The 116,875-nt window shown below is 34.3% G+C and overlaps 13 protein-coding genes and 1 long non-coding RNA gene across 22 annotated transcripts; 7 read left to right on the top strand and 7 right to left on the bottom strand.

Annotated features, from left to right (window-relative positions):
• Nucleotides 1–12,120: 12,120 nt before the first annotated feature.
• On the bottom strand, nucleotides 12,121–13,863 carry LOC120265343. The gene has a single exon (XM_039273214.1). The coding sequence runs from the start codon at nucleotides 13,861–13,863 to the stop codon at nucleotides 12,121–12,123; it is 1,743 nt and encodes a 580-aa protein (XP_039129148.1).
• A 32,221-nt stretch (nucleotides 13,864–46,084) lies between these two features.
• LOC120265342 (probable leucine-rich repeat receptor-like protein kinase At2g28990) lies at nucleotides 46,085–46,582 on the top strand. Its single transcript, XM_039273213.1, has 2 exons — nucleotides 46,085–46,108; nucleotides 46,169–46,582. Exons 1-2 carry the CDS (start codon nucleotides 46,085–46,087, stop codon nucleotides 46,580–46,582), a joined length of 438 nt encoding a protein of 145 aa, XP_039129147.1.
• A 14,238-nt stretch (nucleotides 46,583–60,820) lies between these two features.
• Nucleotides 60,821–64,420, bottom strand: LOC120264371 (type I inositol polyphosphate 5-phosphatase 8-like). 3 transcript variants are annotated; one of them, XM_039272187.1, is made up of 11 exons: nucleotides 64,386–64,420; nucleotides 64,198–64,263; nucleotides 63,999–64,110; nucleotides 63,816–63,893; nucleotides 63,573–63,687; nucleotides 63,352–63,462; nucleotides 62,781–63,234; nucleotides 62,500–62,699; nucleotides 62,283–62,391; nucleotides 62,029–62,177; nucleotides 60,821–61,481 (listed from the first exon to the last, which is right to left on the bottom strand). In XM_039272187.1, exons 2-11 carry the CDS (start codon nucleotides 64,225–64,227, stop codon nucleotides 61,196–61,198), a joined length of 1,644 nt encoding a protein of 547 aa, XP_039128121.1. In that variant the 5' UTR covers nucleotides 64,228–64,263; nucleotides 64,386–64,420; the 3' UTR covers nucleotides 60,821–61,195. The 3 variants fall into 3 exon arrangements, with proteins under 3 accessions (XP_039128121.1, XP_039128122.1, XP_039128123.1); XM_039272188.1 differs by lacking the exon at nucleotides 64,386–64,420 and having other exon boundaries at nucleotides 63,999–64,079; XM_039272189.1 differs by lacking the exons at nucleotides 64,198–64,263; nucleotides 64,386–64,420 and having other exon boundaries at nucleotides 63,816–63,921; nucleotides 63,999–64,045.
• Nucleotides 64,421–70,855: 6,435 nt separating this feature from the next.
• Nucleotides 70,856–71,467, bottom strand: LOC120265341 (zinc finger protein ZAT12-like). The gene has a single exon (XM_039273211.1). It carries the CDS (start codon nucleotides 71,465–71,467, stop codon nucleotides 70,856–70,858), a length of 612 nt encoding a protein of 203 aa, XP_039129145.1.
• On the bottom strand, nucleotides 71,247–74,750 carry LOC120264234. 3 transcript variants are annotated; one of them, XM_039272035.1, is made up of 3 exons: nucleotides 74,597–74,750; nucleotides 74,382–74,504; nucleotides 71,247–71,377 (listed from the first exon to the last, which is right to left on the bottom strand). In XM_039272035.1, exons 1-2 carry the CDS (start codon nucleotides 74,672–74,674, stop codon nucleotides 74,403–74,405), a joined length of 180 nt encoding a protein of 59 aa, XP_039127969.1. In that variant the 5' UTR covers nucleotides 74,675–74,750; the 3' UTR covers nucleotides 71,247–71,377; nucleotides 74,382–74,402. The 3 variants fall into 3 exon arrangements, with proteins under 3 accessions (XP_039127969.1, XP_039127970.1, XP_039127968.1); XM_039272036.1 differs by lacking the exon at nucleotides 71,247–71,377 and adding an exon at nucleotides 71,384–73,657; XM_039272034.1 differs by lacking the exon at nucleotides 71,247–71,377 and having other exon boundaries at nucleotides 74,263–74,504.
• A 1,233-nt stretch (nucleotides 74,751–75,983) lies between these two features.
• On the top strand, nucleotides 75,984–76,604 carry LOC120265702 (zinc finger protein ZAT11-like). The gene has a single exon (XM_039273650.1). The coding sequence runs from the start codon at nucleotides 76,023–76,025 to the stop codon at nucleotides 76,461–76,463; it is 441 nt and encodes a 146-aa protein (XP_039129584.1). The 5' UTR covers nucleotides 75,984–76,022; the 3' UTR covers nucleotides 76,464–76,604.
• Nucleotides 76,605–79,461: 2,857 nt separating this feature from the next.
• On the top strand, nucleotides 79,462–80,699 carry LOC120264564 (myb-related protein MYBAS2-like). Its single transcript, XM_039272386.1, has 3 exons — nucleotides 79,462–79,776; nucleotides 79,888–79,989; nucleotides 80,129–80,699. Exons 1-3 carry the CDS (start codon nucleotides 79,661–79,663, stop codon nucleotides 80,532–80,534), a joined length of 624 nt encoding a protein of 207 aa, XP_039128320.1. The 5' UTR covers nucleotides 79,462–79,660; the 3' UTR covers nucleotides 80,535–80,699.
• Nucleotides 80,700–81,926: 1,227 nt separating this feature from the next.
• Nucleotides 81,927–84,934, top strand: LOC120264492 (50S ribosomal protein L17-like). Its single transcript, XM_039272305.1, has 6 exons — nucleotides 81,927–82,064; nucleotides 82,196–82,250; nucleotides 82,366–82,416; nucleotides 82,538–82,629; nucleotides 82,724–82,801; nucleotides 84,645–84,934. Exons 1-6 carry the CDS (start codon nucleotides 82,009–82,011, stop codon nucleotides 84,793–84,795), a joined length of 483 nt encoding a protein of 160 aa, XP_039128239.1. The 5' UTR covers nucleotides 81,927–82,008; the 3' UTR covers nucleotides 84,796–84,934.
• A 3,213-nt stretch (nucleotides 84,935–88,147) lies between these two features.
• Nucleotides 88,148–89,261, top strand: LOC120265400. Its single transcript, XM_039273286.1, has 2 exons — nucleotides 88,148–88,250; nucleotides 88,373–89,261. The coding sequence occupies exons 1-2, from the start codon at nucleotides 88,176–88,178 to the stop codon at nucleotides 89,153–89,155; spliced, it is 858 nt and encodes a 285-aa protein (XP_039129220.1). The 5' UTR covers nucleotides 88,148–88,175; the 3' UTR covers nucleotides 89,156–89,261.
• Nucleotides 89,262–89,352: 91 nt separating this feature from the next.
• LOC120265402 lies at nucleotides 89,353–91,224 on the bottom strand. Its single transcript, XR_005537616.1, has 2 exons — nucleotides 91,111–91,224; nucleotides 89,353–90,296 (listed from the first exon to the last, which is right to left on the bottom strand). It is a non-coding gene; the product is annotated as an uncharacterized LOC120265402 (long non-coding RNA).
• Nucleotides 91,225–91,428: 204 nt separating this feature from the next.
• LOC120265401 (photosynthetic NDH subunit of lumenal location 1, chloroplastic) lies at nucleotides 91,429–92,758 on the top strand. Of its 2 annotated transcripts, none has more exons than XM_039273288.1 (7): nucleotides 91,429–91,486; nucleotides 91,580–91,766; nucleotides 91,850–91,920; nucleotides 91,992–92,114; nucleotides 92,202–92,273; nucleotides 92,343–92,439; nucleotides 92,510–92,758. In XM_039273288.1, exons 1-7 carry the CDS (start codon nucleotides 91,445–91,447, stop codon nucleotides 92,611–92,613), a joined length of 696 nt encoding a protein of 231 aa, XP_039129222.1. In that variant the 5' UTR covers nucleotides 91,429–91,444; the 3' UTR covers nucleotides 92,614–92,758. The 2 variants fall into 2 exon arrangements, with proteins under 2 accessions (XP_039129222.1, XP_039129221.1); XM_039273287.1 differs by having other exon boundaries at nucleotides 91,847–91,920.
• Nucleotides 92,759–92,785: 27 nt separating this feature from the next.
• On the bottom strand, nucleotides 92,786–99,958 carry LOC120265399 (ABC transporter B family member 20-like). 2 transcript variants are annotated; one of them, XM_039273283.1, is made up of 11 exons: nucleotides 99,575–99,958; nucleotides 99,200–99,254; nucleotides 98,948–99,123; nucleotides 98,588–98,788; nucleotides 97,993–98,252; nucleotides 97,602–97,912; nucleotides 97,294–97,514; nucleotides 96,862–97,202; nucleotides 95,643–96,430; nucleotides 95,281–95,522; nucleotides 92,786–94,543 (listed from the first exon to the last, which is right to left on the bottom strand). In XM_039273283.1, exons 1-11 carry the CDS (start codon nucleotides 99,956–99,958, stop codon nucleotides 93,314–93,316), a joined length of 4,209 nt encoding a protein of 1,402 aa, XP_039129217.1. In that variant the 3' UTR covers nucleotides 92,786–93,313. The 2 variants fall into 2 exon arrangements, with proteins under 2 accessions (XP_039129217.1, XP_039129218.1); XM_039273284.1 differs by lacking the exons at nucleotides 99,200–99,254; nucleotides 99,575–99,958 and having other exon boundaries at nucleotides 98,944–99,019.
• A 1,860-nt stretch (nucleotides 99,959–101,818) lies between these two features.
• Nucleotides 101,819–108,622, top strand: LOC120265512 (psbP-like protein 1, chloroplastic). Of its 3 annotated transcripts, XR_005537670.1 has the most exons (9): nucleotides 101,819–101,976; nucleotides 102,071–102,144; nucleotides 103,014–103,094; nucleotides 103,268–103,350; nucleotides 103,419–103,541; nucleotides 103,619–103,690; nucleotides 103,769–103,865; nucleotides 103,941–104,096; nucleotides 108,581–108,622. XR_005537670.1 is itself a non-coding variant. In XM_039273444.1 (8 exons), exons 3-8 carry the CDS (start codon nucleotides 103,064–103,066, stop codon nucleotides 104,042–104,044), a joined length of 510 nt encoding a protein of 169 aa, XP_039129378.1. In that variant the 5' UTR covers nucleotides 101,819–101,927; nucleotides 102,071–102,144; nucleotides 103,014–103,063; the 3' UTR covers nucleotides 104,045–104,160. The 3 variants fall into 3 exon arrangements, 2 of the variants coding, with proteins under 2 accessions (XP_039129378.1, XP_039129377.1); XM_039273444.1 differs by lacking the exon at nucleotides 108,581–108,622 and having other exon boundaries at nucleotides 101,819–101,927; nucleotides 103,941–104,160; XM_039273443.1 differs by lacking the exon at nucleotides 108,581–108,622 and having other exon boundaries at nucleotides 103,941–104,160.
• LOC120265511 lies at nucleotides 104,136–106,479 on the bottom strand. Its single transcript, XM_039273441.1, is given in 4 exon segments — nucleotides 104,136–105,192; nucleotides 105,194–105,400; nucleotides 105,402–105,695; nucleotides 105,697–106,479. Coding segments are annotated over 4 exon segments (2,106 nt in total). The 5' UTR covers nucleotides 106,282–106,479; the 3' UTR covers nucleotides 104,136–104,172.
• Nucleotides 108,623–116,875: the final 8,253 nt, after the last annotated feature.

Below are 116,875 nucleotides of genomic sequence, written 5' to 3'. Positions count from 1 at the left end.
ATGAAACTTATCTACATGTTAGAACAATTGAGCACATACAAATTAAAACAAAAATGATGAGTGTCTTTTTAATTGGATGTGGAATTCGACAACAGGGTTTTCCCTTGTCAAAATACCTCGCATGATAGAAGCTTTGTGGATTACCATAACATGTGTGCTCCATCAAAGCAAAAAGGTTCATCCACAACATGACTTTTCATATTATGCGTTTGGAATGAGTTTACATGCCAAGACATGCAACTTTTGGATGGATTGGTTGATTCCTCTAGTTTTTGTTTTTATAGATGTGATAAGAATGGTACTATATATGTATATATATACATATAAATCTTTTAGTAAAGGATTTGAGTACCATAGCTTTCATTTATTTATTTAATTTTGTGATTCTATCAGTTATCGGTTTTTGTCTTTTATTAAAAGTCTACTAATTTGTCAAATTCATGAGTATTTAAAGCCATGATTTTGCATATATCCAATTCATTAATAAGTTTAAGTTGACTAGGTCTTGACTCACACTAAATTATTTCCATATTAATTGGATGCATTTGTTAAGTTTGTTATAATTAGCTTATTTGATTATATGTTTGGTTTAAATTGAAATATGAAAAGAATTGAGTGATATAAACTATAAAAAATTTTAAATATAATCATTAATTTTGAATTTGGAGAAAGCTATTAGAGAGCTTTTGAGTGTTAAAACTAATGAATAGAAATATAGGAAATGAGACTTTTAGTAGTCTAATGTTTTTGCCTTTCAAAGGACTAACCATATTGTGATGAGAAATGCTCAAACCAATGGAAATGGACAGCATGAAGAATGTTTTGCCTTTGCACGTTATATTAGTTACTTACACTTTGTGTTTTCTCTCGCATGCAATTATTGTTCGAAAAGATCATTTTTAGTTACTAGTTACTTTAATGGAAATTAGTACAAATCTTGAATTCAAAGGAGTCCATTATCTTATGAACTAGAGGAAGTTCAATTATCAACTTTGCAAAGGGTAAGTTTTTGAATCTCTAGTTGATGACTACCTTTCTGTTACCATTTGATATTATTCCTGATTTAGTTATTAATTATTGAATCCCAATGCATGAATCATGGCATCCAGAGACTTAACATTAGCTGCTCATTGGTGTCAATTTTGATTAAGATTGGATTTTGTTTAATGTTTTTGCAGATTTTGGAGAATTCATGGTTAAAGATCAAGAGGGTTGAAGATGAGGATACATGAAGCTACGTCGTAATTAACTCAAAAAAATATTTTTGTAATGAAAGTACACAAAATAGTGTAAAAACTCTTTACATTTTGCAAGTACTCAAAATACATTACACTTTAATTCATAACATGTCAATAAAATTCAAAAAAATTAAATTTAGTATATTTTTGAATGTAATGAAAATTTATGTTTTTCATTTACAGGTTAAACAAATTTATTTATTATTAATAGGGAAAAAAATAAAATTTAATTTAATTAAATGAACAAATTTAGAGGTGGTTATAACCACCTCTAAAAGTATGAACATGCAAGAAATTATAAACTATAGAGACGGTTATAACCGCCTCTACCACTTATAATTTTTAGAGCTGGTTATAACCACCTCTAAAACTATTCAGGATTAATGAAAATTTAATAGCTATTGAGGCGATTATTACCGCCTCTACTATAATAAATTTTTAGAGGCGGTTATAACACTGCCTCAAACTGTTAAATGGTAATGAAAACTTAATAGCTATAGAGGCGGTTATAACCTCTTCTAAAACTATTGATGTTTGATGAAAAACTTAGTAGTTATAGAGGCGGGTTATAACCACTCTCTACTCTTGTTATTAAAAAAACCGCTCGTGAGATAAAACTTACCCTAAACGGTTGGTACAAACCCGCTCTAAAGTGTAGAGCCGGGCTTGATACAAGGCGGTTTAGAGGCCGGGTAAAAACTAACGCTACACCTATAGAGGCAGGTTATCTATAGGGCTTGAAAAACTCACAAAAACACTTTTTGTGTAGTGAGTAGAGATCGGATAACCATTACCCTTTAAGGCCATGTAGCAAAAATCTATTACACATAACCAAACATAGTAAGGAAGAATCAAATCTATAAAATGCTAAAAATGAGATGGATCACATTTTGGTGAGGCATGGATGAGTTAAGACATCTACAACAATCCTAATTCTAGATATACTCTGAAAACAAGACTTGGAAAAACATTTTCTTACTCCAAACAAAGATAAAAGTTGAAGTAATATTTGATGATCCGCGAATGAATAGATCGTCTAGAATGGGGTTCAATACTATAGAATATAATCCAAACACCCCATTGCCAGTCATTAAGCATTCAAGCATAATATAAAACTCACCATGATTCTCGCATGACTCGTGGATGTCAATTTTCGCCATAACATGGATCCCTAACTATTAGCGCTCATCAATGCCATGGAAAGAAAAACAAACAAAATAGAGTGCTAATGATTTTGAGCTATAACCATCCAGATGCGTGGTCATCAATATAAATACCGGTTTCTTATCCTAACATATGTGTGCATAACTGCATAAGAAACCTTAATTCAGAAATCAAGATTGCATGTGTATCTCAACTTATAAAGTCCAAAACAAATACACTTTCCAATTTTGAAAAGAATGGAACTTGGCATTTTAGGGCTTGTTTGGATGAGCTTTTGGAAAACCCAGAAGTGCTTTTTTATAAGTTAAGCACTTCTGGGTTCAAAAGATGTTTGTATTGGTCTTTATGCAAGAAAAGTCAAAATCGAAAATGCTTTTATTTTAGAAGCATAGAGCAAAGTCTAAAAAGTCGCTTTTTAGCTTATTTTTTTACACTTCGCTTTTACAATACTAATACAAACACAAAATATAAAAAGTGCTTAACTTACTCTGAAAAAGCACTTTTTCGGAAGCACTTCTACTAAACTTAAAAAAAGTGCTTTTTCGGAAGCTCAACCCAAACAAGGCCCTTACTATCTTTGAAAACTTTTTACAGCACAAAGTTTTGTCATGAGCTGAAGGATAAAAAGCATACCTCTTTCTTGGCAAAGCTTCCCATGAGAAGATAGGCATGCACAAAAAGAAGGCATAGAATACAAAATCAACATAACGCTTAAAATAAATATCTCACGTGAGAGAAGAATCTAAATGGCCTATAAGAAGATTGCAAATCAATAAATCAAAGAAACATTTGGTTTCAATGTTGAATAATAACCGACAAAAATATATATAATGATACCAAAAGTCTTTGATTTATATATACATATGTATATTGTAGATTTGACAAATAAAACTATTGGTACACATTGTGATGCAAAACAACTTGCATGACAACAACTTACTTGACAACGTATTTAGCATCTTCAACTGTGTATCTTTCCGACTTTGAGTATGAACCTTTCCATAAATCAAGATATGAAGGTACCTCTAAAGGGAAGGCTTTTTCAGCAAAATAACAATAAGTAAACAAAAATGACAAATGAGAAGAGAACAAAATGTAATACAAGCCCTTTCATATATATGTTCAAAATAAATGCTTCTTACGAATTTAGCATAAGACAAGGAATCAATCACTTGTTTGATAACAGTAATTGGAAGAAAATGTCATCAAATATCTGCCAATGAAAAAATACATTAAGTGTTGTTGAATAATACAAAACAAAAACACACACAGAAGAAGAAAAAACTTTGATGAAATAGAACTTTATTTGATCAAGATATATGTTTTAGCTTACCAAGAAGAAGTCCATGGAAAGCAAACCTTGGCTCATCTTTTATGTACCATGGAGCCTTGTAAATTTCTACTCTTTTACTTTCATAATTAAATATACACAATTGACTGAATGTCTGTATTTAAAGCAATTGAATCAGATGAGAAACCAAAATCATTGGTATATACATAAGCATGTTAAGGAAAAATGATGATGACAATACTCAAGAAGATATAAAATAACTTCTCCATGGGTAAAATTGAAACTAAAGACATCTTATTTAATTGTTTTGAACATTGAAATATCTTATGTAGAAGCACTTTATTTGGGATTCCTTATTAGAGGCACAAGTAAAGGAAGCTTTGGGTTTTGGAAGCCTCACAAACTATATAGTGATTTTTGAGGGATATAAGGGATGCAACAACAAAGCCGGAGTATCTAAGTGAGGAGGAGTACAAGCATTCGAAAGTTGTCTCGATAGACCTACATTTAAGAAAAACAAGAGATAAATTCTAAAATCGATGTAGTATTGCTAGGCCATCACACCATACAGGAGGGTCAACATCTAATATCGAGCATGGGAAGAAGCTTGTAAGTATAAATATAAGATTTTAAATGTGTTGCACCACAAGAAATCATATTTTTAGGGCAGTTTTGAAGACAGTTAGCGGTGGTTATAACTACTACTAGCTACAACTAGTGGCAGTTATAAACCCGCCGCCTATACCAGCGTCGGCAGAGCAATTAACGGCCGTTTTAGTGAACGGCCGGAATAACCACCGCTAAATGCATTTGTCATTTCTCGGCGGTTATAGAATGGCCGCCAAATCATAATGAAGACAGACAATGGAAATTATGGCGGTTTTATAGAATGGCCTCAAAATGTAAACAGCTTGAGGCCGCGTTTTTATAACCGCCACCAAATGAATTAATATCAATTTATTTTGTATTACGGCTCGTTATATCCTAAATCGCCGTGAACTTTGATATTTTTAGATATATTTTTATTTCATTTTTTCTTTTTACACCATATATATATGAATCAGAAGAATGTCGTACATTGAACTCTATTCAATTAATATTTAGAAATAATAAACATTTATTGATAACTCATGAATAATTAGTAAAAAGTCAAATCCATAAATTTGTTCTTATCATCCAAACCGAAAATATATTAATTAGTATACATCCTTGTTTTTACACACATATATATATATATATATATATATATTCACCCTCAAGATCACGGTAGATCCTCCTCCTCAATGTCTAATGGGATATCACCATGACCATATGGATAGGAATCGTCAACCCGTGATATCAACATTTATTGAGTCTGGTCTCAGCATTCACATCTCCCGAAATAGTAGACAAAAATGATCATCATGGTAAGAAAAGCTACGAAAAGATCAAAAACAATTAAAGCTTCATGAAGTGTGCACTCAACCACGTGGGAAGCTAAGGCCTTTCATTTTGGGTTGATGAGCCGTAGCGCATCGTAGGACGCCTGCGAGAACTATGGACCCGTGTTGGCATGCGAATCATAAGTAAAAACTCGTAGGGCAAACATTAAATCAACGAAATTATACAATTAATCATTTCAAAAGGCACCTCCAGCTGCCCATTTAAACATAAAAAGAAGCAATACAACAAAGCATCTTGTCATGGATAGAGTTAAGATGTCCAGCCATTTCAAGAACTCCTCATGCACAAACTTTCATTTGACATGGGTGAAATAACTTTGGGCCAGTTACATAGCTGCCCTAACAAAACTAAATTTTCAATTATAATGGCAAGCACCTCACGCATGTGATACCTGCACTTATTCCTGAATCGAGTGAGAAATCTCTAGAACTCGGTGCATACCCACCGGAATTGGCAGAGTCCCAGAGAAAAGCCGAGCCAAAGATAAGAAAAATCAAGAAATGGATCACAAGAAATTTCATAACATCGCATGTACCAATGGGTGCAAACCACGGTTATTCACAAAAATCTAATCAAAGCACCAAAATCATGTAATGTCCAAACCACGGTTATTCACAAAAATCTAATCATCATAGATAGATTTTGGCTTGTTTGCACCACCAAGACGTAAAATAAAAAGATGGACTCACCTGGGAACAATTTCCACATTCAGGTCCAAGCCACGGTTTCCAATCTTGATGATAAAAATTGAACACATTAATGATAAAAAATAAATAAATAAATAAATAAATAAGGAACACAACTTGTTCCAAAATTCAGTAAAACATAAGATGCTTACTTTTGACTTGGGAAATTGATGGGTTCCTGAACTTTCCCTAAAACAGTGAATTTTCCTTGTACAAGCACTCATATCCGAAAAAGTGAAGAAAAGTTTTTCATTTTAGGGGACTTGAATTGGTTTGTCACTGAGTCGAGTTGAGTCTAATTAATTTTCCTCTATGCCATGTGTACGAAACATGCACACAATAATATATAATAGATAACATCAACAAATAGCTACCATCAACAAACAAACAAACAGAGAGTTCCAAGCGATCCCAAATAGCTTCAATGCCATGAAGCCTGCAGACATCCAATAACTCCAAACATATAATCATTAGAAAAACTTGAACTTGATCGTAGATAAAGCAAAGGGTAATATTTTAATATACAAGTCTACGTGTCACTATCGAGATAGAATTAGAAACATGAACAAGATTCACTCGGATATATATAATACAACATTTATTGAATGAATATGAGTAAAATGTAAGACACTAGCATCTTAAATCACATGTAAAAGGTATAGAGACTTCAGTGGGCTTATTTCTAATTCAAACTCATGGGCATTCACACTTCAAAAATCGAGACAAAGAATTATTGATGATCATTAAAAATCAATAAATAAAACCCAACAGTTAAATTAACCACAAAAACTACATGAAAGCTTTCAATCGGCATACAAAATTTATTGGCAACAACCAAAAAGCATGGTTAAATCCATAAAAATTATCAAATTGTACAAAATATAACCATTTTCCCTACATGAATTAACTATATATATGAAAATATACACTCCAGCTCAAATCAAAACCAAGAATTGCTTGAATTACGTAGAATAACTCATAGAGAACTCACTACACAAGAAGAGATTTTCGTGATGACGTAGGGATTTCTCCGCCTCCGCAGAAGCCTCCCAACGAGGGTCTCATTAAAACTCTTGAATCTGTTTAACGCCAACATAACAGCGTACCAAATATTAACAACATGCTACACCGTATGAATTAAGCGAGACTTTTTGTTACTCATCTTCCATTGTATGAATAATGCAGATCCATTAAATCATTAGAAGAAAAGAAATAACACCTTTTTGTGAGAGGAAATAGTATCGTGACATTTAGGTTGAGCCTTCTCGCTCTCTCTGACTCATGGGCAAACATCCGCGACAATGGGTAAATTAATTATCTTACAAATTGAAGAAGCACCATTCAAGAATTAGATAACATCATACATTATGGTTTCCATACAATTACAAGGCTGAAAAAGTTGTTGAATTGGCTTTGCATGGATGAATATCAAAAGGTCAAGTTATCATGTTTTTGTTCAGCAACACCATCTAATTTAGATAGCACACCAATTACAACATCTTCTGAAATTGCAACAACAATCAACAACTATATATGCACATAGCATTAGAAATCTAACTAGTATTATCTATACCTTTGCATGTCTTGAAAGTATTTGTTTCTATAGTGAATCGATGAGTTTGCAAAGCTTGCTCCTCCTTTGCTTTTGATAATAAATTTTTGTTGATAATTGCAACTGCTGTGACATACTTAATATTATCGTGGATTAACTCCCAGATGCCTAGACAAGGCATAGCAATGTTTAGTAAGCAAAGAGTATGTTTCTTCGCTAGACAACACTACTGTAATTTATATATATCAGAATTAAGTTAATAATGCAAATGAATTATATATACCGATTCAGTATTCCACGCCAGGTTTGGGGCCTCATACCCAAGCACCATAAGAAGAAAGGATTGCAAATGTAATTCTTACCAACATTTAACCTAAATATCGGGTTTCACTTCTCACAATACAATAGAAAAGAGAAAGAAGAATGAAGGGAGATATCGCAAAATGCAAAACAAAAACTTTTGTCAGCAGAAACATGAAACCGTTTGTTTTGCCAAAATGCATTGGCCGCATCTTTAAATGTTGTAATAAAATTCATAAAAAGTACCATAAGACTCCTCATGTTGAGGCACTAATCATGCCTAGTCTTAACCATAACAACAAAGAACCTAACCAACTTTTGATAGGCGTATAATATTGTCTCCTCGAGGGTAGCCTCAAGAAAAATCAATGATAGCTAGAAGTTAACTTAAATCAGCACTTCAACAAAACACCAACAAGAATTGGGTTTTCATGGTCTAATTTTCCTTCAATCCAAACAAAACCAAATGAAAAAGACAGTATGAACAAGAAGTTAACCACGCTTAAGATATAGTCAATGGAGCCAAAGGTCGATCAAGAACTCACCGTAATTGTGGGGCAAGATCAAATCCTCTTCAATTGAGCACTCAATTCATATGATGGATTATTATTAAAACTATGAACTAAATTTACACCAAAAAGTGTAGTACCTTTATTCTAAGTACAAACAATTAATTAGGATCAATTTCATACTTCAAATTGAAAATAGAGTATCAAGGACTCGTTAACTTACCCTACGCGATGAACGTGACAATCACATCTCGGCCTTATATATATAGAACCATCTAAATTTTGCATGCCATTAGCCGCGTGGGACTACCCTCGGCGATGTAACGCCTTTCCAACAATATCGCAACCCTAGACTTTCATATTGCAAAGCAATTTCAATATCAAATATGAAGAATAGACTAAATTTCTATAATTGCAGATCTATCAACACTCAACTCCAACTGCACAATTGTCACCCAAAAGACTATAATAATGTGAAATCAAACAAAACCCGATTAGTTTCTCATGTTTTGATGGTTTGCCAATTGTTGGGTAAGAATTGATATTTGTTGGGCTCGAAATCGCCGGTTGCTTTCTTGCACTTGTTGCCTTAATAGATTCATAGTTTCCTTGAGCTCAATGATTTCAACTTGTGAGCCCCCACTAACATCATTTCTCCTACTCGAGCTAGAAGATGATCCATACACTCTTTAGAGTTGGGACAACCCCAAGTCCCATACCGAACATACCTCGGGTATTCTTTTCCCAAAAACACTAGTAAATGCTTCATTTTCGTAAAGTTTGATCCTTGATCCGAGTAATTAGATCTTCCTGTAAATAAAATAATAGATTTTTTCATAAACACACGTCATAAAATCATGAAACACATCATACGACAGGTAATAAACTTACATGACTATGCCTTTTGCTTCTTCATTTACAAAAGACCCATCTTATGTTGTATGGCTTGTCTGGAAATAATTCACTCCCGTAATAGACCCGACCTAGTTGCTTTTCCTACCAAAAATTAAATTTTTAAAAATGTAAGTAATGTTGTGACATGATTAATAAAACATACTAAAAACTAATCAAAAAGAAGAAAGTAATAACCATCTCGCTTTTCCAATGCACGGACTGACTTAGAACCTAATGTGTGGGGCATTGTTTGGTGGGTGCGATTTATAGTATTTTGTTCTGCTTTTGCCTATAAAGTGTAATTTAACAATTAAAAGTGAAACAACAATACAACTACCATTTTTTAATTGGATATCACCTTCGTGTTAGGCCGAGCTCTATAATCCATAAAAGCAACCCATTGCTCCAAAGGGATCTCTAGAGGTTTCCTTGCTATGTTGGCTTCACGCGGACCATTGGGATCACATTTCATTATGTTATATAAGTTGTATCAATTGTCTCACCATTTTTTGGCTAAGATTTTGAAAATGTATCGCTTATGTCCATCATCATTGACCTCCAATTTTGTCTACATATAAATAAATACATTAATACAAAACTATCAAATGTAGCAAAAAATATAACCATAACATGGCAACCATAAATAACACTAGATACCTTTATAATATTGGTCCACACTTGATCTTTATAGCACTCTGGAATCTTTTGCCACTTTTCATATCCGATAGGAAAATTCTGACAATTGCTTGCAATGTGGACAAGAAATTGAGTGAGCATACCCCCTGATAAATCAACAGGTTGATTTCGGGAATTCCATTGCACAACAACTTTTTCTCCTAGAGGAAAAGAGTATATGTCAATTGCTCGCATTTTTTGACGCTTCACTTCCCCATTGCTATCTGCCATTTACAGAAAATGAAACCACATCTTATATATGTGATTATTGTTTATAGCATTTAAAAACCTATAACTTTGATACCATTCAATATATAAAAATCAAATAAATTATATATATACATGTATATAGATTAATCACCTTTAATTTTCACATCCCATGTTCTTGTACTCCTTTTATAACCCCTAACAAGTTGAGGTTCATTTCTTTCAACTGTTGTTTGGTGCACATGACCATCTTCTTGAATTTGTGCATTAATCTGAGGACGATCTTGTTCAACTTATGCATTAATCTGTGGTGTTGACATAGATGTACATGGGCCTATAGAATGATTTCGGTCCTCTGTTGAATAACTTGTCGTAATGTGTCTTTTTGTCCTCGGCATACTGCAAATAACTAACATAATCAATTAGTGTCAAATAATTAGTTTCATAACATGTAAGAGGTAAATAAAATATAAGAATAAGTACAGAGACAAGCTAATAATTACCAATTAGTGTCAAAAAATTATTTAAATATTGTTTTCAGCTTCATAATGTTATCCAATATTTGAGGATTACAAATTCTGAAGATCATCTGCATCATCTCGACTCAAAGGTAAATGTATATCTTCATCAGGAAATAAGTTTTCAAGATTTTGTGACTGATAAGCTTCAATATTGGCCATGGTGTCTAAATCATCCTCGCCCATATCGTACAAATCTCTAGGTTTCAGATGTATTGGTATGCACCACCCTTTTTCCTTTTGATCATCAACATAGAATACCATATGTGCCTCAGAAGCTTTAATGTACGGCTCATCATCTTCATTCATCCCTAGTATGTATAGGTCTTGCAAAATTGATTGAGGTAAAACCTAATGTATCAGTTTTTAAACCTCTACGGTGAGTTGTGTTGGCCCACTAACACTTGAACAAAAATACCGTAAACATTCCATTGTAATTAAGATCAATGATGTCAACTAATTTTCCATAATATGGCACACCTCCATACCGCATGTTAACATCACTATTGCTTGAGTAACTCCTTGTTCCAAATGTGCTGAAAACACCACTATTCTATGTGTTTAATCCTCTATCACGTTCCAAAGTACGAAATTTGTACCCATTGACATTGAATGCCGTGTATCTTTTTGCTTATTTAATTGGCCCCTGCGCAAGAGCTATGAGCAAACTCTTGTCTGTATCTAGGAGCACCTCACGATCTTGATTGATCTAAAGACAAATGTGCATTAATTTAGACAAATTTGCATTGATTTAATGTATATATAGAGATAATACTTACTTGATTTGCAAACCATTGATTAAACTCCCTATGAACCATCTTATCTACCTCGATAGGATTTCTACTTCGGCTTCGTAATTGTCGTCTTGCAACGAGTCCTCGAGATTGTCTATCATGTTTAAAGTAGTATTTTTAATAACAATGTCCACTTCACTAATTCACACATGCACAAGTAATAATACTCATCGAGCGTAAAGAATCAATTCAGGGGCAATTTATTAACACATGCCGATGTGCTTGTAGCTCGCTCAATGGATGATAATGTAAACCCACGTGAAAAACCACCAAGCTGGTTTCCCAACATATGGAAATAATTCCGCAATTCGAGCATTTGGGTCTTTCGGGGAATGACGAGTTCATCATCAACTCGCTGAGTCGATTCCATATTGTCTCAATATTATCTAGATATTGCGAACAAAATGTAATAACTTCTTCTACAATATAACACTCTGTAACATATCCCTCTGGACTTGTTTTGTTGCGCACATATGACTTTAAACTTCCCAAGTACCTAAGACATCATGTGACTCATAGTTATATAACACATATTTCTTGTTATTATTAATTATAAATAAAGTTATTATCAATTAGGTACCTTTCTATCGGATACATTTAAACGGCAATAGACCGGCCCTCCAAGTTTTGCTTCATCAACCAAATGAACAATCAGATGTATCATCAATGAGAAAAATGAGAGGAGGCATGTTCCATATGACACAATGTCAATACAATTTGGTTTTGAAGATTATCCAAATCCATAATATTCAATGTTTTGCCACATATTTGGTGGAAGAATGAACATAACTCAAGTAGTATCACAGACACTTTATCATCAACCCCTGCACGCATAGCCAGTGGAAGGAACTATTGTAAAAGTATATGACTGTCATGACTTTTCAATGTGCCAACAATTTTTAGATTATTAATATCAATGCACCGAGGAGTGTTCCTTGCATAGTCATCTGGCAGACTAATATTCTTTAGAGTGCTTAAAAATAGCTTCTTCCCTTGCTTACTCATTGTGTAGACAGCTAGAGCAAACTTCCCATTTTCATCTGGCCATAAGTCAGATTTGCAGCCAATATCTTTTAGATCCTTGCGAGCATTGAGATGATCTTTTGAGCGAGAACTGTCATTCAACAATGTAAAAAGAACATTATCGCACACATTCTTCTCTATATGCATGACATCTAAATTGTGACACAATAAATTTCGTTCCCAATATGGAAGCTCAAAGAAAATGCTTTTCTTCCTCCATTGTTGTTGCTCATCTGTAGAGGTACTTACACCACGTCTTCTTTTCCCCCTTACTAGACTACCCATAAGCCGGCCGAATGTGACATCAATGTCCTTAACTTGCTCAAAAATTTCTTCACCTGATAATAACTTAGGAGGAGTGAGTAACTCTTGTTCTCCATTAAATCTGATCTTGTTTAGTCTAAATTTATGACCACCATCAAGAAAGCGTCGATGGCTCATGAAACACCATTTCCTGCTATGAGGCAAGCGACAAGGATCAGATGCATAATTGCAATGTATACGAGCACGCCCAGTATAGACATTCCACCCAGATAAATTTCCCAAACCAGGGTAGTCACTAATTGTCCACATCAAAGCAGCATGCATCTTGAACATTTCATGTGCATATGAATCATATGTATCAACACCATCATACCACAACTCTTTTAACTCCCGTATTAGAGGTTGTAAGTAGACATCTATATCATTTCCTGGCATATGTTTACCAGGAATTATTGTTGAAATGATAAAAGATGAATTTTTCATACACACCCACGGTGGCATATTGTATGGAATGAGAACAACCAGCCAAATGCTATAACTTTGACTCATATTTCCATGGGGATTAAATCCATCCGTAGTTAATGCGACACACACATTCCGAGGGTTTGCTGCGAACAAACTATTTGTTGAATCAAATCTTTTCCATGCTTCAGAATCTCTTGGATGTCTCAGTAGCCCATCATTATTGCCATCCAAGCTGTGCCATCTCATATCCTTCGCTGGTTTTGAAGACAAGAACAATCGTTGTAAACAAGGTCTCAGTGGAAAATATCTGACAACTTTTGCAGGAATCTTCCTTCTATCTCTATTACCCTTGGATAACACATCTGAGCCACCCTTTCTTTCCTTCCACCTAAAAGTATTACAAATTTTGCAATTTTGTCTCCCTTCATCTTCTGTGTTACCCCAATAAAGCATGCAATTATTTGGGCATGCATGTATTTTATCATAGTTCAATCCAAGCTTCGTGATGGTTTTTTTTGCATCATAAAAAGAGCTTGGAATTTTTATATGGGGAAATGCATCACGTAGCAACTCCAATATCATTGTCATGGCCTTATCACTCATCCCATATAGACACTTGATGTGGTACAATTTCAATATGAATGATAGCTTTGAATAATTTTCACACCCTTCATAAAGAGGTTGTTGACCATCATTTGATAACTCATAAAACTCATCTGTTACATTCCTAGTTTGGTTCACATTTGGTATTTCTTCATATATTTGTCTGACCCCTTCATTTACTGTGTGGAAGCCTTCATCTGAAATAGGTTCATGTACCCCAAAAGCATCATTTACCATATCCCTAATTAGGTCTTCAACAAAAGCATTTGTTTGTGAATCAACTGCGATGTTGCTTGGAACACTAGTTGTTTCTTGAGGGTGGGACTCTCCGCGAAGGTACCAAATTGTATACCCTTTTGGAAATTGCTTGCAAATTAGATGATCGTATACCTCGGCACGATTTTGACGATTACTAAATCCACACTTAGGACATGGACATAGTATCATATCATTAACTGAACCATGCTGGAAAGTAAATTCAATAAAGTTCTTAACACCTTGTTCATACGCAAGTGAGTTTCGTGACATTGTAATCCAAGATTTGTCCATGATTATTAATAACTGTGTCTAAAAATAAACAACACAATATTCATTTATTAATATAAACTACTCATACCTAGACAAATGTATTAATAAATACAATAAAATTAACACTTACCAATATTTCTAGTGTTATATTATTAAATATTGCTATTCTTCAAGGGTTAATTTTTATTGTTTTGTGTTTAGGATTTGTATGTGTATTCATGTTTAAATTTGATTTCATCCGTTTTTAAAAGTGCTAAAATCTTTTCAATTATTGGGATTAGAGCATATCATTCTATTTGAAAAATTCATTTCCAAAGTGAATATTTGATTCCTATTAATTGAATGATTCTATAAAATCTAAATTCCAGTCCCTCACGTAAAAAGTAAATTAAAGTTGGATGTTCTTCATATATATATATATATATATGAGAACCCATCATCTAGGGGCGTCCTAGATTTCAAATCTAAGGGATGTCCATAATAGCTCATCGGATGAAAATCGTGACGGCTCTTATCATTATGAGCAGTAGAAACCGCGTTCTACGATGTTGTATACGATGATCATGAGCAGGTAAGGTGTACAGTGTTTATATAATCAATCAACCATCGGATGATGATCCAACGGCTTAGATTTAAAAACATCCCTAGATTTGAAATCTAGGGACGTCCCTAGATGATGTTTTCCCATATATATATATTATAGTGCTAACACTATACAGGTTTTCATTCTTACCTAGATATTGCAATAAGAACTTAGAGCTTGTTTTTTTGTTTCAAGAATTTGCAGGCAAACTAGTGAAATATTGTAACTTGTCAATCAAGAATCTAAAGATGTCATGTAACATAAAAACCCAACAGTCTGATTAAACATCACAGTTATTAAATAAGCACTATAGTTTGGAAACATAGATGTTCATCTAGTGTGATTTAAAAACTTTGAGCAAGCTGTATATTAAACAAAAACACATTATATAATACCTAATCTAAAGTAACCTTATTGTTCCACTTGTTAAGACCATGGAAGGTAACTTATTGTTTATTGTTTAAGTTAAATCCACACCATTCACCTAAAACCACAACATATTCCTCATGCCTACTATTACCATGCTTCTAATGTTTACTCTAAGCCAATCAAAGCATCAAAGACACTAATCCATCTACTCAACACGACCAAACAAGCTTGTCTTTTAATAATGGTTAAATAAATCACAAGATTATTTCAAATATCATGTTATGTCACACAATGTTAACTATCATTAATGCAAAACTAGGAAGCTACTGAATAACCACGGATACTGGTCACTTTTGGAGTAAAACATTCACTGACTTTTTTCAAGTATCCTAATATATATATATATATATATATATATATATATATTGTTGTTTACAATCATTCATATATAACAGAATACCCAAAAGTCATCCAAATGTACTAGAAGAGCTCAAGGTACTACACTACTCTCATCTTATGTTAATCTATGGTTTGCTAAGACAAACAACCATTGACATAGAATTGGAAGGTATATATATATATATCTGAATGTTTGTAGAAAATCATTGTTAAGTTTGATCTAAAATGCTTAAATTGTTTATATTAACCAGGTTTTTACAATTCGGAAAAGAATGGAAAAATCCACTAATGAAGATGGTCGGTGAGCATCATGGTATAAAAAACATGAAACAAAAATCAAACTTTTTTAGTAATCAAGATGTGATTTATCACAAATGCAGGATAGAAATCTTGAGCTTAATCAGTACTTTGGTTTTGGTGGCAATACTTGGTTATATACAGGATAAATAATTCTTACAAGCATCTAATATAACAACAAACATTCAAAGTGAGTATTGCATCGAGAAGGAGAATTCTTTTGAAGAGATTGAGAAGAAGTGAGCGACTTACTTGGGGATTGAGGTGCTTGCCTCCGTCAAAGGGGATGGATCCGGGCGAGGCGGTGATGAAGGCGGTCGGTCCAATCCCCAGTCGTCGTTAACTACCATAAAAAGAACAATTGAATCAAACCATAAAAAAAAGGTTTAATTGATGTACAAGTCCTTGTAATTATGTACTTTCTACCTTTTTAGTCCTTGCAATATTTTTAGGTATAATTAAGTCCTTATATTTAGTCAAACTAGGTCATTTTAGTCCACTATATAGATGGGCAAGTGTAAATCGCAAGGTCTTAATTGTACCTAAAAATATTGTTGTGGACTAGAACGACCCAATTGGATTAAATATGAGGACTTAATTGTACCTAAAAATATTAGAAGGACTAAAAAGGCAGAAAGTACACAATTATAGGGACCTGTACGATAATTAAACCTTAAAAAAAAAGACAAAGAATAATTGAATCAAATAAGCAGAACAACTTACCAAGGAGATGAGATGAAAGCCGAGAAAGATGAAACAAGGGGCTTCACACCACCGTGGAGATGAGAGAAAGGCCGAGATGGGAGAAAAGCTCAGATTGATGGTTTATACAATGGATCAATGGCGTCAAGGGATTGATGGCAGCAACAGAGAGAAAAGGGAAAGTGCTCGGTTGATGGCAGCAACAGAGAGAAAAGGGAAGTGCTCAATCGATGGCGTACGGAGAGAAAGGGAAGGTGCTCGATCGATGGCAGCAACGAATCGATGGCAACAACGGAGAGAAAAGGGAAGGTGCTCGATCGATGGCAGCAACGAATCGATGGTAGCAACAGAGAGAAAAGCGAAAGGGATCGGGGTTCAGTGGAAAAAAACCTAACACCTGGATAAAGAAAAAGAGATGCTTGATCTGTTTAGAGAAAAACATTCACGGCCGTTTGGTACACAACTGCCACCAATTGGACAGCCGTCTCACCTATTTGCGTACAACTGTTGCCAATACTACACAAAAACCGCCACAATGTGTAACCATGGCGGCCGTTTTGATAAAACTGCCGGGAAATGAGTGTGATAAGTGCTTGTGTGATAAGAATGCAAAGTATTCTTTTCTTATGATGAGCATTACTTTTATCAGGTTTTAGCGCTAATATGTGTGTAATTGTAATACTTTCATGCATATAGGGTTGTAAAGCCGAATGTTGAAGAAAGAAGCCAATATAGATCGTGAATGCACTATTTGATGAGATCTTGAGAAGGAACAAACGCGAAGACATAAGTCGGGTTCAAGATACGAGAATGTGTGCCAACCTCCTTGTATTCAAGTTAGCACAATGATTTGGAGGGGCACAAAGGCAGTCACATTCAAGTATGTTGGCTTATGCATGCATAGCAAGATCTCTACCAATGAGGCCATTATTGAAGAAGCAAAGCGATCTACGACATAAACGTGTGCCCGTCTACTTTACCTCGATGAAAACATGGATTCTGGAGTATTTCGGGCCGATACTGTAGCAGGGGACGGTAGCAAAAACACTGTAGAAATTCATTGTAGCAGATACTGTTTACAGCCAGCCGAAAATGTGATTTTCAGAGAATCCACATAGGCATGTGGAAATTATCCACGCCCGTGAGGAATTTTCATAGGCCCATGTGAAGAATCCATAGGGGCATGTGGATGCCCGATTCCAGCCTTTTAAAAGCGGTGATTCAGCCCGACTTTTGTGGGCATCTTTCATTCTTTTCTCCATCATTTCCCCAACTTTCAAGAGGGTGGCGGCTAGGGTTTTGAGAGGTATTGGCAAGGGATTTGCAGAGGTTCTACGGCTCCGACATCGCGCTCTGTTTGGAAGAAGGTTAGTGGGAGAGCTTGAACGGCACCGATCTGGCGAGGTGTATCTTAGGCCGGACAAAGGGACCCTTGGATGAGTAGAGGCTTCTCCACAAGATCATTGTCATGACTATCGAAGGGGTTTTCTATGGATTACTTGTTCTTACATTCGATTTCATTAACTGTAACTAGCTCCATGGAGAGCTAAATCCCCTAGTGGGTACTTGGATTTGTGAACCCTAGGATGTATTCGTTCATTAAACCTTTTTATTATGCTTTCATTTATTGATGTTTTAATTGATTTCCAATCTTGAATGCTTGATTGCATGAATACTCCCTTAGAGTGACACTAGGGTTGAGAGTTCTTGTTGGTAACCATTGTGAGTGAGTGACACACCACGAGAGTTAGACAAAGCTAGATTGGAGAGGGTTGAGAGGGTGAGTCGAGAGGTAGCAGAGCGTCCCCTTTCTCCTCTGATGTGATTTATTCTACCTCCATTTCCTCGAGTTCTTTCCCGTCATAGTAGAATGAATGGGCTAAGGGATGACCTTCCGCTGGGGCATAGTTGCAGAGGCAACGGAGTGAAGCGTTGAAGTGATTTTAGCACCTAGGGCTTAATTGTGGCTAGGGACCTTTCACCTGGAGCAAAGGGTTAGGTCTACATCTAGGAAGATGATTTATCACTTGGAATCCCTAGAACTCATTGCGATTCTATACGAGTGCGAGGTTGAGAGCTTGTTTAATTTCTCCTCCTGGACATGTATAGAGTTAGGCATTGTTGACCTTAGATTTGGGACCATGTATTAAAGGATCTCCATGACTCATTAATGCATTAGTTAGAAAGCATAATAGAGGGTTTTGCACTTGAAACAATTGTGCTAGGTGGAACAATATCAGAGTACCCCATTTATATCGAATGTCTTACCTCCCCTTTGCTTGTGCTTTTCTTTCTTGTTTCTTTTGTTCTTGTTTTTATTACACCTTATCAACACACTCATTGTTCACTTTCATTTGGTTAACTAGCAACTTAAATATTTTTACTCCCTACTCCGTGTGGATACGATTCCCCACTCACTTGGGATTTTATTACTCGACAAACCCATGCACTTGCAGGTCACACGCAAGGGGCGTTGTCAGAGTGCCGCAAAAAGACTATTTTCTTGTAGTGTTGATATGTGTTTATTTTATTTTATTTTGCAAATTCATGTATTACATGTTGCTAAGAAATTTTAATATTTCTTATTGCTATAGGAATCTAAATTGGGTCGAAAAGCCACTCCACATGACCTTTTTTTGCATATTCATACTAAAAAACTTGATGGGGAAACTTTTGTAGATCTCAAGTCAAAGACAATCAATGTAAGCATTTCTAAGACCAATGACATTTTAATGCAAGTTGTTAATTTTTTTCTTCTAAATTTGTATTATTAACATTTGTTTTCAATGTAGGATAAGATGTTGACCTTGAAACAACATGCAATTTCTACAGAATCTGGATCAACAAACTCAGGACCTACTCCAGTAGATGAATTGACCCTTTATATTAAAGTTGTTGGTGGAGAGAAGAAAAGCAGTGTCTATGTGGGATCGAAAATATGTGCCCTGGCATCGTGTCGGTTAAGAAACACCAGGCGATATGTCGAATCACAAATGTTATTTTTATTTTGTTTATTTTTATCTTTGTGGACTCTTCCATTCCTAATAGAGGCAAGCCTCTATTATTAATTACCCTAGAATGAAATCTTAGGAACCTCCGATTAAGGGCTCACGTACAAGTAAAGGCAAGAAAATTTGCAAATTATAAATTTTATTATTTGGTGTATATATATATATATCACATATATCGCTGTCACTGCCTATGCCTTGTCACCATGTTGCATGCCTCATTGCCACTTTGAGATAATATATATATATATATATATATATTTTGTCACCGTCTCGATATGAATATTTTTTTTGTTTCTGAAAAATTCTTCATGGGAGAAGACTTGTGATGATTGCCATGACTACTTCTTGATTCTGCTGGTATTTGAGGAGAAGAAAATAGTTGAAGTTGAGAGAAAGGGTACGTGTGTTCAGTTATGAAGCTTGTTTAAATGTTTTAGGTGCAGTCTATTTGTTTAGGTTTGCAAATATAGTAAAGCGGTAAGAATGTATTATATTATGGTTTATACTTAAAGAGAGAGAATTGATGGACATTGGATATGAGGAGCATTTGTGTGAGGGACGCTGGATATGAGGAGCATTTGTGTGATTGATTTAAATTTGAAGCAAATATAGTGAATGGTTTGGATCAGGAGATAGGATTGGATAGCTAGAATTTCATCATCAAGTAGAAATAGTCTAAGTTCGAGGCAATATATAAGATGGATGGTTCTGATTTGATAATCAGGAGATAAGATTGGAAGGCCATGATTTCATCATCAAGAAGAAATAATTTAAGTTCGAGGCAACATGAATGATTCAGATGTTTGTATGATTGGAAGGTTGTGATTTCATCATCAAACAAAAATAGCTTAAGTTCGAGGCAATTCATTAAGATGAATGGTTCTGATTCGATAATCAGGAGATAAGATTGGAAGGCCATGATTTCATCATCAAGAAGAAATAATTTAAGTTCAAGGCAACATGAATGATTCAGATGTTTGTACGATTGGAAGGCTGTGATTTCATCATCAAACAAAAATTGCTTAAGTTCGAGGCAATTCATTAAGATGAATGGTTCTGATTTGATAATCAGGAGATAAGATTGGAAGGCCATGATTTCATCATCAAGAAAAAATAATTTAAGTTCAAGGCAACATGAATGATTCAGATTTGCTCATCATTCATTGAAGTAAATTCAAGGCAATCAGCCCACGTCCGTTCCTTGCAACTTATTTATTCATTCATTTATTATTATTATTTAAGCAACCTTCAACTCTGCAGGCCCATACAGCACATCATGAACTTTCGGTCAATCTTAATTAGCATCTCCCATAGATAACTGAATTGTACTCCTCCTTCTCTGTAGATGTTGGAGCTCTTAATAGTGCATGATGAGTGGTCACCGGAGATGGGTGTTATTGTCGGAGATCTCAATGGTAAAATGCATCTCCAGGTGAATGATTTCTTGTTAGATTGTTGAGGTGTGAAGCTCGAGTACAAGAGCGAGTTCTTGTTTTTCAGCCGACGAGAAGAAGACTCCACATCAATGCTCACATCTTTTAGTTGTTGTCAACTTCAATGTCTTCATTTGTTGCTTGTTCTCTTGCCTTAGACTATTTTGTTATTTGGGCTATCTTCTTCATTCCTGCCCCTTGAAACATGATAGGGTTTAACAAGATTATCAATAGTCTTCCTCACATGCAGGAGTTGTTGCTTCAATGCATTAGTTGGCGAACTTTGGTTTAGAGGTCTTGATCTTGAGCCCATGTCTTCTTGGCCAGAGTTAGGGATTCCTTACTTTGTAGTCTTCCAAGAGATCATCTCTTTTGTAGTTGATTCGTCCATCTTCAACAGCTTGCCTTATTCAACTCTTCAATTTTCAATTCTGTTGAAGCCTGATCATATGTTGAAAACTTGAAGCAATTTATTGAGTTGTGACTGAGCAAAGTTTGGTTATTGACTGAGTTCCTTAGCATCCTTATTGTCACGCCCCGAACCCGGCTCGCCAGGCCCAGCGCCCTGACAAACGGCCGCACACCTACAAGGCCGAAACCAAGTAGGCATGCAAGGCCTCGAAACCTGGTCCAAAGCAGAACATACAATATAACAGAGCTGTAAAATCAAAAGTCAAAAACAGAAATTCACAAGGTTCAAAATTCCAACTATCAAGTACAAGATGTTGCTCTATAAATAAAACACATACTCACACAGACAGAACAACAACTCAACTTATAAAGGATCAAGATCACAATCTCTCGCTAGTTCACTAGATGTATGTTGTACTATTCACTCCTGAACTGAAAAAAAAAATCAACAACAAGATTATGAGCTTGAGAGCCCAATAAGTAACCACTAAAAATATCGGGATCACAAAATGTTCAATAATCTTTAAAAACATACAAAATGTAATATAATGAAATAAATATCAAAATGAACCAATAAATCGAAATGGTTCAAAAACAAATTTAATTTACCAAAAATATCGAGCATATAAGTCCCCCAAACAACTAATGCCAAAACAAAAATATCATAACTCATTTATTTAAACTCGGTGACCCGAGTCGATTTCGAACTCATAGGTTTACCCTCGGTGACCCGAGCCGAATATCGAAGCCGTTATTCTTCACCGACGGAGCAGTGCGAAACTATAGTTTCTATGTCGGAAATGCGATGTACGACACGGTCGATGTTTAACCCCCAGATGATGAGGTTATTGCATTGTTAATTGGGGACTACTGAATTTCTATACAAAAATATATATTTGTACATCAAAAATTATTGTCAACGCTGAAACAGTGAAATTCTGTGATCCCATTTTCTATCAAAAAGTATTCCAATTATATCAAATAATCTATTATTAACTAACAGAGTAATCCACACAAATAATAAAAAAAATTAGTTAAATATGGAAATAATCCACTAAAACAAAAATATCATTTCCCAGTAATTCAAATAAATTCAATTAATCATGAATTAAACAAATAAACTAATTAAGCAAATATACTAATTCAAAATATATATATATATATATATATATAGACACCATGAATCCGTATTTTCCTAAAAAGAATAATAAAAAAAAATAACTAAACTAAAATAATATAGAAATGTTTATTTTCTAAACAATAAAATCCAAATTAACAAAATTATTATATAAACCATTATCGAAAAATCAGAATTTGCATATACATATATTTACAGATTTATAGGTGGTTTACTTACTTGTCGATCGCTCAAAAAACCCCCAAAATCCTACGATATTTCTTCGAGATAAAACCCTTGACGGAGAAACCTATCCCCGTCCTCGTCGCCGGCACCACACACCAAATCAAAAGAAAAAATAGGAGAAGAGGGGAAAAAAAACTAATCTCTCCCTCTTCTTAATCCAAACAAAGATCCATAACGAAAAAAACAAGGAGACGGCGACTAGGGTTTTGAAACCTAATTAAAAGATAAGTAAATAAAATTCTGTAACTGCCATCCATGCACAATAAATAAAATAATTAAAAAAAAAGTGTGGGGCCCACACTTATACAATCCTTCTCCTTTAATATTAACATCTTGTATTCAGATATATCAGGCTCCTTCAATGGCCTCATTGGTTTGAAACCCTCAGTCTTCAAAGGGTCCAATATATCATTTGAGAATTGGAGAGCAATACCAGAGGTTTTCATCTTCGCCATAAGATTAGTGGCCTCTGGGACAAGAGCATTTCTCTTGCACGTGTAGTAGAGGGAAAAGAAGATAGAAACTTTCTCTTTCTTCTTTCTTTCAATTTTCAAATTTCTTCTCTCCTTCTCGTCCTCCTCCTCGTCCTTGTCTAGAAAGTTGCCTGGCATCAGACTGGACTTTATCAGGACTTCATCTTTTTTTTTATTATTATTATATATACATTTTTTTTTATTCGATCGGGAATTCAAGTGGAGATTTGCTTGTCATCTTCTCCTTCAGAGCTATCCTCACAGCTTGTCATCTTCTCCTTCAGAGCTATCCTCACATTCAGCCCTCGCAACCTCCAGCACCGCAGCATCAGGAGGAGGGCTCCAATGGCAGCGCACCAGTCTTCTCATACTCCTCCTTAGGCTTCACATCCTTATGGATCAGCAATGTCGCTTAATAGCAATTATCAATGATGAGATCTGGGCCATCACAGCAACCCCAGAGAAGGCATCGCTCGATGCACCACCAGTTCTCTTGTAGAATTTCGTCCTTCCAATTGAACACAGCGGCCAAATCTTTTGATGAGGATGGCAATCTTTAAAATCACCTGGAGGGAGTCACCAATGCAGACTCCAACGAAGGATTTTGGTGGATCGACATGGTAGGGCATGTGACCCGGCGTCTATATCTTGGCAAGCTTGATCTCGAAGCGGCTGAAGTTGGTCCGAGATATATCCTTGACCTTAAACTAGCAACTGGGGACCCGTATTCTCATCGAGCGACTACCATAGTTGGAACTTGAGGAAGAGGAGGAGCATGAATGGAGAGAGTTGAAAGCGGAGTATTAAATGACGACCAGACATGAGCGATAGCCATGTACTAATGGCTTCAATATATATATATATATATATATATTCGGTGACAATGATGAGCGCTAGATCCTCCGTCTTCAACTCCTCTTTGGGCTTCTCGGTCTCTTCCATTTTCACGAGCTCCTCAGCATGAGCGGCAACAGTCGGTGGGCATCAACATCAAGCGACGACGCAGACATCGACGCAACGTAAAGGCGTGACAATAATAATAATACTTTATATATATATCTACATGTAAGCATGGAAGGAGAGGAACACCTTCGTCTTCTCCTTTTCGTTCTTCTTCACCTTTGTCTTCTTCGCCTTCGTCTTCCTTCTTCTTCTTCTTCCGTCTCTGTCTTCTCTTCGGTTCTCCCCTCGTTCTTCCTTCGTTCTTCCTCCTTTTAAAACATTTCTGGCAACTACAACCGCTGGCATCATGGGGCAACTGCACAACCACGCCACCACGTTCTCATGAACCGCCCCACGTCTCCCTCTCTCTTAAACACACACACACACACACACATATATATATATATATATATATATATTACATTATATATATTTTTTTTGTTATATTATATACGTATATATGATATTTATTTTATTTATTTCTATTTTATTATTTTATTTTATTATTTTAGTTATTATATTTATTACCATTATTATATATATTATCTTTTCATCTGATTTTATTTCTGTATATTTATTAGATATGTATTTTATTTTATTATTAATATTATTATTATTATTATTTTTAAGATATATATATATTGTATTATTATTATTTGTTTTACTTGATTTGCTTAATTGATTTGTTGTTATCTATATATCTATATCTATATATATATTATTTTTATTTAATATATATATATATATATATATATATATATATATATATATATATATATATATATATATATATATATAATTTATTTTATTTTATTATATTTATTATCATTATGACTATTATTTGATTTGATTTGATTGATTTTGAATTTTTTTTAATTTATTATCGGGTTTTATTTTATTTTAATTATATATTTATATATATATTACTTATTTTGTTTTAATTTATCTTATTATATATATATTTATTATTTATTTATTTTTCTTTTATGATTTGATTTATTTTATTTTATTTTATTGCTTTTTTTTTAATCTTTTATCATTTTTTTTACTAATTATTATACTTTTTTTTTAATTTATTATATTTGTTATATGTATATATATATATATTTCCCCTCGTGATTTATATTCGTGGTTGATCTTGGTATTGTGGTTGCATCAAGATCGCTATTATAGGTTGATCCGAAGATTTGAGTATTTTTAGATCGCCTCGAGATCTGTGCTCTTGGCTGATCTTGAGATTTGTGAATTTTGAATATTTTGGATATTTTAGATCGCCTCGAGATCTGTGCTCTCGGCTGATCCTGAGATTTGAGTATTTTAGACTGCCTCGAGATCTATGCTCTCGGCTAGTTTTGAGATTTGTGTATTTTGGACCGCCTCGAGATCTGTGCTCTCGGCTGGTCTTGAGATTTGGATATTTTGAATATTTTGGATCACCTCGAGATCAGTGCTCTCGGCTGATCTTGAGATTTGAGTATTTTAGACCGCCTCGAGATCTGTGCTCTCGGCGGATCTTGAGATTTGGATATTTTGAATATTTTGTTTAAATTAGGAGATACATTTAATTTATTTATTATCATTTTTTTATATAAACAGTCTATGGTCTTGGTTCTCAAGCATATTCCTATTATAGATTCTTTAATTCAAATATCAATAACTCAACTGCAACATCTATTATGCAAAAATAATGAATATTTACAAAAATGAGTTATCATCATCCGTAATTAACTACAAATCCAAGAAGAGCGGCATCAACAAGAGCGTCAAGAAACTCAACAAGAGTTTTAACAAACTAGACAAGAGGTGGGATTTGAAATGAGGAGGATGCTACAATTACTTATATCTCAAAAATTAACGCTCATGATGAAGATGTTGATCCTACTCCACCAACTTAGTAGTTATTGTTCTTATCTTGTGACTTATTTCTCGTATTTGTTGCTTGTGATAATTTTGAGTTTTAGTATTTGCACTTATATTAGCTATGTGTGCTTGCACTTATTTTGAACATTGAATTGTGTTGTTGTTTAATGTCTTTGACAATGTTTAATATAATCTTTCATACTTGGTTATGATAGATTGCAATTGTTATTTTTTAGCATATTGTAGTAAAAATTTACTCGATTATTCTAAATGAATGATTTAATAAAGGTTTTTTTGTATTATAATTTATAATATAATTTAAAAATAAATAATTAAAAACTTTGTTTTTATATTAGCAAGGGATTACCCAGAGAATAATCTTTTTTTATTTTTCAAATTTTTATTACCCATCGATTACCTGGGAAATAATCCCTAAGTATATTTAGCAAGGGATTACCAAGGCTATGATTCATTACTGCTACATCTAAATACTAACGAATTACCCAGGAAATAATCCCTAGTAAATATTACTCAGGGATTACCCAGGGACTTAACATTTCAATTTTTTGAAAATTTAGCAATGGATTGTCTATAAAAAAATACCTTGCTAAATTTACCTAGGGATTTCCCAGGAAAGGTTTCGAAGCAAATTCCTTGTCTGTGATGAATCAATTAACTTAAATTACCCAGAGATTGCCCAGAAAATATTTCGAAGCAAATTCCTTGTCTTTGATGAATTGATTAACATTAATTACCTAGGGAATTTATTATTTACACACGGAATAATTCCTTGCTATTTAGCAAGGGAGTATAAAATCCCTGGGTAAATTATTACCAAGGAGGCTATTACCCAGGGATGTTAATCCCTGGGAAATCCCTCGCTAATGAATATTACCCAGGGATTTTACAATTTTAGCTAGGGAATTGTCCCAAGCTAATTGATGTTTTTCTTGTACATCACATATGGACATCTTTTCATCAAACAAGCATTGTTTGGGAAATAATCCTTTAGTACATTTTTCAAGAATAACTTCAACAATAACACAAATTGTGTTGCAGAAATGGCTTGCATAAACCCTTTTAATATCATAACAAGAGTCTCAAGTTTCATGAAAACATATATTTTGGAATATTTAAAACTCAATAATAAAGTTTTCAAACACAAATACGGCATTCTTGTAAGCATCTTTGAATGAACTTAGTCATGATCCAAATATTGTTTTTCAAATACCATAGAAAACATTTCGAGTACTTTTAGAAATGTTGATATATCGTTTAAAGAAATTTTAAAATCGTTCTAATCTTAAATTCCCAACTTTTCACATAAACCATCCTCACTCCAAGAGTGAGTAATTTGCACATATCAAGTCAAATAAATGCTATGCCAATCATGAAACAAATCTTTTCATATGGGAAGACACCAATTTCAATAATTCCTTGAAGATGTATATCAAGAACTAAGTTTTTTTTTTTGAACAAAAATAACATTATAGTAAATATTCTAAATATCTCATTTAAACATCGATCATAATTTCAGAAGAGTGAGTCAATTGACCATACAGCTCCAAAGAAATCCTTTTCCATCAAGAAAGCATCATGTAAGAACAACTTTTGAAAGTATACTTTAAGTATAACATCATCATAATGAAATCCGACATAGTTTGCAGAACTCATTTTTGTCGTCACAACAAAAACATCAAGTTTTCTTGAAAATACACACTTTGAAACATATGATCCAAACAATAGAGTTTCCTATCACAAGTAATATATACATTTCAAATATTCTTCAAATAAGTTAAATAATAAATCATCATAGTTTCTAAATGTCATAGAAAACATTTTAAGAGTATTAGCAACAATAAATTATCATTCAAGAGCAAAGCAACTTAAACATTTGGAAACATGCATGATTTATAGTCCATAACTTAATAAATCCCACTCACAAACTTGGTGAGATATAAACTCCAGTGTCACTACTCCATAGGCTCTTTTCCTTTGCTTGAAGTTTCACATCCTAGAAGCAATTAAACAACCCAAAACAAACAACCAACCATCATTAACAACTTAATCACTTAAATGAAGGAAAATGTTCAAAATGGGAAAATAATTGCTTATAGGGTTTTCTAAGCACTTTAAAAAGAAAATATAACAAGGATCAAACTCTCACAACACTCAAAACTAACAAGAAAAGTAAAAGAAACTTAACTTGGTTAGGTGTTGCAGTAACCCTAACCTAGAATATGAAACATCTCTCTCAATCCTTTACCAAATCAAGGTTTTACAACTTCAAACATCTTCTATTCTTTAAATAGAAACAAAACCAAATATTTTCCACCATAACCCCAAAGGAACTTGGTAAAAAGAGCAAGGAGAAGAAGAAGAAGAAGAAGAATGAACTTACCTCCAAGCTTCACCCAACCTTAAGGAAGCTCTTCATCGAGAAAGAAGGAGAAAGATCTCCACTTCTATCTTTGTTTGGAGGATAAATATGATGAGTTTGAAGAGGAGAAATGAAGTCTCAATAGGAAGAGGACGAAGGAGAGGAAAAAGGGGTCAAGAAGACCCTAAAATGTCTACGAAACCCCCTTAAATAGCCCAAGACTCGTGGCTGTTGACGAGCTCCTTTATGGCTGTAAGGGAGGCCGTTAAGACCTTCTGGAAGGCTTAATGGGTTGCCTTTTCCCGTAAGGGAGGCCGTTAAGCTTTTCTGGGTGGCTTGAGGCCCATAAACAAGGCCGTTAAGCTCCCCCAAAATAGTCTATTGCGGGCACCTAAGTGCCCGCAAGGCTTGGACCTTGCTTTCACACTTTTTAAAGGTTTTCTCCACCCTTTTTAACCTTATTAAAGACCTCAAATAAATTTTTAACATAAGAGGACACTTAAAGGAACTTAAACTCACAAGTTAAACTTAAGAAACAAAACACAAGAGAAGTAGGAAAAAGTCGAACCAGTGTAATTTCTTTATCATTGGCTAGAAGAAGACTAGAGAACTGCAAAGGATGCATGAGATAAGATGTTAACCTAACAATATAGTATATTAAACATGGACATTACACAGAAAGCCATAACAATACACAGAAAGCTAATATATTACACATAACTATGTTATATTACACAGAATGGGTAGAAAATTACGCAGGAAGTTAATATATTACATAGGAAATTAGGATATTATACAGTAATAAAAACAAATTATATAGAAAGGTAGAACATTACACAAGATTAAAAGAAGCTCACCTCTTTCCCTTCCATGGATTTTAAAAGCGGACGGGTTGATACCTCATTGATGAATGTACTCTCCCCATAACATAATATATGGGGTGTCCAACCAACGCATTGCTTCTTCATCTTCCAGACACCTTGTAGAACCTGACAATAAGGGTGATTGCGCACCCTTCAAGTATCCAGTGGTGTAGTATTTCCCTTCACAGCGCAGCTGCACCCGTGTCGGCTGTTTTGGGAAGATCGTCCATCAACCATCTGTGGGTGGAATGCACCTAGGCATAGTTATCAATAGTCTTTAATTTGTTGGCATACCTAGCCACGAAGATGGGCGCATTTAGAGAGGTGTTCAGGAAGAAGATGATGGTCATGAAGAATACGACGAGGAGCTTCACAAAAGTCTCCTCCGTTTTAGACTTGCCTCGAACAAGTCTAAATAGGTTATTCTTGATGACATCTCGATGCTGATTGTACATTTTGTTCAGGTAGGTATACTCAAAGTCAGATGAGTCTCCCTTGTGCCTCAAAGAGACAATGTCTCCCACACAGGAGACGCCTATAATGACCATGATGTTCTCAAGCTTGAACGGTAGCATGCTGTCTCCAATGTTGAACCGTTGGGTTCGGTCATTGTATATACAGAGTAGCGCATCTAGCACCCCCCCCTTTCTTGGACCACGAGCCCAAAGTCCATTAGGTGTGAAAAAAGGGTCCGGCGGAGGATTTACAAGCGCATCTTATTCATCTCCTTTTTCAATCCCTCTGTCGTCTCCATAACAGGAGCCAGGTAATACCCAGCATTGACCAAAGTGAAGCTATATCTGTATTTAATGGAAATTACACAAAATCATCGGATAATATACATAAAGAGGATATTTTACACAGGAAGAAAAGTATATTACACATAAAACCCAAAAAACCTAAATAATACAAAGGAAAGCCTGAAATCATTATTGTTCTAAACACCACTGAAAGTCGGATTCTGCATAGGAAACCCCAAAAAATACACATGAAAAACACACAATAACAATCTACAAAAACTCGGGTGACTTCTCCTCAATTTTTCGATTCGCTTTTGACATGCGAAGAGAATTCTGGTTGGCAATGTCTCTCGAAGAATAAAAGAATGATTTCAACTACGATGAGGCATATAAGAATAAGACCAAGAGACGCTTAGGCAGTTTCTGGTGGTGCGGTTTCCAACCGCTGGGATATTCCTAATGCCATTTGAAGGTATTTTCGCCATTTCCCAGCCTCCAAATTTTGGAAGTTGAATAAGTGACAAAGAAGTCATTTCCTAGCTTGCGAATTTTGGAATTTGAACAAGGGCAAATAGGTCATTTCCATGGCATCTAGACTTGATCGGGATTTAATTGAAAAGGAAGGACCTCTGAGGGATAAGTAAACTTCAAGGGATTTTTTTAGAGCATGTACAAACTATCAAGGGACTTAGAGGTAATTACCTATTTAAAATATCTATACATACTATTAAAGTAGATGTATAAACTGCTCTAAGAGTGATTCAGGGAATAATTTATAGTATTTTCATTTATATTAAATATGGTATTAATAATTGAAAATTTTAATTGCATTGGTTTCATCACATGCATTAAATCAATTTTATATTAAATATTTAATAGGATGTTTTAATGGAAACCGATGGTAATCTCATTGGAGAGGGTTTTAAGGAAGATTTTAAAATTTTTCTTTTACATATATTTAAAGTGGCATTGATTTCATCATGACCATTAATTCGGTTTTATATTAAATAATTCTTATTGTTTTTAAAGTTTTTAGTTTAAAAAAATAATTAACATTATTTATTTAGTATTATATTAAATATTAAATATGTAAAAAAAATATAGGAGACTAATAGATAATATTATTATATTAAATAAGATCTTCTATTGAAAATGGATGATAATTTAATTGGAGAGGGTTTCAAGGAAGATTTTTAAACTCTTTTTGAAAGAATTCACCCTATTGTATTATGAACATATATAAAATTTAATGAAATTGATTTCATCATGGCATTAAGTCAGTTTTATATTAAACATTTAATAAGACCTACTCATGGAAATGGAAAGCTTTGGGAAATTGAAATCTTTGCTAAATTTATTTGGAATTATTTGTTTTAAAAAAAAATAAACAACATTTATTTGATATTACATAACCTATGAAAAATAAAAAAATATTGTGTTATTAATAAAAAAAAGTGGAAATTGCCAAAAACACCCTATAAGTTTGCATTATTGCCAAAAAAACACTCCCTGTTAGTTTTGCACTCCCCCAAAAACCCCTTCCTTTTTATTTCCATGCTTTTTTTCAACCCCCAAAGCATGTAACGGATGTCAACGGAGTTATTTTTAAAATTTTATGGACAAAAAAATACCCTTGCATGGGGAGTCGTGGATCGCATGACCCATTTTCGCAGTATGAGAGGAAGTGGGGGTTTTCCGTAAGGGTAACCCCAAGAGAGGAATTCACCGGAGCCTTTTTAGTTATTTTTTTCTCAACTAGAGTCTTCGCTAAAACCATTTCCGAAAGTCGTCTCCGAGTTGTCTCTACCGCGCAGCCTCTGTAATTGCAGTTTTTCCCTTTCCACCAGCATCTCGAAGGAGAAGTCCCCCACGCAAGTAGTTGGCATTTCATCAGTTTGCAAACTAAGGTATTGAGTATGGTTTTATGTTAAATGTTCTGTAACAAAGAAAGATTTTTTGGTTTTGTTTTGTGCTCCTGTTTTTGTTGGAAGATATTGAAGTCTGCAGGGGGATTTCTCTGCTGGGGTTTTGTTAGTCTGCAGGGCAATTTCTCGGCTAGGGTTTTGTGTTATTTTGCGCTTTCGTCTGTATACACTATCAAAATATTTTTTTTGATTGTTATGCTTTGTGTAATATTTATAATGTACAATTCCCCTTTCATTTGATATGGTTTCGCTTTTAAAAATGAGGTTTTACGCTTTAACAAAATGAGATGTTACGCTTTAAATTTTGTTGTCTCGCTAAGAATTTTTGTCTCGCTTTAATAAACTAGTTCTCTGCTTAACAAAATGATATCTCCGCTTTAAGAACTGAAGGTTACCGTTTAAACTCTTATATTTCCACTTAATGTGTTGTTATTGTCGCAGGCTTTTGACTATGCCGGTCAACCTAGTTAATGGGCGATGCTATTTGACACCGTGAGTGGAGACCTTAGTGAATTGAAAGATAACACGACCCCTCGACACTCGGGAGATCATCCGAAGGACACCGCTTTGCAGATTCATCGAATCGAAGCTATCTACCAAGAGAGGGCCCTTCTTGATTCTCTATTGCAAAGGTACGATGAAAGCCTGCTGAGTTTCAGGCCTCAAGATGTGGCCCTCGTTCTTGGTCTGCGTTGTGATGGCGACGCAGTCGTGTTTAAGAAGAATAAAATCCGCTCAACGTTCAAAGGTAGGTATTTATCAAAAACCTATGAGAAACACAGAGACTCCATCAAGAGCACTCTTGTCCAACTTGTTCGACAAAGGGGAGAAGAAGAAAATTTTGTCAAACTCCTGATGATGTACCTCATGGGTACAGTCCTCTTCCCAAATACATCATGCTCGGTTCCGAACTAGATCGTTGATTATGTCGATGATCTACCCGCCATGGGACGATACGCATGGGCGCAGGCGACGCACAAGTGGCTGATGGAGGACATTCCACAAGCAGCCGCTCGAGTGCAAGATAGATGCGCCGGGAAGAAGACCAACACAGGATATATTAAGGGGTGCTCGGTCGCGCTTAACATATGGTTTTACGAGCTGACCGGAACGGGAAAGAAAGTCCGATTCGGCAAGATCCCAAGGATGTTGTGCTACGGTGAAAGTAGTTACCGGAAGCAAGCGACGGTAGAAACCAACTTGTCATCGCTCGAAGGAAAAGAGGTAATAAATCATGGACAATGTTTAAACATTTTATTTAGCGTTTAAATTTATTATTTACAGTTTAAAAGTTATTAATAAAGGTTTAAATATTTCTGTTCTCCGTTTAAATTAATGCCATTTATTTGGTATTACATTAAATTACAACATGGGCTTTATTTTTTTTAATTATCAATATTTTCATATTTATTAAATAATATAGATTAGGTTTATAGGAAGATGAATAGACAATTGTAGAAGAAGACGAAAAATATAAAATAAAAGAGATTAAATGATGATGGTTATGTATATTGCCTATATTCTAATGAAGATGAATAACAATTCTTTTTCTTGGTATAAGTTTGTTTTTCACATTAGTGTTTATAATGTTACTATTTAATTTATCATAGTTTTGCTTTTTTTAATTTGATTGTTCAATCATTTGTTGTTTAGTTGTGTTTTATTTATTGCAAATATCACAATTATCTTATACGTTTTATTTGGATTATGTTACAAATACTGAAAAGACAAGTAAGTGCTCTGTCAAAACTTTTTTAAATTTATTTTTTCAAATTATCTATACATACTATTAAAGTAAATATATAATATACTCCTAGGGTGTTTCAAGTAACAAATTTAAATTTTTTTATTACATTTAAGATTTTTATTTATTTTTATGATATTAATCATTGAAAAACTTTAATTGCACTTATTTATGTATGAAATAAATGTCTATAAGACTTTTGAAATCGAAAGTATGTAACAATTTTTATTGTATAAGTTATTTAATTATATTATTTTTATAATCTGCTCCTATAGTGTTTGAAGGAATAAATTTAAATTTTTTATTAAATTTAAATTTTTATTTATATTACTTTTGATATGAATAATAGAACAATTTTAATTGTACTTATTTATTTATGCAATAAATATCCATAAAACTTTTGAAATCCAATGTATACAATATTTTCCATTATATGAGTTGTTTAATTATATTATTTTTAAAATATGCTCCCAGAGTGTTTCAAAAAACAAATTTAATTTTTTAATTATATTTAAGTTTTTATTTATGTTACTTATGATATTAATAATTGAAAAAACTTTAATTGCACTTATTTATTTATTGCAAAACTCCAATGCAAAGCTGGGGAGAATGATTAGTGTTATTTATTATGTTGGCAGGTTGATAGCCTGGGTATTTTCTTTCTATTTGACTAACTTGGATTTTCTTGCATATATAAGTTTAAAAGAACAAAATTGATTAAATTCATAATTCAGATAAAAATAAATATGTTTTTTTATGGTTTTATGTGGGAAATTTGGAACAAATGAAATTAATAAAAAAAATGAATACAAAAATCATGTCGTTTATTTTATTTTGAGCCAAAAAAAAAACACTTTTATTCTAGATATTGAAAAGAAGGATTCTAAAGCGACGCATCACGTTATAATGTATTATATTAGATCATGTCCATTGAAAAATAATTATTATAAAATCAGTTAATCATGTCCTTTTTAAGGACTGAATAGAGAAGGATTTGCTGACCCCTTTTTAATTATGTTTTATGGTTCACATGGAAAGCATAATTTAGACATGAACCCTCTAGACCTATTCAAGGGCCGGGCTACCTGCCCAAGTCTGAAGACCCGCTCGAAAAAAATGGGAGGGCCTGGATAAATATATAAGGCTCGATGTTCCAGCTTTGAACAAAAAAAGAAGCCCATTTTAAAAATAGAATTGGTTTGGTTTTCATTGTTAAAAGCCTGGCCCTACCCGAATTATAAAATATATTTATTAATTAGTTTTGTATATACTAATATATATATATATATAATGGTTTGAATTTCCATTGATTATTTATTAATTAGTTTTGTATATACTTATATAATATATATTTATTGTTGATTGTCATTGATTATAATGGTTTGAATTTTGTTGTTGTGATTGTATAAATATTTACATTTGGCATTTTGATTTTTAAGTGTTTTGTAGAATAATATTTGGTCATATTCATATATTAATATTATTGTTATTTTTTTTTATAACTCATATATTATTTGATGAAAAACCTATTTGGGCGGACTTGGGCGGGCCTTGGGTAAAGGTCATTAAATTTGGGCAGGTTCTGGAAAAGGTTAAGGCCTAGATTTTTGGGTCAGGTCGGGCTTGAACAAGCTTGAATTTTAGTAAGTATGGATAAAGTCCGACCCGAACCCTGCCTGGCCCGGCCCATGGATAGGTCAAGAACCCACCCACGAGTATAAATGTGTATATATATATGCAATTATAAAGTTATACAGGGGCATATGTGCAAGTTCGGATGATTGAAGCCTACATTCCTTAATATGGAGGTGGACCTTGATCATATCTTGATCTCGGATTTACTGATTGACACTCATTGGAATTTGGATTCTTTTCATTATATTTTTGGGGATCATTTAAACCATTCTGTTTTTTTGGCATGGAGCTATTAGCAATGATATTAAGAATAGATGGGTATAGTTCCCAGGTCTTCTAATCTTAAGATTTCCTCTATGGTATACTCACATTTTAATCATTGTGCAGCTCCTCATGGTGCTTGGGATGGTTGGAACAATATTTGGTGCCTTAAGATTGCTCCCAAAGCAAAGCACTTCATCTGGCTTATGTTACATAATGGTGTCAAAACCTATGATTATCTCTACAATATGAATTTGGGGCCTCAAAATTTTTTTATTTGATGCAATCTTGAGTATGAGATTGCAGAACACTTGTTTAACCTTTGTCCTAAATCTCAATTAATTTGGAATCTGATCAGCAATGATATTGGTTTAACTATTGCTTTTACTAATGGATTAGTTCTGTTCAGACAGGCAAAGCTAAATTTCTTCAATATGTTATTGCTTTGACTATTTGGCTTATTTGGAAAGCCAGATGCAATAGTATTTTTCAAAATGAAGAGCTGGATTGTTATAATTTGTCTCATAAAGCTATCACTCATGTCAGGGAGTACTCTCAAGCTTCAAACTCTCATAATTTGCATAATCTTATCCTGAATAATTTTTTACAACTCATGAGAGTCCCTTCCTCTTCACAGCTTCTACTTGGAATAAAGAAGTCTCTAAATCTGGGGTTGGTTTTTGTATTTTAAATTTTTAGTCCTCTTTCTTACTTGCAGGTTGTTGCTGTGTGGATGCGGATACAGCATTAATTAGAAGCTGATGTTAAAGCCTTGTGCTTAGCTTTCAGAAGTATTATTGGCAGAAACATGGCTATCAAACTTGTCTTCACCGCAAACAACCATCTGCAGGGTGTCCTGAATCATGGAAGATCAGCTGATGATTGGAGATTGGATTGTGATTTTGAAGATCTTAATGATTTATTGAATGTTCTTGGCAATCCTCAGATTCACTCAATTCCCCGAGACTGGACTCGGTTTGTGCTCAGCATTGCTACTCATGGCTTTAGCCTGCATGATATCACTTTATTTCATCAGGGTAGAGACCTCTCAAATTGGATCATGAAAGTTTTGTTGGCGAATGGCATTTCTTTGTAATTTTAGGGTTGTTTGTTGCTTCTTCTCTCAGTTGTATCTTCTTCTTTTTTCTTCTTTGTTGTCTTTGTTCTGTTTAACAATGAAAACAGTTCAAGGTTCTTCATTGCCACCATTAATCAATGCCATGGAAGTTTACACAACTATGAAAATGCAGTCAGTGCCTTCTCCTCCACCCTCATATGCTTCAAGAATTCTTCTGTCATGTACTTATAATTTTGTTCTTTGTTTTCTCTGTATTTTGATTTAAGTGTTTGTGTTTGTCATGCAATCAATGACTCAGTAATTTTAATATTTGCATTGGAATTAAAACAATGGTGTGATATTTTTAAATATGTTTATTTTCATCCTGAAGTTTGATTTAATCCAAGACAGCCCTGAAACCTTAAATCTTTAATTCAAAATATTTAGGCAATTTTTAAAGGTTATATTAAAAAAAAAACTTCAGACATTTTTTAATTTAATAAAATGGATAAACCACAAATAGATTAAGACAACAAAGCATTATAATAAACAACAGAAGAGAGGTACAAAAAGAAGAACAAAGGAGGACATATTAAATATAAAAAGAGCACAAAAACTCTAGACATTTGAAATATATATATTTGTAAAAAGTATAATTTACAAGAAAATTTTCAAAGAATAAAAGTAAATTTTTATAGAGGGTAAAATGCAATTTTTGTGATTGAGATTTTAGTAATTTTCAAAAACTATATTAAATAAGCAATAACTTCTGAGTAGATATTTTTACATATAATATAAATTGTAAAAAAATAAAAATTCTTTAGAATAGTAAAAGAAAATTTTTATATAGGGTTAAATGTAATTTTGTAATTGAGATTTTGACCATTTGCAAAACCTATAGTATAAGAAAATTTAAACTTTTAAAATAAAAACATTTTCTTTTTAAAATAATAATTGTATAACTACAGAACTTCCCTTTATAATAATAAAATAAAAATTTTATAGGGACTAAGTGTACTTTTGCAATTAAGATTTGGATAATTTTTCAAAGAGTATTATACTATGGAAAAATTGTAACTTTTTTGAGTTTATGTTTCTAAATATAACCCTATAAAAATTATAATTATAAAAATCTTTATAGAATTAAATTTTATGGTGGTTAAATATAATTTTGTGATTGACATTTGGGCAATTTTCAAAACCTATAATAAGAAAAACTCTAACCTTTTGAATGAATATATTTCATACATATCCCTGTAAAGAGTACAAATATAAAAATATCTTTCTCTTTCTTGGAATAAAAATAAATATACTGGTCAATTTCAAAGGCTAAGGGAAACGATTCAGAAAAAAGGGAAACGATTCAAATTTTTAATGAACATTTCTATACATGTCAATAAAAGTTTTGATCCGCACCACTACCGAGCCATGCAAAAACTCCGTATATTGAGTGGAGCAATAATAGGAATAAAGTTGTTGCGTACCGGTCTCCTTAATTATATCTCTGTCCATCTTCCAACGTTTCTCCTTTGTTTTTTCTCTTTTTAGGTTTGGTCTCTTGTTGAGCTTTTAGAAAGTTTTCCCACCCAAATTTCTCTTCATTCTTAGTAACTGAGACACTCTTCTTTCTTAGTAATGGAGATATGGGTTGAAGAAAACAAGCAAGTCCATATATCCTTCCATTCTTTTTCTTAGTAACTGAGACACTCTTCTTTCTTAGTTATCCCACCACATGACACTTGTTTTTATTATATTTTACTGAAGAATTTTAGTTTAAATATTCAATTACCTGTTGCTCTCATCTCCTCCTCCTCCTCCTCCTCCTCCTCCTCCTCCTCCTCTCTCTCTCTATTTCTCTCAGTGCCATGACAATGCGGGTGGAGGTTTTGACAACAATCAAGTGCATTCTTTGCCTGGCACTTGCTTTGAGTCTAACTGCAATGTTAATTATTGCTCTTTTTTTTAAAAAGAGTCGTTCCATCTTCAGACAATCCATCCTTAGTGGAGCGGTTATGGACTTATTTATCCTGTTTTTGGCGATCTGGTGCTTGATGATATTTAAGATGTTCTTCCAGAATGGTAACGAGGAACCAACCCCAACACTACCAGTCACAACACTAGCAGGCACCGGCGACGAACCAGCCCCGACACGAGCCGGCACCCGCAACGAACCAACCCCAACACTAGCCGGCACCCGTGACGAACCAGCCCCAACACGAGCCGGCACCCTCAACGAACCAACCGCAAGACGAGCCGGCACCCGCGACGAACCAGTCACAGCACCCGCGACGAACCGGCCCCAACACCAGCAGGCACCCGCGATGAACCAGCCACAGCATCAGCCCCAGCCTGGGCGAACCAGTCACGGCACTAGCCGCAGTCCTTGACAAACCAGTCACAGCACCAGCCAGCACCCGCCACGAACCAGCCACAGCCCGCGACCAACCAGTCATAGCACCAGTCGCAGCCGGCACAACCGCGTAGAGTTTAGGTTTTTTAGTTTGTTTTGATGTTTTTTGTTTTTTTAATGATGTACCGGCCAGTTGGATTATCAATGAATATCTTTTATTATGTTTTTTTCTATGATGTACCGGCCAGTTGATTTATCAAATTATGTTGTTCTTTACAACGGGTTTGTTTGGGCTTGTATTCTGGTTATTGTTACTGTTATTTAAAAAAAGTTAAAAAGTTAGAGGAAAAAATAAGATGCCAATAAACCAGTTAAACACAGGATACATAGGATGAGTAGGAAGAGGAGGTTACCTCGTCTCCCGAAAATATGGCTTAATCCTCATGAATGGTCAGATTGCATCAATGGAGATATATATATTGTCATTAGATTTTACCTAACCATACTACGATCTATCTGTGGCTGAAGTTAACTTTATAATCCTGCTTTGTTTCTCCTTCCCACTTTCCTGTTTGCCCAAATTCACATTCAAAGAAGCATCCTTTATTGATAAATGTTTCTCAGGAATCATGTCAAGTCCTTTTGAGTTCTCTGGAGTGCTACTCGACTTATCATTGCTGCCTTTATCAATACAAGCCAAAGCATCTCTTTTGGGGTTTGACTTTGTTTCACAGCCTTTCTCATTCACCATGTTGTTGACTGTAAATTTTTGAGTGGTTTTAGAGACCTGCTTTTTACTAGTAGTCACATTTAAGCATCCAACAGCTGAAACTTCTTGCTGATCATCAGAACCCATCATGATCTAGCAAAACATCCACTTAGAAAGAAAAGGACGTACGATCCAAATAACTAGTGACAAAATCAAACTAAGCGCAGCATAACCAAGCACAAAAACGAAGAATTTTTTAATGCAAATAAGGAAACAATAATAATGTTGTGCATGAACCCACCTCTAGTGGATAATGTCTGTACCCTGAATAATCCCATAGTTTAAACATTTTTTTAAATAACAGTAACAATAACCATAATACAAACAATGATGTGATATTTTTAAATATGTATATTTTCATCCTGAAGTTTGATTTAGACAATTTTCAAAGGTTATAATAATAAAAAAAAATTAATTTAATAAAATAGATAAACCATAAATGAATTAAGACAACAAAGAATTATAATAAATAACAAAAGTGATGTAAAAAAGAAGAATAAAAAATGACAAATTAAATATAAAAAGAGCACAAAAACTCTAGACATTTGAAATATATATATTTTAGTAAAAAGTATAATTTACAAGTAAATTTTTAAAGAATAAAAATAAATTTTTATAGAGGGTAAAATGCAATTTTATGATTTAGATTTTAGTAATTTCCAAAAGCTATATTAACCAAGCAATAACTTCTGAATAGATATTTTTATATATAATATAAATTGTAAAAAATAAAAATTCTTTAGAATAGCAAAAGAAAATTTCTAGGGTTAAGTGTAATTTTGTAATTGAGATTTTAACAATTTACAAAACCTATAATATAAGAAAATTTAAACTCCGTAGCGTACATCTTTTAATCATATACCATGTCTGTGTATGCAAGGCCTTTTTCAAAACCAACTCCTTCATTTACAATCTAATTTACATTATTTTTTCTTGAATTTACTGAGAACTATTTGTAGCTTTTTGATGATCTAGTAATGTAATTAATACACCATGTGTTGCAGCTAGGTCCTGCTGTTAGCCAAATGATGCCACTTATGGAAGCATCTCCTTTTTACTCCATGGCAAGAGATGTCTCAGGTATCAAGTTGCATTTCTGGTAGATAAGAAATCATCTACTTTATCCTATATCTTTGTATTTGTTATAAAAATAGTTAATTGCATATAACTGCTTCAACACCTGCTTGCCTTTTTACTGCAAAAACTTCCTTGTGTTAAGATCTTTAAATAAAATTTTATCTCTGTTTTTATAAAATTATACATATGGCCCTTTATAGGCTATTAGCTTGTTAAGTTGATGAAAATTGTCGAATCAACTAGGCCTCCCTTCTGCTCCTTTCTTTGTCACAATTTTGCCTATTCCTCTACCAAAATCAATGGGTGAATGCACAGGCATTTAATCATTATCATGTCTGTTAATTTATATATACAGACTGTAAAAACTCATTTATTTTCACTAGTACTTCTTCTCTTAGAACAAATCCAATGTAGGGATATGAAACTCTGAAAATTGGTAGCTGGATGAAGAGGATGAATGTTCAGGATCACTCTGTTATAATTCGGTGACCAAAAAGATACACAGTGGAAGAGAAACTTCTGCAGATCAGTAAAGTGAAGCAATTTTCATAAAACCATTTCTCTCAACCAACTACAGAGTAGAACAAACATTTTAAAAGTTTCAAAAAAAAAAACAGCATTATTACCAGTTTGAGTCCCAACACAAAAAGTAGCATTAATTAAAGACAACCTAGTACTAGATAAGACATTATAGATGATATAAAACTCATTCTCAGTCCAATGAGAATCCCTTTTCAAGCTTTTATTGGTCACAGCAACTGTAAGGAGAAGTCTGGTGCATTAAAGGCTGAGTGGAGGATCTCAATTCTCATAGGCTGCTGGAAGAGTCAACATTTTCAAATCTCCTGTTTCTTTCGTTTCCATTGTTGACCAGTCAACTTTTTCAAGTAACTTGCAACAATGAACACAAATTGAAAGAGTGTGAAAGAGTGGAAGAAGAGATGGTCCACAAGAGGGTGAAGATGCTGGGAAGGAGGTGGAATAATCTTGCTATGCTTCCATGCAAGTACATGAACCATGCTATCATTTTTTATCATTTTCTGTTTTCGTTTCACCATTTGGAATTTAGTCTGCATGTGACAGTTGAGCTTTTAATTTTTAGATGTGGCCTTTGTTTTTTGATCTATATATTAGTAAAAGCAATGTTATTATAATTATTTAGAATAATAATTATTATAATAATTATATCATATAAATAATTATAATAATTTAACTTATCTTAAAACATTAAAAGTTAACTGAAAAATGTCAAGTTACTGCACGAAATGGCTTGTTTTGTTTTATCTTATGGTTCTCTTTATTGTATCCAGTCCATTGAAAGTGATTAATTTACAGTAAAGTGGTAGTGAACTTGAACCATAAATAGATTAATTTTGCCAATTTTTTATTCTTATCCTATCATATCTATGGTGATCGATCAGTGGGATATATATATAAAAAATATATAAATATATATATATATATATATATATATAGATTGATACACCAATTAATGATAAAACTTTTGATTTAAATTGAAACATAAAGATATGGAAGCACAAAACCATTGTAAAAGATTAAAGACAAAATTTGCATGTAATTCGCGTGCACTTAAGGTAAATATTGATTGGTCTTGTCTGAGTTTTAAGCCGCGGCTTCCCCGCTTCCGGCTATCGCTTCGACCTCGGCCGTGACTTCATCAGCCCCGCCGGTTACCTGATCATCCGCCGTTTCCTCTGCTCGTCGAGTCACTGCTGCTGCGTCAGCCACTGTCCTTCCGCCAATCACCGGTTCATTGGACAATCCTAAATACTCAAGAACCGCGGAACATACAGACCAAAACAATAAAATCGATTCAAATATGGCTATACCAAAGAGAAATATTTTTAAAACAAATATACCCTTTCCATAACTAAGAGCTAAATACATAGCACTTAGGATGACAGAACTATAGATAAAAAACCAAATGAATTTACAATCTCCAAAGTTTTGAAATGGAATAGGCATGTTAAAGGAGGGAGAGGGAGAGAGAGAGAGAGAGAGAGATAGAAAAGATAGGGATAAAAGGTATTTGACTCTATTTGGGAGTGAGGTCCCAAAACACAATCTCGCCTTGCCGAACCGCCGGAGATCACTTCATATATAGTCCGATGGTGGTCGAACTCCATATCACGAAAGCTCTCTTCATTGATCATCCTGGCCATGTCAGGAAGACCAGTCTCACCTACGCTACTTCCAAAGCTGCAAGCCATAACCACAGCAGTGAGCACAAACAAAGTAAAGAGATCCGAAGAGCAGCAAAAGAAAAAGAATCCTAAGGATGGACTTGCTTGTTTTTCTTCAACCCATGAGAAAGAAGAGTGTCTCAGTTACTTAGAAATTTAAGAAGAGAAGTTTGGGCTTGGATTACTTTCAACTTTCTAAAAGCTCAACAAGAGACCAAACCAAAAGAGTGAAAAAAACAATGGAGACATGATGGTGCTTATGAGCATGCTTTCCCATATATTACTGCTCCACTCCACATACCAAGTTTTTGAATTGCTGTTCGGCAGTGGTGCTTGTCAAAAGCATTAATGGGCATTAATGAGCATGCTTTCCTATTACTGCTCCACTCCACATACCAAGTTTTTGAATTGCTGTTCGGCAGTGGTGCTTGTCAAAAGCATTAATTAGTGGCCATTATTGAGCTTCCTCCTTCTAGTCATGATGACATGATGTTCATGTTCATGGCCATGTTTATGCTCAAGAGTATGCTTTCCAAGAACCATGCATGCATGATGTCTGAAAGAAAGATGGTACATGATGATCTTGATTTAATGGTTGATCTTAATTGCTTTCTCGCCGTGATTGTTAATTGGATTTAGAATTTTAAAGATCTTTGTTTCTTTATTGCAATTAAAATGTCATGACGTGTCTCACTAACCCAGTGAGATTGTACGGAGGATATATATATATATATATATGATTAAAAGATGTATCCTAAGTCTGTAGCATAGGGAGTCTCATCCTACATTTCATCACACGGATAAATCCCAAATTTTAATTTTTAAATTTCAAATAAGATACCATGTTTAGTCATTATACAACCACAAATAAAGATTTGTATTAATTTTTTCCCCTCGAATTAAGGCAACTGATTTTTTTAAATTTGGATTTAGAAAAAATTTTGCCACTGAATACAATATTATTCAACTAACAATAATAATAATAATTGTCCGAATTCAACGGCTCAAATAAATACACTTAATTTTTTAAATTATTAATGTCATATTTAATATAAATAAAAAATTTAAATATAATAAATAAAATTGAATTTATTTATCAAAACACTGTAAGAGGATATTATACATCTACTATATATATATATGATGGTGATAAATTCTAAACTTAGACATCCAATGGTGCAACCGAATTGTTACTTCCTTGCTTTGAGTCGCCTGCATCCATACAAACACAGATATATTTATGCATATTAGAGTAATATATAATAAAATTGACAAATATATATTTATATATATAGAATATTAATTAAAATAACAAAAGAGATTGGGTAATTAATGATTGTGATCACCTAATGGAGGCTGATCATGATCAGGGGCAGTGGATGTTTTTGCGCAATTTATAAGAGAAACAATTATGAGATTTGCAATGGCAAATATTGCTAACCCTCCTACTCGCGCTAGAACGCCAACATGTTCCGGTAAAAAAACCAGAATTAATCCATAACTCGCGGCCATCATGTAACAAACTTGAAGAGCTATAGTACAACCTAAGCAGAGTTCATGAAGAACATCATCATGATCATTATGATAAATGCACGGATAAAATAGGTAAACTATTATGATGATTTCGATGGTAATTGCTCCAAAGCCTGCTATTAGTTGCAATGGTTTTATATCTTTTAGAAAGTGGAAGAAATAATCTACTGACACAAAAATTGCAATTCCGCACAACCACATGAGAACCAAACTTATGATGACATATTTTATGCTAACCGTTTTCATTGATTATTTGGAATCAATAAATATTAGCTAGCTATCCTGTTAAGTTCACTTTTCACTTCTTGGTTTCTATATGATCTGTTTAAGTGTTTATATAGGATTTTATAAATCTTAATTCTATTAAAATTATATTATATTTTTTTGAATGGGAGTCAGAATATATATATATATAACGATAAGCTAAAAAGTTAAAAGCTCTACCAACATCCTATTTCGAATAGAATAGAATAAGGAAATTAAAATAGATAAGTTAATATATATATATATATATATAGTATCATACTTCCAATGGAAGTAAAAAACAAGAATGGGAGATAAGTTAAATGAAAAAAAAAATAATCTGGTTGGAAAAGGAAAGAGTTTTGTGGCAAAATCTTAATATTTTCCAAATGAAGGCTCTTTTAAATAATAACATTGGTTTACCTTACCGCATAATGAACCTATAGGCATATTTTAAAATTTGTTCTTGAAGGGCAACAAATTATATATACATCATCAACATTATTTTTTATTTATTTTTTATTCTTAAAATCTTAAATTCACATAAATACAACATCCACGATTCCACACGCATCATTCTCAGATAAACCCTATAAACCGTCTCAAATGCTTGTTCTGATAAACCCTGATACTCGCTTTGATACTCGCTTAGAGGATTGACATTGTGTGCAGTGTTGTTGATCAGATTGTCAGGAACTGAAATAACTTCAATGGTTTGGTAGATGAAGGGGAAGAAGTAATTAAATTAAGGGGAACAAAGTGTTTAATTACCTTGGTGCTTAATTCGAAGATGTGTTGATAATCATCCTTAGTTGTGTTATTAATCTGGATTGAATTGAGTGAGCATGCCATATATACATTGTTCTCAACATATATTTTATGTGCTCATATACTCCATGCTACATGCATGTGCCCTTGTTGGATATGAATTAGGTTACTCTATGGAAAATCCTAGCTAATTATAACACGCGTCCATAGATGGTGAGTTGAACCGCTTAACACCCTCAAACTTAACCCAAATCCTCAGATCATTTGATCTCAGCCGTTCCTTTTTTCCATCATCATCTGTGCATGCCTCGAGCTTGAACCATATCTGAAGATGCTTATCATCACAACCGTCCATTCACTTCCCTCTCAGACCCTCAACTAACTTAACAAACTTTCAAATACCTGAAATTACGTGGCTACCCTCTATTCACAATCAACCTGCAGATATCTCTTCTCTGATTCAATTGGACTGCAGAACTGAACTCCTTCAATCAACTCTAACATCATTTGAAACTACTTCTGTTAATTCTACTATTCCATGCAACAGAATCAGCTTTCCCTGGTGAGTATCAATCCATTGGTTAACCATTCATTTAAATCATAGCACAAATTGTATTCTTAGTGTTTCTTTCATCTACCTTCAGATACGTATCAATGGATTAGCATTAACTGTGGAGCAGAATCATACACTTTGGACACTAAGAATCTGATCAATTGGGAGCCTGACAATGAATACATTCAGACAGGAATGAACAAGAATGTCACACAAACATACATAAACATCACCATGCAAATGAAAAACTTGAGATACTTCCCACAAAACACAAGCACTCCAAATTGTCACTCTTTCATCACCGATGATATTGGGAAGTATATTATACCGGCAAGCTTCTATTATGGCAACTATGATGGCCTAATGAAGCCACCAACCTTTGATGTATCAGTGAATGGATTCAAGTGGATGACAGTGGTGACTTCTTCAAGCCAAGATAAACCCATAGTCATCGAAGCCATCTTTAAACTTGATCATGATTAAATGCAAGTGTGTTTGGAAAGCACTAAAGACAGTGATGTTCCATTCATTTCATCGCTTGAGGTTGTGTCACTTCCCTTCATGACTTATGACATGATAGAATTAGGATCAGCTTTTCTCCTCCAACAGAGAGCCACATTTGGAAGTAGAGAAGATGTTGTGTAAGTTGTAACTATTTTTTTTTCCTTCTTTTTTTTAACTAATCAACAATTCTTATCATTTTAATGTTTGTTAATATTGATCATAGGTACACTGAAGACATCATTGGTGACATGTTCAACAGGATTTGGAAAGCTTCTTATTAAAAAGGAAGGGTGACTAATGAGGGTGGGGATCCTCTAAGGCACACGTGAGTTCGTTGTGGCTATGTTGTCAGCTTCTTCTCTCCTTTGGTCTCATTCCAGGATGTTTCTTAGTCTCTTTCTCGTTTCTTTTATTTTGATTATGGAAATATCAAGACTTACCTGTTGGAATTGGAAGGGTTCTTCTGGAAGATATACTTTCTCTTGGATTTTTCATTTGATTAAAAAATTTAATCCTTCTATCTTTGGGTTGGTTGAAACTAGAGCTGATGATAATCGTCTTGACAGGTTCTGCTTGAAGCTAAGGAATTCCTGGTGCTGGGCAGCCATTGTGGCTGATGGCTACTCTAGAGGCATTCTTATGTTTTGGAAGAATATAAATCCTGGCTTTTGTTTCCTAATTATCCTTGGTACTTTGAGATTCCTCTTGCTTATAAGCCTACATTCCTTAATATGGAGGTGGACCTTGATCATATCTTGATCTCGGATTTACTGATTGACACTCATTGGAATTTGGATTCTTTTCATTATATTTTTGGGGATCATTTAAACCATTCTGTTTTTTTGGCATGGAGCTATTAGCAATGATATTAAGAATAGATGGGTATAGTTCCCAGATCTTCTAATCTTAAGATTTCCTCTACGGTATACTCACATTTTAATCATTGTGCAGCTCCTCATGGTGCTTGGGATGGTTGGAACTATATTTGGTGCCTTAAGATTGCTCCCAAAGCAAAGCAATTCATCTGGCTTATGTTACATTATGGTGTCAAAACCTATGATTATCTCTACTATCTGAATTTGGGGCCTCAAAATTTTTTTATTTGATGCAATATTGAGTATGAGATTGCAGAACACTTGTTTAACCTTTGTCCTAAATCTCAATTAATTTGGAATCTGATCAGCAATGATATTGGTTTAACTATTGCTTTTACTAATGGATTAGTTCTGTTCAGATAGGCAAAGCTAAATTTCTTCAATATGTTATTGCTTTGACTATTTGGCTTATTTGGAAAGCCAGATGCAATAGTATTTTTCAAAATGAAGAGCTAGATTGTTATAATTTGTCTCGTAAAGCTATCACTCATGTCAGGGAGTACTCTCAAGCTTCAAACTCTCATAATTTGCATAATCTTATCCTGAATAATTTTTTACAACTCATGAGAGTCCCTTCCTCTTCACAGCTTCTACTTGGAATAAAGAAGTCTCTAAATCTGGGGTTGGTTTTTGTATTTTAAATTTTCAGTCCTCTTTCTTAATTGCAGGTTGTTGCTATGTGGATGCGGATACAGCATTAATTAGAAGCTGATGTTAAAGCCTTGTGCTTAGCTTCAGAAGTATTATTGGCAGAAACATGGCTATCAAACTTGTCTTCACCGCAAACAACCATCTGCAGGGTGTCCTTAATCATGGAAGATTAGCTGATGATTGGAGATTGGATTGTGATTTTGAAGATCTTAATGATTTATTGAATGTTCTTGGCAATCCTCAGATTCACTCAATTCCCCGAGACTGGACTCGGTTTGTGCTCAGCATTGCTACTCATGGCTTTAGCCTGCATGATATCACTTTATTTCATCAGGGTAGAGACCTCTCAAATTAGATCATGAAAGTTTTGTTGGCGAATGGCATTTCTTTGTAATTTTAGGGTTGTTTGTTGCTTCTTCTCTCAGTTGTATCTTCTTCTTTTTTCTTCTTTGTTGTCTTTGTTCTGTTTAACAATGAAAACAGTTCAAGGTTCTTCATTGCCACCATTAATCAATGCCATGGAAGTTTACACAACTACGAAAATGCAGTCAGTGCCTTCTCCTCCACCCTCATATGCTTCAAGAATTCTTCTGTCATGTACTTATAATTTTGTTCTTTGTTTTCTCTGTATTTTGATTTAAGTGTTTGTGTTTGTCATGCAATCAATCACTCAGTAATTTTAATATTTGCATTGGAATTGAAACAATGGTGTGATATTTTTAAATATGTTTATTTTTATCCTGAAGTTTGATTTAGTCCAAGACAGCCCTGAAACCTTAAATCTTTAATTCAAAATATTTAGGCAATTTTTAAAGGTTATATTAAAAAAAAACTTCAGACATTTTTTAACTTAATAAAATGGATAAACCACAAATAGATTAAGACAACAAAGCATTATAATAAACAACAGAAGAGAGGTACAAAAAGAAGAACAAAGGAGGACATATTAAATATAAAAAGAGCACAAAAAATCTAGACATTTGAAATATATGCCTTTGTAAAAAGTATAATTTACAAGAAAATTTTCAAAGAATAAAAGTAAATTTTTATAGAGGGTAAAATGCAATTTTTGTGATTGAGATTTTAGTAATCTTCAAAAACTATATTAAATAAGAAATAACTTCTGAGTAGATATTTTTATATATAATATAAATTGTAAAAAATAAAAATTCTTTAGAATAGTAAAAGAAAATTTTTATATAGGGTTAAATGTAATTTTGTAATTGAGATTTTAACAATTTGCAAAACCTATAGGGTCAAAAGTTTTATCATTAATTGATACACCAATTAATGATAAAACTTTTGACTTAAATTGAAACATAAAGATATGGAAGCACAAAACCATTGTAAAAGGTTAAAAACAAAATTTGCATGTAATTCGCGTGCAATTAAGTTAAATATTGATTGGTCTTGTCTGAGTTTTAAGCCGCGGCTTCCTCTCTTCCGGTTATCGCTTCGACCTCGGCCGTGGCTACATCAGCCCCGCCGGTTACCTGATCATCCGCCGTTTCCTCCGCTGCTCGAGTCACTGCTGTTGCGTCAGCCACTGTCCTTCCGCCAATCACCGACTCATTGAACAATCCTAAATACTCAAGAACCACATAACATACAGACCAAATCAATAAAGTCAATTCAAATATGGCTATACCAAAGAGAAATATTTTTAAAACAAGTATGCCCTTTCCATAACTAAGAGCTAAATACATAGCACCTAGGATGACAGAACTATAGATAAAAAACCAAATGAATTTACAATCTCCAAAGTTTTGAAATGGAATAGGCATGTTGAAGGAGGGAGAGACAGACAGACAGACAGAGACAGAGAGAGACAGAAAAGACAGGGATAAAAGGTATTTGACTCTATTTGGGAGTGAGGTCGCAAAACACAATCTCGCCTTGCCAAACCGCCGGAGATCACTTCATATATAGTCCGATGGTGGTCGAACTCCATATCACGAAAACTCTCTTCATTGATCATCCTGGCCATGTCAGGAAGACCAGTCTCACCTACGCTACTTCCAAAGCTACAAGCCATAACCATAGCAGTGAGCACAAACAAAGTAAAGAGATCCAAAAAGCAACAAAAGAAAAAGAATCCAAGGATGAACTTGCTTGTTTTTCTTCAACCCATGAGAAAGAAGAGTGTCTCAGTTACTTAGAAATTTAAGAGGAGAAGTTTGGGCTTGGAGAACTTTCAACTTTCTAAAAGCTCAACAAGAGACCAAACCAAAAGAGTGAATGAACAATGGAGACATGATGGTGCTTGTCAAAGCATTAGTGGGCATTAATGAGCTTCCTCCATCTGGTCATGATGACATGATGTTCATGTTCATGGTCATGTTTATGCTCAAGAGTATGCTTTCCAAGAAACCATGCATGCATGATGTCACACCCCAGCCCCAAAGCCGGGCCCGCTGACAGATCGGCCGCATCTAATGGGGCTGGGCCCCACTGTCTGTAAGGCCTCAGATTTGACTGGGTCAGATTCAACCCAACAAGTAAAACAACGAACAACATAAAATGGTACAGAAATATAAAGCAAGCCTACATATACAAGATTCCAAAGTACAAATACAGGTTAATACAAATTTACAACAAGACGACAACCCTAGAGGATCCAACCTAGCAATGGCTGAACGACAAGATTTTAAGCACAACAACCTAAGAGTCGAGCACCTGAAAAGTTAGAAGAAGAGAGGTTGAGTAACTCGGTTACTCAGTGAGTAGGGTGAAAACAAGAGAAAAACTCACAAATACCAGCAGAATACGGAAATTGGTTATCAAAACATTACCAAAACATAAAACTTTCCAAATAAACTACAACAGACAGACAGACTAATAATAGAAAGTAAACAGACAGACAGACTAGTGGAATGAAGATAGTGGAATGAAGATACGGAAAATGCTCAGAAATACAGACAGACTAATAATAGAACGAAAATACAGAAAATGCTCAAAAGATAGAAATAGTCAGAAATACAAAAAATACGTGAAAACAGACGTGTACATCTCCCTAACTAATAACAGAAATCAACAGCACGAGGCAAGATCTTCGACTGTGAAGTCGGAACAGAACAGAACAGAATATCAACAGCCGTAGCCGGATCTTCGACCTCAGTTGGGGGTAGCGCTACTACAGAAAACATGTGCACATGGCTAGGACTTACTCCTCCTAGCTGGGCGAGCCAGGAATGGAGATGTACTAAAATCGCAGAAATACATAATACAAACAGAAAATATACTGAATAAATAATGCGAGAACAAAATAAATGAATAAATAAATAATCATACACCAAAAACACAGAGTACAAGTTCAGAAATTATAAATTCACAAGTTCACATAAACTCCGAAATACTAATAAATTCCAATACTTCGCTTCAGACACAAATGACTAGATAAACAGAATAAATTATATAAAAGTAAGCAGAATGATACAATAAATCGTTCAAACAAAACATCATAATCGAAATACAGAGTACTCACAAATAAAACACAGTTACCCACACGAACAGACTACAGAATTACAGAATCCCAGATTAGCGAGGAAAACCGGACAATTTTAAGATAACAAATCACTAACAATGAACAATAATCTAAGCAAGGAATAAAATAAATACTGAGTATAAGATCAGTAATAATATGAAAGTAGGTTCCAGGGACATGATAAAATACATTGAATAAAACCAAGTGGTAAATGGGAGTAGCTCCACCCTTCCTCAACAACATAAGCCCGCTCAAGTTAAATCGCCAAGTCCCTCTATCAGACTTCAATTGTAATGAATAGCATATCATTATTCTCACAAACTTGCAAAGATTAAACCAAAGGTTTGTAAGCATACTTTAACTTAACATTCTCTAATAAACTTCCATTCTCATCTTCTAATTCTATTAACCCCCAACAAGATGTTCCATCTCTATTACACTACCAAATCCACTTCATCAAGGAGATCTCTCAATTACACACACCCTGACTCACAAATCACCACATCTCTTGTAATTAAAATCCTTCGAACCCAATTATATAAATTCACCATAAGAATTGTCTCAACAAAATCTAACACTCCTTATATCAAAATCAAATAAATTTCTTGAGACCAAAATGATATCACATTCCCATATAGATAATGCATCAACTCACATAAAATTCAATAATTAACATTTCCAAGGTTTAAATTGATCGATTCGCATAATAGACCTCCATATCAAATCACCTTAACATTACAGAATTCATACAAAACTAAGATTTAACTCTGAAACAAAATTTAAGAAAAAGAGTCATCGCTACAGTAATGCTACAGTACTTCCGGGATCCATGTGGCTTATATGGTTGCCTGCATATGCCCCAATTAATCCTTGATTTCACTATTTACTCCTCCAAATGATCTCAAAAGCTATCATGAAGTATCTAACTCAATCGTATTTGCAAAATTCTATGAAACTCCTTTTACTCAAAATAATTGCAATTTGACTACCTTTCTTTACTCAACTACTAAATTTAGACATGGACTCTTTAGCATTATTTCTCTTAATAAATCCCCAATTATTCTAAATCATACTTCTTCCAATGCAAGAGTACACATTTCCATCTTCCGCCATTGTAATTTCATTCACGAAGTCACCAATAAATTCCTTTATTTCCTTCACATATACATCCCAATAAACATAAGTCCTACAACTTCCATACAAACACGAGTTTGCCAACATAAGCCAAGTATACAAGTTCAAATACCCAAAATTTAGGCCCAAACCCCTTAGTATTATGACCTCATCATCACTAACCTTTTCAATGACTTAACCCTCTCCAACTCACACATCTCTAACACCTTCTTTAATTTCTACCATCATACATAAATACACTTCCTCTAGCCACCTTTCTACTTCACTAACATCTTCTTTTATCAACATCTGGCACACTTAGTCGATCAATGATCACATTAAATACTCAAGAGCATTTCACCAAACATCTCTCATGCAATGACTAACTTTCCACACATCACTTCTAACAATATACAAGAATACATCCAATTTACAAAAGTCTTTAATCAAGTGTTTTGCTTAGCCCAAAATGAAAAACAATCACCTCATTAATACAAGAGATCCATAAACTAATCTTGCCATAGATAACAACCAATCTAACTCCCAAAAGCTTTAAACTTAGCAAAAATATAAAGTTGGCAACAAATAGAGAGTGCATTATATCAACAAAGTGAGTTTAAGGCCAATAAATCAACAATGAGGTAGAAATAAGAAACAAAACTCTTGATGTCAAAATAAATCAACAATAACATTCAATCCTCCCAATTAAATAAGATATGGATTCCAACAAGACAAAACCCAAGCTTGGAGCATGATCATTCCAAATTCACAACAATTCAAGCAAATGAAGCACATAAAAACTTAAAGAGAGAGTTAAAGGTTGGTTAGCCCACTCACCTTGCCATCTTTTCTTCTCATCCTCTCTACTTCTACTAATCTAAGGAAAACAAAAGAGGAAAAAGAAGAATACAAGGCCTAAGTTTATTCTAAGGTTATGAACAAAAACACAAAATGAAAATTAATGTAAACAAAAATTACTTACCTACCTTTAACCATCAAAAGCAAGGAAAGGAGAAGTAAATGGCTAGAGTTTCCAATAAGCATGAATGTGAAATAGAAGAGAAGTGCTGAAGCTTTTAAAAAGGGAAGAAAAAAAATTTATGGCTGCTACAGTGCTGGTCTTTTTAAAAGAGCTACAGTAATGGGCCCACGATCAGCTGGGTTATAACACATGATGTCTAAAAGAAAGATGGTACATGATGATCTTGATTAAATGGTTCATGATGTAAATGTTCATGTCAAGGTTTAGGTTGATCTTAATTGCTTTCTCATCGTGATTGTTAATTGGATTTAGAGTTTTAGAGATCTTTGTTTTTTTATTGTAATTAAAACGTCATTAACTTATTTGCTGACAGTAAGACGTGTCTCACTAATCCAGTGAGATTGTACGGCGGATATATATATATATATATGATTAAAAGATGTATCCTAAGTCTGTAGCATAGGGAGTCCCATCCTACATTTCAGCACACGAATAAATCCCAATTTTTAATTTTTAAATTTCAAATAAGATACCCTGTTTAGTCATTATACAACCACAAACAAAGATTTATATTAATTTTTTCCCCTCGAATTAAGGCAACTGATTTTTTTATATTTGGATTTACAAAAAAAATTTCCCAGTGAATACAATATTATTCAACTAACAATAATAATAATAATTGGGCGAATTCACCGGCTCAAATAAATACACTTAATTTTTTAAATTATTAATATCATATTTAATATGAATAAAAAAACTTAAATTTAATAAATGAAATTGAATTTGTTTATTAAAACATTGTAAGAGGATATTATACATCTACTATATTTATGATGGTGATAAATTCTAAACTTAGACATCCAATGGTGCAACCGGATTATTACTTCCTTGCTCTAAGTCGCCTGCATCCATACAAACACACATATATTCATGCATATTAGAAATTATTTATTAATTAGAATAATATATAATAAAATTGGCAAATATATATATTTATATATATATAGAAGATTAATTAAAATAATAAAAAGAGATATTGAGTGATTAATGGTTGTGATCACCTAATGGAGGCTGATCATGATCAGGGGCAGTGGATATTTTTGCGCAATTTATAAGACAAACAATTATGAGATTTGCCACAGCAAATATTGCTAAGCCTCCTACTCGCGCTAGAACGCCAACATGTTCCGGAAAAATTGCCAGAAATAATCCACAACTCGCCACGAACATGTAACAAACTTGAAGATTTATGGTACAACATAAGTAGAGTTCATGGAGATCATCATCATGATCATCATGATAAACGCACGGATATAATAGGTAAACTATTATGATGATTTCGATGGTAATTGCTCCAAAGCCTGCTATTATTGCCAATGGTTTTATATCTTTTAGAAAGTGGAAGAAATAATTTACTGACACAAAAATTGCAATTCCGCACAACCACATGAGAACAAAACTTATGATGACACATTTTATGCTAACCGTTTTCATTGATTATTTGGAATCAATAAATATTAGCTAGCTAGCCTGTTAAGTTCACTTTTCACTTCTTAATTGGTTTCTATATGATCTGTTTAAGTGTTTATATAGGATTTTATAAATCTTAATTCTATTAAAATTATATTATATTTTTTTGAATGGGAGTCAAATAATATATATATATATATATATAACGATAAGCTAAAAAGTTAAAAGCTCCACCAACATCCTATTTCGAATAGGATAGAATAAGAAAATTAAAATAGATAAGTTAAATATATATAGTATCATACTTCCAATGGAAGTAAAAAACAAGAATGGGAGATAAGTTAAATGAAAGAGTTTTGTGGCAAAATCTTAATATTTTCCAAATGAAGGCTCTTTTAAATAATAACATTGGTATACCGTACAGCACAATGAACCTGTAGGCATATTTTGATGTTGAATATTTATTATAATATAATAAATATAATTTAATTTTGTTGATTATTTATATCATATTTAATAAAAATAAAAAGATAATAATCTATTATAAATTAAAATTTTGTTGAATATTTATTCTGGATTGAATCGAGTGATCAGCATGCTATATATACATTGTTATCAACATATATTTTTTTTAAAAGGAGCCCAAAGGCTTTTATTGAAAAACTGGGAAAGATTACAGAGGACTAAAGATAACCTGTAAAGCTAAACTGAGCTAAAATAAACTAAGAACTAGAATACAAAGCCAGCTTCTAAGAAACACTTCATAAGTCGGTTGCATTCATTAATCAAAGAGCGAAAATGCCAGGAACAAGCATTGCTGGAAGTCTTTAACAAGGTCGATATGTTGGAGTCAGCAATGAAAATTAATTATCTGCATCCTTAATTGGTGGTCAATAGCAAGCTGGAGAGCAGTGACCAAATTACTCAGTTCAGAGGCAGTAGGATCATCAGCAGTAAAAAGTAAAAACATGACATCTTGCAAAAGAAATAGCAAAGTTAGAAGAAGAAATGAAGAAGCCACCCTTGCAAACCTGGTTGGTACAGTTCCAAACTGAAGCAGTAAAAAGGAATGGACCATTAAGAATGCAAAAGTTACTAATGATCGATCAGCTTCCTGCACGAGACATTGCCAACACAGTGCATATTATTAGCACAGGAAATAGCTTTATGAGCAATAACATGATAATTAGGTTTGGCATGGCATCGCCTCTGGCTTTCCAAAGAAACCAGACAGTTAAAACAATTATAGATTTCACTTTTAAGGAAAAATTGGCTTGAACAAGCTAGTTGCCCATAACAAAACCATCAGGAAATTGAATTTGCATAAGCAACAAATTGGAAATGAGAGCCCAAAGACCTTGAGTCTTACAACAAGTATGAAAAAGATGCTCAGGAGTCTCATAATCAAGATTGCAAAGGATACACATCCTCCTAGGACCCAAATTAATGGAATAGAGAAAATCTGCAGTGGCAAGCCTGCCATTAAACAATAACCATAAGAAGTGCTTCACTCTATGGAAAATACTAGCTAATTCGCTAGTAATTTGGGAAGCTCGATCAGTTTGGTGACTTAATTTGCTGATGGTGCTCGATTGATCATGTTTGATCAGTTTTTGAGTAGTGGGGAATCCAAATTAAATGACTTCGCCAAAATGGTTATGAATGTCAGTGCTCCCTCTAGGTATGTAGTATGTTGAGATGATGTTCATTTAACCAGCCATGCATAAATTTGTTTGGTTTTTAATTAATTTATTCTTGTGACTAGAGAAATTATCATTTGTCAAACCTTCGTTCTTGAAATGGATCTCTTTCAAGTTGAGTTAGTTTTATGAGTACTAATTATAAATTCTACGATTGTTGTATATATGAGTTGTAATTAATTGGATGTTTAACATTGTTAATTAAGATACCTGAACAAATCCAAGAATGCAATTTGCTGGTTGTAAAAAATGTCAAGACACCTGCAGGCGCCATATTTGTTATTTTAATTTGCGCATTTGCTGAAATATATAATGATTTGTACATCTGTGTTTATTATATTCAGATTCACTTATAGTACTGTCCCCAAAAATTTTGCTAACTCAGACACAAAGATTGTAAATCTCACTTAATTAATTACCTGAGTTCGATGATGTACTAATTAACAATGATCCAAAATTTGGTAATTAAACAGGCCTTATATTCTATGCTAAGCCTAATTGGGAAAGGTAAGGATTTCTCTGCCCTTTTGTCTTCATACTGACTGTTGATAAAGAGTTTGAATTATTACCCTTCCTCTTTAACAAGGTTACATAAAGAAAAACATTGTTTCATTTAATTAATTATCTCTTGCAGATCTGTTATATATGAACTCAGACGAAGAATGAAAGAAGAATAATTGCCATTTGTAGACTAGTGGAATAGCTTTGCCTATTCCCCTGTGACCTAATAGAACAAGAGTTGAGGTGATCATATATATCCAAGTAATAATGAGAAACTTATCAACCAGTTAGCTTTAATTTCCAAGTGTACGTGTTCTCATGCACATAACTACTACTACTACTCTTGCAGCAAATTGCACCACATGTATTTAGAACTATTGCTTTCTGGCAATGTTTTAAGAATTATTCATATGTTGCAAAAAGAAATTAATATTTAACCCGTACGTCTCCGTTATAATTCTCTACTTTAGCACCTAATCCCAAGACCATATGTATGATTTCAGTTATCTGATTAAAATATGGGAGTCTGTTGATATGCTAATTGCTGAATATCTTAAATGTTTCATTTACCCATTCATTTTTCTTTTTACAGAAGCAGAGGCAGTCTAATTGGTGTCAAGAAGAGCCCATGAACTTGGTTGCATACCATTATATCACACTATGGCTGCATATGGCAATGAAGGCAATAGGTACTAGGTAGAGGTTCAATTAAGGACATCAAATGTGTTGGCAGGCCTCCACTTGCAAGAGCAGAAAGATCTTATCCAGACTGCAGTGCAACCAAAGCCTATCAACCATCCTCACTGAACCCTTTCATTTTATAACTCTCTTGGGAGTTTCTGTAAGTTTGCTTTTTTTAGTTTTTGAAAAGGTGGATCAACCACATAGCATTAAAAGCAAAATAAGAACAAAAGTTAACAACCACTAGGTGTGGTTGCAAGCAACAACAAAAGAAACAACAAAGATACAGCAAAGAACATCCGCCCCGAAAGCCAGCGGCCCCCCCACACAAGTATAGTCATCACCTAGCCCGCGTCAGGAAAAAAAGTGTCTCCTCTGGAGTCTCTTCCAAGTCAATCGCCCGGCGGCCGATGAACTCCAGGCTTCTTCTAACGGTATTGATGTCGTCGTCCATCTTCTCTCTATGTCCCTCTGTGACAGAAGAGCACCAAGATATGATCATACGATCAATATTCAGAATGAGGCAATGTATATGCATATGATTGGCCTTGAAAATACAATTATTTCTAGCAAGCCAAATATTCCAGATAATTGCTTTCGCCACTAAATCCCCAAACGCCTTTTTGTCATTAGGCAAACAGCTCCTCCAGAGGCCCCACAGATCTTCCAGCGCGGCCGGAGCTGAAGGTAGATGGAGAATACTGACGAAGTATTCCCACACTTGTTTAGCGATAGGACAATGGATGAAAAGATGATCGTTCGACTCTGATCCGGCATGACACAAGACACAGGTAACCGTGGGAAGCCTGTTTGCTTTTTTAGTTGCCCTTATAGTTCAGTTATGTTGCTTTTAGATGTATGATATCATATACTAGTGTGCTCTAGCCTCTAGGTGTTCCTGCTTCCTTGGGCTGCTGACCAGTGACCAAGTGGTATATTAGTAGCTGGGTTCTCATTAAAACTCTATTTTTTTTTTTTCAATTTATATGTTATTTTATTTATTCATATTCTTTTTACAAAAACTCTAAATGTAATTAATATCTAGCATTTTTTAAGATTTTATTTTTAATTATTAATTTTTTTAATTAATCTAGTATTTTTATAAAGATACATTCATAATGGCTGATGAAATGCACATTTCCCAGGTCCAATCACTACCTTTGTCTATTTCCAACTTCTCACCAGACTCACAATAACTCTTCACAGATAGTGAGATTTCGAATCATAAGTGAGGGTATATTTTTGAGAATATAAATAGTGATTTATGTGGATGGTCTAGCGTTTATGTGTACATAGACCTTACCCCCACTTACTCCGCTGAGACTTGTACATATTTTTACCTGTCATGGTGGCGTAGGCGCTACTAGGCTGCTTAGTTTTAAAAGTTTTTAACATCCTAATCATGTGCACAGTGCACTTTACTGTATTTAAGCTTTTGTGTTACTAAAAACGGTTCATTCATTAGCTAGCATCCAACAAATAGCTAAAGTTAAAGCTGTCTTATTCAATTCAAATTTGTCATGGATCTCCATGTCTATCTAGCTAGTAAGAAACATGACAGATATGATCACTTGCCTATTATATTTATACTTAGGTGTTGATAATTAATATTATCTTCTTTTCACCCTTATGTGCCACATTGCACACTGAAACAATTTTAAGTTAAATATCTGATTCTTCATCTATATTGCTTTATGGAACAGTTGGGATTCTTTCTATAAAGCAATATAAAAAAAAAATGTTTACAGATCTTTTTTGTCTAAGAATTCAAGGGTAGTTGGCCTATGTTTCTAGTCTTATCCAAAATGTTAGTTCTAACTTCTAGTTGGCAAGCAAACAAAACTAGGAATCATCATACTAACTCTAAGATTAGTATTATAAACATTATACATGCCTTTAATATAGCTTTTGGTTCTTATGCAAAGTATGAATAGCTAAAAGCCAAATTTTATCATATTATATTTGTTTCGTTTATCTAGATGAATAATAAAGAGACACGTACATGAACTCTTTGTCTTTGCATACTAATACTATTTTTACTAAAATACCCTTACAAAATGACAAGAGTAACTAGTACAGATCTTGGTAAATTATTAAATTTCTGACACTGATGTTCTACCCTGTTTCAATCCGAGCCAGAAAGACTTTTTGTTTTGTTTCATTAAATTCAGATGCTTCTCTCTAGATGCAAATATTGATTGAGGTTTGGTCAGTGGTTCAACAAAGATGCACCCTTATATTTCATTTCCACCCATCTTTATTCTCCAGTCTCATCTCATCTATTTAAGTGCTCTGAATAAAGCTGACAGATCTTGACACCTCTGCAGTCTCTCCAATCGTTTATGACTTCTTTTTGTATGTAACCTGCCTCAAATAGAGATAGTCAATACCTTACACAATAGCAATAATATGTATGTCTGTCTCATAATTAGTTTGGTCTTTTTATTCATATGATCAACTTGTGATAAAATCTGTGTCACTTTTACATCACTTTTTTTATATAAAAAAAAAAAAAGCAATCTTTTTATTAAAGATACATATGAAAGTTTTTTTTAAAATTTTTTTAAATACCTGTGAATTCTTTTGATAGTGTGTTTTTCTAATTTGTCTGAATTAGAATTGCCTCTTTTTTATATTTTCTTTCGTTTTTATACTTACTTTGCAGTTTAAATAAAAATATGATTAATTTACTTTTATTTAAAAAAAAATACCTATGAAAGATAAAAACTATCTAAAGAATTTATAAAAGACATGAGACTATTCACAATCAAATGAGGTTAAACTTGACCCGAAGTGAATCATTAACCCACTTTTTGAATGAGAGTCCAAGACACATCTTTTGGGTTATAAAAAAAAGAAAAGAAAAAAAAAAGGTAAATAGAAAACAAAACCTCATTGAGAAGGGCTCTCCCAATGTTTGCTTGGTGACCAACCAGAATAATTAGGCTGGACTTCTCCCAAGTCATCTCCATTACACGTGCTCATAGCCTTTGCGCACGCGTGTGGGCCTAATTTTCCCTTGGTATTTTACCTATTAGCCCCTCCCTTTTCTATTTTTTCCTTTCTCGTCCTTCAGCTCTTCCTCTATTAAACAAATTTTTTTTATTTTGATAAATAAACAATGTATTTAGATAATCAGAATCTAGGGGCTTCCAAGCAGCTCTGACTTCTCGCGGTGAACTTAAGTAACTGCTCCTCCGCCTGGATTTTCCCACAGGATGCTCCACTTGCATTTGTGGTATTTAAGTGGTTGTACGAGATCGTGCCGTCCTTCACCCCCTCTCCGACTGCCACGTGGTCACCACCGTCAAGTTTAACGGAGAACAACGATGAAACGGGACGGTGGTCTGAGAAACGCGATTCCCCTCTCACATACCACATCTGTTTCATCCCGTCCCCTCTCCATAGTATTCTGTCACACCTGCCCATAAAAAAAAAAGTTATTAATAATTAATAATTAAAGAAACCTAATAGTCACTGGCTATGGCAGATTAGAGATAGGTTCAAGTTTAATTAATAGATTATCAGATATATTAATTAAATTATGTAGGTCTGTCTCCAAGCGTGCTAGATTACGGGGTGAAATCTTAAATTGTGTTGGCTAGTCAAAGTCAAAAACATGTCATGCAAGGGAGTAATGAAGTGCGGTGGTCTAAGCTGTGCTGGTTGTTTGTTTCTTCCAAGATCAGTTATAATAATCTTCTAATCAAATGACAAACCGTACATTGAGAAAATTTCATCTTCATACACTTTTAATTTTTATATATATAAAGAGAAAATTTTGCATCTATTTAGTAGGGTGATATATGTAAATTCACATATATATATATATATGTGTGTGTGATTACGTTGCTGGTAAAAATGACACCTTTATGGAAAATCATTGCATAACACAAAAACATAAATAGATTAATAAGATGATGAATAAGATTAGTAATATATATTTTGAGTATAAAATATAAATATACCATGCAGGGTTACGTCGCTTCTCTCCAGATTTAGCAGTGGAAACCACGTAAGTATCAGAGTTAGCTCTGTACTTATAAGTTGGAGGGAAGTATATCTTTCCTTCTTCCCACCCATTAAACACACGCCCAGCATCTTGCTCTCTCCTTAGCTGCAATATATATATATATATATAACGAAAAAAAAAAAAACTTTAATTAACACTCTAAACACTAATCACTAATTAATCTCTCTTTCTCTCATACTCATACCTCACCTGATCTTTTTCTAACAACGCTTGCCAGTCATTCCTCTTCAGTAGCTCATGAGTATCACTGCAACTTGTTGTTAATCTATAGTTCAAATCACCAAGCCATATCACCTTACTGCAAATTAATCATAAAAAAACAATTAACTTTTTTTTGAGTAAATTTATACAAATTAATATAAATAAAACTCAATTAAGTATAATATTCCATCATTAATTAACTCACTCATGCTCTGATATTGTCTCAGGTGATACCATGCTGGACTTTGAAAATCTCCGAGACGGTTTAAATCTAGTCCTCTTTAAAATCTCCGACACATCAGAGTTTCGCCGGACTTCATCTCCGTCTTTCTCACCCGATGCCAAATGCGTGCAAACGAAACAAAATGCCGTGGATCGTATTGTCATGCTGATCGATATCGATCCCTGTCATATTAGATCATTGTTTAAAAAATTATTTATTTATTTATTTAGTTTAATAAATGGGTGACATGGATGTATACTAACCTTGTTACCCATGTAGCCCATAATGCCACGTCCCACGCATGAGACTTTGAGGTCTCGCACGTGTGGCATCATACCGGACCTAACCCACACGCACAAAAAGATTCCAACCATTTGCTTGCTCGCTGCCAAGTAGTACCCAGTCTCGCGTCCTGTGCATGGGGATCCGGTCTGGCACCAATCGGACGACCCTTCTTCACTGCTGGCGTCGTTAAGATTCGTGCACGGCTCGATATTTCTTTCATCACCGTACCATTCCAAGTCGTCGTCCAAGGATAGCAAGTCGGAGAAGCTAGTCCTCGGCTGCTCAGTGGCAGTACCGTAATTAGGAGAAAAGACAGGTTCTTTTTTCGGGTTATTGAGAGCCTGACGTATCAAAGACAGCCACGTGGAAGCGGGCCCTTTGTTTTCCGCCCCGAGTACATTCCCTGCGTTCAATGGCACAATCTCCTGAAACCTGCCAAACAGTACCCTCCGTTCAGTCATATAATTACAAATATACCCTTTTTTTTTTCAAAGAATAATAATAATCATAATTAAAAATTAACACAAATTTAATTTTAATAATAATTACCCGAGAATATAAATATCAGGAGGAGGAGAAGATGAGCTCATGAACCAATCCCGAAGATCGAGACCCGCATTCGGGGCTCGGCCCGCTACATTCCATGTGCCCACAAACATTCTATAAAACCCAGAAATAATCAATACATTCATCCACTAGTTCACCAACCAATATTACAATTTTTTATATAATTTTTTTAAAAAAAAATTAAATAAAAATGGGGACGGTACCTGAGGTTTTCATTAGAGAGAGATGATGATGACGATGATGATGAAAGAGTTGGCGGATTGGGTCCATAAAGCGGCGGTTTAAGGTTCTCACATGTCTCCACTAACCATCCATTTGCTGGAAAAGTTTTGTTAAAAGCATTAATTAATTTCTCAAAAAAAAAAAATTTCAAAAATATATCAAATTAATATTCCCAAAATGCCCCTGAAAAATCCTAGAGAGAGAAAGAGAGTGGTGGTAGGTACCATGGAGATGGGAAATGGAGTCTTCTTTATCGGAGCAGCTCTTTCTCCGAGCTTGTTGTACAACCATGCTACTACCCTCTTGATTCCCAACCAAATCATTGCAAGCCTTTCATTAGAGAGAGATTGAAATCGAATGGTCTGGAATGCAGCTTGATCTCAATCAAACGGTTCGGATTTACTTACTGGTGGTGGTGGTGGTGGTGGTGATGTAGTCTGAGTGGAATTCGTCTGGCTTTGTTCTGATGTTCAGCCATTTCCTCATCACTGTTTTTGTTTTTGGCCATGAGTACTGGAACTAGGGTTTCAAACCAAATCAAATAAGCTTGTAAGATCGGTGAAATTTCTTGGATTTATTGAGTGAAATTTGGGAGAGAAATCGTACCTTGAGAGTTTTGCCGGAGTCTGTTCTCATTTTGTCAGAGAAGAAGAAGGAGAGTTTCTCGTTTCTCTATAGAAATCAATCACATTAGAAAAATGCCCAAATGAATTCAAATCACTGTATATTTTCCATCAGATCTTGAATTCTACTTCTCAAATCAAAACAAATGGATTGAAATCAAATTACCATACCTTGTTTTCTCCTTCAAGCTCTCTCTCTCTCTCTCTCTTTCTCTCTCGATCCAAGAAGAAGAAGAAGAAGAAGGGTAAAACGCGAGGAGAGGAGAGTGAAAGAGGGTATATAAGGGAGAAGAAGGAGAGAATGGACGGTGATGAAGGTGTATGGGTCCCACTGGTCTTCTCATCGGACGGTTCTTATTCGTTTATTTCCATTCCACATCTTGGTTTACGTTCTTTTTGTTTAGACGAAATTGCCCCTGATTACAGTGAAGAATTACGAAAATATTGCCACCACGATCTCCCTTTTTTTCTCTCGGGATTCTGAGATACGTTTGATGATGCAAATCTCAAGTGTCTTTTATCATTGCTTATGTTATATATATATATATATATACATTTTTTTTTAATGAACCAACGATGTTAATAAAGAGACAACTAACTAAGTTAAGGTGGTTTATAGATCTCCGGAGAATAAATTTTCTATAATGATTTTGAAGAGGAAAAGTGTTTTGTTTACAAATTTACTCTGTCAATTAAGAGTTGAGGAACTTGAACTTAAAACCCTTCAAATCTAACACTATATAAGTACGACTGGGTTATAGCACGATTTTGATCATATTTATAAGTTTTGAGAATTAAAAATGCAAATATCTTTTTTTAAGTTTTTTATTTGGTTTTAAGATTAAAATTACAGTAGCTATTTTTTTACTCTAGTTTTTCAAATTTTAAAATACGGAAAAAAAATGAAAATTTGTAGTTGAATTAATAGCTTTGTAGGATGCATGTAAATTGAAATTGATTTGGATATAAAGAAAATATTTACATTAAATTTATAAGAATTATATTTACATTATATTTATAAGAAAATATTCACTGTTCTCCTCATCTCTGGTGAGGATTACAGTTCTTTATTTTGATTGATCTTTTATGTCGTTTCTGTTTTCTGTACTCTGTACTTTGCTGTTTCTTTTTTTTTTAATAAATTGTGGTTTATCCACCTTATTCAAAAAAAATTATATTTAGAATTCATATTCACACAAAAACAAAATTTATTTTATATATCTAGAATAATTATAGATAATTCATGAACTGCATCACTATATTAAAAAAATTACTATTCATGGTTTCTTTGGTAATTATATTAAAAGAATTATGAATTTTTTTAAAATCTTATTTATCTTTGATTAAGGTATCTAATTTCCAATTCTTTATATTATATTGAAGTATATGAAAAAAGTATTACAAAAATAGTTTTGCATTCAAATAATACATACATTATTATTATTTATTATTATTTTCAAAGGTCCGATTGTACTATATAAATCATACGTGTATATATATAGTCACGATAGTACGAGTGAAGTTCAACGGCTTTAAAATAAAATAATATATATTTTTCTTAATTACAAAAACTAATATTCTTTTAAATGACAAGTGGCAATGAGAACATGCAATTATAATAGCAAGGTGCCAACCTCGCAGAGACCAACACGCCACTTGCTAAAAAAACGTTTTTTCCTCATTGACTTTTAATTTTTATTATTACCAATATTTATATGTTTTATATGATTCATTGTCAAGTCACCATATGAATTAGGTTCCATCCCAACCATATTAGACTTAACCGTTCTCATTTTTATACCTTTAATTAAATAATCAAAGCTTTTCATTTCCTTTCAAATCCTCATTGGTTTTTTTATAGGATGTCAGTCTTGACGGATCTGTAAGAGAAGTTTTTTTAGAAAGTCAGACTCTACCATAAAAAGCACATTCAACCTATCACGTTTGTGAATCTTTCACAAGAGAGTGGACTAAAACTTGTGTCTCACCCAAGTAAAAGAAACCGGAGTGCTACTGAATTAGGAGACCTTTGGCTCTCAATGAAAATCCTGAAGTTATTTTTTATTCATGCATATCTATGTATATAGGTTTAAATGGTGGGGTTGGAGAGGTTAAGCCACCTTCTAACTTTGTCTCTAATTAACTATGCATTTGGTCAATGTTTGTTCGGACCATTGTTTTAGTGATTGAGACTTCTTCTCTTGGAAGAGCTTGCCAAATTAATGGCCTAGTGCCAACATAAGGCAACATTTCCCATGTGATACCCTTCCTTGTTTTGAGATTTGAATTATAATACCAATTACTTTTACTTGTGTAAATAAATAAAAATTATCCTATTATATTATTAGATAGATATATAGATGTTCATAAATAACTTGATGAAATAGATGATCATGTATTATATGATGAGAGCATTGTTTGTATATATATATATCCATGTAAAAATGTCTAGCTAATTGCTGTTATGTTTTTATAAAAATTTTATGTATATTATTATTAACATCGTTATTGATAATGATTTGTAGGTATATGTAAATAAATGTAAATTTTTATTAGAATATCATTAATAATTTGAATAATAATAACTTATATAATTCATGGATATTTTGAGGAATTAAGGAACCCTAATTTAAATGGTTAAATTGCTAAGTTCCTAAAGTGGCAATATATAGTGTACGTTTTCCTTCTCTTCCACTAAATTTGGAAGGTTTCCAATGTCGATGTAGTTGTTCATAATTGGAAATTAGATTGTCAAATGATAGATGTTTCATTGTAGTCATATAGAGGTGCAAGGTTGGCCCTACGATAACTCAGAGTATTTAAAAAAAAAAACAAGAAAAAAAAGGAAAACATATGATAGGGTTTTATTTTCTTTTCAACATAATATATTTGTCTTTTTCATGCTCCTTTGTTATTACTATATTAATTATTAGTTATCTTTTTTTTATCATGAACAATCAATGGTCTATTTGATGCTTTAATATATATATATATATATATATATATATTTGATACTATAATATATATATCTTTTAGTAAAAGTAATAAATTAAAATGTATATATAGCTTTTGTATCATGTATTGTTGTTTTTTATAACATGTTTTTAACTATTTTATCATAATAAAAATTTCTCAATTTGTATTTCTTTCATAATGAAAGTTATGGGACAGTAATCTCTTCATTTAATAATAATTAGTTAACAAAATATTGATTTATGGACTTATTTTAGAAAACATTAAATAAATTTTTATGAAGAATCCATTCATTAATCATATTTAGAAGTTCATATATATTATGTGTCAAATTTTCATGTAAATGAGACAAACAAGCCTCCACATTATCCAAACCAATCACAATGTACTAAAATTCAATCAAGTAGATGAAACCAAAGGCCATTTGAGAGTTAAAACTTAATTAACTTTTAATTAAAAACAAATAAACAAAAGGAAAAAGAGAATGACACATACACAAGGTAAGGCTAATGTAGATGATTATATTATGCATGATGCTTAGCTAACCATGTTTCCCAAAAGGATAAATATAAAATGTAATATTAATGGCCTCATTCTATGTATCATATATCTCTTTGGTTACTCTTTTTGTGGATTTTTTTAATTATTTATGTTGTAAATACTTAGTGGCATAATCAATGAAGTCTTGTGGACATTTCTAATTGCTCAAAGAGATCCTTCAAATCAATCCTACTTGCACTACCAACCTAATCCTTCATTAATTACTTGATATTAAGGTTCTGATATTGAAAGTAAGGAATTGTGGCAAGTGATTATTAGCTGCTAATCCTAATTTTAACCACTTGTGATTCACCTTTTGACCTTTGACTATTAGACTTTTCCTTATCCACACATGCAGACTAAGATTTTCTATTAATTAATCTACTTTTTAATTAAGAACTAATATCTAGATTTCATGTGTTAATCAATTCAAGGCGAGAAAGATTAGTTCCTTTAATCACAATCTTAAATGAGATTATGAAGGCCATGCATGGCTTTTTACCAAGGAGATCTACACTTTTGTTTTCTTGCATGGTGTTATATTATACTTGTTGATAATTAAACTTAGTGTGAAAAGTTGCCAAAATAAACAAAGAATATTTGTGATAAAACTAAGATTGGAAATGATAGAAAGCTTCTAAATTGAAAAGTGAAAATTACTTCTTTGCCCTTTAGTTTGGAAAAGAGTAATCACATGCTCATTGCACCCTTCAGTAGATTTTGATGGCTACACATGTTTTTCCTGGTTATATACAACCCAAGATTCAAAAAAGATTAAGTCACAGGATTCTTCAAAGACTATCAAACACAACCTCGACCTTTTATGCACCTCTTTTAGTGCTAGTCACATACTTTTCTCTAATACCTCTTTTAGTGCTGGTCACACCTTCTTTTTAATTATGGACCTGAGTAAAGATTTTTGAGACCTAAAATTGACAATGCAACGATGAATGGATGATTATTTTCTGATGATTATCTCTTGGAAGGTATGTCTAGTTTTTCTACATTTTGTAACTTCTTTGAAGGTCATCTAATAAACTTTGTGGTTTTGTGTGTATCTCATTTTTATTATGTATTTTTTTTTAGCTATTGGTTTATACATCTGCAGGTATTAGTTTATATATCTGCATCTGTCTTTCACTTTAATTTATTTTCCCTGCTATATATATTTTGAGTGATTTATTTATTTTTAAAAAATTAAAGAATTTCTCTATTCCCCTTGAAAATAATACTTGCTTATACATTTCAATAAAACTATTTTATTTTAATGCTTATGAAGTTAATATTTTGACAGGCTGTTGCTGTCTACTAGACTTGGAAAGGAAGTTGTTTTAAGTGAACATAAACCAGACCAACATTAAGTTGAGATCATAATCAATACCACTCAATTTAAATCATATGAATTATCTATCCAATCAGTCATTCAATAAATTTATCATAGTTCAATATATATGCAATCTTTTTTATTAAGCAGTTATAATTATAAATGCATCATTTGATTTGATGCCAAAAACTTGCACTTCTCTTGGATTCATTTTGAGCCTTTTTATTTCTATCAATCTTTGGAAAATTCAGAACCCATAAACATTTTAATGCGGTCTGAATGGAAATTTGAATACCGAATTATGGAATATGTTTTTTAATCCCTTGTATTGAAATCATTTTGTTCTTTGATATCACAATCAAATTGCATCAATACTGATATGACAGTCTGATTTTTCTAATGCTCTAGAAGCCAAATTATATCTTTTCTAATTTTACATTTTCATACTATAAATTAAGTTCAAAAAAGTCTGTGGAATGTGTCAAATTTGTGACTCTCAAGTACACCAAACAGTCACCACACACACTATATATATATATATATATATAAAAAAGTTGTGTCAGATTATTATATGAGATTATAATTATGCTTTTAAATTAAATTATTTTTAATAAATTGGAGATTTTTTAACGACAAGCCACATCAGGGATATGCACAAGTGAAGAGTTATTACTCATGTGAACTGAAGTTTGAACCCATTCTTAGACAAGAACATGAATAACCTACATAGAGGATCATATGCTAATAGACCATTAGTTAATTAGCAATTGGAGAAAATATTTATATATATACTTATAATTCTTGTTAGTGAAATTTTTGTTTGACTAAAATGTTCAACTTTATGGTTAAGTTTAGAGAATGGTTAAATCAAGCTTTATTTTCCCATGTTTAAAGCTTAATGGGATCATTTGATTATTTAAAGTCCAAATGAATCCAATCAATTTATTTTTTTCAAAATTTTGCAGGTGGAATTGCATATGGTCTGGCCAATTGTCCTGCTTGTAATTGACTTTTAACCATCTAGAGAAACATCCATTGATTAGATTATTATTTTTTTAATTATTTTATTATCAAATTTGTAATATAAAAGAATGTGTAGCATGGAATAATAAATTTATGTTATAGACTTTATTTATTTTATATATTTGTACATTTTAAATTTTAGCAACTCAATAACAACTTAGATTCTCTTGAGGGTTTTTTTTTATTTCACATATAATTAATACTAAATTATCATTTCTATTGCTCATTATAATTTTCACAGTTATCTCTATTGTGTTATAATTATGCCTAGCATGTTAAAATTCATTATATTTATTAATTGAATTTTATATCAATTGTGTTATCTTGGAAATAGCTCTTGGACCCTGAGATAAAGATAATAAACCTTTTAATAATTTGTGTGTGTGTGTGTATTGAATTATAAAATTCAAGCATATGTATTCAATATTTAAGCCACCATACTGTTGCAACCAATATTTGTACTTAAATTAATTAATCATAAAAAACCCTTACTTAGAATGACCACTTGACAATTTGTAATCCAACTTTAATTAGTGTTCCATACCAAGTTGAAAATATAACTTAAGCTATACATCTAGCCCAAGTTCCGTACCAGGGGGACAAGCTAATTAATACAATAAGTTGGATACTTAGATTAACATAATAATTAATTAACACTCTCAATCAAAATAATCAGAAAACTAGTTTTAAAAAAAAAGAAGAAAAACATAGCAAAGTCTCTAATTCAAAGGATCATATATGAAGGAAAAAGAAAATTAAAAATACAAGGATGAAATCAATATCACTGGAAACAGTCAACAACCATAGGAGTCTTCTCAACAAGATCAATCCCAAACAACACTGTTCTATTCTCTCCATCAACAACACCAGAAGGAGAAGGTGGCAAATTCAAGTCCAAGTCTAAACACAAGACCTTGTCATGATCACTGGTTGATCTCTTCTCCATCACAGCACCATGGCCAACATGCACAAATCCCTGTCCTAAAGCTCTGTGTCTTCTCATATGACCTCCGAGAGCTTGTCCGATAGCGAACTCAAGGCCGCAAATAGCACACTCATGAGTCCTTGGCTTAGAAACAGTCACCTGGTTCCGGCTATCTCCATTTGTTTTTGGTTTCTTGTGGCTTGCTCTATGCCCTCCGAGAGCCTGGAACGAAGGGAACTGCCGGTTGCATGTCTTGCACTCGAATACACGTCCCAACGAGGCCGGTGCTCTGGCTTCGCCTCCTTGAGATAATAACATCAAAACGTTGGCCATGTTGATGCTCTCCATCATCTCTCCTTCATCTCCAAATCTGAATCTCTTCATCATTGAAAGAACAAGAAGAGAAAAACAGAGACAAAGAGATGCAGTTAATTTGGACGTTGAAGCATTAGGGTTGTCAATTGCCATTATATAGACTTCTCAGAAAATGCATTGACCAAAATGCCCTTGAGATGTTAGAGCACAAGAAGTCATTTTGAGTTTAGTTGAAATTTATGAAAGTCTACTTGCCTGTCTAGTTTCACTGCTCTTGAAAACAAATGTGAAAGAGATGCATCATGCATGTTTGTTTGTTTGTTGATCAAGTACTGCCTATCCTACTTGTAATCTTGCAAGCTTGGAGTGAAACAAGAAATATATATACGTATGCATGTACTTGTTGATGGTTCTTCAAGTTTTTAGACTTGAGAGTATTAAGAGACTGTTGCACTGATAATACATGGACTTTTTTGCATGTTTTTATTTGAAATAATAAATAATAACAATTGTTATGTATACAGTGCAAGCGTTGGAACAAGAAAGTGGGGAAGGTGTGGAAGATGAAGGGAAGAACAGTTGTAGATTATGCAAAGAGTGATTAATTAAGACCTAACCCACCAAAGTTTGACAAAGTAACACATCTTGCAATGCTCTGCAAGTCTTGCAAGTCATTCAAGTTCCAAGTGGTTAGCTAGTACATCTCTCTATGCTCACTTAATTTATACGAGATCTTGTATTAGCTCCGTATTTGTACACACTGTGTTGTGTTTTTATATATATATCCACTGCAATGGTTTTGCTTAAAAAATTGAATTAGTAGTGGATTGGTATTTAAAATCTACAGTAAATGAACATCACACGGACTATGTTTATTGAATCATGATAGCAACATAAAATTGAACAATTAGAAGGGTAAGTTTGACATTGTATGATGTAGAAACTACCTTGCTTATGGATTCAGTGTGGGTGGAGTGTGGTTATGGTACTAACATTATATTAAAAGCAGGTTTAGATTTTTAAATTTTTTTATTTAAATCTTTGAAAATGACTTGGTTTGGACTTTGGACTTGAAGGATGGAAATTAATAAGGCAGATGAGAGCACGCCTCTATAAATAACTATAAAATCTATTATATTTAATAGAACCCACCAAAAATCAAAATTTGAACTTCATACAGAGTAAGGAATCTTCAAGGAATTTTTTTTATGTCTGCGCGTGTTATTTGATTTAGCTCCAAAGATTTCAAGCAGAGGAGTAATTAATTGGGCACGTACAGCTAACAGTGACATAACACAAGTTTATTTTTTAATTCATAATTGATATCAAATTGCAATTTACTTTTAATACCAGAATGCCTTTGTGATTCACTGCCACACACTTTTTAGTCTCAATACTCAAGCTCTAATCATGAAAGGTCACAAAATGATCTTTGAATTGGTGCAATGGCCAAGGAAACCAGCTTAAAAAACTTGCACGCCTATTGGCTAACTCATGTAAGCTGAGAATGACTGTTGCAGTCTCTTTCCACATTTTTCAGACTTTGTACTTCCTATTGAATTAAACTATTTTATTATTCACATAAAAAACTATACTCAATGTAGATACTGATGTACTCCTATTCGTCGAAAGTATTAAACTAATACATTAAGCAAGCAATGCATTTGAAGGAACAAAGCAAAGAAGTCAGCTTTGATCCTTGCAGCTTCTGGTTTTCCAAATAGCCACACTTCTAGAGAGGTGTTCAATGGTGATGATCAGTCTTAACAGTGTATCATTGGTTTAATCCGAGATTAGAAAACTATCAATCTGTCATCTATGTGTACCAATTCAAATGAGAACAGGTAGCCTGATCCTTGTTTACTAAGCATCCATGATTACGTAAGTAAAAAAGAAACTCGAAGGCATCTTTAGTTTAATAGAATACTTGCCTTAAAAACAAGATGACTTAGTGCATCCTAATAGGTTAATCAAATGTGGCTTCGTCAGTTGCCATTGTACAAATCCAAAATCGAAAATGAGAAAAGAATAAGGTGTCTTAAACTCTGACTTGAAAACATCAATTGGATGAATCACATTAATATCATTATTCTGAACATCAAAACCTGTCATTTTGAGAACATCTTCTTCGCAGAACATATATCCCAATTTCCAACAGATGATAAGCCAGGGACTGATTCATAAGTGTTTCCATAAAATGTTTTACATTAATTATAATGGTTCCTGTTTATTTTCGGCGCTTTAACCACCTGGTGAGAATTAAACTGCTGTTTTCTCTTGAACAAAGCAGGGTTTTCACAATTTCCAAGTTTGGGCCATCCACATAACCTGATCACTTATTGTCTGCATATGATAAGAGGTCTTCTATGAGATCAAAGGACAATACACTAGAAATTTTAGTTCTTTAGATCATTGTGGACACTAACCATGATCCTGTACAAAAGCTCAATGACACAAATAGCGAGGCTATTGAGAAGTTAGATTACTTGATAGTAATTGCGATTCTTGCAATCAGTATGGACATTAAACATGATCCTATATAAAAGCTCACTTCTCCAAATATTGTTTCAATGCTCCATTTTCCATACTAACTCCAAATATCTCAATGCTTTATATACTATTATTGCAATTTTTGCAATCAATATGAACATTAACCATGATCCCATACAAAAGCTCACTACTCCAAATAGTGACACAGACTATTGAGAAATTAGATTACATGCAAGTAATTGCAGTTCTAGCAATCAAGATGGACATAAATAGTCTCCCAATTGTTACATTTCCCACATCCATTCTAACATTGTTCAAGGTGAGAGCCGTGAGACTATTGAGAAATTGGATTAATAGCTAGTAATTCTCGTTCTTGCAATCAATGTAGAAACTTAGTACTCTAAACAATAGCATTCAAATACTCCATTTTCCATGCTTATTGCAATAAATCTCATATCTATAATCAAAATAAGGCCTAAAAACCAGCATTCAAACCCGTCAAAATACTTGACAGGAATACAAAAGTAGTTCACTTGGATCAATTGGTGAAAAAAGATGAGATTTTGAAGATGCGTACAAGAATAACAGTGTGATAAATTCAAACATCAGCATTCAAATCCCCATCTGCATCCTTGCTCTGGTTCAGATCCCCAAATTTTTGCTTGAACGAGTCCTGCCTCTGCATCCACATCATATGCCCCTGAAGAACAACAACAACACCTCAATTCAACGCTAATTCGCCATCAAATCAATGGAATTAGGGTTTAGAATCGGAAGCAACGAAGGAGATACCTGAAGACCAGCAGCCCAAGCGATGAGAACGGAAGCGAACCAGAACCTCTTCTCCTTCAGAAGCTTCGACGCCTCCATTTTGCTCCCAAGTGTTCCAATTCCACAGGGCTTCGAAAGGGGTTTTAGCACGGATCCAACGGCTGACGTTTGATCAAACAATTTGGATGTTTGATCAATACAATCCATCGGCTGATATTATACTATTTTTTTTAAGTGAATAAATGACATTTAAAGTGATAACAACTAAGGCTTCAAATCCACTAAAGATGATGTTAAGATGGATAAAAATAGATATAAAGTATATTACTCCTGTGATTTTCAGTAAATAATTACTAGGATGGATAATCAGTTAAGAAAGCAAGAATTTGTAAATGTTTTAGCCTTTTTTAGGAATTAATTATCATCATTTTATGAATCAAAACATATACTCCTCTATTCTTTTTTATCTATCATATTTATCTATTATTTTTAAACATCAATAAACATTTATTATTATTTTTTTCAAAATTATCCTAACACTATATTTAATTCTCTTTTTGAAATTTAATATGAGAGAGACATGTGAAGATATAAATTAGGGGTAATTTTAGAAAGATAAATAATTTTTTGTTAAATTATGTGAAATAACCAATTTTCTTGGTATGTGAGATTCGGTTATTCACGACAGGAACGGAGGGAATATAATTTATTATATAAAAACTAGCCTTTACATTACATGTAAGATAGTTCATATATATATATATATATATATATATACAGGAATCAAGGCATGATGTAGTAATTATCTATCTTACTTGCATTTAAAAGGTTTGGAGTTTAACAACTCTCAAACATAATGCATAATAATAATAATAATAATAATAATAATAATAATAATAATAATCATCAATTTAAATATATATATATATATATAAAATATAATATAAGGCATCCATGTGTCTATAAACCAACAAATTCAATGTGGACCAAAGAAAATTTTAGAAGGCTGTATTCTAAAAGCAACAACAACAAACGTGTCCTAATTTGTTAAGTGGATAAAGCAAGCTTATCTTAGCATGCAAGCATTGACCTTCTGAACCAAGTAATTAATAATACAATGTTGTAAGTGAGAGTCACTGTAGTATCATCACACTTGCCAAGAAATTGCCTCTTCTTTTCTTAACCAAATAATATGGTTTCTTGGTTCAACCCAACCGCGTAAGACTCGCTCAGAAAAGGCACCATCCACGTCTTTTCTAACTCCTTTAAAACTCGTCATTCATTGGTTGAGACACTGCTTACAAAGATTTGACCCACCACACAAGGCGTGTGCCTGAGACTTACTCCACTTCCTCTCTCTCTATATATATATAGCATTGTTTGAGTGCTAGAGAGCCATGCAGTAAACTTATATAACATTGTTTGTTACTTTATAGATTTTTGAAGAATGAAGCACAACGAAAGTGAAGAGATGATTAAAAGAAGAAGTGTTGCTGATATTCTCATGCTTCTATCTAGGCAAGAAAATATTCATAAGTTGAAATCTGTTGATCAGGATGTGTTTAAGTGCAAGACTTGTGGACGTGTGTTCTCTTCTTTTCAAGCACTTGGAGGTCATAGAACCAGTCATAGAAGACAAGCTGCAGGACTTGATCATAAGAGATTGATAGATATGCAACTGAAGGTGACAACGATGATGATGAAGAAGAAGAAGAACAACAAGACTCATGAGTGTTCTGTTTGTGGATTAGAGTTTGTTATGGGACAGGCTTTAGGTGGCCATATGAGAAGGCATAAGCCAGTGTCAGTGAAGAAAGTGTTATTGTTTGATCTAAACTTGACGCCTTTAGAGAATGATAACTTGAATAGAGCCAAGTATGCAGATTGACACCGAGAGGAGTCGAACATTAGTTATTTAGAGAAGTGTTTGTAAGTAGCTAGGGATGGCAATTTAATTAATTTCATGGACATAATGGATGTGTGTGCGTGTTTATATATAAATACACTCACAAATATATGTAAATAGTAATCAAGTATTCTATACTTGTATTTATATATATATATATATATATATATAAATATGTGTAAACATGTGTGTGTATTTTTTTTTGCAAATGCAATAATATATATATATATATATATATATTATATATACAACCAAGGGCATGTGCAGAAATTTAGAATTTGATCGGTCAACCCATGTGCTCTCACTCGGTGATGTAAGATTTGAGCTATAAGTCTACTACACCAACAACAAGGGACTTATTACTCTCACCGTGTCAAGTGAAACTTGAACTCAAACTCTTAAATATTCTTCACGCCAATACTTTTTAAATGGGGACCAATGCCACCGAATTATTAACCTTTTGGTCCATGTGTATGTTTATGTGTGTATAAATATCTATCTATATATACACTCATTAATTATTATTATTATTATATGAGAGTCTTTTAATGTGCTATCTTAATTTATATAAGCATTATCTTCTTTGATTTTGATTCTAACCATTGCTGAGCACCAAGTTCGAACGAGAAAAGAGGAGAGTTATCATGTTAAGTAGTTTACAATTAGCGGTTAAACTTTTGTGAGAGCATAATGACATAATCTTATATTTCACATATTCAAATTTTATAAAAATTCACATATACAGCTAAATTAAAAAAAAAAAAAAAAATTCTTTTGTCATCTCTTCTCGAAGTTGAGAGATTTATAACCTTGATATATTTTTGTGAAAAGGAACCTTGAATACTTTACTCAAGTTTTTTTATAAACTTACCAAAATAATGTATCAATCAATGGTGTAAATTTTATGATCACAACTTCTTAAGGTTTACAAGTTCATGTTGATTTTTTTCAATAATTTTAATTATATATATATATATATAATACATTAGAGGATGTAATGTTTTATTTGTTAAATTATGTAACAAAAATTATTTAGTTATTTTTAAATTTTTGTTTGAAGATAAATATATTCTAATTTATTAATATTATAACTATGATTATTTGAATTAAATAAATTACTATAAATTTTATAAAAAAATATCTGATCAATTTTTTTCTAGTCTAAATATTAAATGGAAAAGGTTAAGCGGGTTTAGTACGGGACGGGATAGGCATGATAATTTAGGTAGAAATTAATTATAAACGTGTTTAGGATAAATTTGGGTTTGAAAATTTTAAACAAGCTTTTGTTTTTAGAAATTATATTTTTCTTGGATACCCTCAATATTGTAATTCCTATTTGCTTGGTTGGTTACTTCATATTGATTATTCCTTAATTTTCTTTATAATTATAATGTTGCAGTTATTTTAAAAATTATTTAATGTCATGCATAAGTATTAATGAAATACTCTTTGCTTTTATTAAAGAAAATTTGCAATAAAATCATCAAAATAATATATGTGAACAAATAGATCCGTTAAAGGTTATGAAGACGTATCCATATTTATTAAAAAAATTAAATAAATAGAATATTTGAAACAAAAAGAAAAAAAAACAAAATGCATACAAAGAGAAGTAGAAATAAGAGTTTGTTAATTAGGTTAAAACTTAAGAATTGTTCTAATTAAGTCAGACTAAAAATTTTAAAAAAAAGAAGTCAGAAAATTTTATTAAAAAAAAAAAAAAAGTCATCATCAACTATCAACAGTAATTGAGGGTCCCAATAAAATAGAAGATGCACTAGCAAACTAATTAAGTGACTCACAAGAAATAATTATCTCCAAAAACCATTTATATGTGAACTTGAGTGTTTGTTCTTAGTTTGATTTTAGCAATTGTCCTATTAGGTTTTTTATCTTCAAAGAACCTTCTTCCCTCTAAAAGTTAGTGTATTTGCCACCCTGGTTTTGAAAGGGGATAGTTTATGAAAAAGTTTTGTAGAAAATAATGATTATGATTTATTTATACAATATAAATATGAAAATTTATTTATTCATTTAGTCACCCTATCAGCTTATAAAAATTACAATTTCAATTTTGATATGGACATTTATTTACATACCTAATAACCAGAGTACACAATTCACAATAAAAAGCAAAGCCTTCTCATTTCTTTTTAATCTATGTGTTTGGCTTGGTCTGAATTCATATTCTCATTAAGTTAAAGCACTTTCTAAATCCAGAAAGGACAGGGATGCTAAATTATTTTATAAATTATATATATTATAATGTACGTGTCCTTTGAATTCTTTATATATATATAACGCATGTATGGAAATAAATAGGCAAAGAAACACACTTAATTAAATTATTCCAAAATTAAAAAAAGTATTTTAATTTCTTCTCCCCCTATTGATGGGAAAATAAATGAAAACATAAGAAAAGCAATCCTTCTTTAGCCTTCCTAACAGACAAACAAAAAACCATTGATTAATGGAACATGAAATATAAAAAAAGAAGAAGATAGAAAGAAGAAGCAAAAGGAAACCACCCAAATTCGTAGTTAGTGGTGTCCACGTCATTATGAAGTATGAACCCCTCCTTCTTCTTCTTCTTCCTTCTTTACAAAATAAAAAATAAAAATAAAAATATTTTTACAAAATAAATAAATAAACAAATATGTACCTTTATAAGGGCGTATCAATATATTCATTTCTCTTAAATAATAAGCGCATACCTCTAGTTGATCATCAAGATATAATTTTTAGGTAGATGGATCACAAACCTAACTTAGCCATTATATTAATAAGAAGGATTGAAAATGAAGCCACATACATATAGAAACATGGTGCTCTTTCATGGATCACAAATCTCTTATCACTTTTAATTACTGTCTATTTCCTCTCTTCTATTGTCATATCTTTCTTCACCTTTTCACTTAACCATAAAAACACACACACACATATATATAGTTCTACTTAAATTATAAAAGAAAAAAAAAAAATTCCACTTTGAAGATATTTGTATAATTAAAAATAGAGCACAGTGGAACACCATATGAAATCACTTAGCAAATGAAGGACATCAGAGACGCCTATAACTAGCTCCAAAGTTAGTGGTGGCAGTAGCATCAGTATCAAAGAAAGAAGAAGCTAAAGAAAGAAAGAAAGGGAGAGATGGAATTAGTGAGGAAAGGGCCATGGACAGAGAAGGAGGACTTGCAACTGGTATGCTATGTAGGCTTGTTCGGAGAACGTCGTTGGGATTTTATAGCAAAAGTATCAGGTTTGAAGGTTATGGCGGGGGTATAGCTAGGTATGCTTATAAGCTTTAGAGCTTCAAAGATACTTGAAGATCATAACCGTTGTTTTTTATCACATATCCAACATCCTTTGTAGGCCTTAATAGAACAGGCAAGAGTTGCAGGTTACGTTGGGTTAATTACTTACATCCTGGCCTTAAACGTGGCCGTATGTCCCCTCAAGAAGAACGTCTTGTTCTTGAACTCCACTCTCGCTGGGGCAATAGGCCAGTTTTCTGAATCTTTCTCTATATAAAATGTTTTAATTTTCATGCATGCATATATATATATGTCTTATTATTAATTAGCAATATATATATATATATGTTAATTATCTTATAGCTAGATATGTATTCAATTGTGCAGATGGTCTAGAATAGCTAGAAGACTACCTGGTCGCACTGATAATGAGATTAAGAATTACTGGAGGACTCATATGAGGAAGAAGGCACAAGAAAGAAAGAAAAACTTGGCTGGAGAAACTAGTGCTAGTGTTTGTACTAGTACTAGTACTAGTACTACAACTGTTGATGCAAGCACTACTGATAATACTACTATTACTACTACTTTGACAGCAGGTTTTGAAGATGAAATGGATGGGTATCCAATTGATAAGATTTGGAATGAGTTATCTTGTGATGCTTCACCTGTTTTGGATTGTACTACTTGCTCTAGTTCTGATGAACTTTGGAATTTGGATGATGAAGAGGAATTATTACCTAACTCTATGAGTGATTGTTTGGTTCCTGCTCTGTATCAACAACATCGCTAGCTAGCTGAAACTTATGATTATGTTTTTCAATTTCTGTAATATTTTGTTTTCACTACTGTAATTTTTATATGTATGTATGGATGTATGTATGTAAGATAAAGAGATCATGATCATGTTCTTGTTGTTATTAATTCTACTTTTAATGAAAAGTGAAGCAGTGCACGCAGTTTGATCTTCAGGAATGTTTTTTTTTTAATTTTGAGTGCAGTTGGTTGGGTGGCCTTTTCTCAATTGTTTTTACATTGCTTTAAATTGGATTTTTGGACAAGTGGTTGGTTTTTATGATAACTTTAATAGAAATTAGTGGCTGGATTGTTTGTTTTTGAGGAATAGGCCACAAGCGCCTACGTACTATCCAAGAGATTGTTAAAAGGATATATATATATATATAGATGTACTAGATACTGTAACATGCGAATTTTTAAAAAAAATCTCATGCTCTGTAATTTTAGATGAAAATTACTGTTTTTCCCACAGAACTCACATCCAAATCCATTAATAGTACTGACAAACAGTATTGGCTCCGAGTGTTTAATTTATAAATAGTGTAAAATAGTACTATCAGGAAAAAAAAAATAATTCAAACTAAGTTACTGTGGTTTCGTTAATCTCCTAGAAAAATCTCATGCTCTCCAATTTTGAGATGAAATCACTATTTTCATATTGAGAATTTATGAATAATACTAACAAATAATATTAGATTCACATATACAGTGTATGAACAGTATAAATAGTGCTACTAATAGAGAAAGAATTTAAATTTTAATTTTTAATTTTTTTATATTTTTATAGCATATTATTGGTCTATCTAACAGTTGACACAGCGAGGTTATTGCAGTTAGAAAGATGATAAGGAAGTGTTCTTCTACTTTTGCTCTTGTTGGGTCTTCCTCGTTACTCTCTCATTATCTTCTAATTAAATATTTAGTTAGTGCTTCAACCTTTATCATCCATCCACAAACTTATTATATTTAAGATTCCAATAATTCCAGTGGCTCTTATTTAATGGGTTTTTTATTTATGGTTTTAATCTTATTTGTTTATATATACTCTACATCGTTGCACGAGTCAACTAACTTTTTTTTTAATAAAAAAAAAACTTTTATCTGCCTCCATTTCGGGAAAGTGAAGAAAGAAGGTATATATATATATATATTATTTTTAAAAAAATTTAAATTAATTTAAGAGATTAGTGGTAATAAACAAATAAATATAATTTTTATAAGGGTATATTAGCAATTTCTCCCTTTAAAAGTTTCGCAAGCCATTTTCGGATCCGGATCCGGGTCAGGATCAGGGTCCGATTACCCGTTAAAGCCGTTTTAGCATTTCGAGCCCATTACGTGGAAAGGCCCGATCCATTTAAGAAAAGCACGTGCGATGCACGTGGAAAAACTACCAGCGCAAAACCCTTGGCAACGAGAAAGAGAAGGAGAACGAGAGCGAAAACCCTCATTCTCGCTCCTCCGCCACCATGGGCAACTTCCGGAAGCTCGGCCGCCCCGCCGCCCACCGCCTCTCGATGCTCCGGTACCTTCACTGACACCATTGATCCACATCTCGTCTCATTCCATATGAAATTTTGAATCTTTGTCTTGTTCTTTCGCTCTGTGATTTTGTATGTTGGGTTTTCGTTTGAATTTTTCGATTCATTCTCGCAGAACCATGGTATCCCAGCTTGTCAAGCATGAGCGAATCGAGACCACTGTTGCCAAGGTTTGTGCCTCTTTCTCTTCTTTTAGTCATTTCATCAAGCATTTGGTGGGCATGTGATATTGATATGCACTTTTCCTTCATTTTTTTTTTTAAAACTTTTTTTGAATAATTTCAGGCCAAAGAAGTTCGTAGGGTGGCTGATCGAATGGTGCAGCTGGGGAAAGAGGTATGGATTACTTGAAGCTAATGTGGTGATTTTTTACAATGATCTCAGCATTACTATACAAATTAGGTCTTAGTTTAATAACTAGAGAAGAGAAGTTATTAGTTTTGTGTAAGTTTTATAGGGAACATTAGCTGCTTCACGTCGTGCTGCTGCATTTGTTCGTGGAGATGATGTTCTCCATAAGTTGTTCAGTGAGCTGGCTTATCGCTACAAGTAGGAATTTTGACTTGTGGTTGTTGTTGTCATGGTGGTTTTGTTTTGTTAAATCATAATTGTGATGGAAAAAGATTCCCTTTTTGATTGACAGAGACCGAGCTGGTGGCTACACAAGATTGCTTCGGACTCGGATTAGAATGGGAGATGCCGCTCCTATGGCTTATATCGAGTAAGAAATCTCTTTAATATGTTCTTATGTTGTGGAATTTTTAAAGTATTTATATGCTTATCTGAGTTTAGATATGCCTGCTGGCTTTTTATAGTTTATGCTGTTAAGGTTCAACATGGCATTTGATACTTTTGTGATGCTTAGTGGATGTAATCTATTTTGGGAAGCTATTCTATCAATTTGGTTGATCTTGGAACCATTTTTTTCTGGAGAATTTATAAAGCTTTCCTCTGAGGTTGTTATTGTCATGCCCTGTGCCCTATGTGATATCTTTGATAATTGATTAGCCATCTTTCAGATTCCTTCTTGAGTTGATATAGGTTGTGCCTAAATTCTTTCATATGGTGTTTTCCTTCAAGGATAGGTCTAAAAGAAATCAGGATTCCTGAAGCGGTTGAATCAACGTACTTTTCTTATTTTATAATTGACCATAATAGTTATTGTAATAAAGAGTGCTTCGAGCAAGTTTTCAGCATGGCTACTTTCATCAACCCCAAATAATTTTTTAATGAGTTTCTTATCATCCCCATTTCTAGTTAATGATTATTCACATCTTACCATAGTTTAGGAACACAAAACAAGGCATGTATTTTTCTCTACGGTACAAGTTTTATTCTTTTTTTCCAAAACATCTCTATAGGAGACACTAGAGACACTGTATCTAATAAAAACTAAGTTTTTGTACTGGCAAAATCCAACAACAGGTTCCATTTAATGAGCAATACATCGTGATTCCAAAAACATATCATCTTATCCTTGGACTCTATGTTACTTTGGTTGGAATATTTACGTGTTCATTTGCCATTCTTTGATCAGATAGAGCGATAAATTATGACTAGTATGTCCTAGCTTTTAGATTTCATGGATGCTCACTTGCTTATTTCTGGTCAGATTTCTTCTTTCAGAGCTTGTATTTAATCCTTTTGAAGAATTAAGGCTGTACATCATGAATTTATTGTGGTACCTGGAAACAATGGTTGTTACAGTAATATAAAGGTCTCTACATGTAATTTATACCTTAAATCAGGAATCAAGGGACAAACAAACTAAGACACGCACACACAAGCACACAGAGGATGCGTGGCAGTGTCCACAATGGAAGAGTATTTTTATTTGTATTACCTGTAACTATCTACTTTCCATATTATTGGTAGCACTAGCAATGTACACCACCTTAGTGTGGAATCGAACTCCATGTGACTCTTTTTCTTGAAATGCTGCCGACAGAATGAATCGACATGAAATAATGTTTGGATGAGGCCATGAGGGTGTGCCATCTCTTTAACAAGAATACTAGCTTTAGTATATACCATGAACAGATAAGTTTACAATAGGTGTTCTAATTTCCAGCCACAAAGTTTAGGGCACATTCGTTAACAGTATCATTCCTGCTATATATGTGAATGAGTTATTAAAACAAGGGAATGATGGCGATGAGACATCGACTCAGGGCACTTTAAAAAGGAACATCTGAAAGACTACCATCTGTGAGATGCTTGCAATGTCACAAGAGCATCAGATAGTAAAGAGCTAGCGAAAAGTGACTGGGTCTCATTGGTGCATGTAGTTATCCTTGATTTGTTTGTAACATTAGTTGAATCTGATCAAGTTTTGCATACCTAGTGCATGGTAAATAGAGCTTTGCTTGGATCAGGACATCTCTTTTGAGCTAAAGTAAATTTACACCAAGTTGGTAATCTACTAATGCTTGTAGTCATATGAATGAAACATCATTAAGTCACTTTCCATCTTAGCAAATAATCTAATTTGTTTGCAATATATCAGTTCCGTCATAATCACTATTGGTATTGTGATGTTTCTCAATCATTGAATTCGTTTCTAGATTTGTTGACCGGGAAAATGAACTGCGAGAAGCCAAAGCTCCAGCACCGCAACCACCACAGAGGACCCCGCTCGATCCATGGAAAAAGTCTCAAGCTAGCAAACAATGGGCTTCTCCTAAAGAAGAGAAAACCTCCGGTTCGGAAGACTGAAACTCATCAGTTATATTCCTTCGATAATAAGAATGTCATTTCTTGTAAAATCGTCACACAATATATGCGATTAAAGCGTGTTGTACCAGTCGGAATTAGATAGCAGACTAATTTGTTTCATGTTAAAATTTTCCTTCCTTTTTGGGTTGCTTGCATTTGTTGCTAATGCATCAATTAACATTATTTTATTAGAGAACAAGTCGAAAAAATTCTTGCAATAACTTGATATAGCATTGAACTAAAAAATCAGGTGATTCTCATGTCCTTTTAAACAGTAGAGTTATGGATAAGACTTGCTTTCCGTTATACCCATTGTATTAATAATTTTTATTGAGGCTAGTTGTTAGGCTAGTGAAAATCCCTAGACCTCACATGCATGCTTTGTTCTCCATACATACTTATGAAGTTTGAGTTATTACCAAGTTTAGAGCGTGCCTCTCATGGAGATGATAATATGATATAGATCCCAAGCAGGAAAACAACTTCCTTTCTTGTGGAAATTTTGTCTTGGATGATGACTTGGAAACAAAAAACAGGCCATGTGGTGACTTACTTCATCAATTCCCAGTTCCAATTCACTACTCTGTTTTTCTTATCCTACATCTTCTTTGTCTTTGCTAATGGGCCCCACACCCACTCTTCAATTGCACGCTGTGAAACACTCTGACCCCACCCCCAAACACTCACTCACAAATTTATTGTCACTTAATTAATTAACATTATTATTATTATTAATATATATATATATATATTAAGTGTATTCAGGAACTGACTGACTGAGGTGCTGTGACTAATATACATTCTTATCAGATAGGGGTATGCATGTGCCACCGGATGCGGGGCTACGTGCCACGAGACACGTGTCTAAGTAATCACCATGGCCGCCGCACGTGTATGACTTGAAATTGCAAGGTGATACGTGGACCAATAGCAAGCGATGATACACATGGGGCGTACCTAAACCCCCATGTGGCCACCATACATGACGACAAAAACTGGTTGTTGCCCATCAAAACTCACCTCATGATTCGGGCTCATTCTATCCTTATCATCCATCAGCCCATGCCAACCTTATCATCACCTCCTAATTAAATTATATTATTCCTCTCTCTATATATATATATATATATAATATAATTTATTTATATGAATTTTTATCTTTTGAGTTATAATTATTTATAATTTTTTAAAAAAAAAAGGTGGATGGTAAGGTAAGAATCTTGTGTTTCGTAAAAAAATATCAAGAATATATATATATATATATATTAATAAATAGGAAGGTTTAAGTCAAACCCTAAGCAAGACATTGATATATAGGGTTTAGCTAATGATGGTTTAACGCGCAAAGAAGCCGTGTTACTCTGTTCATTAGAATAATAATTTTTCTAATATATATGGATTTTATAATAAATTAATAATTAGGGATGATAAATAATGAGAGGGGAAGCACATGGATGATTAGGTTGACCGGTAAAGCCGTTGGCATGTTTAATTTTGGGGGTTAAAAACTTAACAAAGGAGGGAACGGTCGTGGCTTTGGTGGACCGGGCCCGCGTACTAAAAGGGTGTAAAGTTGTAGGGCCCATTAGGTGGGGCTCCACATAGGGCTAATAGTAGCCTATGACGTCGGCGGGCCTACATGGGCCTGTGTGGGCGCGCATGATCATGGCCCAAATTGCATGAGCACTTGATTCATATGTTTTCACTCGTGTTCTCTCTTTCTCCCCCCCTTTTTTTTTTTATTCTAAGTTTTGATCACGCGCAAAAGGATTGGATTGTGTACTCTTCTCTACTTATTATATTTATTTATTTATTTATTTACTTATTATTTTTTTTTACTGGTATATATATATATTGAGACAATATGATCATGTATGTTGGATGGTAAAAGTCAAGGTTTGTTTGGTCTTGAGTGAAGTGTAAAGGTTTGTCTTCACAAAGCGTGGAAGAAGAATTAAAAATGCTTGATTTATTTGACTAATTCCATGAAGATTCCATACATCACACACACACATATTTATTTTCATGACTTTTTAACTGCTTGTTTGGGATAAGAACAGTATCTCTTAGAAAGTACAATTGTTTGTATTGCTTTTTCTAACTTACAAAAGAGTCATTTCTCAACACATTGTCACATATATATATATATATATAAGTAGCAATCTATGAAGCTCAAGAAAATAAATATTATATTATATTATATTATATATATTTATATATATAGGTTTTACTTGGTAGCTAGAGTACTACTGTTTGGGCAAATGAGTCCGAACCACAGGAAACAAAAGCTCACAGTAAGAGAGATAGAGAGATGGTGATATATAGAAAGAGAGGTCACTTTGTTGGGGATGCTCAAACTTTGGCAAGATCCAATGAACAAGACGCCCCCGGATTTTCATGTCTCACAAGCTTTGTCTTCTTCTCTTAATATTAAAAGCCATCCACCTAAACGTTAAAAATATATATATATATATAGATATATTTTTTAAATAATAATAATATAAAACCAACGGAAACATATGCATTCACAAACACCAACAAGCAAGAAAAGCAATAAATAAATGAAGAATAATAAAGAAATGAATCTTGTTTTTTTATTTAGGAGTTAGTGGACAAGCCGCTCACAAACATTAAAAAATTAAAAAAATAATTAAAAATTGATGGAGGCTAAGAAGAACAGCAGTTGAGAAGCAGATGAGGAACAAAAGAGATAAAACCCCCACTTCCACATGCTGCTGTTTCCCATGCATTTCTTTTGTCAGGTTTCATTCTGTTTCTTCTTCCCTTGCAGGATCAAACCTCTTTTTTTTCCCCTTCATTTTTATATAATAATAATAATAATAATAATAATAATTTAGTGTAAACTTTGTAGGCCTAAGAAGTGGACTATGCTCATGTAAGTCAACTCTGTAAAAGTAAGAGAGAAAGAGAGAATCAATAGTGTGATTCTAATTATCATTTGAAATTTAAACTAAATGATTTATTATTTTAATTATGGCATTAGAAGAATTAGGAAACTTTAAATTAGGAAATGATTTGAAAAGGATTATAAGGAGGGAAAGGAAAAAAAGAAAAAAAAAGAGTTACTAAAAATAAGTAAATAAATAAATAAATAAATAAATAAATAAAGGGTCCACAAGGTGGGGAGATTCCATGGTTTCTTTAATAAAGAGGGTGGGGGGTGGCTAATGTGGCAAGGGATTTGTCTTTATTAGAGAATTGCACATTCCTTTTTCAATATTGATTTGAAAATATAGTCCCTCCCAAATTGTATTTTTCCAATTGAGTTTGGATTTTCTGTAGAGTTTCTGCAGAAGAGCCTATAAAGTTGGTGGTGGGTGTTGGAGTCTTTGTCTTTACAGGTCTCTCTTTGTGGGGATATGGCTGAGAATCCTTGGCTCTTTGAAGACCTTCCAATGGAGACTTCTTTGCCTTCTTTGTGGGGTTACCATGAGGTTTGTATCTAATTTTTCTAAATTTCTCTCTCTTTTTTTCTTTTCTTTTTTTATAATGTTTCATGTGTTTTCTTTAACTTCTTGTTTTTGTTGTTGGTGCTGTTGTAATTGTTGTTGTTTAGAGTGTTGAGGAATTGAAACATAAGCTTTGGTGCACAACAATGGAGTTGGAAACAGTGAAAAATAATGCAAAAGAAGAGATGAGAAAAAGTGAAGAGAATATAAACAATTTGATTCTGCTTCTAAAGATGACTAGTCAAGAAAGAGATGAAGCAAGAGACCAGCTACAAATTTTGCTCAACAAGATGGCACAAGCATCCCCTGTCAATGCTTGTTTCCAGGCTGAAACTCAACAGATGGTGCAAATCAGAGGAAATTCTAGTGTTACTGATTCTGATACTTTGTCGGAAACTCCGAAACATCATCAACAACAACAACAACAACAACAACATCAACCTCAATCTGCAGATTCATTTTTTGATGCTGTGTCTTCTTCTCCTGATATTTCAGGCAATGTAGGAGGATCACAGCAGGTTTTGGTAGAGTGTAAACAAGATCAGGCTTCTGCCATCATTGATGGACTTGTTTCGGCGAAGAATTTGCCGGAGAATGGCAAGTTCTTGCAGGCTGTGATGGAAGCAGGACCTCTTCTTCAGACTTTACTTGTCGCCGGACCATTGCCGAGATGGCGAAATCCTCCTCCTTTGCAGCCTTTTCAGATTCCTCCAGTTTCTGTCAAATGCTGCAATGGACCTCAAGTTCCCAATTCAACTCCTGCTTTCAATCATCCAAATTATTCACTGCATTGTTCTTCTGCATCAATGCTGAGTTTTAAGAGATCTAGTTTACCTTCTTGCGGAATTAGTTACCAGAATTTGTCAGCAAAGAGACAGAAATCTCAGTAGAACAGTGATGATGATTCATCCTGCTTTTTTTCCTTCTTTTTAATTAGCTAGAATTCACTAATTTCAATCTTATATATATATATATATGCAAATTTGACATGCTGATGATGTAAATTGTTCGAACTCTTTCTTTCTTCTTTTTTTTTTCTTTTCTTTTCTTTCTTTTTTATTACTAAACTTTGTTTCATCTCAAGTAGTTGGAATAAAAAAGATTCACTAATGAATATCTTTCATGGAATTGAGAACAGTTTGTCAGTGGTTTTGGTCGGTATCTTCCACCAGTTTGAAGTCAAGAACTCTAGACTGAATACCACTGAGATGGAGACTATTTGCTGGTCCAATTAATGACACCAAAATTTATTGGAATTAATAATCTTAGGAATCATCAGCAATGACATCGACATTGATCTAATCGACGCATAATCTTGTCCATTTGCATCCCCATTTGATCTTCTACAAACCTTCTCTTGGATTTCTGATAACAAATCATTGAACAAAGGATATGAGTTCTAGTTCAATTGCTGTTGTTGTTCATGAAAATTGGATCCTGTTCTTGGTCATCATTACCCATGCAGCTGTCTTTTTTCTTCTCATCCCTTTCTACCAAACAATTAAAGAAGCCTGCTTGAATTTATATCAAGATCCAACCCAAATCTTCAGAAAGAAGATCAAGTTATCATCATCAAGCTGATACTGTTTTGCATGAATCTTTCAATTTAATCAGAGATCAGTGGCCTTTCTTCTTTGACAAACTCAGAGAGCATTGGTTTGGCCTCTGCTTTCATTCACTCACTTCCATCTGTTCTGTTTTGTGGGGAGATCAAAGGTGGCAAGAACCATGGAAACACTGAGTGTTCAGTGTGTTTGAGTGAATTCCTTGAAGGAGAATGGCTGAGATTACTGCCAAACTGTGGCCATGTCTTCCATGCAACTTGCATTGACACTTGGTTTAGTAGTCACTTTGATTGCCCGGTTTGCCGAACTAGTGTTTTGCATGAATTTAATGTTTGTAATTCCTCTGGACCAAATTTGTCACTCATGCATGCATTGCCAAGAGAAAACATCATGCATCAAGAAGGAATGCATTGCCCGAGTTTCTGGTTTGAAAGCATAGTTCAGTTTGAAAATATGTCTGCTAACTCTGAAAGCCAAACAGAAGGAACAACAAGAATCATCAGCAGCTCAACTTATTCAGATGTTAATCAGAAATGAAATTTACAGTGTAATTAGCATTCATTGTAGAAATATGAGATGAATGTCAGACACTGAAATTTCTACATTTAATTTATGTTTCTGAGTTACTAACTTTTTATTCAAGTAACAGAAAATATTTGATGAACATGTAAAAACAAAGTAGAGCTTCAAGACAGACAAAGATATCCAAGTCATATAATATTCAAAGTTGTCATCAGACTCATCACCACCACCACCAACAACAACAAACATTGAAACGTTTGTCTCAAAGTTCTCATTGTTTCAATCGACAAACAACCTTGTTCACTTTCATCTCCATTTGATTTCTCACTATTAATTCCAGCATCTCATTCCAATTATCAAACCTTTAATACCTCAAAGGAAAGAAATCTATGAATCCAAGCTCAAAAGGAGGAATTATCCATGAAACATGGAGCAAGTGGCTTATAATAATTCTCTGGGCATGTTGTGGAGTTTCTCTTCTACTTTGTATATGCCAGACAATAAGAGAGAGATGCATGAACGTGAATCAAGATCCCATGCACTTCTTCTTAAGAAGAAGATCAAGAAGAAGACATAATAATCATCAAGCTAATACTGCCACACATGAACCTTCAATTCAGTCAGAGAGCAGAGGCTTGGCTGCTGCTGTCATTCACTCACTTCCAAAACTACAATTCTGTGAAGTAATCAAAGGTGGAAGTAACAATGAAAACACAGAGTGTGCAGTGTGTTTGAGTGAATTCGTTGAAGGAGAATACCTGAGATTGCTCCCAAACTGTGGCCATGCCTTCCATGCAACCTGTATTGACACTTGGTTTACTTGTCATTCTAATTGCCCACTTTGCAGAGCTAGTGTTCTGCATGGCTTTAATGTCTGCAGTGGTTCAGAGAACAGAACAGAAGCTCATTCAGCTGTTAATCTAGAATTGTAGCCATGTTTTCTTGATAATTATGGATTTTTCTTTTATGTTTTTCTTGATAATTTATGAATGGAAAAGATAATGGATGAGGTGGCAATCTCCATGCCACATAGTAGTGGATATATTGTTATAAACCAAATGTACTGTTTCTATCTTCCTCTGCTAAAAGAAAATGGCTACATTGCCAAGCTGGGTTTCAACTCTTCATAACAAAGTACATTCTTTTTTCCAATGAAAAACAACTCTTCTTTATTGGTATCATACAAACATACATGTTTCTAAGATTGTTTTCTTTTCTTTGTTGCAGTTCTTTAACTCTACCACTCGATGCGTGGTAACGCCGGTATCCACAATTAAAGCATGCTCAAAAGAAGTCCCACTGAATGATAACTGTGAGATTCTGAGCTCAATCTGTAGCAAGAGAAGAGCTCTATTGATTGGAGCAAGTGCACTAACTAGTTCCATGTTCAATTCAAGCTTTGCATTTGCTGAAGGTGATTAACTTTCCGAATAATTCACTCTCTCAATTTGCATCACTCTGTTCATAAAAAAATAAATGTCATTTTTTATGCAGAAGTACCAGAGAAATACAGAGCTTTTGTAGATTTTGTAGATGGTTATTCATACTACTACCCTGCAGATTGGAGAGTATGTTCATTTTTAATTAGTAATGTTGCTAAACTTTTGAGTAGTATTGTAACTCAGTTTATTTAATTTAGGACTTTGATTTTCGAGGCCATGATTCGGCATTCAAAGATCCATTTGCTGCATTACAACATGTTAGAGTTGCATTTATACCGACAGAAAAAAAGGATATACGTGATTTAGGTCCAATGGAAGAGGTAATCAGATTAGTTTCATTGTGACAGATTTGTTTTTCTGATTCTTATTCAATGTTGAACAAAGATTTAAGTTTGGAATATCTTCAGGCCATCTTTGATTTGGTGAAGAACATATATGCTGCACCAAATCAAGTTCCAACCATATATGAAATGCAAGAGGTTGATACAAATTCATTTGTATTAATTTGGATACGAGTTTTCATCGATCTAATGCATTTGTTCATGCAGCACACTATCGATGGAAAGAACTACTGGACCTTTGAGTATAATCTAGAATCTGAAGCTTTTGCTCGCACAGCCTTTGCAACTATAGCCATTGGCAATGGTATGTATTTTGAATCAAGTTCATGATTTACTTTACCGATGATTTACCTATATGATACATTTGATCCTAGGGCGATATTACACTCTGGTTGTGGGTGCGAACGAGAGACGATGGAGCAGACTTCGAAATAAACTCAAAGTGGTTGCAGACTCATTCAGGATGATAGACATTTGAGAAGTTGATCTAAACTCAGTTTTATCAAAGTGAACAATTGCACTTTTGAGTGTTCAAGGCATGTAGAATTCATGGCATATTAATAAGTTTGACAGATTCTTCACAAATACAGGCATTAAAACATTCCCCACCTAAAAAAAAAAAAGAAAGAAAAAAAATCACATGGATCTCATTGAATGAACATTATCTTCTTCCATTTGCTGTTGTGTTACTGTTCCTGTTGCAAATAAAGAAGGCACAATGCAAATAAGGAAAGAAAACTAATTCAAACGGGCACACAAAATTGGAGAAACTAGTAACAAACCACACTTCCTATCAAGAAAACTATTACATCACCTTTTGATTAATACACAATGGAGGTAACACAACCAGAAGGAACATGCAAGCCTCCGAAAAGAATACATCATGGGAACAGCATTAGCATCGTTGCGTCCTATGTTGTTCATTGACCTTCAATCTCCACAAACTATTTCCAATCCTACATCTGAACAACATCCGGTTATCAACAGTGAGCCCGTCCCCCCGCAGACATAATCAACCATAACAATGAATGATACAGGCTCTTCAGATTCTCCCTTGTCACCCAACCCAAAAGTGGTAAACATTCTGTTTCAAGTGGGTATTGATTGATTATGGGTGAAGAGGAACTAAATGTGGAAGCACAACAATAATTTACACAACATTAAAGAAGCCAACCAGCCTACACTAGACGATGTTGTCGAAGGCCCTTGCTGAAGTGAGGCTGCATTAACCGAACATACAGACCATTCATCTGCACCAGGGCATCATGAGTTCCCTGTTCAACAATCTTGCCGCCATTGAGTACAACAATGTTATCCACATGCCTCATCATAGCAGCTCTATGGGCGATAAGAATTGTAGTCTTGTTTCCCATTATTAGTGTATCAAGGGCCTCTTGAACCACCCGGCTCGACTCGGATTCAATTGCAGAGCTGGCTTCGTCCAATAGCAAGATAGGTGCATTCTTGAGCACCACTCGGGCGATGGCAATTCTCTGCTTTTGCCCTGGTGTCAGATCTACACCCCTCATGCCAATATGGGTGTCATAGCCATGCGGCAAGTTACTAATGAAATGGTGTGCATTTGCTATCCTCGCTGCTTCTTTCATCTCACCCTCGGTTGCATTGTGCCTGGCATATATGATATTTTCCCTTATAGTTGTTGAGAAGATAATAGGCTCCTGCTGAACCAAACCCATGTGGCTTCGCAACCATCTCAAGTTGAACAGTGTCAGATCACGGCCATCCAACAAAACTTGGCCAGCTACAGGATCATAGAACCTCTCAATCAGAGAAATTATTGTGCTCTTCCCAGAACCCGACACACCAACCACTGCTAAGGTTTGTCCCCCACTGACTTTGAGACTGAAATTGCTCAGTATCGCCACATCAGGGCGAGTTGGATAGCTGAAGTCGACATTCTTAAGTTCAATGCTTCCATAGACATTAGGTGGTTTCAGGCCAGTATTATCATCGGGATCAATCTTAGGAACACGGTCTATAATTTCAAATACAGAAATTAGGGATTTCCGCCTTTTAAGTATGTAAGGAGCAAGGCCGAAAGGCTCTACTAGTGCAAATGTTGCAAACGAGAAGACCATGTATTCTTTGAGTGCAGTTGATAACTTGACTCCATTATGTCTTACAGAATAACCAGAATACCAAAGGAGAAGAGCATTGCAGGCAAAAAGGAGGAACTGTGAGAAGCCGAAGGCAAACCCAATGCCCATTCCATGGATGAAGCTTTGCTTGAATATTCTACCGAGTTGCAATCTATACAGTTCCATTACCTTGTTGCCTGCACAGAATGCCACAACAGTGTAAATGTTTCTAACAGCATCCTCAAGGACTAAAGAAGCCTTCCTATGCATCTCCTGAATGCCTCTTGAAAAGCCAGCCAACCACAATTTCTGCAAATGATGATAAGAGTTGATAAAGATTCTGGGAAACAAAGACAGATGTCTTAAAGAATTAATAGAAGTTGATAAAAATGCCAATGAGTTGCACCTCACAAAAAAGTGACCATAATGCACTACTCTTTTGTCCCACAAAATGTTAAGCCAAGTATCAGATGGACTTCTAGTTCACTACCACCCAATGATTTTATAAATGAAATTGAAATAAAAAAAAGACTTCCTTGTAAACAAAATATCATAGTTGTCTTCTAACCATACGCAATTTAACTCCAACCTTTAAACGCTATGAGAATCTGGTGACTCTGGTCATTCTTGTTGTTGAGAAACACTACTGAAGTACCAAAGCTGATCTCCTTATATGCAGATGTTCTATCTAAAAGATGACTTGGACGAACAAGAGAAATGGTCATCTCAATTTATGCAGATACACTTCCTATTGTTTCATTTATGCTTTTTACATGTTTTATCATGCTAATGAATAAGTGACCATAAAACAAACAAGAATGACGCATCTATAAAAAAAGCATTTTTTTTTTCAACATTATAAGATCTTTGTTCTGTATAATCTCCATTCACTGGGAGAAAAGTTTCTACTATTATCAAACAGTAGGAGCTAATACATACCCAAACCAGTTTAGAACAAGCTTTTGCTAAAGGCAAAGGAAAACTAAATAAAAACTTAAACTCGAAGCATAGCATTACATAGAAATTACATGGATAGGGATACTAACCTGCGCAACAGCAGAAACAGTGAGAATAGGTAGAGTAGCCAATGCAACAAGTGCAATACGCCATTCTAGCAACATGCCAATGAGAAGAGCAACAGCAACTGCGGCAGTGTCTTGTATAAATATAGAAAGCCTGTTGCTGAATGCAGCACGCACAAACGTGGCATCATTGGCCAGGCGCATGGATAAGGTGTCTGCACTATTCTCTTCTTCATCAAACCATCCAACTTCATTTCGCAACATTGCTGATTGCAAATCAGTTGAGTCACTCAATATATTCATAGCACATAAAAATTAGTGACAAAATAAAGCACGGAATTCAGGACCAATTAAGCTGTTTATATGATAAAAGTGAAGGCAATTACCTGAAAACATCATTCTTCTCACCCGCTCAGTCATTTTCTCCCCCATAATGCCAAAATAGAAGTGCTGTAGAAAGTTGGCAATCACTGTGATGATACCCATGCACGCTATGATCAAGGACCACTTATTCACCTCATGCCGTGTATCACTACCATATTTATTATAATATGCGGCAACTATCAATGCAATGATATAAGCAAGGAGAGGATTGAAAGAACCAAAGATAGCCGCACCAAAGCTCCCTAAGAGAGCATACAGCCATTCAGGAAAACTGAGTACTGCAAGCCTCCAAAAAGATGGTGGTTTCTGATGCTGCAAATTCTTCAATTCCCTCCATCTAGCTGGCATATCATCAAAATGATCAATAGGACGACTAAATGTCTTTGAATGAGACCTCTCATTCTTAGGATCAGATGTCAAGAGGGGCGAAATGGGTGATTCTGGGTCTGAAGTGGTTGAAGCTTGGCGGTTAATGGAATGAACATCAATTTTGGGAAGTTCAGGTAATCTCATTTCAAAACTATCCTGTCTTTTAATGGATGGTGCTCTATCTGTTGATGTTAAAGGCATGCCATTCTCCATGAGCTCTGAAGGTGGACTGTGAATTTTTGGTGATTCATGTGAGTTATAACTGGCATCTGCTGACCTAAATGTATGATATCCAGTTGCCCTCTGCAGAGAGGGTGATTTTGCCATCTTCGGAGATGATGATTCGTGAAAGATGTTGATTGCTGATGAATCCTTCTCAACTTGAAAAGCCGAATGCTCTCTTGAGTTCCTAATTGGCATCCTGAAAAGATAAGGAAAACTAACTGAAAAAAACTTAACATACCTTGAATGGCAGTTACCAACTAGTAAGCTTAAAAATAGATATGCATGAAGAAAAAAACATACACAAAAAAGGACATATCTGTGCTTGCTAATAAATAGATTTACATATCCTAATAGAAAGTAAACCTAACACGTGGAACTTCTCCATTATCTCTATATCTTATTTCTTAAGCAGCCACTTCAAAAGATATCTAAGACTGACTCCCACATTTGCAGGCATGAAACCCAAAGACTGCATATCCCATACATATCAGATGGGAAACACTGACTGCTTGTAAGAGAACATTAGTGCACATGAAGCATGGACAATAAGCATGAACTATCATTAAATTAAAACAAAAATAAATGAGAACAGATGTGATCCTTTATTACTTTCAGAAGAAAAATTACCTCTTGGGAAGTTTTGCTGCTTCTTCACATCTTAGTAGTTCAGCATAAAGGCCATCCAATGTCAGCAGCTCATCATGTGTGCCCATTTCAACCAGTTGACCCTCCTCCATCACAGCTATATAATCAGCATTCCTAATGAGACTAAGGCGCCGGGCTATTATTATGGTTGATCGCCCCAGCATGAGTATATCTAATGCCTCCTGAACTGCTCTCTCTGCCTCAAAATCCAGACCACCTGTGACCTCATCAAGTAAAAGAATAGCAGGATTTGAAAGAACAGCCCGAGCAACTGAAAGCTTTATCTTTTGTTCTTCTGTTAAGGCTAGACCAGCCCTACCAACCTGAATTAGAAGTTTCAATTAAGGACCACACCATACAAAATTTCAAAAGAAAAAAGAGATGCTCACGACCAAGAAAATAAATGCACACTACCTGTGTGTCATATCCATTTTCAAGTAAGCTGATAAAAGTATGAGCATGTGCTGTTTTTGCAGCTTCTTCGATCTGATCAAAAGTAGCAGATCTTCCATATGCAATGTTATCCCTAATGCTCAGACTTAATAATGCTGGCTCCTGTGTGACCAATCCTATTTGACTTCTTAACCATTCCAGCTTCAGGTTCTTTATATTTTCTCCATCCAAAAGAACTTCTCCTGAACCAAAAAAAGGAAGCAAGTCACACCTTTTGCACAACATTGAAAGAATGAACACAAGCTAGAAGTAATTTTAGATGGTGTCACCTAAGGTAGGATCATAGAATCGCTCCATTAGAGGAATGATGCTGCTTTTTCCTGAACCATTCCTTCCAACAAGTGCCACAGTTTTTCTAGCAGGTACAGTCAGGTAAAATCCACTTAGAATGGGTATCTCAGGACGAGAAAGATAGCTGAAATATACGTTTCGAAATTCAATATTTCCTTGTATTGAAGCTAAGATATTCCCTTCCTGATTGACAGTGGACGTTGAACGGCTAATCATCTCAAAAAGTCTATACGCAGCAATTCTCCCTTGTTCAAATGAATAGAAGTTTGTGGCTGCCTGATTGAGCCCTCTGCAAATACAAGGATGTAAATAAAGAGATTCCGAGAATTCTAAGAGGAAAAAATACAATTTTTAAAAGAGGATGCTTACAGGCCACTTAAAATTACGGAAAAAAGTGCAATTATAATTTCACCACCATTAGCTTTTCCATGTGAAACCAGGAGCCTCCCAACCCAAAGTTGTAAGGCACAAGAACAAATGGCCAGTCCATATGTGAATCCAAGTCCAAGGCCTTGGACAAGACTAATCAATATCCCATACCGCAGTGTTGCTTGGAGTGACGTCGCATAAGAATACTTGGCCAATGTTTCATTTGTGAAGGCATACAAAGTTCTAATAAAGGAGATTGCCTGCATGAGTAAATAAACTATCATCTCTGAAACAAACCAATAATCTCAATCTCTACTTTGAAAGCACAACTGCTTTTACTTGACCAAAAATAGAAGATTACAAAAAGTATCATTGCCACGTAGAGTTTCAGATGCAATAGAAAATGTCTTTCCACATAAAATCTCACATGTAGCAACCGGAAAATGATTGAAAGCCCACTATAAGATAATTATAAATCAAGTTGGTGATCGACTATCACAGTTAATGAAAGCAAACAACATAGAAATGAAAAAGAAATGTACAGAGAAAACAAATTTGTCAAGTAATTTAAGAGGGAAAAAAACAAATAAAACACCTGCTCAGCTATGCTTGCTGCTTCAGCATATGCATCTTGAATATTTTCAGCAAGTCTGTGAAGAAATATATTGGATACTCCTCCAGCAGCAACAATGAATGGACCAGTTGCTAGTGTTAGCAGCGCAATCTGCCAACAGTTAATCAACCCAACAACCAGACCTCCAAAAAAGGTAGCCATATTATGTATATAATTTCCGACCTGTGACATTAAAACACTATTATCAAAAATATCCTCCAACACATGTGATGTTGGTATATAAGTCAATGAGCTTAACTAAGCATAAATTCTTCAATAGAATAAAGTTTGTCAATAAGATTTTTGCTAACTGGACAGGGAATAATCAAGTTGAATACCTACTTTCTCGCTAAGGGCAGATTGAATGAGCAACACATCACTCAATACTTGACTAACTATGTCCCCATTGTTCCCATAAGTATCAAAGAAGCTCATGTCCTGATTCAGCAGTACTTGAACATACTTTGACCTGATGACTGCAGTTTGTCTCTCTCCAGTAATGATCCAGCACGAGACCTCTACAGCATAGTTTAATTCAGTGTTAAAAATTTAAACCTCAATTAGAACCTTAAATAAACTGTCATTAGACTTTACCTATCCATCCAGCAGCAAAAACACCTGACGCTATATAAATGATGTACAAGGCATGCTGCAAATGAAAAAAAAAAAACTGGTTACGTGAACGAGTTCCTCCGCATTCCAATCTTCAGAAAGCTGATTGGAAATGAAAGCCAATGTTCTTGCATATGATAAGTACAAAACCAAATAATACAAGTATCAAGAGTCCTAGCATAGAGATTTCCCTAATTACAAACCCAGTTATACATAACCTAAACCATCTTAAGATTAACATCCACATGTATATAAGATTAGGCACCACAAATTCATCAATTTTAAACTAGTCCAAGAAGCAATGGAACCAAAAACAGCTTCTTTTGTCAAGGGAAAATCCTGGAAACTCTTACTAACCTTCTTGAAATCATCGAAGAGCTCATGGGACATATGACTGGGTAAAGGTTCGAAATACATGAGAAAATTGATAACCTTCCCGAAATAATGCAAGTAAACGACAAGAGCCGCTCCATGAGCCGCAGCAGCCAGTGATCCCATAGCCATGAGCGCCCAATCAAACCCATCAGCACACGCAAAGAGCTTCGAGAAGGGCACAGCGGCTGGCGGAGGCTCGATCTCCTCCACCTCATCAACAGGTCCATCATCCTCCACCGGCATAGCTTCCACCCCAGAGTCCATAAAAGGAGACGGCGACTCCGGCGGCTCAGAAACCTCCGACACCGGCGTCAGCGGCTGCATATGGGGCGGAGACCACCCAAACAGACCTCTCGACACCATCATCGCCTGCTAACAACAATCCTCGCTGACCCAAAACCCTAAACCCTAGAAATTCATCAGCCGCGATCGGATCTAGGGTTTGAACTCTCGCTTTTCCTCTCCCTTCTCTGCTCCCCTGCTGCTCTGCTCTGAGTCTCTCCGTGCGTCGGGACACCGTCTTTTCGTCGATCTTCTCTCTCTCTCTCTCTCTGTCTTTTTCTTTTTCTTTTTCTTTAAAATATAATTTATTAATTTTTTTGGGTTTTACTGCAAATATCTCCCAAAAAAAAGGAATTATTAATAAAAATGGCATTTTAATTCTGAAAATTAAAAAAAAATTAATTTTGATATTTTATTTGTAATTATTGATAGAATGGTTCACTGGCCTGATTATTTTAAGTATTAATTAAAAATAATTTTATATTTATCCAAAGATTAATTTGATAGAACAAGTCACTCGGCCACTCGGTCAAACAAGGCGGGACTTTGTGAGAGTGACTGCGAAGCGAGAACTTACCTTCGAATTCTGGGTGGGGACCATTGTCTACGTGGCGATCTTTGAATGGCTGGAAGTGTGGGACCCGCTACACAACATGGTGACGTGGAAAGAAAATCTGGGTGGGGACCCAAGCACGCATGAGGAGTCATGATTCTGGGTGCGGCTTTATCGTGACCCACTCAGTCGGATCCCGCTTTATGAGCACGAAATGGACGGCGGAGATTGCCCTGATCGTCAAGATATCGTACGGATGTAACTTTTTATAAAAATTTAGATTAATAATTATGAATAATTAGGGGAAGTGGGTGAAATTTCTTTTGGTCAAGGCTGGGTGGGGGCCCACGTAGGCGTGGAATTGTGGGGTTTTTTTTACTATTTATGTTATTTTAGGAAAGGACTCAAAAAAATAACCAGGGGTTTATTTGTTTTATATCAGCCAATTAGGTGATGCCATGTAGGATGAGTTGGATTTTTTAAGTAATAATGTGGGTTGAAACATCAGTGTCAACGAGGGATTTGGTTTAGCCTGGTTGACCAAATTGCAACGGTCTTTGAAGAAGAAAACCGTTCACTTGGTTTCACATCCATTAATTAAATAAATATAGACTTAAATACAATTTTTTTAGAAGATTTTAAAATATGTTATTTATTACGTTGGCGGGTTGGTAGTTCCGGTGATATTTCCTTTCTATTCAACGGATTAGCTTGAATATATATATATAAGTTTAAATTAACAAAATTGATTAAATTCATGTAATTCAGACCAAAAATAATATGTTTGTATGGTTTTATTTGAGAAATTTGCAACAAATGAAACTAATGAAAAAGATATAAATAAAAAAATGACATCATGAATTTCATTTTGACAAAAAAAAAAGGCTTTTTTTGGACATTAAAAAAGAAGGATTCTAAAGAGCCAAATCACGTTGTAATATATTATATTGGGTTGTGTTCAATAAAAAAAAACCATTATAAAATCAGTTAATCATGTCCTTTAAGGATTTAATCGAGAAGGATTCTTTGCTGACCCCCTTTTTAATTATGTTTTATGGTTCACATGGAAAGCCATAATTTAGACATGAATCCTCCCACGAGGATACGTGTATATATATATATATATATATATTCAATTATAAGGTTATACAAGGGCATATGTGCAAGTTCGGATGATTGAAGGTGGGCCAGGAGAAAAAAAAAGGCCGAAGCCCAAAATGAAGTCCTATATATAAAGATATGTGCATTTATAAAGTTTTACAGGGTCATACTTGCAAATTGAGCTGATTGATGGTGGGCCAGGATAAAGAAGATGGGCCGAAGCCCAAAATTAAAAGGCCGGCCTTTTATAACGAAGAAGAGCCACGCTAATGAAAAAGAAGTGGATGAGAACGAGATAAGAGAAAGCACACTCTCAACTCTCTTTTGGCGCTCAGGGGATAACGAGAGGTTCTCTCCGACGACGATGGTGGCTCTGCAAACCCCTCCGGCAATCCAAAGGTCTCTCTTCTTCAGCCCCACTTGTTCCTCTTCTTCTCAGCACCATCAGGTTCTCTTCCAGTTTGTTCAATTTGGAATCAATGCTTTGGCTTTTTTTGTGGCATTTGTGTGATTGAGCTTGTTGCTGTGTTTATTATTGTCAGAATTTAGTGTTTAAGGGAAAGGAAGGGTTTTCAGTTTCATGTTAGAGCAGCGGCTTCACCTCCTGCCCAGCAAGGTATGAGCTTGTTTGATGTTATTCCCCTGCATTGCCATATGGATTGTTAGATTCTTCTTGTTTAGGGTTGAAAATAGATGAAATTCTTTGATATATATATATATATATATATATAACATGATGGATAAAATAAACACAAGGGAGTCCAAAGATTGAGTCTTTGTTTGTACTTTGTAGGATGGTGTTGTTCGATGCTTGCATGGTGATGCTGAACTTGTTATTTAATGTGTATTGGAATTGTTTAATTTGGAAAAAAAAAATGGCATTTCATTTTGGAAGTTCAAGTTAAATTATAAAATTGTCTTCTCATTGTTCACCTTTTTGAGCTGATCATGGAAATGGATTTTGATGATCTATACATTAATGTCTTGTTATGTTATGTGAATTACTGTTTTTACTGGTTCTCTGGTTTTCCTTTAATTTATGGTTCATATAGTAACTCTGTCTTTAAAAAGATTACTGATTTTTCAGTTTAGTGTTTACTTTCTCTTCATTGTTCTCTTTTTGCATGGTTGTGTCTCATTAAAAGAACTCATTCTAGAGTAATTGAAACCTCAGAACAAGAAGGCCAGGATCATGTTCTGTTACATTTGAATACTGAGAAATAAACCTAAAAACTCCCGCAGATGAAATATTCATCGTTCAGATCTTTTTCATGTGCTGGTAGTCTCATAAAAATGAAGAGCTTAGGCAATAGGCTTCGCAAAATGATGGCTATCCAGAGGTCAAATACATAATGTGATTTTAACCTTCAATTAGTATATTATACATGTTGTTTCCTTTTGTTCAAAAACTTCTTGTGCAAACAATTTGATTTAAACTATTTTAGCTGACTAGTTACGGCCACACATTAATTTGTTTTATTGCAGATAGATCTGGGAGGCGTCAAATTCTTGTAGCAGGAGTGATTGCCTCTTCAATGTCGGTGTCTCTACCTGAATCTGCATCATGTGAGTGTTCATAGTTTGAAATCCATATCATTATTGTTCTATATAAGAAGCCAGTCTTGCATTCTCTTCTTCTTAACACCTAAAGTAGCATTGAAGCACGCCTGCTGACTGTGCAGCGCGTTGGTTCCTTGAATAATGTTGCATTCTTAAAAGAACCACTTGATATGGTTCAGTTGCAGCAGAGACTAAGAAAGGATATCTAGCTGTCACTGACCGCAAGGATGGATATTCATTCCTCTACCCATTCGGATGGCAGGTAAGAATCATCACCGAAGCTTTACTCGTGCAACATAATTATCATTTGACATCTGATGTTTGTCTCAGGAAGTCGTTGTTCAAGGTCAGGATAAAGTATTCAAAGATGTGATCGAGCCACTAGAAAGTGTTAGCGTTAACACAGTCGCAACTAGCAAGGGAGATATTAGAGACCTTGGATCACCACAAGAGGTCTGTCATCCTTGAATCACTGAAACTCAATTTTGTTATATGCTTAATCTGAGAAGGTAGTATTCTATTCATCGTAGGTCGCTGAGACTCTGATAAAAAAGGTTTTGGCTCCTCCTTCGCAGAAGATAAAGTTGGTTGAGGCATCAGAGGTTTACTTCCTTTTCCCTTCTTCTAATTAGTTTAAGAATAGCATTGTTTAGCTAACATTTGTATATGTTCTTATCCAGCATGATGTTGATGGTAAAACGTATTATACTTTTGAGTTCATCGCACAGGCACCTAACTTCACTCGCCATGCTCTTGGTACAGTTACGATTGGAAATGGTAGGTGATTTCAATTATCAAAAAGCCAATACAATGACTTATTACTATTTATTGAGATAATGACAAAATTTGCAGGCAAGTTCTACACATTAACAACAGGAGCTAATGAGAGGAGGTGGGAGAAGATGAAGGATAAACTGCACACTGTTATTGATTCATTCAAAACTTTTGTTGTTTGATTGAGCTTTCTCTTTTGCTTAATTTCCCCCTTTATTTGTAAAGACACAAGAGGGACAAAGTTAAACAAACCCTCAGTTCTCTATCCCACTGCATTGCAGAGATGAAATTATTGTTAGTCTTTGTTTGTTCAATCAAAGACCACCAATTTTTCATACAATTTAGAAGAGATTGCACGGTCCATGATAGCAACTGGATCCACAATGCCACCTCCCTTAAGGAACAGCTTCACCAGATTCTTCGAGAATCCGCTGACAAGCCCCACCGTCTTCTGGTTAGCAGTCACAGGGATCGAGCTCGAATCCCTGAGGTTCCAAAACACAATCTCCGGAATTGCCTCACCGTAACCACTGGCCTGAAACTTCCTGCAGATCACCTCATAGTCAGTCTCCCAACTGCTGTTCGATGCCTGGTCGAACTCCATATCACTGAACACGAAAACTCTCTTGATCATCTGCTCCGGCTGCAAATTCCCCTGCACGGCCACCTGCAGAATCTGATCAAACACTTTCTGGAAGTCAGTGTTCATCCCCCACCAAGTCATACTCTCCACAAACTCACTCTTTTCCCTCAATGTATTGCCTGTGATCTTGTGGAGTTGAGGTTCAGCACTGAATGTGATCACTCTTCCCTTCCATGGCTCCTCACTGAGCTCTGAGATAAGTATCCCCATGGCCACACAGACCTCCATTGGAGTCCCAAACATGCTCCCAGAGACATCACAAACAGCAATGCAGTTGTTAAGCTTACCAAGCTTCAAAACGTCCTGCACCATCCTCGCCCATTGTAGCTCTGCTACATCATCATCATCACCATCTTTGTCTTTGGGTTTGCAGACGGCTGCAAGGATCTCATGAGGGAGTAGAGCACCGGCGGCGATCTTGGCCTTGCCTTTCTTCACATCCTCAAGGAAGTTTAAGAAACGATCGTTGTCGTGCATCTTGAATATATCCTTGTAGTTCTTCATGGCGATGGATGCCACGCGGTTGTATGGCAGGGCGTTCCATTGCCTTGAGCTCATGAAAATCTCTGGTAGCTGGAGAACTTTCCGAAGAGGGACGAGAACTTCACGGCGGAGCAGGTCACGGACACGGTAGGCATAGTGGCGCTCCTCGATATCGGCGTACTCAGGGTTGGACTCTTTTGGGAAAGACCCGGCGAGCGATGCTCTCGCAGAGGAGAGTTGTGCGATCGAAGCATGAATCGAGAGAAGGGCACCATTTGGCGGCGAGACCGATCCTGTTGAACTTCTCCTTCTTCAGTTGCTCGAGATCGGAGACCAAGAGCTTGGCGAAGAACTCGGAGATGCGGTCCTGGAGGAACTGGTAGGCTGGATCACTGGCGTAGCGGTTCACGGCTCGGATCGCTGAGCTTGATCTTCTTCTCGTGCCTCTGCTTCCTGGCCTTCTCGATCTCGATCTTCACTCTGATGAGCTCGGCGGCGATCCTCTCTTCTCTCGTACCGATCTTCTTCTTCTTCTTCTCATTGGCGCTGCCCTCCTTGGCTTCGCCGTAGTAGAGCTTCCACCGTGCATGCTGGGCGGCCATTCTGATCTGCTCGTACTCATCCTTTGCGATCTTGCGTGTATCGGCTCCATCAATGAGGCGGTAAAGGATCTCAGGGAGATCCTTCATGTAACCAAACTCAGCGAAAGGATCCGACGTTGAGGGCGAGGGTTTTGGGATGGTGAGCATGAAGCCATAGTGCGGCGGTGTAGAACCCCTCCTTATCTGACTTCCCGGTGCCACGAACGCCACGGAGATTGCACACGAGTTTGAGCGCGGTGAGAGGATCATGCTTCCAAGCGGCGGTGAGGAGGTCGATCACAGTGCTTGCCGGCGTATCAGGGACGACCTTGAAGAAGAAATCGAGGCAGGGATTGCCGGATGAGATAAACGTCACCGATGAATTCTCGGTTAAACCCCTCGGCGGCTCCGATGACGCGTTGAAGTTAGAATCCATTACATCAAGGAAGGGTTCACCGGTGGGCTTGTCCGGTGGCTCATCGGAGACCGGCGGCGAGGCATCTCTGATCTCCGTCGAAATAGGATCATCGGAGGCCAGTGGCGGGGCGTCTCTGATCTCCGGCGGACCGAGGAGGCGGCTATCAATGGTGAGAGGATTGTTGGAAGTGGCCTTTGGAAATGGGTATATATATGTTATTCCCCTAATTTGTCTCGCCAGGCGCATTGTGCTGATAAACCGCCGCATATCTACAGAGTGAAACCCAATAAACATGCAAGATCTCGGAACTAAACTAAGGCCAAGGAAAAATCTGTGCCCATTGTATGAAGAGAAGGATGGTAACAAAGGAAAGAGATGGGGAAGATGGGAAAAGGTTGGTATTTGTCGAGTGAACTTGTTGGTATATTTATAATTTTCGCATTTAAAAAAAAAATTATGAATGTTTAAAAAACACAGATAAAAAGGATAGGTTTTTGGGCTTCTTTTTGCTAAGGTTGTTGATAAAACTTGTACGTAGTCATAAAAGATTTGAGGTATGTAGCATGCAGAAAGTAGTCATAAACGATTGGAGATAGAGCGTCTTAAGATAGTTAGAGACTTAAAGTGGAATTTATTTAAAAAAATAATAAATTCTAAAAAAACCTAAACTTTAAATCCTGTTAGAATAAACTCTCTCATTTATATATTAAATTTTATTTAAAATTTATTTTAATAAATATCTATTTAAGATCTTTGTTTATCTTTTTATATGTTACTGATATATTTAAAATTTATAAGAAAAACTCAACAAAGTAAAAATGTAAAAATAAAATTAATAATATAAAAACTAAAAAATCACTTATTTACTAGTAAAAGAAATAAATACTATATTAATTTTGATTGAAAAAAATATGAAAAAATCATTATAGAGGATCAGAATAAAATTTTGAAAAGTTAGAAAATATATGAATAATTAAGTATTAAAATAGAAATATTTAAAATCTTACCATATGTTAAATTTTTAAAGTTTAACTAAGATGAAATAAGGTTGATTAAATATTAAATTAAAATATTTTATTATTATTATAATTATTTGGAGTCTTTTTAAAATTTTGAATTTTTAAAGTTATTATTAAAAAAATTTAAAAATAATGCCTTACAAAATTGAGGGGCTAAAGCAACTGTGTCATTAGTTTTATCCTTGAGGCGGCACTGATTGAAGAGACTGCAGATGAAGAAATGTCAACGGGGCGGGGGATTCACTAGGTACACATTTCCTAGACCCAATTTCTACTCCCATCTCCAACTCGGGCCCGAATACGGAGAATTTTTTTTGTTCGTCCCCGTTCTCACGGGGATTTTTTGAATTCGGGTTCCTATTTATTATTTAGGATTACTGGATATTATCTTGAGTTTCTAGTTATTATTTAGAATTACAACTTATTATTTTGAGTTGATCTTTAGTTATTTAAGTTTCTATTTATAGTTAGGGTAGTGCTTTATTGGCTTTGAAATGCTAATATCCTAATCAATTATATTGCTTAATTATAATACAAATAATTTTTTTAAATTTTTATTAAAAAGATAAATACATATAACTTTGATTGACTCTCTGTTATCTAATCTCATCTCTTAATCTTACAATCCCTAATTCAATTATAATTTATAATTAATTAATATAATAAAATCATAGATAATTACATCGATCTATTCAATTGCTTAATGTTTATATATATCAAATATATTATCATCAATAGTATATTTTTTTTAATATAAATAAGTTTTCAACTCAAAAAACATATAATTCTTTATTTAATGATTTAATAAATTATTTATAAAATATAGAAAAAATTTAAAAAATAAATATATGTGATTTTATTCTATTTTTATTTAGATATATATATATATATATATATATATAATATTTAAATTAAATATTTAATATTTTGGGGCTCAAAAGCCCCCGATCATTTAATATTTCGGGGCTCAAAAGCCCCCGATCTCAACAGAGGATTTTTTTCTAACCCCGGTCCCGTTAGGGGTGGGAAATGGGATTCCAGAGCCGGGCCCATTGACATCCCCACATATATATGTTAAGGTCTGTCAGCATTATGTTGAACCACTGGCCAAACCTCAATCAATATTTGCATCAGGAGAGAAGCATATAAATTTAATGAAACAAAACAAAAGGTTCTCCTTGAACTTAAACACCCATCTCTGATTGATTAAATCTGAACCACACGATCACTGGATCAACCCCGAAGCTGGATTTGTTCTCCTGCCTCAACCCTATGTAATTTGCTTTGATCTTGCAATCCTGGCCATTCAATGTCTCCCTCCAAGCTACTAACGACTTCAACTAACTTTTGAATGCTTAAAATGACTCAGCTACCCTTCAGTTCTTAACTTATTACACCAGGACACATCTGAATTCAGATTACAATTTCTTCACTTCATCTCTTCTAAATTCCTCTGATCTTCAATCAATTCCAACAGTATATACGTACATGATGGATTCAACATTGTTTCTGCCTATATGTATTCTAGCTCTCTTTTGCTTAATTTCCCTCTTTATTTAGTAAAGACACAAGAGGGACAAAGTTAAACAAACCCTCAGTTCTCTATCCCACTGCATTTCAGAGATGAAATTATTGTTAGTCTTTGTTTGTTCAATCAAAGACCACCAATTTTTCATACATTTTAGAAGATATTGCACGGTCCATGATAGCTACTGGATCCACAATGCCACCTCCCTTAAGGAACAGCTTCACCAGATTCTTCGAGAATCCGCTGACAAGCCCCACCGTCTTCTGGTTAGCAGTCACTGGGATCGAGCTCGAATCTCTGAGGTTCCAAAACACAATCTCCGGAATTGCCTCACCATAACGACTGGCCTGAAACTTCCTGCAGATCACCTCATAGTCAGTCTCCCAACTTTTGTTCGATGCCTGGTCGAACTCCATATCACTGAACACGAAAACTCTCTTGATCATCTGCTCCGGCTGCAAATTCCCCTGCACGGCCTCCTGCAGAATCTGATCAAACACTTTCTGGAAGTCAGTGTTCATCCCCCAATTCATTCTCTCCACAAACTTACTCTTTTCCCTCAATGTATTGCCTGTGATCTTGTGGAGTTGAGGTTCAGCACTGAATGTGATCACTCTTCCCTTCCATGGCTCCTCACTGAGCTCTGAGCATGAAGCCATAGTGCAGCGGTGTAAAATCCCCTCCTTATCGGACTTCCCGGTGCCACGAACGCCACGGAGATTGCACACGAGCTTGAGCGCGGTAAGCGGATCATGCTTCCAAGCGGCGGTGAGGAGGTCTATCGCAGTGGTCGCCGGCGTATCAGGGACGACGTTGAAGAAGAAATCGAGGCATGGATTTGCCGGATGAGAGAAACATCGCCGATAAATTCTCGGTTAAACCTCTCGGCGGCTCCGATGACGCGTTGGAGCTAGAATCCATTACATCAAGGAAGGGTTCAAAGGTGGGCTTGTCCACTGGCTCATCGGAGACCGCCAGCGAAACATCTCCGATCTCCGTCGGATAAGGATCATCGTCGAGTAAGTGGCTGGGATAGAAACGAATATCCGCGGCCGCTACCAGGGAACATGGTGAGAGGATTGTTGGAAATGGGTGTGTGTATATATATATATATATATATTAGGAGAGTGGCTTTTCTTGTAAGCTATTGTGGCATGGCTACCAAGGTAGATTGTCGGCTTTCAATTTAATTTTTGAAAATTCAAAATATTTTATTCCTATGAAATCATTAAATAAGATTAAATCTACAAATATTATATATATATATATATATATCTGAAAAAATTTTAATTCAATAAATTATTCATTGTAATGTTTCAGTTTTTTTTTTATAAATACAGATATTATACAATCTTAACTATTGTTTTGAAAAAGCCTTAAATTCTCAACATCTTATTTTGAGAAAAAAATATAAGTGATTTCTATTATTAGGATATAAACCTTATATATATATATATATATATATATGATAAAATAGAAGAAGTCAAGAGAGCGCTTGATTTTCTGAGATGCATCGTTAAGGGTTTGTTGGTATCTGTCTGCAGCTGTTGGAAACCAATTGAGAAGCGTATTAGCAGTTTTAAAAATAATACTTAACTGAGGCAACACAGTCAATTGAAAGATACGAGAGTTCCTTTTGAGCCAAATATTCCACAAGATAGCACGGAAATAAGGTCCCAGAGGGATCGAAGTTGAGGAGCGAGGGACGGGATCCAGGAAGTCCACAAAAAAGGAATGGTTTGTGGGAGTGAAATTGAGTCTAGGGAATGAACAAAGAATGCCCAGATTCGTTTTGAAAATTCGGAGTCAATGAAAAGATGTTAAAGATTCTCAGAGGCACTGTGACATAGAACACAGGTGTATGAGGAGTTTTGAAAATTGCAACCCTTCTTGAATAGGTTGGATAAAGTGAGAATTTTGTCCTCTCCAGCAAGACAGTAGAAAAGAGTGATTTTGCTAAGGCTATGACTCTTCCAGAATAGGGAGTACAGTGGACAGCGGGTTCCACCATCAATAAGAAATTTATAAAAAGATTTAACTGTGAAAGTGCCACGTTTTTCAAGGGTCCATGTGTAAATGTCACTCTGAGCGTGAGAACATTCAGGGATAATATCTATGAGAGAAGATAACATATCTGGCGTGGCAATATGAAAAATATGCTCTGTGTTATTTAGAAGCTGGGAAAACTACCTAATGGTGATCCAATGATCCTTACAATCATTGAAGAGATTAGGCCAGCGGTCTTTAAGTAAAATCCCAGTGTGCCAGTGATCAAACCAAAGAGAGGTATTAGAGCCATTTTTTATCAATTTCAAGATACAAAAAAACAGAAGGGAAGAAGAGTGGAGGTCACACCAAGCCCAAAAATATAATCATTCTTGGATTATACCAACATTGATTATATTTGTTATAGTTTGATCATTAAAAAATGCATAAAATTTTGGAGGCAATATCAACACCATATCTTCTTTTATCTTATTTAATTCATCCTAGGGATCTTAACATTAAAAAACACACCATATATATTGATTCGAGAAAACATAATAAAAAACAAACATTTAAATAAATTTTAAAAAAAACTATGCATATTTATTCCCACAATATATAAATAGCACTCTAATAATTATTTTGTACATGACTTATGTTGAAAAAAAACTCTATTTAAATAACTTATTTTATGGGTATCTTAATTGTTAGATTTTTTTAAGAGTTTGACATTCATATATTCTTGTTAATCCATTAAACTCTTACTTATTAAACTATCTTCCATAATAATTATACCATAAAATAGGGCCCACAATAATTTTATTTATTTATTTTTTTAATTATTCGCATTATATATTTTATAATAAAGGTATAATACCTTAATTGGTCCCTCTACTTTTTTCTCTCTCTTCCTTTTTGGTCCATCTACTCAAAAATGCTCCCAACTGGTCCCTCTACTTTTGAAAATGTGCCCACTTAATTAAATTTGCTCCCAAATAGTCCCTCTACTAAGTTTTATAATGAATTTTTTTTAGTGTGATGTAATCTAATTAGTTTTGCACAATGTTTTTAAAACCGGGCCAGACCAATATAACCCGGAAACAGCCCATAGCCTGGTCCAGTTTTAGTATAATTGTTGACCAATATATGAATCGGCCAAACCTGGCGAATCAGGCAGTTGGACCAAAATCGGATAGAACTCGATTTCAGTTTTTTAAAAAAAGAAAGGACTTAGGGCATGAATCGGCTCCTTTTGTCTTGGTTTCATGATGCTCTTTGAGTCTTGATTTGTTGAAAGTGTCATTTGGATTCTTAAAACTTTGGAGTTTGGAGGTATGAGAAAATAAGAAGGAAGAAGAAACTTGCATATTGTTTAAGAGGTATAGATCATTTAAGAATTATTTGATTCTATACTTTTATTTAATGGTAATGGTGATCTGAGAATTAAATTAAGCATACTTAGTTTTAGCTTAGTTTTGAATTTTTGTTCATGACTTGTCTCATCCTCACATTATTAGAGAGTGAACATTTCTCTCTTTGATGGCCATATAAAAAGTTACGAGTTTAATTGGTGGTTTAACTTATGCGGTTATTATCATCCATTTATGATTAATAGATTAAAAAACAAAAAGTTTAGGGAGTTGTATTTGTTAATTCTCCAAGATTAATTATTTGAATTTTCAATGATTTTGATAAAATCATAATGATACTAAAATAAATATTTAAGATAATTATGATTAAAAATATGATAAAGTTGTTATTATATATATAAATTTATTTATGATGTTATTCGGTCCGATCAGAATAGGTCATCTAATCAGACTGACCGTGACCCAAATATGAGACTGATTCGCTATCGGTCCGGTTTTAAAAATATTGGTTTTGCATCAGCATATTTTGACCTTGCACAATTTGGAAGAACGTCTTATCTTCTAAATAGCAATACAGCCTTCTCATTTATCCTCTCTCCTTAGCTCTCCCTCCACCCCCATCTCTCTCTCTCTCTCTCTCTCTCTCTCTCTCTCTCATTCTCTCTCCCTTCCTCCTCTCTCCCTATCTTCATCTTTGCAATGCCGTTCGTTTTTTTGGACTGTGGGAGTGGCAAACTAGTTTTTTTCTGCTCGTAGCTTGTCTGGCCTTTTTCGTTGGGTTGCAAAAAGCTTTCAGGAGAGCAATGCTTCGCGCAGGGATCGTTGATTTGGTGCTCTTATAACTGTATTTATGTTATCATTTGTTTAGGGAATATTTCACCCAGCGGCCGCCCAAGCAGTTCTTGTGAGGGCTGTGCAGCTGCAGGCGCCAAGGTCAAGTTCCTGAAGACTAGAAGTGAAGATGAATCATATGCAACTGAGGAATGAAGACATATTTTATTAATTAAGTTTGTGTTATGTGTGTTTTTAATTATGTTAGTTTTCCTTTCATCTTGTGTGTGGGGTAGTGGGTAGTTATCTCTTCCTAAATAGAAGAAGACTAATGTATGTGAATCAGTATGGATGAAGTGAAACTCTAAATGTTTGTTTTGAGTGATTTCCTTTCACAGATAACATAATCCTACAATTGATACAATACCTAGCTTGTTATGAATTTTGTTCTAAGTCTTACTGAGATGGGTCAGTCTCTCACGAGACTGGTCCACCTTATTGAGACTCGGAGCTCACTTTAAGTGAGACAAAAAGCTTATGTCATTAGTGCTAATACCTGACTAAGCAAAATGATACCTGTCTTGTGATGAGTTCTAATTTAAATCTCATTGAGGTGGGCCAGTCTCTCACATAAAAGTCATCTTTTTTGTGAGAGACTGGCTTATGTGAGAGACTGGGTCACCTCAGTGAGACTCAGAACAAAACTCGTCACAATCCAAATATTGTTTCGTTTATTCTGGCATTCGTACTCCCTTGGAGTAGAACCTGCGACCTAAGCTTTTGTCTCCCTTAAAGTGAGGGCCGAGTCTCACTCGAGTGGGCCAGTCTCTCACATTATTATTATTCCTAATTGTTCATACATTTTATCTAAATTTTACTTTTCTAAAATATTAATTTATAGGTGAACTTGATCAAGAATGGCTCTCCCTTTCATCTCAGAATATGCCTGACGTTATCGAGTTCCTTAGAAGACCCAGGGTTATGGGACTGTTGGGCGTTTGTACGGCCTTTTTCATAGGGTTTTATATGGCTCTTAGCTTCGACACCACCTGAAAGGCACTTGGAAAAGCAGTTCTTGGTCAGCAATTATAGATTTATTACTCATATTTCTATCGATTTTGTGCCTATTGTTTTACGAATTCTTGCTACATGTGGAGCCAGCTGAAGAAGTGGAAATGCAAGCCTTATCTCCAGCTGTGGAGCCCACTGCGGAAATAGTTGTGGAGCAATAATGTTTCTCACGTATGCAACTTGTATTTGTTCCATCAAGGAATGGATACTCCACGTTGCCTGATGAAGTTTTGTCACTCTTCTGGTTTTTATCTTTGATTTTGTTTTGTGTGTAGCTACTATGTAGCTCCTTCACCTAAAAAACAAGAAAAAAAACTTGTATTTGTTCCACATTTGAATAACAAATACCACAACCTAACTACCACTATCCTACTTGACTGCCTGACCACCTGTCTCTTCCATTTTCCCGGCACAAGCTTTGGTCTACAAGTAGGAATCTTTTTGAATTGAAAGATGGTTTTGTATTGAATACTCATCATTCAAAAATAAGGTATGCCCTGCTTGTCTTTTACTATTTTCATGAGAAATAAGTTCTATCTATGGTTGTATTGCTAGAATTGCTAGAGTGGCTGACGCACTTTAATTTGGTATATAAGTTGGAATCTTGTACTGAATTGCTGGAATGAAAGGAAAGTAGAGTGGAAAGGAGAGTTCTATCTGTGTTTGAAATATGAAAGCTTGCATGCTAGAATTTTCAGTTCTTTTTTTATTTTCCTCTATTTTTAATCAATCCAATCTGGAATGATTTTGCTTATATTTGAATCCTAGCAAATTATGCATGCTTTCTAAAATAATTAATGTTTGATTTCCCCATTAAATGCGTTATTGAACAATATTGTATGAAACACTTTAGAATGAAACTGTAGACATATTTTGGTTTGGAATAGTTAATGTGCAAATAAAAAAAATATAATTTATGTTTTAAAATTATTAATATTATATTTAATATAAATAATAAATAAGTAAATATAATAAAAAAATTAAATTGGTTCCTTCAAATATTGTAATAGCAAATTATACAATAGTTCAACTGGATCGTTATTCCCTTGCTTTGACTCATCCCCTACATGTATACAAACATACAATTTTATACATATTAAAAATTATTTATTAATTAAAACATATAATGAAATGGCATATATATATATATATATATATATATATATATATATATATATATATAGGGCGTGCTATGATACTGGATTTGGATAATAAACTTATATTTATGGCAGGAGACCCTTATCATATTTAAAACATCTTAAATGTCTCACACTTATTTTTGTGATTATATATAGATAGAGAGTGCTTGAAGTAACAAGGATATTTATGAAAGGAGATCTATGTTGAAGATCATCACTTGAAGACACAAGCTATCCAAGGGCAGAAGCTATCTTTGGCAAGTGCATAGATTTGATAGAAGATTGATGACCAAATTTGGATGAATGAAGATCAAGTTTGATAATTGTTAACAAACTAAACTTGGATGAATGGAGATGAAGTTTAGAAAGAAGATTTTAAAGATCTTTGAAGACCATCTTTAGTCAAATGGATTCGTTCCTAGGTGGATGCGACTCTCGGGAGAGGGACCTGCTGATATGACATAAGGAAGGAAGTTAGTTGCTAACAGTGAGAGCTCGGGAGAAGTTGACTACATCGACTTGGACAGACACAATCAGAGGCTCTGGGGTTGTCACAAGGTAGTGTTACAACGGAAGCTAGAACTCAGTCAATATCAGTAGGTGGGTTGCATTGTAAGCTCGGTTATAACATGAGTTATAACATTTAACTTTGGAAGGTGTCTAAGTTAGGAAGCCGCAAAGATTCTAAAAGAGGAGACGCTATATTTGGGACCTGGAGACGTCTATTTAAGAGACCCATGCTATGAGATTTAGCATGTGCCATGAGTGAATGACCCAAGTGTGTGAGTTGAGGAGATTGGGCATCAGACAATCTAGAGAGGATTATTTTTTGTAATTGTATAAGTGAGAGTGAGTGTTGTACTCTTCTTTCGTTCCTTCTTTTAGTAGATTGTTCTCTCAGGGCTCGGGGCCCTAGATATAGGCAAGTTGTGCCGAACTAGATAAACAATTCACGTGTCTCCTTTCTCTTGTATGTTTGATTTTACATTGTGTGTGTGTGTGATTACATTACATGAGAGGTTGAGCGAAAAAAATACTACACTACTACCCCTGCAGACATAACAATCATCATCATATATACACATTAAAGTAGATGTATAATTATCCTCTCACAATGTTTCGATAAACAAATTCAATTTTATTTATTATATTTAATTTTTTATTTATATTAAATATGATATTAGTAATTACAAAAATTAAGTGTATTTATTTAATCCGATGAATTCACGTAGTTATTGTTAATATTATTAGTTGAATAATGCATTCAGTGGGGAATCCAACATTAATTATTTTGGCAAGTATGTGAATTTTTCTAGATCTAAATATAAGAAAATTAGTTGAATTAATTCGACCAAAAAAATTGAATATAAATCTTTGTTTGTGGTTGTATAATAACTTAACAGGGTATTTTATTTGAAATTTCAAAAATTAAAATTTGGGATTTATTCATGTGATGAAATGTACCTTACTCTTTTATATAGCTTGTAGCTTTTGGATGCATGGTAGGCGGGACTAGTCTTCTTGACAAGGTCAGACATTGCAGGATGATAGATCAAGAGAGTTTTCATGGTATGGAGTTCAACCAACATCAGACAATAGTTGGGAGATGGACTATATATGAAGTGATCTCCAGTGGTTTGGAAAGGCAAGATTGTGTTTTGGGACCTCCCTCCCTCATAGAGCCAAATACTGGAGAATTTTATCCCTATCTATTCTCTCTCTCCCACCGTCAACATGCCTATTCAGTTTCAACACTTCAGGGATTCTAAATTAATTTGGTTTTTTATCCTTAGTTTTGTCATCCTAGGTGCTATGTATTTAGCTCTTAGTTGTGGAAATGGCATATTGGTTGTAAAATTATTTCTCTTCGGTGTAGCGATAATTGAATTACTTTTGTTCATTTTGTTTGTATGTCATATATGTCTTGAGTATTTAGGATTGTTCAATGAATCATGAGCGATTGAGGTGACCGGCGGGGCTGGTGCAGCAGTTGAGGCTACTAAC

The sequence above is a fragment of the Dioscorea cayenensis genome, chromosome 7 (genome assembly GCF_009730915.1).
Source record: "Dioscorea cayenensis subsp. rotundata cultivar TDr96_F1 chromosome 7, TDr96_F1_v2_PseudoChromosome.rev07_lg8_w22 25.fasta, whole genome shotgun sequence".
Classification (NCBI taxonomy): Eukaryota; Viridiplantae; Streptophyta; class Magnoliopsida; order Dioscoreales; family Dioscoreaceae; genus Dioscorea; species Dioscorea cayenensis.
The sequence above is the reverse complement of the archived record's forward strand: the minus strand, read 5'-3'. Positions and strand labels throughout refer to the sequence as shown.

What these genes read in the sequence shown, in the direction of transcription:
- LOC120264564 (XM_039272386.1), top strand. Translation starts at nt 79,661, where the DNA reads ATGGACAGAGAAGGAGGACTTGCAACTGGTATGCTATGTAGGCTTGTT. An exon ending in TATGGCGGGGGTATAGCTAG is followed by an intron (nt 79,777 to 79,887) that starts GTATGCTTATAA and finishes CAAGAGTTGCAG; the next exon opens with GTTACGTTGGGTTAATTACT. An exon ending in CACTCTCGCTGGGGCAATAG is followed by an intron (nt 79,990 to 80,128) that starts GCCAGTTTTCTG and finishes TCAATTGTGCAG; the next exon opens with ATGGTCTAGAATAGCTAGAA.
- LOC120265341 (XM_039273211.1), bottom strand. Translation starts at nt 71,467, where the DNA reads ATGGCAATTGACAACCCTAATGCTTCAACGTCCAAATTAACTGCATCT.
- LOC120264492 (XM_039272305.1), top strand. Translation starts at nt 82,009, where the DNA reads ATGGGCAACTTCCGGAAGCTCGGCCGCCCCGCCGCCCACCGCCTCTCG. An exon ending in CACCGCCTCTCGATGCTCCG is followed by an intron (nt 82,065 to 82,195) that starts GTACCTTCACTG and finishes TCATTCTCGCAG; the next exon opens with AACCATGGTATCCCAGCTTG. An exon ending in TCGAGACCACTGTTGCCAAG is followed by an intron (nt 82,251 to 82,365) that starts GTTTGTGCCTCT and finishes GAATAATTTCAG; the next exon opens with GCCAAAGAAGTTCGTAGGGT.
- LOC120264234 (XM_039272035.1), bottom strand. Translation starts at nt 74,674, where the DNA reads ATGGAGGCGTCGAAGCTTCTGAAGGAGAAGAGGTTCTGGTTCGCTTCC. An exon ending in CTTGGGCTGCTGGTCTTCAG is followed by an intron (nt 74,505 to 74,596) that starts GTATCTCCTTCG and finishes GTTGTTCTTCAG; the next exon opens with GGGCATATGATGTGGATGCA.
- LOC120265702 (XM_039273650.1), top strand. Translation starts at nt 76,023, where the DNA reads ATGAAGCACAACGAAAGTGAAGAGATGATTAAAAGAAGAAGTGTTGCT.
- LOC120265400 (XM_039273286.1), top strand. Translation starts at nt 88,176, where the DNA reads ATGGCTGAGAATCCTTGGCTCTTTGAAGACCTTCCAATGGAGACTTCT. An exon ending in CTTTGTGGGGTTACCATGAG is followed by an intron (nt 88,251 to 88,372) that starts GTTTGTATCTAA and finishes GTTGTTGTTTAG; the next exon opens with AGTGTTGAGGAATTGAAACA.
- LOC120265343 (XM_039273214.1), bottom strand. Translation starts at nt 13,863, where the DNA reads ATGGTAAATGATGCTTTTGGGGTACATGAACCTATTTCAGATGAAGGC.
- LOC120265399 (XM_039273283.1), bottom strand. Translation starts at nt 99,958, where the DNA reads ATGATGGTGTCGAGAGGTCTGTTTGGGTGGTCTCCGCCCCATATGCAG. An exon ending in TCCGTAATTTTAAGTGGCCT is followed by an intron (nt 97,913 to 97,992) that starts GTAAGCATCCTC and finishes TTGTATTTGCAG; the next exon opens with AGGGCTCAATCAGGCAGCCA. An exon ending in CTGTTTCTGCTGTTGCGCAG is followed by an intron (nt 94,544 to 95,280) that starts GTTAGTATCCCT and finishes CATCATTTGCAG; the next exon opens with AAATTGTGGTTGGCTGGCTT.
- LOC120265342 (XM_039273213.1), top strand. Translation starts at nt 46,085, where the DNA reads ATGCAACAGAATCAGCTTTCCCTG. An exon ending in AACAGAATCAGCTTTCCCTG is followed by an intron (nt 46,109 to 46,168) that starts GTGAGTATCAAT and finishes TTGTATTCTTAG; the next exon opens with TGTTTCTTTCATCTACCTTC.
- LOC120265512 (XM_039273444.1), top strand. Translation starts at nt 103,064, where the DNA reads ATGTCGGTGTCTCTACCTGAATCTGCATCAT. An exon ending in AGTTGGTTGAGGCATCAGAG is followed by an intron (nt 103,691 to 103,768) that starts GTTTACTTCCTT and finishes GTTCTTATCCAG; the next exon opens with CATGATGTTGATGGTAAAAC. An exon ending in TACAGTTACGATTGGAAATG is followed by an intron (nt 103,866 to 103,940) that starts GTAGGTGATTTC and finishes CAAAATTTGCAG; the next exon opens with GCAAGTTCTACACATTAACA.
- LOC120264371 (XM_039272187.1), bottom strand. Translation starts at nt 64,227, where the DNA reads ATGAGAACAGACTCCGGCAAAACTCTCAAG. An exon ending in ACTCCGGCAAAACTCTCAAG is followed by an intron (nt 64,111 to 64,197) that starts GTACGATTTCTC and finishes TTGAAACCCTAG; the next exon opens with TTCCAGTACTCATGGCCAAA. An exon ending in TGGGCTACATGGGTAACAAG is followed by an intron (nt 62,700 to 62,780) that starts GTTAGTATACAT and finishes CTAATATGACAG; the next exon opens with GGATCGATATCGATCAGCAT.
- LOC120265401 (XM_039273287.1), top strand. Translation starts at nt 91,445, where the DNA reads ATGGCTACATTGCCAAGCTGGGTTTCAACTCTTCATAACAAA. An exon ending in AAGCTTTGCATTTGCTGAAG is followed by an intron (nt 91,767 to 91,846) that starts GTGATTAACTTT and finishes TTTTTTATGCAG; the next exon opens with AAGTACCAGAGAAATACAGA. An exon ending in AACTATAGCCATTGGCAATG is followed by an intron (nt 92,440 to 92,509) that starts GTATGTATTTTG and finishes ATTTGATCCTAG; the next exon opens with GGCGATATTACACTCTGGTT.